The 121,896-nt window shown below is 39.2% G+C and overlaps 1 protein-coding gene across 5 annotated transcripts; it reads right to left on the bottom strand.

Annotated features, from left to right (window-relative positions):
- Positions 1 to 6,171: 6,171 nt before the first annotated feature.
- HAPLN1 (hyaluronan and proteoglycan link protein 1) lies at positions 6,172 to 83,452 on the bottom strand. 5 transcript variants are annotated; one of them, XM_045998796.1, is made up of 5 exons: positions 83,358 to 83,452; positions 40,330 to 40,455; positions 17,789 to 18,160; positions 8,708 to 9,010; positions 6,172 to 6,659 (listed from the first exon to the last, which is right to left on the bottom strand). In XM_045998796.1, exons 2-5 carry the CDS (start codon positions 40,427 to 40,429, stop codon positions 6,370 to 6,372), a joined length of 1,065 nt encoding a protein of 354 aa, XP_045854752.1. In that variant the 5' UTR covers positions 40,430 to 40,455; positions 83,358 to 83,452; the 3' UTR covers positions 6,172 to 6,369. The 5 variants fall into 5 exon arrangements, with proteins under 5 accessions (XP_045854752.1, XP_045854750.1, XP_045854753.1 ...); XM_045998794.1 differs by lacking the exon at positions 83,358 to 83,452 and adding an exon at positions 41,073 to 41,268; XM_045998797.1 differs by lacking the exon at positions 83,358 to 83,452 and adding an exon at positions 41,073 to 41,268 and having other exon boundaries at positions 17,789 to 18,157.
- Positions 83,453 to 121,896: the final 38,444 nt, after the last annotated feature.

Below are 121,896 nucleotides of genomic sequence, written 5' to 3'. Positions count from 1 at the left end.
AGGTGCCCCTAAAAATCATTTTTACTTGTGAGCTATAAATAATCAGTTGAATCATGTACCAATTGAATGGCTTTGGTGTTTCATCTTAAATCTGTTACGACTGGTGCTTCTCAGGGGCACCTGAGTGTCCCCTTTGGTTGGGGAGCCTTCTCTTGGTTTCAGCTCAGGTCGTGGGATCTGCCAGCATCTGGCCCTGTGCTTAGTGCAGGCTCTGCTTGGGACTCTCTCTCCCCTTCCCTCTGCCCCTCCCCCGCCACTTGCTTTCTCTTTCTCTCTCAAATAAATAAATAAATCTTTAACTAAGTTAAAAGGAAAAAAAAAAAGGGCAGGTGGTTCTCAACCCTGGCTACATCTTAGAATTGACTGGGGTTGGGAGAGTGGTTTAAAAATTTCCAAAGTCCAGATTACACCCTTCAGCATAATCTACTAGGGAAACCTGTGCATCTCTGTGTCTTTCTGAAGTTCCCTAGCTGATTGCAATGCACTGAATACAACAGCTTTAACAGATTACTGAATTTTCATGTATATCGAACTGAAAGGTTGGCTTTTAAAAACACTGTTTCTTCTTTTTAAAATAGATTTTATTAATTTATTTGAGAAAGAGAGAGCACAAGCAGGGGGAAAGGCAGAGGGACAAGAATACTCGGGGCTCCTGAGTAGCTCAGTGGGTTAAGCCTCTGCCTTCAGCTCAGGTCATGATCTCAGGGTCCTGGGATCGAGCCCCACATCGGGCTCTCTGCTCAGCAGGGAACCTGCTTCCCCCTCTCTCTCTGCCTGCCTCTTTTGACTACTTGTGATCTCTCTCTCTGTCAAATAAATAAGTAAAATCTTTGAAAAAAAAGAAGACTCCCCACTGAGCACAGAGCCCGATGCAGAAATCAACCCCAGGACTCCGGGAACATGACCGAGCCAGAGTCAAACACTTAACTGACTGAGCCCTAGGCGCCCCTAAAAACATTATTTCTGTCAGAACAACAGTATTTTCTTCTCAGCCATTTGAAATTTGGCTCTCATCACAGGATTAAGCATCTTCCCATGGAATAAGGGTATTCAGTTTGGCAGAACTCAAACACAGGAAGAACCGCAAAGGACTTTATTTATCTTTTCTCTGGGCTCATGGCAATCATTACACTTGAATCTGTTTATTTATCAGAATAATAAATGAGTGGTTCTGCAAGCTCCGTTTTAGATTCACACACAAGATTCCCAGCATCTTCAAAGACGAGCCTTTTAAAGACTCTAAAACCTCAAACTCAATCGCTTTTTATCTTTTTCTGCTCTCTACATATGCATGAGTTTGGGTAGGTGGAATTTTCATTGATCAAAATCAGAAGGGGAAATATTTACAACACACAAATTTTTAAAACCCAGATATTTTAAGCAGGATGGGGAGCTAATGATTGGGGCTCTTTCTTAGAAAGAAAAAAGATGGGAATCAAATCCTCCTGGAATTCTTTTGCCATCCAAGAATCTTGTATTTGTTGTTAAAGCCAGTAGATTTTCACTGTTAGGTACTGGGGAATCTGAACTTTCTCTCCACCATGGGAGTATCCCCCTAAATAAACAGAGCTCAGCCTGTAGTCAGACACCAACTAAATAAAGAGCCATCTTTTAATAGCTGAAGCTGCTGATGCTGAACAGCCCCAGTGGACCGAGAGAAGCTGAGAAGGAAAATTGGTTGATTTCAAGAAAGACATGGAATCACCCTCCGGGCTGACCCAAGTTGATTCAGATGACAAGTGGCTATGGAGGTGACAAACTTTATTGGCTGGAAAGAAATATAGAGAAAATAAATAAGCTTTGTTTGCTTCTTAGTGAAAAAAAATACGTGTGTAGTGAATTTCCTCCATCAGATTGGGGTGCGTAGCCTGCTGGCAGTTTCCTAAATACATGGAGAAGAGAAGACTGCAGAACCATCTTAAACTGTGCCTCTAAGAAATTCTAAATAGAGAGCCCAAGAAATCAAGACATGAAAACAAAGATTCTTTTCTTACACTTTTGTATCGGTTTCTTCTTACTGCTTCCTTCTCTCCCTCATCCTACCCATAACCCTTTACTGTTTTTAGTCTCTTTGCGTATCTGACCATCCCGGACAGGGACTGTTCTAGTCAAGAATAGTCTCAGGATTAAGGGTTATCACTTGGCGGGGAACTAAGGGCATCACATGTGAAAAGTTCCACTTATTTAAGCACTTTGAATTCCATACAACTCTTTGATACTGGTACCAAGTGGGCTTTGTATTTGACCGGGCATTAGTCAGACATGAAATTTGCTGGCAAAGTCGAAGATGGTATCTTTCATCTTTGTCAGAACTTAAGCACTTAAATATTATTTAGCTTCATATTTACTCTTGTTCTTTCTTCTCCAAGGCTGTTTGTTGTATTCCAAAGAAGTATGGGAAAAATTTTAAAGTGTAGTTTAGTGTTTGAATGTCAATGACTCAAACTGTTTTGGGTGTGTTTGCATTCAAGTCATTGTACCGGCTATAGACTCTTATACCCAAGAAGTGGTTTCTATATGCCAGTGATCTCCAGAAAGTATTCTCCAGGTTGAAAATTCAGGGAAGGTATATTCCTTGTTATTGGGGTATAAGGACTTTACTATGAAAATAAGGATCTTTCTTTTAATTCAGAGCTAATAATTGAGGTTATAAAGCATGTCAAGCATATTAATTTAATTAACACCACAGATTTCTAGGATTGCTAACCTGGTGGCAAAATAAATGAAGATTTGAATCATATAAAAAGGAAAAAAAAAAGCCAAAAGATGTTGGGATATACTATGGGTGATTTAGCATTACCATAGATAGGCACTTTCCCCCCCTCAACTTTTCAAGAATAATAAGAAATGGAGATTTTGTTATGTTGTTTACAATTTGAACTGAAACGTTTCAAAACAAGGATGGGTTAAATGTCTTTTCTTGAAATAATGTGTATTTATAGAGTTTGACCAAAGATTAATAGCTAAGATTCTACAACTCAGACGAATCAAAAGATACTGCGGTAACACAAAATTGACCTTTAATGTTTGTTTACCAGTTCATTGTGTCTTACAGAAAATGAAAACATTTTGGGGGGGGGTAATACAGATTGGTTCTTCTCCTCAGATTTGTACTCAGTAGGTATTAAATGTCTTTAAATACTGGTTTTTCTTTTAATCAGGTGGTTTAATGACTTGAATTTCTCATTTCTTTTGTTGTACATCATTGCTGCTCTGGCAGTAGTGAGCTATGGTACAGTTCACTTCTCAACAAAACTCTGTCAGTTTTCCATTGATCATTCTTGATAGGATCTTTGTTGAAAACTGATAGGTAATTCGCTTTTACTTCTCCCCTCCTTAGTGGTCAGCTACTCTAGGGGACCACCATATTCTTTGGAGCACTGAAATGAAGAAACCCAGCATGGCTGCCAGCAACCAAATTGGAATCTCCTTTTAGTCTACTTCTAATTGCCAAAATAATAAGCAACTATATCATTGCATAAAATAAAGCTTAAACATAGGTACCGGCCCCCTTTCTATGACAGAATGTTCAAATTTACAAATACCATATTTGACTAAAGATTACCATGATAAAATATGGCAGCAATCGTTTAAAGATGGTTTCCAGTGTTACTATGACTTACTTTCATTCCTATTCCCTCTTTCCATGTGAATCATTTCTTTTGGTTGGTGTTCTCAAATGTAGGTATCTCAGTGAAATTTGCAAGTCAACTTTGTTCCTTGTATGGGCCACGATTGTTAATTATGGACAAAATGGTCAAAACAAAATTTCCTAATTGAGACTCCCACCTCATCCCTCTGGTACTCTTGGAACCCAAGTCTGAGGAGTAATTTCTGAATTTGTCAGTGCTACACTGACTTTCTTTTAGGAATTATATGTACTAGGATAGCTTTTTGTTTTTAGAAATCTTCAGTGAGCTATCTTGGGGAATGAAGTAGGAAAATAGACATTGATGGAAAATGGTAAAATAAGAAAAATTTAAAAACCCTCCAGGAAGGAGTCCAAAGGAGTTAGGGGACTCTGATCCTTTGGGGGAAGTCAGAAGATAAAAATTCTGCCCAGCAGTATTCATTCTGTTAAGATTTGTTTTTTTAATAAGCATGGAAAAATGGTGTGCAATCAGTATAGATTTTAATTAGCTAACAGTCACTCCAGAGATTCTGAACAGCACCAATTCCAATACTAATAAGTATTCAAAAGTTAAGAAACGCTACTATGCTTAATATTATAAAGGTAGAGTTCTGCAGCAAGAACTGAAAATTACATACCGGCTTCAATAGAAATGTGTTCCCACTTGCATTTCCAATAAAATTCTTGTAATGTGGGTCAAAATCATTCACGCATGGGCTCCCTCCAATACGCTACCCCCCATATTTGAGGTGTTAAAGTTGCTGTTTTGGAGATGGTCCCCTCTTTAAGTGATGTATTCATCTTACCCTAGACCATTCAGGTGTTTTAAATTTAGAAGTTTGAGTGCTAGTTGTATCAGCCATGTTTGAGTTAAACTTTACAACCTCTTTGGATTTATATTTTTGTACAATTTGCATATCCAACCTAATGTAAAAATGTGCATGCATACACTATCCTCTTAATATTAAAGCATCTGAAATTTCCCAGATATGCTTTGATAAAAGAAATGATCTACTTTTATTTACAATATTTTCTCTAGATAATGTGTGGGTATAATTATGGTTTCATGGACTTCCAATTGTTCTATACCTTCCACACATGTAACTCTATAGAGTAAATTTATTAGAATTATTACAGAGCTTTAAATGCAACCACAATCAATTCAGGAAACAGATTTATTTACTCATGTTCATGGGAGGAAAATCTACATAAAAACATTCACGAAAGCATACCAGCTATGTCATACTTGGATTATTATACTAAATCCCATTTATTAGAACTCATTGTGAAACAATGGGAAACCATGAAATGTAATTTGAATACAAATATTGGTCCCTGCGGGGTCTCAACAGTCATAAAAATGTAGGAAAACAGAGCTTTATTTAATATTGGAGCTGCTAATGTCTAAAGTTGTTTTTCTAAAGCTGGCCTTACCCTTTCATTTAAAGCCCTGAAGATTTTAGTGTAAACTCTTTGATGGGAGCTTCTGCATTTCATTTAAGCCTAATGATGACCAGCAAGGAAAGTGACATCACTGACCACGTTTTCTATTTGGAGGAAGGTTGAGAACGACTTTGTTCTGTTTCCCCACATACAGGCACCGTTTGGGCTTTCTAGTGTATACAAAGAACAATGGGAATTTTGAAAGTTGGGTCTGTATTTGGTTGTCTGTGGTTGGTTAGGTAAGTGTGGAGTTACTCATTTCTTTTATGGTTTAAATTTTTTTCATGTACGGTAAATAAGGAAATATTAAATAGTTTAAAGTTTTTTTTATAGGACAATATATTTCATAGGCTAACATAAAATCAAGCTGCTAAATTTTACAATTTTTCTGTCCAGCAGTTTATCTATATAACTGCCCTGAGTAGATGCTAATGCTGCTTAGCAGACGGCCCTTAGAATTTAAATATAACTCAGTAAAGCTACTCAAAAGATTTAATGATTTTCTCAGGTACCTGTCATTTCAATTAAAAGAAGATAGGAGTCTCTCATTGGTTAAATATTATCTGCTCCTTTATGTTTCATACTTCATATAAATGGGGTTTTTATGGAGTTTTAACTGTGCTTGTCACTATGCATTGGAGTCCATATGAATTAATTTCTTTTTTTTTTTTTGGTCAAAAAGGCAGGATTTTAAAGACTAAAACGTTCTGTGTATTAGAGACTTGAAATAATGTATTTTAGAAAAGTGTAGATTGTTCCCTTGTGAAACTGAGTTTTGTGCAACCTCTCCGAATCTCAGTTTATGTAAAGAAGCCTGTATTTCAAATCCGTTGCTCTGATCTGTAGATTGTAGTGCATTTCAAAATTGTACAAATGTGTAAAATTTGTGCTTGTGGAAGCTGCTGCTCTGAGTAGCTGCACTTTCCTTAACATCACCCTCGCAACCCTCAAGCTATTGCATGCCCCGTTCATGAAAGGATACTTCACTGGGATGATGTAGCCGAAACAATTTGGCTCTAAAGCCTCCTTATCTAGCGCTTCCCTTAAAATTATATTAATTTATAATATATATTGAATGATAGCTTTACAAAAACAAATTCATGAATTGGTCTTTATGAAAATGACTCTTTCCAGTAAGTAAAAAAGGGTTATCACAGTTTTGGTAACTTGCACGAGTTCGTATTAAAAAAACAAACAAACAAAAAAAACAAAAACCAAAACAAAACAAAAAAAAACACAAAAAACCTTTCACATGTTCTTAATGACTTTAAAACTGATGTGCTCTAGGGGCACGCTCAGTTGTATGCTCTGAAGCAGTAGACACCATACAGCTTATGCTTTTTATCTGGGAACCCCACGAAGCGCACGGCAGCCTCCGTGGGACTGCAGCGCCTCCTCGGCCGAGAGATGGGGTAGCGGACACTGCCATCGGCCAGCCAGCCCGCATCACAGCGGTCATATCCCAGAAGTTTCCAGGCTGCGAAGATCTGGCCCACTTTTGCGATCTGAGCACCATCGTTGAGACAAGCTTGCACCGCTTCATCATAGGTCAGCTTGGTGGGGTGAATCAGGTAGTAAAACCGGCCTGCAGAGAGAAGGGGAGAGAGTCATGCGCCGGTCTGCTGCCGAGCCACCCAGAGATGGAAGCAGCCCAAACGGAAGTGTTCCCCATGGAAGGGGGAATAGAGCAATGCAGGGTTGTGGGTTAAACGTAGCGCCCCCCAGTCATTCTCCATTAAATTAGTTTTTTCCTTGCCCCTTAATATGAGTTCAGACGTGCCCTTTTAGAGCTTTGAAACCGAGAAGGGAAATGACAGATGCACTTTCTGTTAGCTAATTAGTGACTAAAAGGGCCCTTCTGTAGCACCACAGAAGACAGAATTCCATGTTAAAAGCAAGAGCTATTTAAATTCTAGCTGTACGAGACTGAACCCTAGCACAAGTTTCTGGAGAGGCAAAATTTGAATGTGAAAAGATCAAAAAACATTCCTGACATAAAAGTCCATTTAAAAAAAAATCAAAAGCCCTCAAGTCCTTTTCATTACAGGTATCAATAAGACATTATTCTGATTCAAAGACTACAGTATGAAAATGCAAAAAATACAGGAAGTCACTTGCCATAAATAATGCGGACTCAGAATGTGAACCGAGTCTGTTCAGTTACTAGCAAAGAGGATGAATTTATGTATTCAGTGGGAGCTCTGACACCTAACCATTTCTTGATTGCACAAGAAAGAGCGAATTAATCTTAGCCACTCATGGAATAAAGTTAATTACTGAAATACCTTCAGTGTATATTAAATATGCATACAATGTATAAAGTAGGACATCAACTGGCTGAAATGCTACGTGGAAGATTTTCTCAGACTTTGAGTCTCAGTGGAATATAATCAGACTCTCTTACCTGATTACACATTGTAGTGGGACGTCTCCTTGCCCTCCATTACATATAGCTTCCTGCAGTATAAATTAATGCTTGCCTGTTCTTTCGGGTGAGACTAAGACAGTGCGATTTGGAGGGAAGGCGGAGGCCACCAGAGCATGAGTTAGAAGGTTGTCTCTGTCATCCATACCAGAGGTCCACACACTACCGCACACGGGTCACCAGGAGTTATATTGAAACACAGGCGTGCCCATCCTTTTCATACGGTCTGTGGCTGTTTTGCATTACAACGTATAAAACTACACCGAGTAGTTACAACAGAGACTGCGCGGCCCACAGAAGCCAAAAATATTTATCCTCTGGCCCTTTACAGAAAGTTGGTTCATCCCTGATCCCTTGCTGTTTTTCCCAAAGCATGTTGCCAGGGAACGAACATAGAAAATGATGGGGCCAGGGTTTGCTTTATGGGCGTGTGACCTGTGCGGTCACACGGGGCTCCATGTGTGTGGACTGTGCTTCCGTCACCATCTTAAATGCCTAATTTTTGAACGTAATTATGGACATAAATTTTGAACATAATTATGAGCATGAATTTTGAACATAAATTTTGAACCCACATTTTCATTCCGCACTGGGTCCCACAAATTGTGTAGCTGGTTCTGGATGGGGAAGACTGGGTTGGGAGTTATACTGAAGCCAATAGATCTCCCATCGACATGGAGACAACCTGTATCTCTTCTGCTTTCGTCTCCAGTCGTCGCTACTTTTTTTGTTTCCTGTTGTTGTCGGGTTTTTGTTTTGCAAAGTCCTCTTTACTCTGCGCTCTCTCTTTATTGTGAGTTTTACTGATCAACTATGAACATAATTGATTTTGTAATTTAGAGTGTGACATAGAGGCTACTCTCCCTTCAGTTAGAGATCTGTATCCCATGGCACACATCTCTATTACACACAGTGACAACATCATCTATGTCAATAACAAACAGACCCTATAGAATATCTCAACTTAAACCATTTTATAATTACAATCAGATGCAATAATACCTAGGAATAGCGGAAATGGACATTTTTGCTCACGTGAATACTTTTTAATTATGACATTAAAGAACTTTTCATCTTTTCTAACTCAGGGCAATACATCAAAGCATGTAAGATTAAAAATTGAGGGTGGTGTTATAGTACATATTGGTCCCCAGGACAGGAAAGAAGGCAGTAATATCTTACTATTACTGAAGAGCTTAATAGCTTACCATTGAAGTTAGATGTAAAACAGAAAACATCATATCTGCTTTTGTCTTTATCCCAAAACCCGTAGTTCCTGACGCCGGGCACCGTGTTCTGGCCCCCGCAAGGCTCTCTGGGCTTTGTGATGGGGTACTGCACAGACCCATCGCTGAGCCAGCCGGCGTTGCACCAGTCTAGCCCGCCCCGCCAGGCGTCATACAGCTGGTCGAAGGAGGCAATCACAGCATCCTGGTCCAGACACGCCTGCTGTGCCTCGTGGAAATTGAGATTGTAGCGCCCGAGTCGTGGGAAATAAGGGAATACCACACCTGTCCAAAGGAGAGACCAAGGGATTAGTGGTACAGAAAGTAACAACCGTGACCAATGTCGCTTGAATGGTGAAAACAGAATACAGTCTCCATCAGGTGAAGTTACGGTTTTTGGTCAGCTTGCAGGGGTTTCTCGTGGTCCCTTTCAAACAGGGAACGTTGCCAGATGGACCGTCCTAGAGGGACGAACGTGTCCCGCAGAGGCCTTGGGTGGACACGACTGGATTTAGGCTATTGAAATTTCTTCTTGCAGAGTCTTCCAGGACAACTTATAAAAGAAAACATTTCCTGTGTCCTGGTTACATGATTAGTGAATCGTACATTCATCTTGAGCAGGGTCTGCGGTCTCATAAAACAACACTTGTGATATAACCCCTACAAACAGCCTCTCAGCTCTGAGCATTTCACAGTTAAGATATGTGGTTTGATGACTTCAGTGAATTACCCTTTCACTAAGAGTTCAATTCAAGCTTTAACATTCACCTTTTTGGAATGATTCGTCCATGGGTTATATTTTTCAAATAACCTCCTTGAGAATTTACCTTCTGCTACTTCTGTTAATAACTTTAAAATGGATTACTACTGAGTCCTTTTCAGCTAGGAAAAAGTCAATATTGAATACTAATAATGGGGGAAGGTATAGAAATAGTGCTTGGAGAGACAGAATTTATCAGAATTTGCATGTTGTTAGTAGTTATATAATTAGTAATTAGCTTAGGATAGCCTTTTATTTTTTTACTTATTTTTAAAAAGATTTTATTTATTTATTCGGGGAGAGAGCGCTTTGGAGGGGGGGGTAGCAAAAGGAGAGGGAGAGAGGGAATCTCAAGCAGATTCCATGGCACGGAGTGTAGAGCAGACTCAGGGCTTGATCCCGGACCCTGAGATCATGACCTGAGCCGAAATCAAGAGTTGGATGCTTAACCAACCGAGCCAACCAGGTTCCACCCTTAAACAGCCTTTTATTTTTATTTATTTATTTATGATGGATTCATTCTTCATTTTTTTTTTTAAGATTTTATTTATTTCTTTGACAGAGAGAGTCACAGCGAGAGAGGGAACACAAGCAGGGAGGAGAGGGAGAAGCAGGCTTCCTACTGAGCAGGGAGCCCGATGTGAGGCTGGATCCCAGGACCCTGGGATCATGACCTGAGCGAAGGCAGCCACTTAAGAACTAAGTCACCTGGGTGCCCAGGACAGCCTTTTAAATGTGTAAATAAACATAGTAACAAGTGTTTCAAATTAGATACATTATTTTATATATGCTCCTAAAAACTTACTTACCTACATAACTTTCACTTTGGGAGTTTCTTACTTGGAGAAACTAAAATATCATTTTACATATTTAACAAACACCTAATTAAGCAGCCTTATTTCATATTGATAAGCCAATTCTTTACAGTGGAGCATACCTCACTCCATACTCCATTGAGGGTATCCTGGCTCTGTTACCCATTTCAACTTTAAATTGTGCCCTTGATCTTATTTTTTTGTTTCTGTTCTTGTATGCACAACAAAAATGAGAACTTTTGTTTAAAAATAATTCTTCAGTGTCCATATTCATATGTTGTAAATTGAAACGAGCTTTTAAAAACATTTTTCTTGCAAATGGGAAAAAAAAACCCTCTTTTCAAAGCTTGTCCTGTACGAGGCAGATACAGAATAAATATCGGTTGAGTTAATGCCACAGAATTAAGTTAAATATTTGAGAGGGCAGAAACCCTTAACAAATACGAACAGTGTGACTTGACTTTGCCTGGGAAGATACAAGGGCTTCCCCAAAGCCTTCTTTTGGGTCAGATAATCACTAGAGGTGATTGGACGATCTCCTAACTTTCTGTGCATTTTCTTTCAACGCTAAGAATTACATCATCAGAAAGCAAACTTGTATCATTTTCTGGACTTTCAGAAGGACCCCTGCCTCAAAATGTCTCCCCATAAAAGACAATTAATTCAGAGTGGTTATTTAAGGCCTTGCCTTGGATTTTTGGTTATAATTAGAAATAAGGAATGCTTTAGCTTGTGGAATATAATAAATTGTCCCACTGACACAGTAATTGGTGGGTTATATCACAAGTGTTGTTTTATGAGACCGCAGACCCTGTTCAAGATGAATGTACGATTCACTAATCGTGTAACCAGGACACAGGAAATGTTTTCTTTTATAAGTTGTCCTGGAAGACTCTGCAAGAAGAAATTTCAATAGCCTAAATCCAGTCGTGTCCACCCAAGGCCTCTGCAGGGCACGTTCGTCCCTCTAGGACGGTCCAGCTGGCAATGTTCCCTAGAGGCAGGGATCCAGGAAGGCTTCCTGATCTCATCCTGCCTTCTCAGGTTCTTGGCTGAGGGATCTGTAAGTTGAATCAGAGCCAAAAGGAAGGAGGAAAAGACTCTCTCAGTCGCCACTGCCCCCTGCAGTGATGGGGGTGGAGGGGAGCCTGAGATGGTTCTATCTAAGAAGAGCTATTTCCAGGCATCCAGCTAAGAATCCAGTTAGGGCTGGGAAGGAACTGCTATAGCTCTCCCTGTCCCCTAATGCCTTTCATCCCCTTTTCTCAGAACCCCAGCAATGCCAACGAAAAGAAAAAAATTTTATTTATCCAAGAAAGATTTCCTTGGCAGCTAGACCCCAAGTGAGAGAAAAATCTCAAAGTGTTTTGGTCTGGAGGGAGAAACCATTTGGGTTGGAGTCTGTTTCCCAAATGTCTCAAGAAGGGAATAGTGGAGACTGTAGGATATTTTAATTTACAATGATTTTTAAGACTTAGACAACCTTTCTGGTTTTAAATTCACTGTGGTGGTATTTGGTGGACTCTCGTGGGAATTAGGAAAAAATTTTCTCGAGTAGTTGGTTCTTGTTTAACCGTTGAATGTTACCATGATTGATTCAGTTCCAAATTCAGTGTAATGTATTTTTAAGTTCCTTTCAAATTTAACATAGCTTCATGCAAACATTTCTTAAAGTCATAATGAAAAAAAAAAAAGTCATAATGAGGGGCGCCTGAGTGGCTCAGTGGGTTAAACCTCTAACTTCAGCTCAGGTCATGATCTCAGGGTTCTGGGATCGAGCCCGGTATCATCAGGCTCTCCGCTCAGCTGGGAGCCTGCTCCCCCCACCCCCGCCTGCTCTCTGCCTACTTGTGATCTCTGTCTGTCAAATAAATAAATAAAATCTTAAAAAAAAAAAGTCATAATGAAACCCAATACTGAAACTTCATTATTTTGCAACTGTAGGAATGAATGGCCAACTTATTGTTACATTAATTCAAAACATTTACTTGAATTTTAATTAATGTTTACGATTATGGAAAAGAATGCATCCCAAGTAAATCAAGGTCTATTTCTGTGTCTCAGCCAAAGTTGTAAAAGTTTCACCATACTGTGCTCATTTGGTGCACACATTTCAATAATCAGATGTTTCTTACAAGCAGGGACATTTCTGAAACTGCATGTTTGCTAGTGTTTTATTTATTTACTTATTTTACTTCCCCTGAATTAAGATTTCAACATCTAAGACTGTAATTGCAGAAACCTTTCTCTGTGGAAAAATGTGCACTTCCTGTAGCTGAATTATAGAGGGAATGGATATTACTTTCATCCAGCATTACAAAAATACAAAGTAAACTTCCATCGGTGAAAATGAAGGGCATGTGATTATTTTCCAAGTATGATTATTTTATCCTCATATGTCAAAATGTAATCAGAAGTTGTCTCTTTTCCTATGAAGGGCTGGTATGCATCATGACAAAGGGAATTAATAAATATGATCTATGTATGGAGAAGAATGTGAGTGGTTTAGTCAGTAGAAATACATTTTGAAAACATACTCTTTAATATTTATAATTGCACAGTCCAGTTCATCCTGGTTGTTGGCAAATGTCACTTTGTCAGACATCTGAAGGATGTTCATTCCATAGCCCATATGAGAGCTAACGTCAATTCCAGTAACTTGAGTAATAGACACCACGAGTATAATTTTCCCTTCCTCAGTGCCCCTTCTAGTGCCTCTTAGTGCTATACATGTATCTGAATTATTCTTTTCTATTTCTAAAAGTTCTCAGACTATATTTTTGTGTAGCTAGCCCCATTGTCACTAGCAGAAAACCAATACAATGGGAGACTGGAAAAAATAAGTATCACCTTTTTCAGATCTTTATTTATTTGTTAATTGCTGAAATGAATTCTGTAGACAAAGCTACTCATTAATTTCCAATGACCTGAATCTTTTCGTTGTAGTCACACAAGGCTAGTCTTGTTAGTTGCTGTTTCTAGCAGTGTGGGTAATTGGTAGTAATCGGAGGTTGTTACCCTATTGAAGATTCTATATGAAAAAAATTGTTTCCTCAGCTAACTCCAACTCACGTGTAGTTCAGTCTTTCAAAAAATATTACAATTTTTTTAAAATCAGTATGCTTCAAAAAAAACAATTCTTAAGTCACAGCTAAGAGTAAGGCTGTGTGCTGGGTGCTCTGGTATACAGGTTTGGGGTGTGGCCTTTACCTTTAAAAGGCCCATAATTATATATACATATATAATAATTATGTATATAATATATAATTATATAGATTATATATGTATAATGCATGTATATGTATTATATACATTATATACAATATAGGTATATGTATATACATATAATTATATGTATATGTATTATACATATATAATATATATAATTATAGTCTGCATATATATTATAATCATATATATAGATAATATATATTTATATATAGATAATATATTGTATCTACATATATATTATATATACATATATATTTGTGTAATAATATATATATTAGTTTGAATCCAAGACAGAATAAAATCTTGTACTATAAATACAAACCATATAATTTGGACATCTTAAAGAAGAATGATTTTTGTCCTAATTGGAGAAATTCTTTGGAGAGCATAGCATTTAGCATGTATTAAAGGACCCATGTAATTTAAAACATTGTACAAGTACAGCTGAAAAAGCATTATCATGACATTTAAAATGATATGCTTCCTTGGCCTTATTTACATACGTTAGCAGATTGATGAGGACTTTGAAACTTGCCTGATGGTCACATGTAAGAATGTAACTGATAATGAAAAAAAGTAAAAATGGGTTGGAGCTATTAAGGGCTAACCACAAAATCTCTTTTGCCACATAGTCCTTAAACTCTTAAGTATATAATCACTGCACCTTGCTCATCTGTGCCAGACTATGTGGAAATTACCAAGTCACTCTCAATGTCTACCCTCAGGTTAGCAACCAAGCTTCTTCAAATGTTATTCTACAGTAACTATCTTAAATTTATTTTTGTAATTTCATTTTAAAATATGAGTCCTTGCCTCATATTGCAGCATACATAAATAGAATAATATGCTATCTGAGTTGTTCTTGAAAATTATTCAGTGCAAATGGGATTATCCAAAGCAAGATAAAATAAGGTGTCTTTAGGGTGCCTGGGTGGCTCAGTGGGTTAAAGCCTCTGTCTTCAGCTCAGGTCATGATCTCAGGGTCCTGAGATCGAGCCCTGCATCGGGCTCTCTGCTTGGCAGGGAGCCTGCTTTCCCCCCTCCTCTCTGCCTGCCTCTCTGCCTACTTGTGATCTTTGTCTGTCAAATAAATTTTAAAAAATAAATAAGGTGTCTTTATCATGGTAATTTTTGAAGCTGGACAATGGTATACAGGGATTCAGTATACGAGTCTTTCCATTTTTCTAAATGTTTGAAATTGGCTGTGATAAAAAAATTTTTTATCTTATCCTATTGCCAAGCTGAGAACCTTAAACCAATCCATGTGGATGCAGACTGTCTATAGCACCTGCTGCTCACATTTTTCCTCTTGAGGAGTTTCTCTTTCACACCTGTGATGTCCTCTCCCTTGCTTTTTTACGCTCTCTGCCTTTGGAGGGACCAGGTTCGCCTTCTGTGGTCCCAATCAAGCGTTCCTTGCTTTGCCCGTCCATGGTGTGCATGTTTTGTTTATGTCTTTGAAAGTTTAAACTCATTGTATCCAACATTCAATCACTTGTAAACTGGAGTTTACCGGCACCGGACATCCTCAACTAGATTGTAGGTATTGGGTGGAGAAGGCAAGTTGGCAAACTTTGCAAAACAAAGTGTGATGAGAGCTATAATGGAACTCTCTGTAAGGTGTGTGGCTACGGAGCAGAGGGGACAGGGTGAAACTTGAATCTTACTCTTGGAAGATGTGTATTTTCTTCAGTTGTTCAGAAATGGATTCATGTGCATAATGCCGAAGGTTAAAATGTTAGCTGTTTCAAGGCAGGTGCTCTGGTTAATGACTGCTTCTACCCTTTCTGCAGCACATAAGAAAGGCAAAAAAACGCTACCTGCAGGGAGGGGAATGGAATAGTCTCCATGAGCCACCATGAGCACACCAATTAATGCAGTGTGACCAAAGACCGCCCATAGATGACACCCAAGTTACTCTGGGTGCTTTAAGAATCCTCTGCAGCCAGAAACTGCCAAAGACTGCTGCCTTTTGGAAGTCTCTGGTCTTCTCGCCAACAGAGAATTTCTCCTCCTTGGATCAGAGTGGATAAAAGCAGAGGCTTCTTCCAGTGTTCTTGGTAGCAAATTCCAGTTCTAGCTCTTACTACTGGCCATGGTACAGTAGAAAAGGAGTTCTCCCTAAGTCTCCTCTGTCAAGGGGGATTACTGAGGTGAACCAAACAGGGCGCATGGGAGTAGAGCAATGGCTTTTTACCTGCTTACTCTCTAACCCAAGTCTACCTTATTTCCTTTATTTATTTATTGCCTTTGAAGGGTAGTTGACCTACAATGTAATAATTTCTGCCTTATTTTAAAATACTTACTTTTGAAAGTGTATTAGAATCTTTAATAGCCTGTCAGACCGTTGAATGAAAAGAACCAAGATTTGGAAATCTTCACATCTCTTGGCACCGAAATAGCACTTACAAAAATATTTATCAGTTAAATTGGTTTCTTGGACACATTTACTTGGCTCATATGTTAATGGGTTATATGGTAGGGAAGTGTTCCAATAGCATGGAAAATGTGGTGATTTGGGATGGGAGAGGGCCTAGGCAGGAAAAATTGCTCTTTTTACATTTCCTTTTCAACACCTCTAAGGATGTCTTGAATACAGTCTCAGTTTGACCTTGGAGTGCATCAGCCTCTGACACATTGTAATTTTCCTTTTTAAACAAAAATATAGCAGGCTCGGTTCCTAAAGCTCTTAGCAAGCAGGAATCCAGGTGGAGTATGGATATCTTATATTCATTGTATTTATTTTTATGGTTTCCTTCTATTTCTGGCAAGTTCTGCTTTCTATTCACTTAAAATTTCATTTTAAAATAAATGTAGGGAGATAGTAAATATGGCAGGTGAATTACTTAGGTTTAGGAAATACATGGTATAGAAACAGAATTTTAGAAGAAAAAGTAACTAAACAGATAATGTAGTTCAACCTGTTTTTCATAGATGAGGAAGCCAGGTACGAGGATTAAATAACTTGCCCCAGTTACAAAACTTATACTGGTAGAACTGGGACTAACCTAAAAGTCTTGGTTGGTACTACTAGCTCGAGGGTCTGTCCACTGCCTGCTGCCCCTTCGATAAAGAAAATTGGTTGTCATTCACATTTGATGATTAACTATTTTCCCTAAACCAATCACTTCTTTCATCTTGAATAATGCCAATGTTTATGGATATTCATGTGACTCAGTAAAAACTGAAAGTACAAGGTGATACGGAATCAGGAGCCAAGAACTACAACTAAGAGAGACCAGAGGAAAAAGGAGAAACGAGAGAGGGTCCCAAAGATGTACTTTATGACATCATGCAATTTATTAGATACATAAAGCTGAGAAGTCTCCATGTGTGTGATGGGATTCTGTGGGATTCAGAAGGTCAGCTCTTCAGGGATACGCTAGTGGAGCAAACAGATGCTTTTCCAAAAGCACAAATCTGTCCTAGGTTATAAAAGGGACTTCTAGCAAACACACACCTCAAGTTTACACGCATAAGGAAGGAAAGTGTTCTACCAAAGCAGCCCAAAATTCATCCTTCAGTGTAAAGAAACACTGAAATTCATGAATATAAGATGTTTTGAGATGCATGAGAAACAGAGAAGAGTTTCCCCACTGATGGGGTCTATAGAGGGTGGGCGAGGACACTTTTTATTGTTTAGCATTCTCTACATTTTGGTTTTTGAATCTACTGAGTAGATTACATATTTAAGGGAAAAAAATTTCCTCAGAATGCCTACATTGTTTGGCATTTGGTGTTTAAAAGACTCTGGATCATTAAAAAAGTTTACTTCTTATTTATTTAAAAAACCTGGAGGGCACTTTTTTGTTAAATTAAGATTTTGCAGTTACTTTATAGAGTACAATTACAGGTATTTTAGTTAGCAGATGTCCTTCAAAAAGTTGCCATTATTTTGAAACTGAGATAATGTTAGAAGCATAATAAAAATGCATCCAATCTGAATTCTCAATAACCATGTCATAAGATTTCAATTTTGAATAGCATAAGGCAGTTTCCAAATATTATTAATTCAGTTCCACTGCACGTCTCTCCTACTTGCAAATGGCTTCAATTTTGTGTATAACTATTGTGTGTACATTTCAAATATGAAAGCTGGAGTCAGTGACAGACAGCAAAATACAAAAGAAAAGAAGCCTGTTGTGCATGGACTTCTGATTTCTCACGTTAATCGCTCTGGTTACCACTAGACATGACTCGTCAACTCAGAATGATTAATTATCATTTCCAAGTTTAAAATGATTTATAGATACCTACCTTGTAAATCTAATGCTACCACAGCAGTATCGTCTTCCAATCCTTCAATCACCTCACACTTATATTTCCCATAATCCTCCAGGGTGAGGTCTGCGATCACCAGAGAAGCATCGTGATCACTGCCTCCCTTCAGAAACACTCTACCCTGGTAGTCTCCATAGGCTTTCTTGTGATACCCCATGGAAACAAAAACGTCCACTTCCTTGAGGTAATCTGAAGTTAGCTTGGTCCACTTAATTCGGATCTTGTGGGTTCCTGAGCCGAATGCTGTAGGGTCTCGATAAAATTTACACGGCAGTGTAACATTGCCACCTCGATGTGAGAACACCCTGGCTTGTTCTGCTTCCACGAGTAGACGGGGGCCATTTTCTGCTAAAATTTAAAAAAAAAAAAAAAATTAAAAAATTAAAAAGAAGAAACAGAAATATGCCTTTAAGCTTTCTTTTTTTAATAACACAAAATATGCTATCCATACAGAGTATCTGACAAAGAGTAGCATTGGGTGATAAACTTCTTTGCATTCTTGAACAGTAATATTTTTTGAACCGCATGGAAAGATACCTTCAATACCTAGAGGGCACTTACAAGGTAGTCATGTCTTTTAAACCACTGAAAAAAAGAAGGATGTTAGAATAGTTGAAAATTACCGAATATAAAACTCCACAGTCATCAAAGTTTCATAATTTAACAACAAATTCTATTTTTTCCTCTATTTAAATATCAAGAATACAAAAATAAGACCAAGTGAAATGACATAATCTTATGATGAATTTCATCAATACAAATGAAAAACTTCAAGGTAGGCAAATTTCTCTTCCCACCTGAGCTTTCTAATACAATAAATATTTATGTTAATTGTAGCAAAATTATAAAGCAATGTGATCAATTTTCACTGTACTATTCTGACCAAAGAACTTAAAATATACTCACATTTGTGGTTTCTATTCAAATATACACTTGTGATATGCTATTCCCAAGCATTTCACACACGATGTATGTATTTTACTTTCACACAAAGACTAGACATCAGAAAGGTATTTTTAGCCAATGCTTAAAAACAAACAAACAAAAAACAAACAAACAAAAAAAAAACCAAAGAATCCCTCCAGGTTTTGAAATACCGTCCTCAAAACTGATATGCTGAAAGTATATCCAAAGTTATATTTATTTCCTGATTAACCAAATAATTGTTTCTTTGTTCCCTTAAATCTCCTTCTACCCCCTGTCTTTGCTTTCCAATACAGCTTGTTTTCTAGTAGATCTCATTCCCACCTTTCTTTTCCTTGCCTTTGGTTTCCCTCCTCCCGACTCCAAGAACGAGGTAGCCTTCCAGAGAGTACTGCAGTTGTCCCTGCCTGCCAAGTCTTTGGGGCTGCCCTTCCCCAGGGAGCGAGCTGTGCTTTTCACATCTTGGCTTTCTCTGGGGTTCCCCCCACCACCTGGTTAGCTTATTGTGCCTTTGACCTTGACAAGGTCTCCTGAGGGCATGCAAGATTGGAAAATGAGAAATTAATATAAAATCTCTTGGACACAGACACACCTTCTCATCTACACGTAGCTTTTGAAGCTTGCCAAAAACTGCTTTGTATGAATCTCTGCTGCCCTTCCTGCCTGAGGCAAGTAGGGACTGCCTAAATCTCAGCTGTGAGTCATTTAGGATGCAGAGGTCAGGAAGAGCACCCACTCACCTCCAGACAGATCCCATAACTTACTTATTTAACGGCATACACAGAATTCAGATTTCAAAATAAAAAGTGTCCAAAGAGAGACACAATGGTTATGTTTTTAACAAATATGATCAGAATTAGTATTTTTTTAAAAAGATTTATTTATTTATTTATGAGAGAGAGAGAGAGGGCACAAGACGTAGGAGGGTTAGAGGGAGAAGCAGATTCCCCACTGAGCAGGGAGCCGGATGCGGGACTGGATCCCAGGATGCCGAATCACAACCCAAGCTGAAGACAGTGGCTTAACCAACTGAGCCACCCAGGTGCCCCAGAATGAGTATTTTAAAATGACCATATTTCATTTATAAGTCAGCCCCAATCCGCAGAAACTGAAATGTTTAACAAAGCCATTAATGCCCCCTCTTGGAATAGATAATAAATAAGAGGATAATGGCTTAATTAAAATGAATCCTAAATCCAGTTCATTAAGCGTTTCCTTTAGATTTTATTACCTTTTTATTTAGGATCATAGAATCATAAGGGATGAAACGTAAATCTCTCCAATATAGATTAGCTCTATATTGGTAGATACATAGGTAGCTCCCCTACCTGTTATCTTCCCCTTACAATATCCCCATTGGCTGCATCCACACATGTCCTCTTTCGAAGGGGAAGAAAGTGCTGTAGACCGCTCAGTAATGCCTGAGGGTTGTAGGGAACATCTCCTACCTGGTGCCTGGGGGGACAGTTGGGCAGTGAGCTTCCCCTGCCAAGGCTTGAACTGAGATCAGACACAGGGCTATAGGAGGCTCCAGTTTCACGACTCTCACAAGATTTTTACTTTCAAGTCAAAGCTAATGTCCAAATCCACAGGGACAAGGGATATTACAGTACTTAGGAACAAGGGTTGTGATGTGGTACCTTGTTATAACCTTACCTCCTCAATTAATAGCTCTGTAGCCTTGAGCAAGCTGTACAAGCTCTAAGCTCTCATTTCTTCCTTTCTTTCTTTTTTTAAAAAAAGATTTTATTTATTTGTTTGACAGAGATCACAAGTAGGCAGAGAGGCAGGCGGTGGGGGGGGGGGGGCAGTCTCCCTGCTGAACAGAGAGCCCGATGCAGGGCTCCATCCCAGGACCCTGGGATCATAACCTGAGCCGAAGGCAGAGGCTTTAACCCACTGAGCCACCCAGGCGCTCCCTAAGCTCCCATTTCTTTACCTGTGAATTAGGGATAGTAATATCTAGCTTGTCTACCTGACCTCTTAGACATGTGGAGCACTCACAGTCAGGTCTGATCAAAAGTAAGTGTGCACTCACCGTTAATTGTTCCTACTGCGTAGATCTCCCAGTTTTTCTCAAATATGATACCACCTGACACTGAGCATAATTTTGGCCTACATTAACCTTCCACTTACTTATAAAGCTTTGAACCATGTGAGCTGAAAATACAATGCCACCTGTATGATAAAGGAGACATGGCGATTATTCTGTGGTTTCATATAATCATCAGGTGTCCCAGAATGAATATAAGATCTGAGTGCTTCATAAATTAAAGAGTCAAAGCAAAGATCAAAACTCTTGTACAAGGGACTGAGACTTCTAATTTTTTTCCCCCTGTGGTTAACTATACATCATCTTGTAGTATTTTAGAAGTGTAAGCTTCTAATTTTTTTAGATACTATTTGCTTATAATCCAACATTTTGATTAGATGATGACTTATGTGGTATAATATTGAGAATAAGCAGATAGCAAATATCTACTGATCTCCCACAAAATAATTTTTCTAACAAGCCTGCCAGAATGTCTAAAATTCTGCAAATCTTATTTTTTGGGGGCATGGGGGGTGGGAAGGCTGCGGCATGGAGATAATCAATGCCAGAAGTCCATGGCTGGAAGGCTAAGAAAGACGTGTAATGTGTAACACATCGGGTGACTGAGGGTCATCAGTGTTCATTAATCTAAACCACCAGCATGGCATCGAGAACAATGCTTTTTGTTAGTTTGCTTGTTTTTTTTTTTTTTTAAAGATTGTATTTATTTATTTGACAGACCGAAATTACAAGTAGGCAGAGAGGCAGGCAGAGAGAGAGAGGAGGAAGCAGGCTCCCTGCTGAGCAGAGAGCCCGATGCGGGGCTCGATCCCAGGACCCTGGGATCATGACCTGAGCCGAAGGCAGAGGCTTTAACCCACTGAGCCACCCAGGTGCCCCTAGTTTGCTTGTTTTTAGAAGATCAGCACTGCAGATCATAAAGCACTGAGCATTTTGGTGAGAGTGACCTGTTGCAGAACAAAAAAGATATAGGACGGACACTGGCCTGTGAGTCGGGATCTGGGTGTTTCACTGACTGGTCTGCCTCATGAAAATATTGACTTTGGGATTTTTGTCAGACTCATCATGGCAGGTAGTCATGGTGGGGGTGAGCCAGGAAACACATCAGCTGGAGAGGGGAGAGGGCAGGGACAAAGAGCAGGAAAGTGGATGGAGCATCAGTACTGGACCGACCAACTTAGCATCTGGCTTGCCTAGTAAGTCTTGAATTTCATCCTTGACTGCAAAAACCTAAGTGGTTTGAAATTAACGTTTAAATCAACCTGTTTGATCAACAGGTAGTTGCAAAGCATATAAAATACAAAAGCTAAAAATAAACCTTGATCATCAGAATAAGCACTCTTGTGTTTCTTAAATTTTTAATAAAAAATATGAAAAAATACACAAAACAAGGCAGCATACATAGGCTTATTTTGGAAGGACTGGATTTTTTAAAAGTTTAATTTGTAAGTCACAGAAATTTCATATTTCTATTAGTGAGTATCAATGACAGTGACTTGAAAGATTTGATGCCCTTCAAAGACCACAGTTGTCTCCAGGGGAAAGAGCAGGGCCTCATTATTATTTTATGAATTCTGCTGTGAAATCCAGGGGACATCATTCAATTTCACCAAATTATGAAAGCAACTCCATGACCAAACAACTCTTCTTATTGCTGTGTCATTTAGATGATCTCTTGCAAACAAGAGATCACAAGCAATTAATTAGTTGCAGAAAAACAATGTAGAAATATGGTATTGGGTTTTTAAAAAAAGATTTTATTTATTTATTTATTTGTCAGAGAGAGAGAGAGAGCGAGTGAGCGTGCGCATAAGCAGGCAGAGCAGCAGGCAGAGGTGGAGAAGCAGACTCCCTGACGAGCAAAGAGCCCAATGCAGGACTTCATCCCTGGACTCTGGGATCATGACCTGAGCCAAAGACAGGGGCTTAACCAACTGAACCACCCAGGCGTCCCATGGTATTGGATTATTACCTATTTTTCTTAGTTCTTTTAAAAGTATAATCATTTTTTTATGGCAGTTCATTGCTGAAGAAATACATGACAGAAAAAAGAGGTGTTACGGATTGAAGTTTGTCTTTTTACAGCAAATTGTGGATTGTGCAAAATAACCAGTCTTAGCATTGGTTACTTTCTCATTGGGATATAGATGAAGCAGGGTCAAGACTTTGGATTTCCTAGACTAATAAAATGTAAAACACAAAACAAGACAAAAGTGGGCAATATATTAAAATGGCTAAAGAAGGACATTAAAAAATATTACTCTCCCAAGAAAAAAACTCTACCAACATCATTTGAATTCTTTTTATTGTGGTGAAAATGTATGTACCATTAAGCTTGCCATTTTAACCATTTTTTTTTTAGATTTTTTTTATTTATTTACTTGACAGAGATCACAAATAGGAGAGAGAGAGGGAAGCAGGCTCCCTGCTGAGCAGAGAGCCCGATGCGGGGCTCGATCCCAGGACCCTGGGATCACCTGAGCCGGAGGCAGAGGCTTAACCCTGTGAGCTACCCAGGCGCCCCCATTTTAACCATTTTTAAGTGTAGAATTCCGTGGTAATTAATTACCTTCCCAGTGTTGTGCAACTACCAGAATTTTTATCACGCTGAAGAAAAAGCTAATTCCTTCTGGACACTCCAACCTGGTTGGCAGAGACTCAATTGTCAGCTCCATGATGAGTCATTTGAGAAAACTGTACAAGGTTTAAAATTGGTTCCTTATTTTTGAGGTATTTGTTGCCACTTGGTGGGTTTGGATGTGTAAGACTCACACTGTGGAAGGTGTTAGTTTCCTGCAGGTAGACAGACTGGTGCTAGGGAGTTACAGTGAAGGCTTGCTTCCTGGCAGGCATTTTTGCTGCAAACCTTCAGCTGCATAAATAATTGGCCATACACAATTTTGCCATAAAAGATAAGACAAAACACAACAAAACAACTGATTGCCCATTTGGTTTGACAGTTTGTTGGTTTCATCAATTGGTGGACAGTTTGGTTTCATTTCTCCATTGATGCAATACTCACAGTTTCTGTTGTGTAAATCTTAGCCTTCATACAGTGACACAGAGTTTGAACCCATGTTTCCCATAGAACTTTGGAATGTCTATCAACAGGTGACCGTAGGCCAAGAACAAACAACAACGTAGCAGTCTTCAACAATGCAACACAAAGCTCAGTTACAAGTGTGCCTGGGTGGCTCAGTTGGCTAAGCAGCTGACTCTTGATTTTGGCTCGGATCATTATCCCAGGGTCCTGGGATGGAGCCCCTTGTGGGGCACTCTGTTCAGCAGGGAGTCTACTCATGTATACACACACACTCTCTCTCTCTCTCTCTCTATATATATATATAAGACTTTTGTAAAAAGCTCAATTATAAATATGCATCCAAGTATTTGGAAACTGGTAAGTCTCTCAATGAAGGAGGAAATTTTATCAAAGAAAGAAAAAATAAAGCTGCTGAACAAGGAAATGAACCAAGGCCAAAATAAATAATTACATAAATAAAATCCACACACACAAAAAGGCATAATATCATGAATGAAAGACTTTGAAGACAAGTACTTAGGTATAATCCACAAAATAAAATTAGTTCTTGGCTGCCTGAGTGGCTCAGTGGGTTAAGCCTCTGCCTTTGGCTCAGGTCATGATCCCAGGATGCTGGGATCGAGCCCTGCATCGGGCTCTCTGCTCAGCAGGGAGCCTGCTTCCCTCTCTCTCTCTGCCTACCTCTCTGACTACTTGTGATCTCTGTCTGTCAAATAAATAAATAAAATCTTTAAAAAAAATTAGTTCTTGTTCAGATTTGTCATGACTCTACACACATTTTAAACATATTCAAATATTTTGTATTTCATAATAAAATATTCTTAATTTTGTTACTCATATTTCATGTTTCATTATATCTTTTTAAATGAATGTCCTTTTTAAAAAGCATTTTATTTATTTACTTGATGGGAGCAAGGAGGTGGGTAGAGATTGCGCACAGGTGGGGATAGAGGGAGAAGCAGACTCCCCAATGGAGCACAGAGCACAATGTGGGGCTCCATCCCAGGACTCTGGGATCATGAACTGAGCCAAAGGCTGACACTTAGCTGACTGAGTGACCCAGGTGCCCCATGAATGCCCCTTTCTAAATTTTTTTTATAATTTTATCTTCTTCTTCTTTTTTTTTTTTTAAGATTTTATTTATTTGACAGAGATCACAAGTAGGCAGAGAGGAAGGCAGAGAGAGAGGGGGAAGCAAGCTCCCTGCTGAGCAGAGAGCCCGATGCGGGACTTGATCCCAGGACCCTGAGATCATGACCTGAGTCAAAGGCAGAGGCTTTAACCCACTGAGCCACCCAGGCACCCTATAATTTTATCTTTTATGGCACAATTGCCTTACCACTAATCATACCATGAAAATGTCTGCGGCAAACATACTTGTGGCAAAGACATGGCAAAAATATCAGATAGGAGCCAAACCTGCTAGAGGATGAGCAACCAAGATGGGTTTATATCCTTATAGCTTTGCTTACCCTAATCTTCTGAAAATGATCCCTCTGTCTCTGGGCCATGCCTTGTTAACACCGTTCCTCCCACTCCAAGGTAGTGCTTGGCGTGCAAGGTCTCTGTGTGTGACATAGGCCTGGGCTGCCTGGAGCCTGAGCTACCAAGGGCACCAGATGTGGGTGTGGCTGCATTTACTTTATATCATACTGTAGCTCAAAGATGAAAACTTTTTTTTTTTTAGAAATTTTTTTTTTAAGATTTTATTTATTTGACAGAGATCACAAGTAGGCAGAGAGGCAGGCAGAGAGACTGAGAGGGAAGCAGGCTCCCTGCCGAGCAGAGAGCCCGATGCGGGACTCGATCCCAGGACCCTGAGATCATGACCTGAGCCGAAGGCAGTGGCTTAAACCACTGAGCCACCCAGGCGCCCCAGATGAAAACGTTTTAAGGGAACAATGAAACATACATACGAAAAACCCAATAAGCAGAATACATAGGTTAGACATGTGTTTCTAACTGTAACTTGTTACACTAGACTAGAATACATACTTTAGGAAAAAATTAAGGAGCGTCTAACTCATTAACCTTTAACTCTGAATCATGATTGTGTTTCCTTCAGACAGGAATGAATCTAGTTTTTTCTTGAAGCTGCTCATCAGTTGTCCAAAGGTCCCATTGTTTGACCATGATTCTGTTGTGTCTAGTCAGCTGTGCATCAGAAACTTTTGTGAGGGCCCCTTCTGCTGTCCTGGCTATCGCCCCTTCTCAGTCTTCAGCGTCCTTCTGGAGAGCTGGTTGCTTTTAGTCTGTCAGAGACTGAGCTTCTCTTCCTTTCCCAGCTGTTCCTGAGCTGCGGGGGACCCTGAGCCTCTCCTAGGACTCAGCAGCTCCGGGAGAGTGGACCTGAGCTCTAGCAAGAATCCCTTCTTGCCCTCTGTCCTCTTGCCCCTTTCCCACGTGTCCTTTCTGTCAAGACCTATTGATCTGACTTTCAGACCAGCTTGGATTTCAGACCACCTTTGCTCTCATCTGGTGTTTAAAGTCTGACCTGAAGACACATAAGGCTGTGTGTGCTGCTTACTGTTTGTATCAATTCAAAAGAAACAGTTACATTTACTTAAACGGTATGAGAAAGGATTGACAAGAAACTAATGACTTCGGTAGCCTGTGGGAAAGTGAGGTGGGTATCTGGCAGAGGACGCCTGGAGATTTCCACTGTGTATACTTAGATATTTAGAAAAAATTTGAACTATGCATATATATCACCTACGCTCACACTAAATAAAATAGTTGAGGGAATTTAATTGACAAATAAGTAAACACAAAGCTTTGACGAAAGTGTCTCCGGAGAGATACGCAAGAAACCGGTAGCCACAACCCAATATACTGTTGTGATTGCAGGATTACATTTTTGCACACCTATGGCTCTGCTAATAAAAAGCTTCTCTTTAAACATGTCTTCAAACATGCCAATTTTGCTTCATTTTCCCTCTTCTTTTAAGAAACCATTGACTAAGGTACTGATTGCTGTCTAGCGTTGACTGTAAAGCAAAAATCCTACGCTAAAAATAAGTAAGTGAAGGCTGCTCTTTGGTGTAAAGTCACTGCTCTTTCTCACCATCTGTGACCTTGCCTTCTGGACTCAGAGGCTCCAAGGACACACCCCTCCCCACACTGCTCCCGCCCCCTGCCGGGGCTCACCTTCTCTCTGACTATGGTATCATCTGTGCCCCGATAGCTGCTATCAATCTGCAGCTGAACCCAAGTGCTTAGAAATGGGCTTTCACAATGTCCTTAAATGGCAAGTGTCCTTCCTGTCAAGCATGTGATGTGCTGCAGCGTGTGCTTTTGGGGATTGATGGTATCCGTCTGCCTTTCTTGCCTTAGAGCTAACTTGCTTCTCTAACGGAAAACTGCCCAACGCCAGCGTACAGTATTGTTCTGAGTGATGTTTATCATGAATGGGTACTATGTTATTCTCTTATCCATCATTCGTAGTAAAAAATAAGGATAAGAGTTATCGTTTTAGAGTCTGCAGGTTGATCTATGACACTATTATTTTTTTAAAACGTGGGTTTTTTTGTTGTTTGTTTGTTTTGTTTTTGTTTTCTGGGACGGTGGAACTTTTTCTTCCTACAGGATGTCTTAGACAAAAGTCTGCCACATAAAACTGATCAAAGGTGAGCTTCTTTGCTTGAAACAGGCATCTGGAGCCTCCAAGCAGCTGGAGGCGATCCACTGAACGCTCTTTAAAAATCTCTTTTCTCGGAGGTAAACCTGAAAGCTGTGTTAGTGTCCTGAAAAATAGTCTGTCTTCATCTTTTCTTCTAGCAGGAAGAAGTAAAGTGTGAGGAGGGTGTTTAATTCTGTCCGCTGACTAAGTTCGTTGTGGGCTTTGTTTTTCCTTATCCTTTCGGTCTGGTGAGGGTTTGTTTTTGTTTTTGTTTTTGTCAGTCATAATTTACTGGTTAAGCTTATGGACTCCCACGCTGTGTCATTTAACCTTTCTGTGACTCATTTTCCTCATGAGTAAAATGGAGTTAAGCCACCTTTTTCCTAGGTTTCTTATGAGAGCTAAATGAGGTGATTCACTGAGAACCTAACTTTATGCCTGGCATATGGTGAGTGCCCAGTGGCTCTTACTGCCCAACACTTACTGAGGTCCAAAGTATACTAGGTATGCAAACTGGCTTCTATCTTTGACATTGACTTCTCTCCTGTGCTCTTTCTGAAGACAGTTTCCAGAATGCTTTGGTTCCTGAGAAATCCATTCTCTCATCAACTTTGGATTGTTCTTTTTTTTTTTTTTTAAGATTTTATTTATTTATTTGACAGAGAGAGATCACAAGCAGATAGAAAGGCAGGCAGAGAGAGAGAGAGAGAGGGAAGCAGGCTCCCTGCCGAGCAGAGAGCCGGACGCGGGACTCGATCCCAGGACCCTGAGATCATGACCCGAGCCGAAGGCAGCGGCTTAACCCACTGAGCCACCCAGGCGCCCCTGGATTGTTCTTTTAATCTACTAGGACAGGAGCTCATTCAGGAGCACCACCTTGAAGCCTTAAAAAAACAAACAAACCCAAATCTGTATCTATATAATCCAACTTCTTCCTGTCTCCTCCATTTCCCTGGGGATTCCGGACAGTCTTCATTTGGGGATAGGGACGGCATGTATTCATTTGCAGCTGCCACCACACCTAGCTCCTCTACCTTCTTGTAAGAATCCCCACAGTGGCCAGGTTTCTCCAGGAAACAGGAACAATTCTTGGGGCACCTGGCTGGCTCGGTCGGTTAAGGGTCTGCCTCCGGCCATGTATCTTCACACATGACACAAAATCCAGGCTAACTGACTCACTTGAATTGTAAGACAGACTACTCACAAAGTAGTGGAAGGAAGGTGCCGTATGGAGTGCTAAAAGACAACAGAATTTGGGGGCGCCTGGGTGGTTCAGCTGGTTAAGCATCTGCCTTCAACTAAGGTCATGATCCCAGGGTCCTGGGATTGAGTCCTGTGTCGGGCTCCCTGCTCAGCACTGAGTCTGCATCTCCCTCTGCCTCTCCCCACTGCTTGTGTACTCACTCTTGCTCTCTCTCTCTCTCCCTCTCAGATAAATAAAGTCTAAAGAAAAAAAAAAGGAATAGGAATACTCAACAGAATAGTTTCTCCAAGGTCCATGATCAAACTTTTTTTCATAGTGATTTGATTTCTTCTGAGACATAGTTAGAGCAATTGAATAGAAGAAGATGGCAGCCAGTCTTTACACACTGACAGACTCAACAGTCTCTAAGACAAGCTTTAGACAGAAGCTGTATTAGGAGCATGAGAACCAGCCTGCCTGAGTTTGAAGCTCAGCTTTCCACTTAATAACCGTATGAGTAGGGACAAGCTTTGAACCTCTCTTAGCTTCAGTGGGGATAACCACCTTCATACAGTGCTATATGAGATGACCTAGGTAGTCCATTTTCTCTTGTGCATCACACATAGTGGTTTTAAATGTAAATATTCACTGATTAATATTATTGCCATTGCTAAGTCCAATACAACTTGCCCCAGAAAGAGAGGCAATCTTAATATTGTTGTCATCTTAGGGTTATCTGCTCTGGTTAATACTTTTCAGAGTTTAAGTTTATCTATGATATCAAAGACTTATGCACAAAAATCGTCATTAATTCCTATAATTTTAGACTAAAAAACGAAATTGGGTTGTCACATGATAGATTAAGGAAAAAATGAAAAATAACATTTAAATATTTCACTAATATGGTCAATGGCATTCTTAATATAAACACACTTTCTAAGATTTTACTTGTAATACAAGTTTCTTTCAAAGGGTATGGGGAAACCAAAACATTAGTGTGAGTCATTCTTCTTCATTTGGCTGTAATTAACCACACACTCTTTAATTACTGGAAATGTGTCTTTATGTGGTAAAGGGCTAGAGCTCAAATCTACTTGACTCTGCTCAGACCACTTCCACTTTGTGGTGAGATGTAAGGTCCAGTTATCCATAATTTGCAGAAAAGACATTGTTGGTTTTATACACTGGTATGGTTAATGTCTTCACTTAGTATGCAAGACCTCAAGATAATACTATCACAGAGTCAATCCTGGAGGCAAAAGGAATCTTTTGCTTCTAAATGAACAATCAAATTGATAACCTATAACGTGTCAAGTAATGAGGGCCGAAACAAATGAAAGCTAAGTCGAATGCAAATACCCAGGTGGGCAGGGCTGAGGGAACTGATGGTAGCACCGTGGTGCTGAGAACACCAGGGAGTGGAGTGGACCATACCATTGCTGTGTACACATGCTCCATTCTGAAGGGGAGCAGGGTACTGGTTCCTGCTGATGATGTCCAATGCGAAGGCCGGTTGAAAAATAGCAGGTCTTTGGACTTTTCAACAGATGCCAGAAATGTGGATTTTCATGCAAATGTCTCTTATTTTTAAATGCTTGCAATTAATTTAGATTTTTTAAAAATTACATGAGAAAACAAAAATAAATATGTGACCTGTGCATCCTCTTTTCACCTTACCTGTTGGTGCTGAGCATCTCCAAAGCCCAGACGAGGCTAGCTCCTCATCTCTACCTGCATTTCCCCCTTCTCCAGATGTTCTCAGCAGGCCCGTGGCTAAAAATAGCACTATGTACTGATGATTCCAAAACTTTCTAGCAGTGTACTTTTCCCTGAGTACCAAATGAGTAAATCCATCTACCTGCTGGGCATATACTGGATGCCGAAGGGACAACTTGAGTCCCTCTTCCCCTGCCCACACCGGTCCTTTCTGCCATCTTCCTCAATTTATTTATGCCTCATCATCCATTTGTTTGTTCAAGGCACAATCTAAAAGGTGTGTTTGATATACTCTTTTCCCTTAATCTCTATATCCAGTCTACCAGCAATTGTTGCCGTCTTTACCTTCTTTTTCCTTTTCCCCCTAATTGGTTGATCTCTCTCTCTCTCTCTACCACCCATCTCCACTGCTAGCGTCCTAGCACCTAGTGTCCATACCACTATGCTTTCTCACCTAAGCTACCCCCCCCAAGAACCCCCTAAGGATCTCACCTTTCTTCTTGAAACACCATAATCCAGTACTCATGGGTCTTTTGTATTTGTAAGTCATATTACATCACTCTTGCTCAAAATCTTTAACCATTTTTCAATGTTTTTAGAATAAAATTTGAACTTTGTACTCTAGACCAAATATAAAGTACTATGGCCTCACTCCTGCTTATTCTGTCCACCTCATCTAAAACCCTACTCTCTTCACAGTGAGCCTGCATCCCCCCAGCTTCTTTCCAGCTTGAAAGCGCCGTGTTAACTGCCCTTTCAGAGAATTTTTGTTACTCACTCACCTGGTGAGCTCTGTCGCTGGCTTTTGATGTGACTCGTTCCTGCTTAATATTCAGATCTCAGCTCATAGAACCCCTCTGGACTCTGACTCCCCTCTAAAAGCTTCATCCCATGACCCTGTGGGGGCCCCTTCATAACACTTTTTCCCTTAAAAACCTTTATATTTATTGTTTGTGAGTTCATTTGTTTCGCTGATTTAATTACCTATGCAGGAGCTAAAGTTCAAGAAGCCTGGTCTTGAAGCGATGTTGATCTTAATATGTTATGGGCAGTCTATAAAAACCTGTTACTTTATTCATTTTTTAGTATTCTTTTTACCTGAAAACAATCTCAGTGAAGTACAGTACTAACCCTCTAATCAGCTTTTCAGTACTTTAAGCCTTAAGACCGTTTGTTAATGATTGTGTCATAAAAGACAAAGCAAAGTGAGAATTAAAAGTAATCCTGTGCAGGTTTTGGAGATTTAAAGCCTATCAGCATATTTTGTGACACCTTTTGAGAGAAAGTAAGAATTACTCATAACCCACATTACAATAGGGAACCAAATTTTGACATTTACCCCTCTACGCTTAAAAAAAAAGCAAAAAACAAACAAACAAACAAACAAAGACCCTTGTATGAAATGTTGTTTTTTCCTAGTAAAATTATTAGCCACAGACAATCATAAATCCATGGTGAAAAATTATAGTCATATATCTAAGAACATAAGAAATTTATGTAATGCCTATTGCAACTTATAAGGAAACCTACCTAACTTTAACTGCCCCATCTCTCATTCACCTGTGCCTTCACTACCATTCAGTAACTCTGAGCAAAATACACAAACATCATTCCCAGTGCTTTCTAGGAACAAGGCAAAGCAAGGAGGCAAAGCAAGCACCATTACAAATAGAATCATCTAGAGGTGAGAGTCGCACTTCAAAGATATGTTTTCAATGGTGTTCTTATTTTAAATTTATAATCTCCTTCAGAAACAAGGTAAAACACTCTTTTTTCCCACCTTTTTCACCTAATTGACACACTTGACTGTAGTGAACGCTCCCGGTTCTAACATGCCTTTTTAATTTCATGCACGATGGACTATGGACTTTCTGGGTTTTTAGCCCATAATGTCCCTGTCCCTTTTGAGTGGACAGTATTTGGAAAAGGTAGGGAGAACTCTTGTTTAACTTAAGTTGTTCAGTATACTTCACAGAGTAATCCAAAAGTGGCTGGAAACATCCTGCCCAGAACTTACACATGTGGTAACTAGTCACTGAGTAAATGCTGAAGTCAAGTAACAACATGTGTAATGAAAACAAGATTAAAATGGCTACTATTTGTATTGACTACTTGATAGTCATTTGGGGGGCACACATGGTTATTGGTATAACATACACAAAATATGTTTGAAGAAATTTCATAGAACTTTTAGATTTCTTATGCTTTTAATGTCTTCATTTTGAAATGAAAATATTTCCATAACAAAGATTTATCTCCCCTGGGTATTATCACTTTGATAACCTCTTACTTGAATATATTAACTTCTTAGCATTTTGGTAGATTTTTCTATGCCAGAAGACTTTCCTGAAACAGGAATTTTCCACTTTATGTTTAAAATAAAAAGCCAAAGCAATAAAGAAATCTATATCTATTTTTTCTTGATCTCTAGTAAAGCCAGAGAAACAGCATGTTAAAATTACTTTAACATTAAGCCATTAAGCTATAAGTCAGTGCTTTAGCTGAGTCAACATTGGTTCTTGCAAAGTTGCAACCAAAGGGAAAGGCTTCTTTATTTAGTGGATTTTCTGGATACTTGGGAAAGTTTCCAAATAATTATTGGCTTCCCGCATGATTTGCCCATTTCAGAGAAAGCCATAGCTGGTAGTGTGAATTTGTTGTTACCTGAAGAGATTATTAAATGTAGGGTTTTATACCTGGAAACAGTCTAAAATGTATTGCCTTAATATGCTTTATAGCATAACATAGAATCAGCATTCTAGGTGTTATTAGTTTAGAAATATTCTTAAGATGTATTCTATGGATTTAAATCTACTATGTGATAAAAAGTTCAGTGAGTATGGATACAAAGTTTTAAGTAGTAAGAGTTTTTTTTTAAAAATAGCTAATTACTCTTTTCTCCATATTTCCTCCTCTGTTTAATACTTATTTTATTCTTTTTTGTCACCTTTTTCTTGCCCAATACTCTTGTCAGCAAGCTCACTGAGGAGATGGTCTGTCCTTCCTCAGAGAATAACCCAATTCTTTGTATGAAAGAGGCCAGTGTTTATTAAGTGACTGCAGATTTTCTCAAAAGGACACACAAATGCTGAGAAGACTAGGGCAGGGCTTACAGATATAAGGTTGGTATGAAAACATACATATTTCTGAACCCGGATGAAGGAATTTATAGAAATTACATATTAATCTATAGTCATTTCAGTCCTTGCCTTTTCTATTTATGACCCCTATGTATGCATATATATGTTTCACTATACATGGGTGTGCATGTACTATACATGCATGTAACTATACATGGGTAGCAACCATGTAGTTGAAGAAAAGGATTGCCGGGCACCTGGGTGGCTCAGTGGGTTAAGCCGCTGCCTTCGGCTCAGGTCATGATCTCGGGGTCCTGGGATTGAGTCCAGCATCGGGGGCTCTCTTCTCAGCAGGGAGCATGCTTCTTCCTCTCTCTCTCTGCCTGCCTCTCTATCTACTTTGGATCTCTCTCTGTCAAATAAATAAAATAAAATCTTAAAAAAAAAAAAAGAAAAGGATTGCCATGTTTGACTAAGATCTATAGTTCAAAGCAACTGCTTTTTTGGGTGTATTTCTGTTTGAATAAAATCAATAACAGATAATGCTGTCTTCTGTCTGTAGTATTCCATAACTTTCCATCAGTTACCATAGGCAGTAGTTCCATATTTCTAGCAATGTCTGTCTCTCACTAGATTAAAACTGAATGAAGACAAAGACCCTGTGTTTTGTTCATCATTCTACCCCCAGTGCCCAATGGACTAGAGGCTCACTATAGCCTGAATGTTTGTATCCCTTCAAAATTCATATGTTAAACAGTGATCCCCATGTAATGGATTTTAGAGGTAGAGCCTTTGGTATGTAATTAGATCACGAGGGTAGAACCCTCATGAATGGGATTAATGCCCTTATAAAAAAAAGACCCAGGAGGGGTCCTGTGTTCTTTCCCATCCTGTGAGTTCACAAGAAAAGACAGTCATCTATGAACCAGGAAGCTAGCTCTCATCAGACATCAAATCTGTCACTGCTATGATTTAGACTTCTCAGCCTCCAGAACTGTGAGAAATAAGTTTCTGTTGTTTATAAGCCATCCCGTCTATGGTATTGTCTTACGCAGCCCAAATAAGTGTACATATGTATGTATGGAGTACATGAGTATTTTTATGTATGTATGTGTATGCCTTTATACACATTTCCTTCATTGGGGGACTCACCTATTATATTCATATGGTGGCAGTCTTAGTTTGATCAAATGATAAGTCTGTGTTTAATGTAATTGGTTCTTATTATCGTATTTGGCTTTATGTCCTGTCAAAAACTAGTGGATTTTAGAAAGGTCATCCAATACTCATGATGTTGCTAATTTTTATAATGTCATGATTAAGCTAGCTGATATTTTATACCAATATTTCTAGATAGAATTATTAATTGTTAATAGTGTATATGTTTATCTAAATGCAATTTGGAAAATACACTTGATATTTGTGGATTTTGCAACTGTGGCAGATAGCATTACCCTGCCTCAGAAATACAAAAATGAATTAATTTAACTTTCGAAAACAGACTCAGAGTCCAGAGGAGTTTTAAGTGGAAGAGAGGAAATTAAGCTGGAGGAACAGTTATCTAGTTTTCGCATGAAATCTTGGCTCTGTGGATGGTGTGTGATCATACATTATTAAATTCACTCCCCCTCCCCTTGATCCACTCTGCACCACCAGATCCCGACTCCGCAGATATTACATAAGGAACAGGATAGCATTGCAGTGGCCATTTGTAATCTGAATACTCTTCAAAGCTTCACACACACATCAGGCAGATTGCTGCGCCCTGCCCTGGGTGCACTCTCGTGGCGTGTAAGGTGCTGTGTGCAGTTTGGGAGCCATGCATATGACCGAATTTGCTCCCAAACTCATAATCATCTTCCTCATCTGCCATCCCTCATTCCATGAACTAGAAAGACATCTCTGAGCTCTGTAAAGACTGACTGGGACTTGATGGGAAAAGCCCTGGATTTGGGCCCAGATTTATTCCACAAACGTTAATAGATCACCTACCATGTGCCAGGTCATGGTTTAGGTGACTGAGATACATCAGACCAAGATTCCCTACCTGTCCTTGTGGAGCTGAAGGGCACAGGTGGCTGAAATGGATACAATTACATAAAATAAGTAGACTAGGTAACCAGTGTTATAGAGAAAAGTAAAGGAAGGCGGAAGGAGAGACTGGGGTGACAGAAGAGGGGCAGAATGTAGTTGGCAGGTAGAATTCATTAAGAAAGTGGGAAATGATCCCAGATTTGAAGAAGGAGAGGAGATTAGCGGAGAAAAACTTCCCCTCAAAACCATGCCACCTGGGACAAGCAACGCAAAAGCTGTGGATCTTTATTTCTTCATTGCTATGATGGAATATTGAGCTAGATGATCTATGCTTGTTCTTTTAAGTTCTTAAATCCCATACATGATGATTTAACTTATGCCAACCACTACAGAACAGAAGCAGTCACATAATGTTCATCTAGCCCACACCGTGTGTCCTGTGTCGCTAAATGCTGTGAATGCCACAGGATTTCAGAAGTTCTCATGAGAGTAGTCATTTGGAAGTATCTCATTACACTCATTCATTTTTCAATAAACATGTTAAGCACCTACTATGTGCCAAGCAGTACTGAATATTTGGGGTACTCCAAAGCTCACAGTGTGATGAGGCAAGGGAGGCATGTTAGCACAAAGGAACACATGTTACACTGGAACAGAAGGGTTGTTTGAGGCACACACCAGTTGGAGGGGGCCAACCACACTGAGTGGGAGTGTCCACTTCCAGTGGGGGTTCCAGATATACATTATGTTTTCCTCTTATTTAAAAAAATTTAGAATAGCTTATATGTGTTCACCTTAAATATTACTTAAGTTTGGAAAGCTTCAGTTCCCACAAGGAAAGTAAAAATGATCAGATGACATTTAATACTACTGGGGAAATCTTAAATTGTGAAATTAAAGAGGACAAAGTAGGCAACTTAGAAAATATTTACTTCCTTAGAACTAAGGTAATGAAGTGGTTCTGTTAACAAATGAATTTGAAAGGTTGACCTTTTCCCACCAGTATTTGTGCTCCCTTTTATACTTAAAAGTCATTTTTTTTTGTTGCTGCCATTATTTTCATTAATATTTTCCCATGTTTTTATTTAAATTCTAGTTAGTTAAAATATAGTGCAACATTAGTTTAAGGTATGAAATTTAGTGAGTCAACATTTCCACATAACACCCAGCGCTCATCGCAAATGCCATCCTTAATCCCCATCACCCATTTAACCCATCCTCCCCAAGCCCATAAAAGTTAGTTTTCTATGATGGTTAGGAAGCAATAACCATGACAATAATAACTTTTATCTATTGGAAGCTTATTGTGTGCCAGGCTCAGTACTAGGCAGTTTTCCATGTATTATCTAATTTAATTCTCACAAAGCTCTATGGAATCTGTGATCATCCCCAGTTTTCTAGATGCGGTAACTGAGACCTGAAGTTAGTTGTCCAAGGTCTAAAACCAGTAAGTAGCAGTAAGTCTAACATTCTTGAACTTGCCATTAGAAGACCCTTTCTTGAACACCAGAGGCAGAAAGTGCTGACTCTTGACCCATGTAAGGTCAAGCACTTAAATATTCAGTGTAACTATAATTGCTTTTCACATTGGTTAATGGGCAAATGGTCAAGACATTTCTCTGCTGTCTTAAGACTTGTATTTTATAAAGTATACTCGTCATCTCTGAACTTCTTCTAGAAATTGAAAGTCTACACAGAGTGTTTTTGGACCCAACTAAATATTTTAAAAATTGTGCTTCTGTGTGATTTGGTACACCATACAAAATTCTTCTTCTTTAAGAAAAAAAAAATTTTTTAAGACTATTTGAGAGAGGTAGAGAGGGAGCACAAGTAGGCAGAGCAGCAGGCAGAGCAAGAGGGAGAAGCAGAAGAGATAGCAGGCTCCCTACTGAGCAGGGAGCCCAATGCGAGCCTCAATCCCAGGACCCTGAGATCACGATCCGAGCTGAAGGCAGACACCTAACCAACTGAGCCACCCAGGCGCCCCCAAAATTCTTCTTAATGACTTCAAGTTTCAAAGGATTTATAAGTTGTTTACCGAGGCACCTTATTAAATAAGGAGTATAATCCATTAGTTGAGAGTGTTATGGAGAAGACATTAACAAAAGCTATCTCGTCTGATAGAAGTAACTGAGGAAATTATCCTTCCCTACATTGAGGACAGTATATGATATACAAGCGAATATTCTGACTACGCATTCTCAGCAGACTTCATGGACAAGTTAAATTTCTTTCTTGTGTAAACAAATTGGTTAAACAACAACAACAACAACAAAAATAATGGGAATGAATTGGTACTCATACAGTTTTATTTAAAGCTGTGTTTTTTCCCCATGGGAAGTTGGGAGAATTTTCATCACAAGAAAATGCTTTTTACCAGAAATGCTTTGCACAAGGGCCTACACTTGCTTTTTTTCCCCCTGGTAACCTGACGTTTCTTTTCTTTTCTTTTCTTTTTTTTAACCCAGAGTAAGTTTTTTTTGTGCCTATATCTCTATGGAAGCTTCCATGACAAAATTGGGAGGAAGCCTTCAGAAAAGTAATTAGGTGACTCTTATGCATGAGACTCAAGAACGTATTAAAGCGTTGAACATCTCTACCATGGCAGCCAAGGAGAATTCAAGGTTGATGTGCATTATTCCTCCACTATTATTTAGGCCTGGCGAACTTTAGTACAAAAATAGAAATTTAACGAAAAAATGGGAGATAGAAAAGGTGTTTCTGTAGTAACATGAATTTTGAACAATTTTCTATCACTGAGAAAAGCTCATAGTGCTTATCAGTCCAATTCAGGAATTTGAGATTTAGATTACTAATTTAATCTTCTGACTGTAAAATTCATATCAAATTTTAGGAGGATTTCAGCTCCCTTAAATTCCTTGTGGACCAAGTTTGAAAAATAATAGTTTTAAATGTGAGAAAATAATAAAGGATTTCTGCAAGTAGTAAAGGTCATCTGCTTCAATGATTATCTACTGTGCTGTATGGTTAACTTTTGTGCTGTAAAAGACAACTGAAATTATGGCCGACCACTTGGAGGCGTTTCTCTGAAGGACTGAAGAAAAAGAAAGTTGAATCTGAGTGCAATCATAAAGGAAAAAGAATACTTTTTATTAAATAAAAATAACAATGATGGGTATTTAGAGCAATTTTAAAATACATTCCAGACTTAGGATCATATCTCAAGTCACATTTCAGTATTAACTTCCCCAAACAAAGTATAGGCTTTGTAGTTTTATTACTTGAAAGCTGTGAGTAACTTTCTAAGAATATGAATTTACAATTAAAATGAAGTGGAGTATCCAGTCACTTTAAAAAAATGGGTATTGTATGCAAATGATCTGGATAATTCTGATCACTTGGGTCAAAAATTCCTTTGCACTAAATTTCAGCAAAGTATATGGGGTTGGAAAGGCTGGAGCAACAAAAGTTTTCCTCGCTAAAAAAAACTTGAGTCTGACTTATAGACTCCTCAGGAGTATTTTAAAAATAATATTTTCGTACTCTGGGTGCAATTTGGACTAAATGTTTTGTACACAGCTAATAATGTAACAAATTTAATAATTACTTGAAACCACAGCCAAAATTTATTTTACATAGGATTTAAAACTGCTACTGTTAATGACGAGGTATTAGTATTTTGGCTGAATTGAATTCTGTGATTAGATGTTCAAGGATGTTCTCCTTCCTCAAGAAATCTGTGTGTATAAATGCCGTACAGCCTTTGGGAGACAGCTTTGATTCTACTATACACGTTGAAGAAATAGCTGAGTCAGCAGCTTGCATAGTAAAATTTATGATTATATAATTCCTTTTCACGGTCCAACACTGGAAAACATTAAAGCTGTGGGAAGCAAAGAGAACTGAAAGAGAGATGTCTAAAATAGCTAGACACTGTCAAATTCAGAATCCTATTTGTGTAGTCGTAATATACACAGGGAAATACTTCTAGCAAGACTTACACTATCATTTGACCTTCACAAACCATACTTTCCAACAGGGGATGGCAGTTTTCTGAGACTATGCTTTTGACCTTGAAGATATAACTTCATGTTTTATGTCTCTTGGCAAACTTATAATGCCTCTTGTCCCCAAACTGAGTTCATCTAAAATTAATATCATCATATGTTTAAACTGTTCAGGTCTATAATAATTCTTATTTTAATTATTCAGCATCCAAGGGCAAAGAGAGATGCTGCAGCTCCTTTAAAACTCTCTTCTTATTGCATAAGTCTCTCAGCTTTCCTAATGCAGGATGTCCCTCATCTGAAGCTGGAACTGGGGAAACAGCTGCATTGTACTGCATGCAGTCTCCAATCTTGCTACAGCTCTCAATCTTAGGATTCAGCTGAGCTGGATAGAAATATGCAGGAGCAATATATTGGTCCGTGGGAAACGGAAGCTTTACCAGAAGAGATGGTCACAAGGTGAGTTACTCTCCTGAACCTGAGCTTGTCTGACTTTCATTTTCGCACTGTGTTTCTTAATGATGACTCTCACAGAAATGACCTTACATCCTAAGTTTCACTTCCTCTGTCTCCCCGCTCTTGCTTACATTTAAATAAACTTTATGCCCTACATTCTACTTAGAAGACAGCCACGGTACTAAAAAGCCTTGAACAATGGCATCGACCCCCTGCAGCTGGATGTTCTTAAGCCATTCCACTTTGATCGTCCTCAATTCTTAGCCCTACTGAAATGCAATGGCAGTCAAATGCCCGCGGAGAGTGTGTTCACCAATTAACAGAAAGGAAAAGAAAAAGTCAATGCTGCAAAACTAAAATTCAGAAGCACAAACCAAGCATCCCAACTCCAAGGAACTTGCAATTAATTTGACTTTCATAAGAGAACGTGTGTTTTCTTACCTTGGATGTGAATCACTCTGTCATGATCTAGAGTGTAGTTGTCTGAATGATGATCAGCCCAGCAGATTGAAATCAGCACCAGAAGAAGTAGCCTCTTCATCTTTATAACCCAGGGAATCTTCTTCACTGTGAGAACATCACATACAAAGAGGCTTGTGAGATTTGGAACCCTTTGGAGTGTTGCACTGCACTTCTTATTACCGCCTTATCATCAGAGAATGGGTCTGTAAAAATATTTAACCCAATCTGTTCAGAAAGTTACTGTAGCTGTCTTTGGGAGCTGAAGACTGCAGCTTTGAACAATTCCAGTTTCCCTTATGTAGCCAGAGTCCAAATCGTGTTTAACTCTATCTTTGCAGAATTCTAAATCTAGAAATTAAATCAGTATTGTTCTGATATGAAGAATTATAGTTGGTTACAAAAAGATATGGCAGTGATATAGAAGGACTTTGAAAATATTTAAATCTCTGAATTGGAAGTATTACTTAACAAAACAACCATTTGATATATGTATATAGGAGTAATCCCCAGTGTAATTAGGAACTGAATCTTAAACTGGGGCAAATAATATTTGCTTGAAAGTTGACATCCTCATTCATTTTACACGTGGCTTCCTAAGCAGGTTAGATTTGCTTGGTTCTGAATAAAAAAAAAAGACCAAAAAAAAAAAAAAAACAAACCAAAAAACCCCCAAAATCCCTGGTGTGAAGCAAAAGCAGCACAGTTATTCGAGATTCACTTACCATCTTAAACCTGACTTGGGTCGGTGGTGAAGAGTTGAAAATGAGGGACCGACTAGGTTAGAGTTGTGCATGCTACCACTGCAGTCATCCTGATTGATTTTTCATTCATTTCTGCCTAAAATGCTGATGCACCAACTTCGAGTGCCAGGTAGGGTCTCTGCAGCCGGCGGAGGCACGGCTGGCTGCAGGGCACATCCCTGCCAGCCTCCCGGGAAATGAGGCAGATGAAGATCAGAACCGGACAGCAAAGCACAGCTCCGGTCCTGAGTCAAAGAGGCAGAGCCCTTGTTTGCTGTCCTTTGTCGCAAGACCAATTTGAGGAAAGGAGACATGGTCCCCCCAAATTTTGTCATCTGAAGGACTCCAAGTGATGGGAACCCCATGACCTTGGCCATATTTGTCAGGCAAAAATTTCAGGGTCGTTCCTCTATTTTACTGTGAAAGCTGAGGCAAATATTAACAAGGGCTTTCTTTTTCTCTCATGCACATAGCAGCCTTAACAACACTTGGCTATTTTTAAAACTGAAATTGCACAGTACTGGCTTCTCACACTAATTTGTTTTTTCCAGGAAAGCCTGACTCTCTGGAATACTTATTAAAGAGCTCTGAGTCTGTTCCTGGAGGTCCTTGCAGGCCAGCCTAGACTCCGGAGCCCGGTGATAACACGAGTCACGGGCGTCCCCTGTCTCTCGGGGGACAGAGGCACCTCCCTGCGTTCACCCCACTAGAACTTGGCATCGCTGCGATGTCTATAGCTTCAGTTGTTCATGTTAGCTTTACTCCTTTTTTTCTCTTCCTTATGTCACAGAAAGAACATGGTAGATGAGCAAATTAAGAAACTCACTTTTCTAGGAAACCGAGAGTGTCACCTTCAAAATTCTACCTGAGTTGCTAATCTTATGTTGTGAAGTTCACTTGCTTGTTCCTTCGAGGACTTTTGGGAAATGATGATTTTTTTTTTTTTTTTTGAAGCTATAGATGTTTGTTCATAGAAATATTACTTGTAAATATTACCAGTTTTTAGCCCAGAACTGCACTTTGGGTGAATAAACATAATAAAGGTGATCTTCTGGAATTTGGGGTGTAATTGGGGCAATTATATAAACAAACAGAAAGCAATGGGCAAACCAGAGCAAGAGGTATGGGTATGGCGCTCTCTGCTTGTCGCAGGAATCAAAGGAAAGGGAAATGTGGAAGAGAGTGTGAGGAAAGCATACGATTTCAACAGTTAAAGAAAGGAGAAATTCTAAATAAGGGATCTGAAGAACAGAGGTGGAGAAGTTGCTGTGTTAATTTTACCATTTGTGTGGTCATTTACAGCATAATTTACATACACATAATTTACATACACACCCATACACACACATGCCCACTTTTAGACTTGTGCATCCTACCACTACAGTCATCCTGATTTTTATTCACTTTTACTCAAAATATATTATTCACAAATTTATGTATCTCCTTTAATTCCATACCATATGTAGTATTTTTTTTTTTAAAGATTTTATTTATTTGATAGACAAAGATCACAAGCAGGAAGAGAGGCAGACGGGGGCGGGGGGTGGTGGGAAACAGGCTCCCCACTGAGCAGAGAGCCTGATGCGGGGCTCAATCCCAGGACCCTGAGATCATGACTTGAGCCGAAGGCAGAGGCTTTATCACACTGAGCCACCCAGGAGCCCCCATGCCATATGTAGTATTAAAAGTGATATCACCAAAGGTTCATCCCATTGAATTAATGTATTAACTGTCCAAGGACTCAGTTTTTAATTGCAAATATCCCAGGTGGTATGGGGGTGCTAAATAATTCTAACAGCGGGTCCTTTTAATTGAAAGTCGATTTGCCAATGCTATGCTAAGCATGGTACCTATGATCGCTCATGCAATCCTTGAGACTGTGAGACTAAAACGTCCATATTTCCTGATACAGTTACCTTGCTGAAGGTCACATATCTAGTAAGCAGTAAAGTTTGTATTCGCTTTCAAACAAAAGCAACACCTACTTGGAGTTACACTGACTTTTCTGAAAGTGAAGCTTAATGTGTTCTTTGTTTAATTGCCTTGTTTATTTAGGCTCTTTAACTTGAACCTACTATGGTCTTAAAACCACAACTTGTGTTATAGGTGAATATACACTTTTTGCCCCAAGACTTAACATGGGAGAAGTGAGATGGTATTTTCTTTAACATGACTGTGCCCTGCCTTATTTCTACTCACTTGTAATACCATCGGTGCCATGAACACTGCCTTGGTGGCTCAGGTATGTACACACAGGCACACACACCCCATCATCATCATCTTCAATTTAAAAAGCATATTGCAGGGACGCCTGGGCGGCTCAGTGGGTTAAAGCCTCTGCCTTTGGCCCAGGTCATGAGCTCGGGTTCCTGGGATTGAGCCCTGCATCGGGCTCTCTGCTCAGCAGGAAGCCTGATTCCCCCCTCTCTGCCTGCCTCTCTGCCTACTTGTGATCTCTCTCTATCAAATAAATAAATAAAATCTTAAAAAAAAAAAAAAGCATATTGCACACCTTCAGTGATTTGTGATTAGAATAGAAACGCATGTCGGTTTGCGCTTCCTAGCACCCTGCCTGGCGCTCAGGCACCATGATAGGAGAGAGTGGGAGTTATCTTTGCTACCCTGGCAGTGGAGTGACTGTCTTACCAAAAGAGGTAAAACTAGACAAACAAACCGTGGGGACACGATCTTCATTGTTTAAGCAAACAGCAGGACAACCGAGGTACTGCACCTGGATGGAGGTTCGAGGACAAGGGCTGTGCCCGTGGTCTGCGTGCTGGGCCTCAGTGAGGGATGCCTCAGGCTTTGCGGGTGGTCATGGGAGCGAATGAATGGAGTCCTGTTTATTTGCATTTTGTAACAGTGTTTTCTTTGTGTATCCATCTACATTAGGTAAAAATTTTTTAGTTTTTGATACGAGTAAAAATCTGGGGAATTTGGGGGACTTTCATACTACCAGTTACTACCAGCCTTGAACTAGTACTCAGTTGAACTACAGCTCACACGCAGGTGGTCCCTTCTGCCAGCCTCCCGAGCCTTGCCGCCTGAGGCCACAGCCAGGGTCGTGAGCAGTTCACAGGGAAATGGCCATGTTCTTGGTGAGAGACCTATGGTAGGACTGTAATATTACATTTCTGCTTTGGTGATAATGAAACCACTACTCAGAAGCAAGATACTGGGGCCAACATGGAAGTCTAATGGTTTGATAGAAACAAAGATATGCTCATGCCAACAGTCTAATGGCAAAGTGGCCAATTGCTATTCCTTAAACGCCTACTGTGTTACAATTAGTGTTAGGACGGTGGCGACGCTTGTGAGCACAAGGTAATGTGTAGACTTGTCAGATCATAATATTGTACACCTGAAACTAATGTAACGTTGTCTGCCAACTATACTTCAACTAAAAAATAACAATAATAATATTACTGTCTTAGCTAGCGGGGAACTAAGCCGAGCAAAAGGCACACGTGCTGTTTCCTGTGCCGTGAGAGCTATGCCACATATTTCCTGAACAGCTTCTACATGGCTAGGCACTGCCCTAGGAGCTTCAGCCATTTAATTACCATTTCTCAAAACAACCCAGTTGAAGAAGTATGCTATTTTTTTTAAGATTTTATTTATTTATTTGACAGACAGATCTCAAGTAGACTGAGAGGAAGGCGGGGGGGGGGGGGGGGGGCGGGGAAGCAGGCTTCTTGCTGAGCAGAGAGCCCGATGCGGGGCTCGATCCCAGGACCCTGAGATCATGACCTGAGCTGAAGGCAGAGGCATTAACCCACTGAGCCACCCAGGTGCCCCAAGAAATATATTATTTTTTAAAAGATTTTATTTATTTATTTGAGGGGGGAGAGCACGAGCAGGGGGAGGGGCAGAGGGAGAAGCAGACTCCCCACTGAGCAGGGAACCAGATGTGGGACTCCATCCCTGGACCCCGGGGTCATGACTGGAGCTGAAGGAGACACCCAGCTGACCGAGCCACCCAGGTGCCCCGAAGAAGTATGTTATTATACACATTTTATAATTCTGGAAATAGTATGGTGGCATTCCAAGCATAAAGCAAGGTCCTGGGGATCTGGGCAGTCTGACCCCAGAGCGTGCGCTCCCCAGCACCATTCATGGGGTGTCCCATGTGCCCTGAGGAACTCCTTCGGCTGTCCTAGCTGGTTCTGTCATATCTCTTACAGTTCATGCAAGTCAGAATGCTGTCCCTCATGCCTCTCTCCCTGGGTTATAAGGGGTAGCACTTACAGCGCCGCTCGAGACATGTTTGAGCTCAAAGTGTCAATGCTTTCCTCACTGTGTGCCCAGAACCCAGGACCTCCCTGGGCCAAGAGGAAGAATGAATGGAAATCTGGGCCTGGGAGAGAAACAGCTGTAAGGACTAAAGCAGCCAAGACTGAGGAGAGTGTAACACTGTTTCAAGAGTTACCCCTATTATTATATGTAGGATGGTGAGAGCTACTTTTTTCTCCACTGAGGACATAATGAACGAAACGAAACCATGTTTCGACTCAGCACTTGAAATGTAGTTTAAAAATTATAAGAATCAATGCAGAGGTTGCTCAAGATTGAATAAGAATCTCAGTTCACAGAATTACTTTGAAATAGACAATCTTTTCCTCCTTGGTAGCTTTTAAGTCTGATCCAGTTAGAGGTGGAAGAGGGTTCATGATCAATGTTTCTTAAAAATTGGTCAGTGGTGAGGTGCAATGAAACCAAAAACGCAAAAGAAAGAAGAGAAGGGACTGCTGAAGCGCACTTCTTCACTAGGTTACATTAATTCATTAAAAAATTGGGGGCTTTTGTAAAGTAACTTTTTTTTTTTTTTACCTTTTTTACAGCTAGAATGGCCTTTATTTGATGGAATTAAAAAAATATAGGCTGCTCAGACTGTATATTTTTTTCATGTTTAGCAATTTTTTTAAATTTAAGTGATGGCCTTGTGCTGGCTCCTCAGGGGCTCTGCTATTGTTGGCTTTGTTTTCTGCTTTGAGTCTCCAGTCAATCTGGAGGTCACACCTCTGGCCCAAAGGATAGCTAAAGAATTCAGACTAAAGATGCATTTGAGTTGTTCAGGGCGTGGAGGGACAATTGGTTCTTTACCTAAGCCCCAGCACTGATTGCACACGATGGGGTAATGCAGAACTGCCTGGAATATACCCAACGCTCCAGAGAGAAGCCATTACTAAAAAAAAAAAAAAAAAAAATCTTTGTTCAGTGATAGGACTCCCCTCAGGGAGTGAGTGTATGCAAACTTCAGTGAACATAGCATTTCCCCCTGTTATCTCTCATTGTTCTATGAAATCGCGAGCTACTGAAGAAGTTGAAGAGCATTTATGATGCCCTGCATGAGACAGCCATTCATAGGCCCTTTCTAATCTGGTCGTGGTCAGTCTTTCGTTTTCTAGGATCCTCATGACTCTCAGAATAATCTGCATCTTAAAATTTATGAGTTATTTCTTTTTCTTTTCTTCTTCTGTATTTTGGAATCACCTACTTTCTTTCCATTTTCCCTCTGAATTTTCCATCATTTTCTCTTTTCTTGCTTCTCACCGTTTCTCCATTCATTGCATAAGAATCTTACCCAACCTCTCCATTTTTCTCTCCACTTTTCTCTTCTTCCTATGTTTTATAATATTTATCACATTAGTTGATATCTGACAAAATCATATGATTGATCATCTAAACCAGGGTGGAGAAAGAACAAGAGAACTATTTCTAGCTAGATGGATAACCAGTAGCATGGGCATTGGAGCTCTCCCAGGCAGATGGGGAGATAAGGTGTTTGTGTAAGGGAGGAAAGAGAGAATTTCATTCCAGTCCTGGCTCCGTTTTTTTTTTTTAGTTGTGTGATCCTGACAGAAGTCATTCGGCTGCTTTTGGGTCATGTGTTTTTAGCTACCAATTGGAATATTCAATGGCAAATGTCAATGTCTCATACTCATTAGTTCATTAGTTACTATTGTTATTATGTGATTTTTTTCTTACCAAAGTGTTCAGACCCTCTATTCTACTCATATTGCATTTTAGGACTGTCCTTCTAGGCAAATAAATTCATGGATTTTAAAGGGATAATATTCAGTAATGCTTGTTGAAATAGCAATTCAATTCACTTACTGTTTTTGACTGGTTATCCTTTGCCAGCTCTTTCTTTTTCTCCCTCTCAGAGAATATTGATGGAATTAGGGAGAAACTCAGCATCCCTTCATTTAATTACAGTGCATTTGTTCATTAACCCAACCGCACCTGCTTTAAATAATTCCTGAGATGAGAGTTAGAATTCCCCCAAACCAGTTTTATGAAAGGATTGTGCAGTGGTTTAGTTTCTAAGTTTTCCAAAACAAATTGAAAAAAGGTGTACATGAATAAAAGTGCGACTTGTGTTTGGTGTTCCATATAGTGTTCAATTCTGCAAACTTGTGTTGAATACCTGGGGTGTGCGGGGGAAGCAGTTCCTTGTTTCCAAGGAACAGTCTGGCATTGCTGGATGAATATATGAATGGAGTACATACAGCAGGATTCTGACCCTTCTAGGTTGCAAACTGTCTAAAATCCTAACCTTAAAGTGGTGCTTAGAAGTTGTGAACATGTCACTCAAAATTTATTTGTTTGCAATACCTTCACTTAGAACTGTGCTCTCTATCCCAGCTCACGCTGAGGTGGGGGATGCATTTCTAGGTATAAGAAAGATAGTATGATATACTTGTTTTCCATCTTAGTTGACTCATTTTACTATGAAAACAGTAAGCAGAGTAAACTAGGCCTCTCTAATTGTGTGGTGTGTCCTCTTCAGCCAGGAATCTCTTAAAAGGGGATAATAATACCGGACAGGTAGTTGTCAAAACTCACTCCTATGACAGGAAGTGTTGGGTCCATGGTCAAAGGAGCGAGACTGATACAAAGTGAAAGTCAAGCAAAGCTTTATTTCACGCTGAGCATCGAGAATCAAACTGACCAGCCAGGGCCATCTCTTGCAAAGAGGGGATTTCTCTCTTCTTTACAGACAAGCTTTTAAGGGCAAAGGCCATGTGGTTGGGCCTGGCCACACACAGGTGGCGAATGAGATTGTAACACACAGAGAAAGCTGCACAGTCCTGCTAGGTCACACATAAGTGACCAATTGAATTACAATTTACCCTATAGCAGATATTTGAACTAGCATATCACCTTGGTCAGAATTGGCACCCAAAGGGCACCCAAAGGGCGGGGCCCATACTCCTTGGTAGCTAGGAGACAGTATGCACCCCCACTGATTGAATACCTCCACCTGGCCTGACCCACTCTTGATTTTGGGCTTTGTTACCTGGGACTGGTTTCCGGGACTTGTTTTTAAGAAAGTTCCCTGAAAGGGGCGAGGGGGAGGGCAGGGTCAGGATGGAGCTGCTTTGGCTAAACAGGCCCTTACATTAGGGAAGAATATAAGTTGTAATTCTAGTAAAAGAGGGCTTTCTTGTCATTGTGTGTTCTTAGTGACTTTTGCGTGTAGCCACATCATGCAGGTGGGAGGGCGGGTGTACGCAGATATTACATTCTGACATTACATACTAAAAATGTCCCTTCCCTGTGCATTTGCCTGGGCGGTCAGTAAGACTCTCCTCTCTGGTCATTCAGGATATCACAGACTTGCTCTCAGTATATTCCAGTATTCTCGTGCTAACTCTAGTGGATAATTCACAATATGTTGGAGACAAACACTGGTACAATAGGTGGACGAGAAGATATGTTCAAAGTTCTCGAGCATAGTAGAATTCACTCCAGTAGTTTGGTGTATTTCTGCCAGCTCTGTCTAGACACTACCTGCAAGGCTTCTCACCATCTACTCAAAAAGCTTTTCAGTTACATGAGAATTCTATGTTTTCAGGGTTGGGCAGGAACTTGGCTTCTACAATTAACAGGGTGTTACAATTAACAGGGTATTTCTTAACGAGATAGTTGTCAGTAGGGGAAGTCGATAAATATGTTGTTAATGTATCAACAATAAATACATTTTGATGATGACAGTAATATTAAGAGAAAATCAACTTCTTCCCTTCTATTTATCTTTGGAGAATGTATCCTACTTTTTGCTGCCCTGAAAACCATAGTTTTACCCTAGAACATTAAAAATTGTACTATCATTGACATGAATATTATATTGCTATGCTCTTATAAGTGCATCCTTCATGGAATACAGAAGAAAATATTCATTTTCTATCATTACACATAAAGAAAATGGTTAAAAAAAATCAAACCACATCATGAAAAATTCTTAAAAGATAATAAAATCAGTCAGAATAGAAATTATCAATGTGGCCACTTCTCAGGCTCTCAGTTTCTTCATATTTCAACATGCTCAGTGCTGCCACAGTGTGTTGGCGTTATAACAATGACCGGATTGTGGGACTAATAAGCCCATACGGTAGAAGTAATTTTGACTAAAATAAAGGTTTCACTAAAATTTCCTTCATTTCTTCTGGCCTAATTTCCTCCCAAACCAGCAATAAAGTATATGTGCATGTGCGTGTGTGTGTGTGTGTGTATACTAGCATCATTCTGTGGGAACAAAGTTTCCTCTAAAAGTGAAAAGCGTGCTATAAAGACTATTCTTGCTTGGCCTACATGTGTAAGAAAGACCTTATTTCCTTAGTTTATAATTTATTCTTTGATTCCATGATCAAAAATCTCAGTAGTGTCAACAACAAAGCATTATATTGAGTAATATAAAATTAAACTTCAAAATATTTTTTCTCAATGTATAAAATCAAATGACTTATTGTCATTATCAGTAATAATAAATGATTTCTGAACATCAAACAAGGAATTTGGCACTAAATTAAGAACTCTGCAAAGGTAGACGAATTCCCTAGTGAATTGCAATTCAAACAGAACTTAAGCACATGTATTTAAAAGAGACTGAAAGGCCCCCTTCAACCAAAAATGTATAGTAACAGGTTTTTTTGAAACACTATAACAGAATGAATATATATATAAAAGAATATTAAGAGCTTAGGTTGTTAACTCATTCTTTCCCTAACAAATAACAAATCCCCAAACAGACTACAGCAAATAAAATAAAACTTCTTTTTTTTTAAAATTACTCATTGACATCATTTTAAAACCAAGGAAAATAACTCTCTTCTTTATATTTTAATGTGCAAATACGAATAAAATTGACAAGTGAGAGGAATGCTTTTAAATGTGGGTTATGTACAAAGGAGTTTAGAATTGAGCTCACACGAATGCAAACCTCTACAGGCATTATAATTTGAAACAAAGTTTTTTAAATAAAATATTTAGAAGTAGGGTTTGAGTAGAAAACTTCATAACATCACTTTAAACTGTTTTTGAAAGTATTTCTAATTGAGCTAGCAAAACAATATTTTAAGACTTTAATTCACAATTTTAGCATTTATTTAAAAATTCAAAATTCCAACAGCTCTCAGGTAAACATTATATTAACACTGGATCTAAAAATACAACTGCAAATCATCTACAAGACATCTTTGGTGGCATCACAGATGCAACAGTAATAAGCTTTCTACATAACACAAAATCCAACTCTAAACTCACCACTGGACCCCCCATGTAATTCTAAACCAGTTGACAAACAATAAGAATCAGGCAACTCACATACATTTTATATGGTGATCAGACTCTGAGAAGGTGTAGAAAGATTTTAAACATATGTCAATTCTGATTTTTTTTTAACGAAATGCAAGGAACAGTTTTATGATCAATGATTTACTGAGGTCTTTTGTTCTACTAAGTCATGATAAAAACAAAAAAATCCATTAATGTTTGTTAGCAGCAGAAACTTCTGTCTCTTCTGGGCTTGGTGCAATCTCCACCTCTTTTGGCTGCCACTTTTAAGATCTCTTCCAAGACCCTGAAGCAAATTTGCTATTGGTTCACATCCTACGTCAAAGCATGATCCTCATCAGAATTCAGTTCCTTGGCTTATGAGTAACAAAGCCTGTTCTAGTCCAAAAGGCTGTGTCTACACAGCACAAAGAAGGAAAATATAATACTCTCCAATTAACTTGGCAGATAACAGCTAAGCTCATTAAATTAAGTTTCAAAATTGGTTTTATGAAGTGAGATACAGCCCAAGAATTCACCTCGGTATGTTTTTAAGTTACAGTGATCATTGAAAGTGTTTTATAAACTTTTAAAACGAAATAATCCTCATTTACATCTTCTTTAGCTGAGCTATTTGTTTATTCTGAAAACAACTAATACCATTTAATTAACCTTCTTTATAGGCACTGAACCTCTGATTTACTTAGTCACTTAGAAATGACTACTCTAGATCCAAAGATATCTACATAATTTGTAACTTTCTTTTATAAATAATAATGCCATTTAATACTTCTGAGATATATAAATATTAGGGTTGTCTTTCACTCAAAACCAAATAACCATCTACATGTACAAAACGTAAAAATATGGGCAGTATTCTTACAAGAAGTAGGGAAAGTATGTACACCTAAATCTCAAAGGTTTTCCAATCCTTGCACACCATAAGTTACCACCCCCACCATTCCCCCAAACCCTTCCTTTCAACCAGACCCCAATTTCCCACCACTAGAGTTACCAACACTAAGTCCGCCAAGTCTTTTCCATCCAAGTGTGACCATACAAGTGTGACCATACAAAATTTGTAAATTTTCAAGGGGATTGTCAAGTCCATACTAGTGAGAGCAGTGTAGAGGTACCATTGCTCCTGGTTGGGTTCTGTCAAAGTTCAAAGGAAAGGAGCAACCATAAAAACTACCTTTTCTTTCATAATTTTCATAGGAAGCAATGATTATTCCATGAACATAAAAGATCCAAATTTTCATCATTGCTGAGCAAAGGAGAGTTGAGGATGATTTGTGTAGTAATGACCTTTGAATATTCTCTTTCACCTTATAAACTTTAGCAGGTATGCAGATGTTTTTATACCCAGGTGATGAAATGTAATCCTGAGAGTATAGTACCTAGAAAGCAAGAGAAATGGTTGCACTGCACTACTCTTTAAAAAAGAAACTGCTGGGGCGCCTGGGTGGCTCAGTGGTTAAAGCCTCTGCCTTCCGCTCAGGTCATGATCCCGGGGTCCTGGAATCAAGCCCCACATCGGGCTCTCTGCTCAACGGGGAGCCTGCCTCCTCCTCTCTCTCTGCCTGCCTCTCTGCCTACCTGTGATCTGTCAAATAAACAAATAAAAAAATCTTTAAAAAAAAACAAAAACAAACAAACAAAAAAAGAAACTGCTATCCAAAAACCGCACACACACATCTCACACATAGCTCTCAGACACTGCAGTCAGACATTGGTAATAACTGCGCACCTGAAAATAATTTGTAGTGAAAATAATTTGTAGCATATACCAAGAGAACCACTAAAGATACGAACGTCTTGGGAAATAAAATGTCACTGGCTGATTCAGAGACTGGCTTCTAAAAAAACAAGCGTGCTTTTTGTAAGCAGTTGTTTAAAGGGCAAAAGCCCCTACTGCTGAGAAGCACTCAGAAGAGAAAAGGAGAGAACAAAGCCCAGGGGTAGCAAGAGGGGTATGGGGAGTTGGGTGAGAGGGAGAAAAAGAGGAAAGAGAGGGGTAGGAGGAGGGGGGAGGATGGGAGGAGAAGGGGGAAGGAAAACACAGCAGCTGGGAAGAGTAGGAGGAGCGTCCCTTTGTGCTAATGGACACCTAAAAAGTCAGCCAGCAGCAACAGTCCCTGGAAATGGGAGAAATGACTTGAACGACAGAAATCACAACAAAGAAAAACCCGCCCCAGGTAGGCTAAGTGAACCATCTGAGCGGCTTCCGGGAGGGAAAACCCAGCCTTATGCAGCTTAAGGGCCCCCGAATTATGTCCTGTACCACATTTAGCCACAATTCAAGGAATTATCCACTGAGCACCACTTATGCAAGTGGAAATAAAGCTTCAGATCCCAAAGCAGTCACCCTTCAGGGTGGCTGCGAAGGAGTAAAACAGAGCGGAATGCTAAGTGCATGGAGACATACTCAGGAGGCTACTGGAGAAGGGGGAGGGCCTCCCCAGTACGCGATGGGAATGGTACCCTCGGAGGTTATGCATTGCAGCAGCCTTGGCAGGCACCTCGCCCAGCCTGGGAGGGGATAGGAATGGTTTTACAAAGGAGATGATGGCTCAGCTGGATCGGCAAGACAAGGAGATAGAGAAGAGGACAACAGATAGTGCTGTCTATCAGCATAGTATGTGCCAAGGAAATGAGCTGGAGGGGCCCTGGGCTGCTGTGTGGCGGCACACAGCTCCACGTGACTGCCCAGGAGGAGGAGACTCACGATGATGACGTGAAAAGCTTGGGCCGGGTTAGACAGGCAGCCAGGCCAGGGACCAGAAGGCGTTGCGCGTCAGGCTCGTTTGCATTTTTTTTTTTTTTTTGATGCTAGCAGGTTTTTTAAACAACGCTTCACCCACACCACCACTAGTTGTTTACCTTATCTTTACGTATCTCAAAATAATACCCTAAAAATATAACTGTGAGAACCCGTTACAAAGAAGGATTGTCTTAATCGTATCATGTATACTCTATTTAGTAAGGAAGACGGCCAATGTTTTACAAAAGTAAAATGTAAAAATTTCAAAATATATCAGACTCACTTTTAATTTTGGATTTTCACTTACTCTTCAGAAATGCCAGATTAAATAGATATTGCTGTATGTTCAGCATCAGTGTAATCACAGGACACACCAAAAATTTAGTACATTTTCATCTCGGGCTCTATCAAAAGAGTGCCAGCTAGTTTAAAGTAGTTCTAGGAATACTGTATGGGATTCAAGAGCAGAAACCAAGCCCTGGTACGGATGCATAACTACTGGAATACAGGCTCCAAAAGGGTAGAAACCATGTACCACGATATCCTCTGGGACCCACTAGGAGCTCAGGAATTTGGTTTTGCGCGGTGCACTGCAGAATGAACGGTAACCCCCGGGGTTGTACAGTACGCAACCTGTGCAACCCTATGCTGTAGCCCTCTAGATATTTGACATATGACACACAACTTACCTCTTGAACAAATCACCACATTTCACATGAATGAAGGAAACACTCATATAATTTTCAAATGATTAATGAAACACCTCAAAGTGATTCCATGGTAATGTTACAAAAGTTTAAACCTGACTGAGGATGAAAACCATCTTTTATGAGTTATGATATTTTATAAAGACACTCCTAGCATCTAGTGAGTTTTCAGTGAGTGTACAATGAAGGAATAAAGGAGATTGGCATCTCTGCCATTCTAAGCATAGCTGATACAAGGGAGAGCCAGAATTAACTAGATTGATCTGATCCTTTCTAGCCTGCCCCAAGCTAGCCTGCCATGAGCAAATTTTGCACATTTGCTGCTCATCTGAAATGCCTCATCTCCTCTAACATAAAAAGACGCTTTTGGCCCAGGGCATACATCTGCCTATACCTTCCCACAAATATGTCCGCACATGTTTTTGTAGTCCCTTTGTGGGAGAACATAAAGCATGAAGGTGATTAAGGCATTGACACGAGCTCTTGTTGCTAACTGTCCATGGCCTCTACCTCCAGAGCCAGTCTCCAGCCCATCTTATTGAGAGAATATTCTCACGCTGATGGAAAAGAAGTGTAGCATAAGCCACTGATGGCTTAGTGTGAGTGGGTTGACACTTCATCAGTATTTACCATTGTATGCCTTCACCCTGGTACTCTGGAGTATCTGAAGTTGTACTATCACCAATGGCAGCGTCAAACAAAGATTAGGGATGTAAAATGTAGTCAAATATGGAGGTTGGGGGAGGGAAGGAAAGAACAGGAATTGAGACCAAATTACCTATCTCATTTCCTCCTACCTGCTAATTTAATATTTACTTAAGGATCGTTCGTGCCCTTTGTTTCACTCCTTGCATGATGATCCGACCTCTGTCTTAAAAAGGGAAAGGCATGGGGCTCCTGAGTGGCTCAGTGGGTTAAAGCCTCTGCCTTCAGCTCAGGTCATGATCTCAGGGTCCTGGGATGGAGCCCCGCATTGGGCTCTCTGCTCAGCAGGGAGCCTGCTTCCTCCTCTCTCTCTGCCTGCCTCTTTGCCTACTTGTGATCTGTCTGTCAAATAAATAAATTAGGAAAAAAAAAAAAAGGGAAAGGCGTGACAGGCCAAACAAAGACGCGGTTGCTACTTGTGGTGAAAAGGTAGAAGAGGAAACAAGACAAGTCTGTCTAATATAATCACCTCAGTGAGGCTTTCTGAACTTGTCTTGTCTCTTCCTACACACCTTCTAGAAACCTCCCTTGGCTCATATGAGAGGCAAAGACAGTGAAATCCTCAGATTTGAATTCTTAACTGAGTTGGTAAGATCAAGAGCAGCAAGGAAACGAAAAGGCTCAATATCATTGGACTTCAGGTGGTAATTTCTAGCAATGAATTATGAGGCCACCGTGTCACCTCTTCATTCTCCTAATGCTGACTGAAAATGGGATAGTGCATATCCGATGCCAACACAGACACATGCCCCATCCCCCACCCCACCAGGCCATTTTAGAGACTCAGCAAATGAACTTAGGAGACGCTTTGAATCCATGATGCTGGGGCCAAAGGGTGAGAGAAGAAAGTAAAGCAGGTGGGGAGCAAAGCGACACAAAACAAAAGAAGGGCATTACATTTCAGGAAATTCAAAGCAGGATAAGGCTCATTCTCTCCACATCTGGAAGGGTGTGTTGTTTTGTTTTATTTTGTGTTTTTTTTTTTTCATTCCTGAATTTCAAAGGAAAAATTTCATTCTGTAAAAATGCCATTGGGAGGGAAAAGTTAATAGCTTAAGTAGGTTGTTTGAAAGTTACGGTAGTTAAGGTGAAAGGTATTTTAAAATATATACAAAAGAGGAAATGTACTTAAAAACAATGAAAGGCCTGCAACATAACTGGTATAGAAAGGGCAACTGGTTATTAAAAAGAATTAAAAAAAAAAAAACACAGGAAAAGAGACAAAGACAATGATCTCACTGAATCATTAACCTCAATGATCTTGTCAAGTCAAAATCAATTTTTAAAAACTGTAATGGCAAATATTCTCTCAGTATGTAGTGAATGGCCTGAGGAGCCATCTTTTATTTCTCCCAGGGAGAGGAATAGCATGGTCCTCAGTTAAGGAAATTTTAACCGCAATTTGCATTTTTAGTGATAGTTTAGGCAGGTCTTTGCAAAATAACCCATTCAGCAAAAGCATAAATTTTGTTTAGTCATCTGCATAGACTGTATAAGTCTCCACTTACTGTCATCATATTCACAGCACTTATTCAACGATGTTTCAGAGGCAAGTATGTAAAGTGCAATCCCTATCTCCAAATATCTCTCAGGATTATGGAATCCAAACCAGGAATGACCTCTTTAAATCCCATTGGATTGCATTTGATGTCATATTAATGTGATTAGATTATCGTCCCCCCCGCCCCCCCACTAGAAGGCAACTGCCTTGCCCAGAGTGGGTATCTGTCCTCAAATCTCCAGCATGAAGGCTGGAAGAATGCCCTCATACTATTTTTCAACTTATCTGTCAATTTTAATGTTTTAGAACATCTTATTCATTAATCTGGATAATGGAATAAAAAAGAAAATATCAGGAGAATTGATTAACTTCTTTGTGTTCTTTGGTGTTCCAATATCTAAGTTATGGAAATGCATTTATGAGAACATTTCCAGTTACTGCTCTTCAACTGGCACATCAAAAGGCTGGTTTTACCCCACTGATTTTCATTAAGGTACAAATACTGGAGAGACAAGAATTTCTAAATCCCAAAATAGGTCAAATGGGATGAAAAAAAATTTTGCTCTCATATTCTTCTATTCCTTCTTTTGTTTCCATTCTTTCTTCTTTCTCTCATTAGAACACCCTGACGTCCGGGACATTTTAGCTACTCATGGATCTACCCTTCCAGGCTCTTTCAGATGTGCTGTCCCTACCCAGGGGAAAGCTCCTTTCTGACCCCCTCTGCCCTGAAAACCAGTGTTTCATCTTTCGTCTTCTGTTGGTCTCTTGCTTCTCTAACAATGCCTTTGATTTTTATCTTCCATAGTGAACGTTTTAGGCAATGGGAGAAACATTTCCCTCAAGAAGTCATCCCAGTGACCACTCAGTCACACCGTCCACCTTGGCTGCCTGTTCTGAGGCACAGGCTATTTATGTCCATGTAACAGAGTAGTTCCTGCCATTCTTTATTTGGTTCTCTTCACAAGTTAAGCTTTTCCATATCCACAATGGATCTGGCATGAAATCACTGGCAGAATCCCCACTTTAGGAAGCCCTCATTCTCAATTGTAAAATGAAGTTGCTTCAAAATACTACCATAATTTGGCAAAGCAAATTCTCTCCAATTACTAAATGCAAATGAAAAACAAATGGTTGTTGACCTCTATTGTGGGCACCCACGATTGTGGGTAATTTCCTGGGATAGTATTTGCCAAATGCAGGTACCTTTGAGTCTTTTTTTTTTCCTTTTAACTTCGGCTAATGCGTATTCGAGGAAAGCTTATTTAAATGGAAACATTCATATAAACTGGGGAGACAATAACACTGGAAAATGATGCATTCAGGACAATGATGGACAGAGGCAGAAAACTTCTATCACTTTCTACTTATCTACAGTGAGAAGTAGTTACTAGTAATTCCACTAATAAAGCCATAAACCAAGAAAACTAAGCTGAAGGTCACAGCAACCAATGTCCATTTGGCCAATAGCTGTTGAAGCTTAGCAGCACCGTGGGGAACTTATTCAGGCTTATGTACAATTCTTAGGACAGACGTTGCATTAGTACAGCCAAAACTGCCATTTAGAATGAGCGTGCCTGGAGAATTTGCAAAATCTATAATGGGTACGTGGTCTACTTTATTTAAATTTGCTCAGTCCATTAGCCAATCATTCCAACCACTCTGTCCCTGTTTGTAGATTTTCTTTTTTCCTGATAAAATTAATTTAGCCATCCTTCCTGTTGGGGGTGGATGGCAGGGAGGGTTTGGAGTCACTGGAGTTAGTCAAGGCCCAAACTGAACATTCTGAGCCTAAATGGTGACTGTTTCACTGTCCGGCTCTTTGGTAGACACAGCCAGTGTAGTAATGAAAACTACAGTTACGGGGATTTGAGTAGTGAGGGTAACTAATAATGTCAGCTTGTCCTATGTTTCTCTGGAGGGGATAGCTGCCTAAATGGTTATTTTTTCCGGGCAATAAATGGCCTTGCAACTGAAATTCAATTGTTTTTCACTGACCATCCAAGAAGTGTAAAAAGGAAAAAGGACTCTTTGGAGGAATGGAGTGCTGACCAAAACAACTTTAACTAATTTAGCATTTTGCCTCTGGAAGGCTGTAACTGGCAAGGTGTGAGGGTGGTTAATATCTGTAGAACACACAGGGCTGATTTCAGTCTTGAAATTGGAATCAAATATGCAGACTAAGACCAAGTAATGGACAATTTTCTCAGAAGTGGAAGGAGTTCTCTATTTAGTACATATCCTTAGATATTTTATCATACATTGACTTTCATATAGAAAGCAATGTGTGTGTAGGCATCTATTTACATATAAAAATAAACCAAGTGATGTGGGAAACAAAGGCAAAAGAAACATTAAATTTCCTTACTATCTATAGCCCAATGACAAGTCCTTGAAATAGGCAGTGTGACATTCCTCTAGGATAATTTGCTAAGGGTAAAAAACCCTTAATACTTTGCTAAGGCCAAAAAGGAACCTTAGCCTGACCCCCAGGATCCCATAAGTCTACTTTAACATGTAAAAATTCCTTTGGAAATTTCTTGTATCTCTACCACCCAAGGTATATGTTGGAAATCATCCCCCAAGCATATGGCCCATTGATATACAGCTGGGTTTCATGCCTAATGTTTCATTAGATAGTAATAAATGAACTTTTATTAACAATAGCTGGCCCCCTCAAGCTCCTGGAAAACTTGCTTCCAAAATCCCTTAGAAATTTACTCTATCCCTGGGTGCCTGGTGGCTCAGTCGGTTAAGTGGCTGCCTCTGGTTCAGGTCATGATCATATTGATTGTTTTTTTTTTTTTTACCCTAAGATTTTATTTATTTATTTGAGAGAAAGCAAGCAAGAGAGAGAGCATGATGGGGGAGGGGCAGAGGGAGAAGAAACAGACTCCCTGCTGAGCAAGGAGCCCTTTGTGGAGCTTGATCCCAGGGCCCGGGATCCGGATCATGACCTGAGCCAAAGGCAGACACTTAACCGAATGAGCCACCCAGGCAACCCCCAACTGATTAACTTTTAAGTGGTCTCAGGTGGAACATAATTCAGTATTTAAATGAAGTTTGTTGGTTTAATTGAAATAGGTATGTCTTTGGAGTTACTGGCTTTAAACATCAAGCTTATTCTATCTAGGTTTGTTGAAAGTCAGATAAGCTTGTGTTATCTCTTGCAATTTGTTAGCAAAAAGATGACTTAAAATGATGGTTAATCTCATCAGTGTCGGAGTTTTCAGGGGTAATTGTTAAGAAAGCTTTCAGTCTTTGGTAAACTGAAACTGAAAAGTTTGCTTGGGTGATAAATAGGATTAAATTCATTGGACATCTAGGTCTTTCCAAAATAGGATAAAGTGCTAAAGCATTGATTAGTGGATTTAGGTTTGTGCTTGACTTCCTATCGCAAAGAAACTAAGAACATTTGGGTCTGTTGCTAAAAATGTTTGTGCTTAACTTACTCATAAATTTGCTGTCTAAAGAATTCTGGTGTAACAGTTCACAATTGGTTACTACTTATTTTCACTGGAGACTAAGGTTTCTAAGAGTGTAAAATTCTGCTAAATGTAATTAAGCCCAATGGAAATAAGGGAAGCAAGTCTGTATGTGTAAGAAAGATCTAAGAAATGGGAATATATTTTTGATGAAAGTAAAAGAAAGTAATTTTGTCCTAAATGAGACTGGTTGTTTGGAGAAAAATGGCTTGGTACAAAATCTGAGTACGAAGGAAAGTTGTAGAAGGTTTGTGAAGGGAAATCTTTGGAAAGGTATTTTAGTCTGCTTTCTCTCAATTAAAAAGACAAAGTTTTCTTGAATTGTCACAGGTACTTTACACAAACACACACCCACAATTAAACTCAGCCAATTCCAAGCCCAAATATATACGCATCTTTAAGAAAGTATTTTTTTGTTCCATTGGATTTGTAGACTTTTCCCCTTTTAAAAGATAGAGATAGGAAATTCTGTATTAATAAACAAAAAAACCCACTAAATTACAATTCATTTTTTGTTTGCTTCAAAGTTAAAGAACTAATACTATTTTATATTTACAATATTATTAGTTCACTATTTTCTTCAAAGAGCTATTTTTTGTAAAAGACCACCCAGAAGTTTGAACTAATTGAGGAAGCAATCTTCAGCTTACTTAAGAGGAAAGATTGCATGGGACACATTCCTGGCACTAGTCCTCTCTCATATCTATTTGGATATAATGCAAAGGATAATCATTTTGAAAATACCTTGGTCTTTTCTTTTTGCCCTTAAAACCCCAAAGCACCCATAGTTAAGAATCTCGGATGCTTTTTTCAGAGAAATTGTTTCATAATTTGAGGTTTAGAAATGCCAGGAATAAACGAGCCACCCAAGGAGATCATAAAAGCCAAAGTCACAGATGTAGAAACAGGTTTTTAGTAGTGTGATGAATCTGAGTTTGGGGAAAGTGCAAGATGTTATTCAAAGTAGAGTATTTAGGCCATGGAATTCTCATTAGCTTTTGGTCATGAGAGAAACATCTGTAAATGAGGACTAGAAGGCTTTATGAAAAAAATATTGAGGGAACACATTGAAACCTAGAATAAGAAAAATGTTGGGTAACTTATATTTAGAACCAAGTTAATGCTGTTTTCTTAAGTACCATTGTAGCATTTTAGGATTTTTAAATATGAGTTTTACATATCTAAAGAGCCACAAGTCTTTTTTTATAGTTTTTTCCCCCAATTTTTCTTTCTTAAATTATGATATTTGTATGCCTTTAATTTTCTCCTCTCAGGGAAAAGCTATCCAATATAATACAGATGTTGGTAAAAAGTTGAAAACTATATAATTATTTGTTATATATTCAAACATGTTAAAATGATTAATTACCAAATAAATCCTTTAATACTATCCTGTTACCTTTATGAAAATAAGTCACATACTTTCCTTATTATAAGTTCCTACGTATGTGTGTATTATTTTAGAAAACTACAAAAATGAGGAAGAGCAAAAGTATGAAAATAAAACCATATAGAACTTCTGTTTCTGGGGGCACCTGGGTGGCTCAGTGGGTTAAAGCCTCTGCCTTCAGCTCAGGACATGATCCCAGGGTCCTGGGATCAAGCCCTGCATCAGGCTCTCTGCTCAGCAGGGAGCCTACTTCCTCCTCTCTCTGCCTGCTTCTCTGTGATCTCTGTCTGTCAAATAAATAAATAAAATCTTCAAAAAAAAAAAAAAAAAAAGAGGAGTCACATGCTCTACAGGCTAAGTCAACCAGGCACACTGAAAATTTTTTTAATGCTAAAATTAATCCAAAAAAGGAGAAGAAAAGAGGGGGAAGGGAATGAAAACAAAAATAGGCAAATAGAAAAATTAGCAAGCTGACAGATTCAAAACCAACCATATCAATATTTATGTTAAATGTAAATGATCCAGGAAAAACTATTAAAAGGCAGAGATTGTCAATCGACTTTAAAAGAAAGATTTAACTGTGTATTTCCTAAAAGATATTTATTTTAAAGGACAAAAATATATTAAAAATAAGAGGATGCAAAACCATATAACATGCTAATCTCAATAAAAAGGATGGTGGGGAGACTATATTAAAATCAAACAAAGTAGATTACAGAAAAAAAATATCAGCAAGGAAAAGAGCATTATTTCATAATGATAAAGTGATAAAATCTTTAGTAAGGCATTATAGTCTTAAAAATGTATATCCCTAATAACATGAAGATTTTAACCTGATACAACTGTAAGGAGAGATTAGAATATCTCTTTATCAGTAATTTATAGAGTAAGTAGTCAGAAAAATCAGTAAACATGTAAAAGACTTGGAAACTATAAATCAACTTGATCTCATTGATAGTGTACAACATTCTTTCAATAACAGCAGAATATACATTCCTTTCAAGTGTATATCAGGCATGTACCAGGATTCTACAAGATATTACATTCTAGGCCATAAAATAATTCTCCATAAATGTAGAAGGATCCAACTCATGCAAAATATACTCCTGACCATCGCAGAATTAAGTTAGAAATCAATAGTAAAAGGAGAGATGGATACATAGATCAATGGAACAGGATAGAGAGTCCAGAAATAAACCCAAACTTATATGGTTAATTAATCTATAACAAATGATGCAAGAATATATAATGGAGAAAAGACAGTCTTTTCAATTAAATGTATAGGGACATCTGGACATCTACATGTGAAGAAAGGAAGGAAGGAAGAAGGAAGAAAGAGGGAAAGAAACTGGATCACTTTCTTATAAAATATGAATGAATTCATTCAAAATGAATTAATGACCTAAATGTTAGACCTGAAAACATAAAATTTCTAAAAGAAAGAGATGTAAGCTCTTGGACATTACCCTTAGCAACTTATTTATGGGTATATCTCCCCAGTGAAGGGAAACAAAAGAAAAAAAAATTGGTTGGGACTACATCAAAATTAAAAGCTTTTGCAAAGCAAAAGAAACTATCAGTAAAATGAAAATGCAACCTACTGAATATGCAGAGAGATTTGCAAATGATATATCTGATGAGGGGTTGATATCCAAAATAGATGAATAACTTATAGAGCATAACACCAAAAAACCCCAAATAACCTAATTAAAAGTGGGCAGATGAACTGGAATAGACCGTTTTCCAGAGAAAGACATTCTTTCCAAAGAAGACATACAGATACTCAACATCACTAATCATCAGGAAAATGTAAATCAGAACAACAATGAGATACCACCTCATACCAGTCAGAATGGCTAGTATCAAAAAGACCAGAAATAAAAGTTTTCGTAAGGATGTGGAGAAAAGGGAACACTTGTGCACTGTTGGTGGTAATGTAAATTGTTGCATCCACTGTGGAAAACAGTATGGACACTCCTCCAAAAATTAAAAGTAAAACTACTATATAATCCAGTAATTCCACTAGTCAGTGTTTACCCAAAGAAAACAAAAATACTAACCCAAAATGAATACCACCACGTATTGAGGCACTATTTACAATAACCAAGATATTTATTGGATACCTATCCAAATGTTTTAGCCAAATACAAATGCTCCTTTTATTTTTACTGAAATAAAACCAAATTGTATGGTATTTCAAAAAGTGATTTTTAGAAATACAAATCAAAACTACAGTGAGATACCACCTCACACCAGTCAGAATGGCTAAAATAAACCAGTTAGGAAATGACAGGTGTTGGCAAGGATGTGGAGAAAGGGAAGCCCTCCTACATTGTTGGTGGGAATGCAAGCTGGTGCAGCCACTCTGGAAAACAGTATGGAGGTTCCTCAAAAAGTTGAAAATAGAGGTACCCTACTACCCAGCAATTGCACTACTGAGTATTTACCCTAAAAATACAAAGGTAGTAATCTGAAGGGGCACGTGCACCAAATGTTTATAACAGAAATGTCCACAATAGCCAAACTATGGAAAGAGCCTAGATGTCCATCAGCAGATGAATGGATAAAGAAATTGTGGTATATATATATAATGGAATATTATGCACCCATCAAAAAGCTGTAATCTTGCCATTTGCAACGACGTGGATGGAACTAGAGGGTATTATGCTAAGTGAAATAAGTCAATCACAGAAAGACAATTATTGCACGATCTCTCTGCTATGAGGAATTTGAGAGGCAGGGGGTCATGGGAAGAAGGGAGGGAAAAATGAAACAAGATGGAACCAGGGAGGAAGACGAACCATAAGAGACATTATCTTAATTTCAGGAAACAAACTGAGGGTTGCTGGGGGGGGTGGGCGGGTGGGGTGAGGAGGGATAGGGTGGCTAGGTAATGGACACTGGGGAGGGTATGTGCTATGGTGAGTGCTGTGAATTGTGTAAGACTGATGATTCACAGACCTGTATCCCTGAAACAAATAATACCTCATATGTTAATAAAAATGAATTTTAAAAGAGTGATTTTTAAAAATTGAATCTATGATAGGCACCTTTCCGTTTCATTGACTCTTCTTTTACATGGATGCCAAAACTTTATGCGTATAAAATATATATGCCAAAGATATTTTAAACAATTACCTATTTTTGGATATTTAAATATTTTTATTATTTTTCATAAGACATTGTGATAACTATAGGTAAGTTTTTAGCAGTCTGAATTTATTTTTTCAATTCTACAATGTGAAATTACTAAGTTAAACATATACATCCACAAAATTGTGCAACCATTACAGCTATCTACTTCTGAAACATTTTGTTACTTCTAAAAGAAATTTTATAACCATGATGGTCACGCTCCATTCTTTGACAACCACAAATCTATTTTCTGTCTGTATGAATTACCTATTCTAGCCTTTTCATATAATTGGAATAATACAGTATGTGGTCCTTTTATGACGGGCTTCCTTCATTTAGCATTATGGTTCATGATTCATCCATCAAGGTTCATCCATTCTGTAACATGTGTAAGTCCTTCATTTTTTTTCGTAGTCCTTTGTATGAATATGTAACATTTTGCTTATCCATTTAGAAGTTGGTAGATATTAGGGTTATTTTTTCACTTTTTGCCTCTGATGAATAATGCTGATATGAACTAGTAATGGAATTGTTCTTCACCCATTTAACATTCCCACAAACAATGCACAAGTGTTCTAATTTCTCCATGTCCTCACTAGGACATGTTTTAATTAAACAAATTATTATGTGTCTTTTTAATTATATGGGTATGAAGTAGGATCTCATTTTTTTGTTTAAGATTTTATTTATTTATTTATTTAAATTTTTATTTTTAAAATTTTAAATAACATATAATGTGTTTTTATCCCCAGGGGTACAGGTTTGTGACTCGCCAGGTTTACACATTTCACAGTACTCATCATAGCACATACCCTCCCCAATGTCCATATCCCCACCACCCTATCCTCTCCCCACTCCCCCCAGCAACCCTCAGTCTGTTTTTTGAGATTGAGTCTTTTATGGTTTGTCTCCTTCCCGATCCCATCTTCTTTCATTTTTTTCTTTTCCTACCCCCCCAAACTCCCCATGTTGCATCTCCACTTCCTCATATCAGGGAGATCATATGATAGTTGTCTTTCTCCGATTGACTCACTTCGCTAAGCATAATACCCTCTAGTTCCATCCACGTTGTCGCAAATGGCAAGATTTCATTTCTTTTGATGGCTGCATAGTATTCCATTGTGTATATATACCACATCTTCCTTATCCATTCATCTGTTGATGGACATCGAGGTTCTTTCCATAGTTTGGCTATTGTGGACATTGCTGCCATAAACATTTGGGTGCATGTGCCCCTTCGGAGCACCACGTTTGTATCTTTATGATATATGCCCAGCAGTGTATTTTTTTTTATTTGAGAGAGAGAGCACCTGTGTGCACGGGGGAGGAGTGGGATGGGGGGGAGAGGAAGAGGTAAAGAATCTCAGGCAGATGCCACACTGATCCCTCTCAACATGGGGTTTGATCCTGAGATCATGACCTGAGCTGAAACCAAGAATCTGCCACCCAACTGACTGAACCTTCAGGCACCCCTCATCTTGGTTTTATTTGCATTTTCCCAGTGATTAATGATGTTGAGCAACTTTTCATGTGTTTATCGCTCAGTTGTATAGCTTCTTGGGAGAAATGTCTATTTAAGTTCTTTGCCCTTTTTTAGGGACGCCTGGGTGGCTCAGTGGGTTAAAGCCTCTGCCTTCGGCTCAGGTCATGATCCCAGGGTCCTGGGATCGAGCCCCACGTCTGGCTCTCTGCTCCTCGGAGAGCCTGCTTCCTCCTCTCTGTGTCTGCCTCCTTGCCTACCTGTGATCTGTCTTTCTCTCTGTCAAATAAATAAATAAAATCTTTAAAAAAAAAAAAGTTCTTTGCCCATTTTTAAATTAAGTTTTCTTTTTGTTGTTAAGTTGTAAGTGTTCTTTATATATTTTAGATACCATTTAATAGATACATTATTTGAAAATATTTCTTCCAGTCTATGCGTTGTCTTTTCATTTTTTAATTTTTTATTAACACATAATGTATTATTAGCCCCTGGGGTACAGGTCTGTGAATTGCCAGGTTTACATACTTCACATCACTCACCATAGCACATTTTCTTAACATTGTCCTTTAGGGGGCGCCTGGGTGGCTCAGTGGTTTAGGCCACTGCCTTCGGCTCAGGTCATGATCTCAGGGTCCTGGGATCGAGTCCCCCATCGGGCTCTCTGCTCGGCAGGGAGCCTGCTTCCCTCTCACTCTCTCTGCTTGCCTCTCTTCCTACTTGTGATCTCTCTCTGTCAAATAAATAAATAAAATCTTAAAAAAAAAACACAACATTGTCCTTTAGAGCACAAATATTTTCAATGTTGATGAAGCAAAATTTTTCTAATTTTTCTTTGGTTGCTTATGCTTTTACTGTCATATCTCAGAAACCATTGCCTAAACCAAGATCATGAATATCCATTCCTTTGTTTTCTTCTATGAGTTTTATAGTTTTAGCTCTGACATTTAGGTGTTTGATCTATATTAAATTAGTTTTGTGTATGGTATGAGGTAGAGGTCCAACTTAATTCTTTTGTATGTGGCTATTTAGTCGTCTCAGCATCATTTGTGGAAAAGAATATACTTTCTCCATTGAATTATCTTGACAGTTTTGTTGAAACTGTGCTATTGATTTTTAAAAACTTTTTGAATATTAAGGTACTGCTCCTTTTGTCTTCAATGCATATTGAAAGCCTTTTCCCTTCATTTTGATCTATAGTGTTTTTAATGAATAGAATTATAACCATTTATGTTTACTAAATATATTAGTATTTTCCTCAATGATTTGTTCTGCCACTATTGGCCAAATATTCACTTATATATCCCTCCAGTAGTCGTTTATGATAAATAGCTATCAACTTTTTATTATTTTATATGGTACTTAACATGTACTTTTTTGGTAGATTCTTAGAACTACAAACACTATGAGAAAAATGCTATCAATCATTCTATTTTAAAATGGATAATAAAACTCAAGGCTTGAATGATTTGCACAAGGCATGCAGCAGCATCTACACTGTAAAATCTGAGTTCGAATTTAATGCAGGTCTACCTGAATCCATAAGACAAATTCCAAAATAACTAAAATACCTTAAATTGGAGCTTTGTCAGCATGGATATAAAAGTTTCCCCCAAACTATTCTAACTTTTTAAATCTATGATCTTCAGTTTTATTTAAGGATCAGAATCTTTCGATTAAGAGAAAGTATTATATTTTAGTACAGAATATGCTATTTTAATCTTTAAAAACAAGTTAAATAAATTCCCATGTAATATGTTGGATAAGAAAAATCAAATTCACTGTTGTGTGTAAATTATCAATAAATGATTAAAAAATAGAATGCTAAGTCAGTAAAACATAAACTTTGTCAGAATGTATAAAATAGAGTTGAGGTTTTCAAATACACAGTTCAAGTTGCAAATTGTCAAGGCCCAGGATGCCGTTGGTTTACCTCAAAGAGAAATCCTATGGGCGATGCAGAAAGAACCATGAAGTAACCAAACACATGTAAAATATTCAGTGTGGTGTAGCTTACCATCAGTAAACTACTGATGGAGTTTTTGTTTGTTTATTTTTTGGTTTGGGGTTTTTTGGGTAGAATTTATTCCTTCTGTTCTCCATCTCCTTCCATACTGCCCCTTGAAATAAGCTTCCAATCCTTGTTGCACTTTGTATCTCAGTCCATACGCAAAGGCTTTACAGCATTCAAATGTGAATATCTGGCCTTATAAATAAAGATCCAGTCTGTTTTCATCTCCCTTCCCTTTTTAATTTTCTGTTTAACCAATTAGTAGTTTGCTAAGAGCAGAGAATCTTGAAGGAGATTATTATTATTTTTTTATCAAACGTGTCCAAAATATTTTAGGTGAATTTATACGATGACTACTATTGTTAAGGTAACTTATATAGAGCCCGCTCATGCTGAATGATACCCTACGGTTGTCCTTAAGGAACAAATCTATAGCTCAAACTGTAAATCACCAAGGTCCAGGTTGCCCTTGTTTTATCTCAAGAGTGATGCTGTGGGCTATGTAGAAAGTTGCTCCACTCCAGAACAGTCTTCCGTAATCAAAGGATTGTCAGCATTACACAGAGCACAAATGCAATTATATCAAAATCTCAACTTCACAGGCAGTCAGTACATTGTAAGATGTTTTGTGTATGCTTAAATAATTTTCGATTATGTATCAGGGCACAGATAAAGGGAAATGTTTTTACATAGTCCATTCAAACTTGAATTTCCTGTAGTGTTCACCCATGCACTAAAAATTTGGATTTGCAATTCATGAGAACATTCTGATACATAAATGAAATGTATAAACAAAAAAAAAAACCCAGATTCTTCCTATATTTAATAGTAAATCAATGCTGTTCCATAGTTTAGTATAATAGGCTTAATCAGCAACTGATTAAAATGCTGATAGTAACAGGAGCATAGTTCAAACTACACTTCTACTTTACCATTGGGAGCAGAACCCAAGAATTCCTTCTGCTGGCAGGCAACACACATGCTCTATTTAAAACTACATTTATTGGGATGCCTGGGTGGCTCATTTGTTAGCATTTGACTCCTGATTTCGGCTCAGGTCATGATTTCAGGGTCTTAAAATCGAGCCCCGTATAGGGCTCCACACCGGGGTTGGAGCCTACCTAAGATTCTCTTTCTCCATCTCCCTCTTCCCCCCTCCCCAATGAATGAATGAATGAATGAATGAATGAATAAAATAAAACTACCCTGATCGACTCTGCTGAATAGAAAACCAGGATTTTTAAAAAGTGGGAACTCTGGTGTTCTAGGTACTGTAGCTGTCTCATCCTTGAGGGACCTTTTCTCCTCCTATCCATTTGAGGTGGCAGTTACTGGCCCAGAGAAAATCCATAGAATAATTGCTATCTAGGAGTCATAGATTATTTACTTTTTATCCTTAGCATGGCTATTTTCATGCTGGTGCAGGCAAAGAGGGATGAGGGGAGACAGTGCATTTTTTTTTTTTTCAGAGAACATATAGTAATGCAAATTAAGAACACATTTTGCTTTTTATCAATTATAGTAAATCAGTATTTCCCTTTAACATTGAGATCTCAAACTCCTTGTACCATTTCGGTTTACCTTTTGGGAATTCATGCAGTACCACTAATGGTAACTATTAGACCACGCTACAGGTCAACTTTTGATATGACCTAACATTTCATGGATGCAGATGTTTAAATGATGATACATTGCTCTCCTTCTGCTATCTGAAGATTAATTTGAAATCGTAACAACACGTAATGAGAAAGTCACAATAAGGGAATGTAGAAGATCAATGCCTTCTATTTCGAAAATAAAGGTTTTCAACTCTGCATTGACATTTATTTTCCATTTCTCTGATGCACCAGCTATTTGTTTAATAAAAGGAGACCTTTCCAGTGACAACAACATTATCTTTTTCATTTCTATAATTCTGTGAGAACTCTCAGTCAGGAGGTTTGCTTTCAAGTCCAGTTAAGATAAATTAGGTTTCTCCTTTTAGTCATAGAGTTTCAAGACTCCTGTAAAGAGAATACCAAGAATAATTGCAAAGTGATCTGCAGAGTTTGAGACGATGTGCCCCCCAAACAAACTTTTTTTTTTTTTAAAGATTTTATTTATTTATTTGACAGACAGAGATCACAAGCAGGCAGAGAGGCAGACAGAGAGAGAGGAGGGAGCAGGCTCCCTGCCAAGCAGAGAGCCCGATGCGGGGCTCGAACCCAGGATCCTGGGATCATGACCTGAGCTGAAGGCAGAGGCTTAACCCACTGAGCCACCCAGGCGCCCCCCCAAACAAACTTTTATAGAACAAATCATACTGTTTTGCGTTTAGAAGTGAATTGCCCAAATATGAACTAGGAAGATCATAAACTTATCCAAGGTAGCTTCACGGGACCAGACTAGGACAAACAGATGAGAGTTAAGGGACTCCATTTTACACAATATCAGGAAGAACTTTTTGGGAAGTCCTCTAAAAGTGAAAAGAGTTGCCCTGAGGAAGACCTAGCGCTTTCGCCACTGCAGGTGTTGAAGCAGATCAACACTTTCTGTCACGCTAGGGATTCCTGCGGTGGGTGGAACACTGGAACAGATTGGGTCCTTTGAATCTGATTCAAATCTAGCATTTTGAGGTCAAAACTCTTAAGGAGTCAGGTGGATAAAATGATCTAGTAACAAGGAGTGTCTAAATTCGTGAAAGATGCATCGATGGTTAATTATAATTTATTAAATAGAAAAGTGTGCCAAGTAGAGTAATGGTGGTGCAAATAAAATATTAGGAGGGAACTGAGAAAAAAGTGACTTATTTCGGTCAGCAGTACAATGTAAGGTTGCCCAGAGGAAGTTTTTTCTATTAATGATCCTGGGAGGAGCCATAGTTCAGGTGGGAGGGTTCAAGTGTGAGGGATTCCTCCAGAGAGAAGTGAATGCACAAAGAATTAGAGCAAAACTGAGAGGAAGATTGGAAAGAGGGGTGCCTGCGTGGCTCAGTTGTTGGGCATCTGCCTTCGGCTCAGGTCATGATCCGGGCTTCCTGGGATCGAGCCCCCCATCCAGCTGGTCGTGAAGCCTGCTTCTCCTTCTCCCTCTCCCCCTGCTTTTGTTCCTTCTCTCACTGTCTCTCTCTCTCTCTGTCAGATAAATAAATAAATAAAATCTTAAAAAAAAAAATGCCAGGCTCAACTAGCTTCCAGCTTTGAACACAAGTAGGAAGTGGGTTAAAAAAAAAAAAAGAAAGAAAGAAAAAGAAAGTTTGGAAAGAGAGGATAGGTATTCTGGAGCCTTTAATTATCATCATCTTTGTGATAAATTTGCATTTGCTTTGGTAAATTTGGTAAATGCATTTGCATTTACCAAGACCTGCCTTTCACGCGTTAAGCAAATAGTTATAACATTGTAAAATATCCTATAAAAATCGTAAGTTTGTGATCATTACCTTGATTTCCTCTCTGTAATTTAAAGTAACTTTCCATAGTGATAAAGTTACAAAGTTAGGAAGCTTCTTCCCTCACAAGGGGGAAAAAAAAAAAGAAATGATGTTTTAAATCATATACTTAGTTTGGGTTTGCTCACAAGATCCATTGGGTCCATGATTCAGTGCAAGTGACTGTAAAATACAGGTGGCAGTTTGTGTTTCGCATGACTCTCTACTGAGTTCCATCCTTCAGTTATTCTCTTTAGAATTTTTTTCTAGGCAACTGGTGTCTGCACTTTCCACTTCCTCAACAATGGGGTATTCCAGATAATCAAAATAAATGCATAGATACCGTGAGACAGTGATACAGAGGGCTACAAACTTCCCAAACTCTTGTCCAGAATTTTTCCTAGACAGCAGTAGGAACGTACAACATCTGGAAATAGATTGCAGGAGCTGAGTTACCACGACAATGGATCAGTCCAGCTGCTTCAGGGAACAAGGGACAGGGAGAGCCCTGTGGGCTTGAAGACTACTCTCTCAGAGAAAGTAGGCCAAGAGGATAAGAGCTGTCCAGAATCCAGGCAAGCCCACCTACTGACTTTGGGCATTTTCTAATGGGGAAAGAAAAGCCAGATTTCCAACTGGCTAATTTTGCTACCTGTTCGTCTACCTGAAGTCTTTTGTTGCTGGAAGCTATTGATAGTCTCTCTTTGTTTTTGTCAGCATATTCTCCGTGCCATACCTGGGTGTAGGTGCTTTATTTTTATTCTGATATCTATCCTGTTGTGGCTTTGTGGTGCTTGAATCTGTGACATGGACAATCACAAGCTGTTATTTCTTTAAAAAATTGTTTCTGCCCCATTTACTGTTTCTCCATCTGAGATGGCAATGTCTATACCCCATAGATCTTTTACTCCCCTCTCTCTGTGCACCCCGCAGCCCAGTACCTTCCTCCCTTTCCCTCTTAGGTTTCAGTCTGCTTTTTGTTGCTGTTGTTACTGTTGTTGTTATTGTTTTTCAGACCTATTTTTCATTTACTAATTACCTCTTCAGTGTGTCTTAACTTTTTATAAACTCATGTATTGAGTTCCTCACTTTAGTTATTACAATTTCTTAGTTTTAGAATTTCCATTTAAGTCCTTTTTTTGCAGTGTCCTATTCTTTGGTGAGATACTCTTAGAGTCTAATTTCTTAAACATATTACTCACACAAAATCTGTATCTGGTAACTTTGATATTTAGATCTCCTATTGATTGTTCTCTATTTTCTATTTAGTATCTTGATTTTTTTGTTTGTGTGTTTATTTAGTCCTCTTGGTCCTGTCACCTGGTGTGCTGGGTAATTTGAGATGAGGGGAGGTGAAACTGGAAATGTAAGCTAGAACTGGTCACTGAGAACCTTGCAAATGATTTTAAATAGTTTGAAGTTAATTTTCACAGCAGTAGATAGGTGTTGAAGGGCATAAGCAGGCAACCATTTTCAGGTTTCATATCTTTTTGTCTTAAAAATATATAATTCTCCCTAATCTTGAGAAACATTACTCTAGCTTCAGTGTGGAGGAATGCATCAGAAAGCAAGAAGATAGGAGAGGCAGAAACCAAACTGTAAGGTTTGCAGGAATTCGGGCAAGAGAGGACAGTCACCAGAGGGTAAGGTTTATGCTAATGGAGATAGAAAAGGGTGTATGTATTCAAGAGATATTGATGAGATACAATCAACACGGTGATGCCTTTCTTTGTGGTTTTGGAAACAGAGTGGAGAGAAAATGGTGTCATTTACTACAGTAGATAAAACTGGGAGAAGTTCACATTTACGAGAAAGAAAACATACTGAAAACAAATCATGGGTGATCCCAATGATGGAGCATTCTATTGGAATCATTGCTGGAGAGAGCACATTGCTGTGAATTGAGGGGTGGATAGGGTGAAGAGGTACGGAGTGACCAGAGGTAATTCATGAAGTGTGGTTCTGATGGGAAGGAGAAAGATTGGTAGAATGTATGTGAGATTAGGGAGAATTATATATATATATATATTTTTTTTAATTTAATTTTATTTTTTCAGTGTTTGAAGATTCATTGTTTATGCACCACACCCAGTGCTCCACACAACAGTGCCTTCCTTAATACCCACCACCAGGCTCACCCAACCCCCCGCCCCCTCCCCTCCAAAACCCTCAGTTTGTTTCTCAGAGTCCACAGTCTCTCATGGTTCATCTCCCCTTCCGATTTCCCCCAATTTACTTCTCCTTTCCTTCTCCTAACTAGTCCATCAACATGTTTTTCCTTCTGCTCCATAAGTAAATGAAACCATATGATAATTGACTTTCTTTGCTTGACTTATTTCACTCAGCATAATCTCCTCCAGACCCGTCCAGAGAATTATATATTTTTAAGACCAAGAGATATGACCATGATTAAATGCCATTAGGAAGAAATAACCAGAGTGGGAGAGGTTGAAGATGTAAGAGAGAAAAAGCTTAATTAATAGGGACTATCTCTGAGAAGACTGGGAGACATGGGATCTAGAGCTCAGGGTATAATATCTGCTTTAGGCTCTTAGAGATAAAGAGTATCTTTTTCTCCTAATAGAAGGGGGAAAAATAATGGGGCTGCTGGTGGTCAAGGACTTGTTTTGGTGGCAGGACAGTGACAGAATTCTTCCTAGGTGGCTTCTGTTTTCAGGATGAATTAGGGAGGCCTGGACATCTGCTACAGGGGGTTTAAGAAACAAAACTTTTAAGAAATATGGTAGAACTGCCACACAGCATTAAAGATTCAGCTGAAGTCAGATACCGTGGTTATCTAGTGGCCCATTCTGCAGGGTGATATGCGTTATTCCTAGCAGTTCCCAGCAATTTAGAGAAAGTGTAGAAGAAGTGGGGCAATTAGATTTTCCTAAAAAAGGATTTGGGGTTGGTGGTTTCCTTTGTAGACAATAGGACAAAGGCAGTGAGAATGTGGGCAAGCTGATGGACAGTGGAGGAGAAAGTAAAAGGGAGTAAACAGAAGAAAGAAAAGAAGTCAGAGATGGCAGTTCCAGGTGATTTTGATGGACCAGTAGTCCGTAAATCCAAGTATTCTAGTTTGGATGACTGGGACTATGATGATTTTTATCTTATATAATAAGGCCCCCAGTTTGGTTGACAGAGTCTTGGTCTATACCACTTTGCTGGAATAATTAGTCAGGCACCCCATTTCATTTTCAAAGTGTTCTCGTTTAGCTGATAAATTATATGGCCTTGGTATCTATATAGAGATGCCATAGACCAGGCTTGGTAGACAGACTATGATAAGTTCAGCTTTGGACATGTTACGTTCCAGTATTTATGGGAAATTCAGGTTGAAAGGTCAAGTGAAGTTAACGTACATGCAGATACAATCGAAATTCAGTCATAAAACATAAAGCATTACTAAATGACTTATAATTATCTTACGAATCATTTACTTATTTGCAGACAATATATGAAACTTCTAGGAAATATGTGCATTAAATACCTGAGAGTCCTTTTTAAGTATAAAATGTATGGCATTCTTTGGCAAAGTGAAAAATATTAATCACCTGAGGAGTAATTTTAACTTTGAGTGGTTGGTCAATCTGCAAAAACATATTGATGGACGGGTGAGGTTGAATTATACCTCAACACATCACCAGGTGGCAGTATAACTACAGTCTGACATAATTAACAAGGGTAAGGCTCCCTTTCAGCTATTTCTGCAGTTAGAATATTTGGGAGTTTATACCCCCACATTCATACACGTATGTATGTATGAATGGAAGTTTTTTCATTTAAAAATTATTATTGCCAGCTTGAAAAGGTGAAAATTAAAAAGTTTAATTTTTAATATATACATTATTTTTTAAAAGATTTTTTGTTTATTTATTTGACAGAGATCAGAAGTAGGCAGAGAGGAAGGCAGAGAGGGGGGGGGGAAGCAGGCTCCCTGCCGAGAAGAGAGCCCGACGTAGGGCTCGATCCCAGGACCTGAGCTGAAGGCAGAGGCCCAACCCACTGAGTCACCCAGGTGCCCCTAATATGTATATTATTTTAAAACATTTTAGATAAACTAAATACATGATCACTAATATACCATGGCATTCTTAATATAGTCATTAGTATACAGGTTATATATAAAAAACACTATTGTTATAGATGTTTGATACATTTGCATTGATTGGTATATCATAGTTAGGTAATTTTATTTTGATTATCTTTTTAATACATTTAATTAGTGAAGATAGATTCAATAACGTCATTTGTTGACTTTTGGGAGAGTGTTCAGAAATTTCATGGGGAAATTCTTCTTTGCCGTATTCTGTAATAGTAACTTCAAGTGTAGGGTATGGTTATATCCCGTTTAGCCAATAAAAAATACAGGACACCCAGCTAAATTTGAGCTTCAAATGAAAAACAAATAGTCTCATTGGCATAAGTATGCACCATGAAATATCTGAGACATACTTATACTAAACATTATTCAATTATCCGTTGGATTTTATATGGCAGCTCTAGTATGGGGGGTGGAAGGAAGGAAAACTGGGGGGAAAAAGCAAGTTGCTGGGAAAACCAGAGAAATCCAGGTTTCTGGGCTCCAATTTGCTCTAAGATGCGGAGGTCTTCAAGATCAAGGAACTAGGAAAAGAATTATAAATGGACCTGAACTAGGCTGCATTCTGTGGTGAGCTCATTTGTATGCTAAACTAAACAACACGGGCTAAGGTTAATCAGTACTCTGGTGAATTACCATCTACACCACACATTGATTACTGATTTTTAAACAACAAAATGCAACAACATATATTTAAAGTCAGCTCCGTATTGGGCAAAATTGAATAAATAACTACAATTCAGGCATTTTGGGGTCTTACCCAGGTTCAGAGTTATCATTATGAAAATCAGTCATTAGAGTATCAAGGTTCAGAAATGCCATTTTCATTTCATTTAATTCAACAAACATGTCTGGCACCTTCTATATGCAGAGGACTAAGACTCTGAGCTATAAAGATTAATAACACTGATGTTATCCAACTCAGTGGGCGTTTATAGTTGATAAAACACAAGTTAAGATTATGCACAGACAATGGCAAAACTCATTTTTATCAGTTTTTTCCTGGGTTTCAGTTCATGGTCAGCTGTTTTCTCCTTTGTTCTTTCCTGGGTGATCTCTTTCCCTCTTCTGTATGATTTTCAACTGCCATTTTAATACCAAAGACTTCCAGAGCTCTATTTTCAGCCACAACTTTTCCCCTGTGCTAAAGATATACACTCAACTCACTCAACTCACACAAGTTCTTGGCTGTCCCCTTGGTTCTTCCTAAATTACAGTCCCCATATTCTCCCAGAAACTTTTATTCTTCCTTTATTCTTACTCTTAGTCTGTCACATTTCTTCGTGTTATTTTCTGCCTTTGAAACAGTCACACTATCCTTGACTTCTCTCTTCCATCCAATAGATGAATCCTTATTAGATCACGCCTGTCATGCCTACACTGGTCCGAGGCCTCTCTCAAGTCATTTCCAGCCTCTAGTCTTGCTTTCCTTAAATTTAGAGACTTTTTTTGAAATTATCAATTAATTCTATTTACAGTATTCATTTTATACCAATTATTATCTGAATCTGGGAAGATTTTATGCATTTAACAACAATGAAAAATCAGAAGACTAAAAAGGAAACAAAGGCTGAGTCCGGTAATGGCCTGAGGTTGGGAAGTGTTCTGACATCTGGGATATAGGCACTCAGGATAAAAGGCTGCGAGACCCCGAAAACCCCATGTTCTGCCCTGTACTGGGCACTGACAGCAACAGTAAGCATTGGTAGGGCACCTATTCAATTTCTGGCATCTAGATCTCCCAGATAGGTGAATAATACATACCAATGATCCCTTTCCTCTAGGCCGCAGGGGAGAAGGGGAAGGAAAGTCTCTAAATCTGGGTTATCGGTCCTGGTTTTAAAAAGTAGTGAGCATATCTTCGTGTAAGAACAGATCAGTACCTTGTAGGAGTACCAAACGATGGTGGCACAGTCAGTGAGAACACAAATCTGAAACAACTAATAAGATATGGCTTTCGTTATGCCGTATGTTAATTGAACATAAAATGGGAAGGAATTACACAAATGGCTCTGATTGCGTTCTTTATATAAAGGCAAAGCAGATCTTCATTCCCCCTCCCCATAGTTAGTTTTCCAGAATTTATAATCAACATCAATGTCAAAATTCCTCTGTAACCAATTGTAGTGAGGTACATTGCATTCAAAAGATGTTGACTTTGACCCATATTTTTAACACGGTATCTAATTCCTATGCTTACCCTATGCATATTTCGTCTTCCTCCCTCAGCTCCTTCACTTACAGGAGCCCTTGGACCAAATATGTGGCTTCCTGTTGTTCTCTCCCTCAAGACCTGGACACTTAGGGTGGCCCAAGGGCTCAGTCAGTGGCATATAAAAAGCTCTAGGTGCTCTCTCTGTCCAGGAGCAGAAACCTAAGCATGGCGACGAAGGGCTGGGAGGACTTGAGAGCAGGTTTTGGCAAAGTAAATGGAAGGGTTCAAATGGATGGGCTTTCCAGGTGGGAGAGGGGAAACCTGGTCCAGGCACAGCTCTGGGGAGATGGTGAAAGGACAGGTCGATCAGGCTCAGCAAAAAGGAGCCAGTCATTAACAGGACCCAAGATCCTTCAAGTTTCCAGAAACGGGCCTTGAGGGAGTCCCTTCAAGGTTCCAGAAACGGGCCTTGAGGGAGTCCCTCTAATCTCACATATGGAGTGGAGTAAATGAGAGATTGAAGACCATGGAGAACTAAATCAGCTTAATTACACGCTTTGGTGTAAGGATAGGAAGGCCCCTGAATGTTTGAAATTCTTTTCACAGAAAACAAAACATTTACTTTAGAGACATAAAAGGCTTGAAATGTAAATGCATGAGTGAAACTCATTCACACTGAAGTGTAATCAGTCAGTCAAGAAATCAATAAACCAGAGAAGTATCAGATCCTCTGGGAGTGGGGGTGGAGACGGGAGTCTTACTTTACGAGACAGAGGCAGGGTGGAAAGTTTGGATAAAGGCAAAGAAAAGAGACCCAGGAGACTAGGAAGGCAAACTTCACCTACGTGGCAAATTTTACTAGTGATTCATGATGGGCATCCATCTGTCTTCTCCACTAGCTTGTGAACTCCTTGAGCCAATGACTCTGCAACACCTAGCATGGTGCCTGGTGCAAATGGTAGGTACTAAATCATTCTGTGTGCAGTCTGAATTTTAGATGCAAACTGGCAGACAGCAACTGTGTGCAAATGAAGTTTTGCTTTTCCTGTCCATCCAAGCAGACAGATTATTGGAAGCTTTGCCCACCTGGAGGTCGGCAGCATCAGAGCTGCCCTCCCAAGCCCATCTGTGCCCACACAACCAAAAACCAAAGTTCTTATCCACTCAACTAGACGCAAACAAGGAAAATGATTTTAAAGATGCATGCTCAAAATTCTCTTAATACAAAAACTATAAGGCTAGAACTTTCTGCTTGTTTCTGTGTACCTCAGGATCTTGTAACCTTTTAGGTTCCTTATTACAATCAATTTTGATGTTCTGAATTTTTTAGAATGAATTTTCATGGTATAAAGTGAGGGTCCCGGCACACAGTGCTAGTACAGTGCCTGGCAAATAGCAAGTATTTCATAAATTTTTGTTGAATGAACAAATGAGTGCATGAACGATCAAATGAGGTGATCCCCAATTCAAAATAAGAGAGTCAAAATGAGAAAATCACATAGTATAGGTGGAGACTGATCCAGGATATTATCCATGAAACTGTATGGAAAGTTTTAGGAAAATCCAGATTTACCACAAAAATAATGTGAATGTTATTTAACTTAATTGGATTTTATTTAATAGTGTAAATGTAACTGGACTACCATAATTGGAATGTAGTAGCAAATCAAGTGATTTGTGTTCTCTCTGGGTTAAGGTAGTTTGGACAAAAGGGGAAATTTCTGTTGCCCTTTCCAGTCTGAGAACCAACACCTGAACTGAATGTAGCCAATGTTCTGTGACTTCCATTTGGGGAGTTCCTTTTGTTTGTTTTTGCTTTGCCTTGTTTTGCAAATAGCCTCCTGGCCTTCTAGCAACCCCCCTTCCCCCATCTCAGGCATCATTCTCTCACTCCCCTGTTAAACTAAAACAAATGAATAGATGCTCAAAATAGTCCAGCACCATTTGCTATTTTAAACAAATCCTGGCTGGATCTGCATGTGGCTAAGAACTCTTCACCACCAGCAGCCCTCTCCGGGTCCCCATCGCTGGGAGAAGCCATCAGGTGCACCTACTCCCTGATATCACGGAGAACCCAGGAGCAGCAGACCATTTTGGAGAGCTTGGCGGGTTCTTATTCACAAATTTGCTCTTGTCTAGTATCACTAGGCCATCTGAAACCATGAATGACACATTTCCAATCCATGTCTAAAGTTCTACTTTCACGGCCTCCGACAGGTCCTCGAAGTACAAGTATGGGATTCATTCTAAATCACAAGGATGGTCTGATGAAATTGTCAACAGGATGGTTTGTTTCTGGTGGATAACAACTTGTTGGAAATACGAATTAAGATAATATGCTTTCTTTTACATGATTGATAGTGTTTCCAGCCACCACCTCTGATTGACTCAGGCTATAATTTTGTGGCATTAATGAAAAAGGACTTAATGAGAGGGTTTCCTTCTTTCCCCATGTAGGTTTCACTGCCATACACAAAACCAAAGTGCCCTAACTAGGAAGATTCCATTCTACACCAACAGGCCCAACTCGATTTGTGGATTACACCCCTAGAGCTCACTCAGCAAGTAATATATTAATCCCCCCTTTTTTTTTCTTATGGAGGCATTTTACCTTCTGATGTGAATTTCAGAACTTGTCTTGATTAATGCTGATGTGCTGAACACTGTTGCCATTAAGTCATAGATCTTGCAAAAAGCCCCTTGGAATAATAATTCACACACCTCCTGAAGAAAAATTTTTCAAAATTCTCAGTGCAATATTCTGATGGATTAATCTAGGATATCCTGATGCTTCTTTCAAATGGTGGCTTTCTTCCTAGGATTTTCTTTCTTTTCTAGGACTTTTTTTTTTATACTATCATGTCAATTTAGTGAAAGTAGTGTTCCTGCTTCAAAGCTTCATGCAAACAACAGATATTGAAAAAGTTGTTCTCTATCCTAATTTTTAGTGTTTAGGGCAATGCCTTTAGTAACCCCAAACAAATTTTACTATTATCCTTATACACTGAATGAAAAAAATCTAGAGAATATGTAATATATGTGAGTATCTGTGTGCTAGCCTTTTAAGCTAGTAATTATTTACCCATTTAAGCTCAGCAACACTGAACTTTACAGAAATGTATTTCCATATGAGAAACAGTGATTCAAGATTCAAAGTCTCCCCATCCTTTCTTGAACTAGGTCATGACATCTCTGTAAAAAAAAAACACATTGTCTATTAGAAGTGAGTTACAGTTATTAAACTATATCCTCATGGAGGTAGAGAGTTGATGGTAAATTACCCAGGAAAGAGTAAACTGATTTTAAATGCAACCACCGGGAATTTAATCAACAGTTAAGTGGTGCCTTGATTTTTAAATTATACAAAAATCACTTGCTGTATTTTCTGCTGTGAGCACCCACCCCAATGTCTGGCACGCAGCTAGTGTTCAATGTCAACAGAATAGAAGTCCCAAGTTTTTAGTGTGGAGAGGCTGGAGAGAAAGGCTTCTCTGACTCAACCACTAGGTGGCACACAGGGACCACGCTTCACACACTGAACCCTCACAGACCCTACCTTTCATGGTGTAAATCAAGAGCTGCATTATTAATTTATGCCATCACGACCACGCTACACCTAATATTTGTTTAACCAGCTGTTTCCTCTAGTTCCCCTTAACCACTATTGATTAAAATCCTAAGTATATTCGGGTTTCATCCCTCCCCATTTTCCTCCAACAATATTTTGTCACCTTTAAATAACAGACTAAGTACATTTAAATAACACAGACCAAGTACCATGGTTACTAATAATGAATCCAGGGTGTTGGAAAATTAACCAAAGGCAACGGAAGACTCTGATGTAAAAGTTATTTTCAAATTCGCTTTGCATTTTGTTGGAATTTTAATTGGTGGAATACCATTATCTTAAAAAAAGTAATCTGGAAAATAAAACATGCATGGAAAACAAGCAAAAAGGAAGTGAAAAGAAAAACCAACACTAGTGTTTTCTGGAAAAGGGAGTTATTTCCTGAAAAAGGATTTGTGTTCATTTTTCCAGAAATTTCTTTAACTCTTCAGAAAATACCAGTATTCTGCAACCAAGATGTTAAAATGCAGGACTTTGGTGAACTATCTACTCATAGAGTATCTTTCTGCATATTCTGCCAAATGTATTTATCCTGGATGTGTTACTTGCTCCCAAAAGAAGGAAGAGGAAGTGAAACCACTAGGGATATAATGAATTGATTCTTCTTTGTGAAAGTCTCTTCAGTACTTCTAAATTACAGTGTCAGTCATTCCTCTGAGAGACAGGGCCTGCTGACAATAAATAAATGGCTCGCTTTATAAGAACATGACGGTCTTCTCTTTTTTGTTTCTCATAGAAAGCTCAGACCCCAGGACACCTCTGGAACACTGGCCTCTGGGTACCTTCTCCCTGGGGGCCAGCAATCTTATGAGGTTGTTGGTTTTCTCTCACTCATTTAATTAAGTTTAAGGAAAATTACTTCTACTTATCTAGTTTTCCCATTTTAAGAGCTGTTTCCAATTTTGTGAAGAGGTTACAAAAAATGTAACATCTTCTCTCAGCTTAAACAATTAAATTATTGAGAACAGATAGCCACCAAATGACTGAAGACTAATAAATGCTCAATAAACCTCTGGCATACGTTTTATTTTCCTGAATGGAATAAAAACCTTCTTAATTAGTAGAAACAAATGGAAATGAAGGTAAACACTGATGTAAGAATTATCACTGTAAAAGTTACCAGAGAGAACTACTATGATACATTTTTGATAGAACACTGTTCCCACTTTATGATTGCATTGAAATATTGAAGTCACAGAAGTGTGTATAAAATTACTGCAATTCAGTACACTGAAATAATCAAATAGAATGTTACCAGAAACTACATTTGTAATGAATAAATATTACATTTCACTTAGAAATTAATTCATAGGCTTTATTTCTTAAAAACCGTTAGCTTCCAAGATGCCAGCCAGTATGTTTGATTTTATGACATCACATTGGAACATGTACAGGAACACTTTCCACCCTAAAAATTCCCAAATGTACTGGCCACTCGGTGTGTTTTTCCAGTGATAAATTAAAATAAAGCAACATATTTTCAAAATAATAAGCCATCTCATTTTGAACACAACAGTCAAATTCAGTGGAAGAAAACAACTTCATTTAAGCCCCAAGATTTGCTTAGAGTGGTGAACAGTCTCAACACATAAATCCTTTAAGCAACTTTTAACAGTAATCTCAAAAACTATGACTTTAAAATATTTTTCAGTGCCTTAAAATTAATTATCAACATCATTCAATGTATGAAAGGCATTGTAACTCTAAAATCTTAATTTCACAATTAACTGGAGGCATGTGGACCAAAATTTGTAACATCTCAAAGATTATCCATTTAACCGGTATTATCTATGATTACAGTAACTTTCTTTTCCACACAAACCTATATATTCTCTAAAACAAAACTCAAAAATCTGGAATGGACATTCCCATTCCTCAGCATTTCCTTCAACCTCTAACTATCCTTTTTTTCATCTCAGGTGCTATAAAAATGCTTGTTGAAATACAGATGGAAAAGCCACCACTTGGAAACCACGCGCATGCCAGATTTATAGTACCAGGAGCAAAAGCCAGGATACTAGAGTTAATCCTTACCCCAATCTAGACTGAGCTTTTTAATTGCAATCCAGGATTTTACCTGACAATATGACTCTTCCAAAAAAAGTTGAGATGTCATGTTAAACTCGAAAGAAAATAAGAAAATTTGTTTTAATGTATATATACATCATAATATGTATTGCTCTCTGAAATCTTCAAGGCACTAAGATTTGAGAGGAAGAGTGAAAAGTTTATGAAAGTTTTACCTTGTCCTGAAATCCAGAAGTTCAGATGCTCTCAAGTCCTGCTGAGGTTGGAGCCTGAAGATCAAGTGAAGCTAGCGCTCTTTCTCCTCACCTTAAGTTTGTCTCTGGGCAAGTGTGTGTGTGTGTGTGTGTGTGTGTGAGAGAGAGAGAGAGAGAGAGAGAGAGTGCGTGTGTGTGGTGGGTGTGTGTGTGTGTGCGTGCGCAGAATGTCTCTTTGTGGCACAGGATGGCAGAAGTCCTGGTCCTGGGAAGAAGGAGGCACTTTCTCACCAAGAGCAGAAGAAAAGCAAAGCGTCACCAGGAAAGTTCTCCTCCCAGATCCCCTAATTGCAGCCTAACGTGCACTTCATGCAAACTTCAGGGAGGAAGGGAGGGGCAGCTCTGTGCCCAGATCTTGTGAAACAGCAGCTTCTTAGATGACTTTCCACTCTGCTCAGATCCCCGAGCATCCAGCTCAGGGGTTCAGGGAAAGCAGCAGCTACAGCCACAAACCCCCACTCACACCACACCTCCTGCACCCTCACCACTCCTGGGTCTGTACAGAGATGCTGGGGCAACGGGTCAGGAGAATCATCCGTGGGGCAGCAGTGTGAGGCAGAAATGGGAGGACAGCACATTTTTGCTTTATAGCCTCCGTTCAGAGGAAAATCGAAAGGTGGGAGAGGTCTCCATCTCCTCAGTAGATCCAGGGTGACTTGGTGGAGAGACAGTTATGACAACAGCAGACAAAGTTTCCTAAACTGGAGGTGCCCTTCCACCCAAATTGCAAGAAGTGTATTTTCTTGGGTACTGGACTCGATACCGATGTTGGGTTTGAATCTCTGCTAACAACTGCTATTGTACCCCGGCATGACAGAGCTCAAAGAACCTGGATTTATTTATAGAGTGAGGAATGCGAGGGGCAGACGAGATGGGTGGGGTTGGCTTATGGATCCATACCCAGGATTAGAACCAGATGGGCAGAGGGCGCGCGCGCGGGTGCGCACACACACACACACAGACACACACACACACCCTAAAATAACCACTGGGGAAGATGCTGGGACACGCGGGAAAACGCCTCCTGAACAAATAGACGTTTATTTATAACTCCTGGGAGAGTATATAGGTCCATTGATTCCCGCCTTGAGTAACCAAGGGTTTTGGAGAGGAAATGGCTTCATATTTCAATAACAGAGCCACCTTTGATGGAGCCTAGGAGGGGAAAAAAAGAAACACACCGCAGGAAGCAAACGGCTGTTGAAGCAGCCGGGAGGGAGCGGGGCTGGCCCGGGGATGAGGACAAGCAAACAAGCCCGAGGGCCCCCGAGCCAAGGAGGAGGCGAGACACGGGCTGGCGTGCCCGAGAGCCAGGGATGCGGGGCTCCTCGGGCGCGGGGCGCTGGGAGAGGGCCAGTGGCTCGCGGCAGCGCTCCTGTGCCGGCCCGAGGGCACGGGGTGGTTTGGGGCGGTGGGGGGAGTGTGCCCAGGCTGGACGCAGGCTCCGCGCGACCGCCGCCTCCGCTTCACTGGGGCGCTGCTGGGGCCGGGGGACCGGGGGACACGGGGTCGGGCGGGCCAGAGCACTGATGAGCAGAGGGACCGGGCGGCCGGGGGACTGGCGCGCAGACGAGCTAGTGGAGTAGGGGCGCCCGCGGGACTGAGGCGCAGGTGAGACGCGGGGACGTCCGTGGGGCAGGTGACTCGTGGGGCAGATGAGCTGGCTGGGCGGGGGGACAGGTAGGACGGGGGCTCCGGCAGGGCAAGGCGGGAGATCAGAGCTGTGCCCGAGGCAGCGAGAGGCGCTATTGTCTTAGAGATAAAGCCTGAGCCTCACCCCTGTGGTGGCGTCCCCTTTGGAGAGAGGCGGGAAAGAGATCTTCAAATAAATGAAGAAACAAACAAAAAATTCTTCCCCCCGCTATGCCTTGCCGCATTTCACTGGTTCTTGCCCCCGGACACGTCGTCCCTGCCGTTCCGGCGTGTGGTGAATTAACACGTGCCTCTTGGAAAAGATTTTGTTACGAAAACAAACCCAACACCCACAAATCCTCACTAAACGAAGACAGTTATATTCAAACTGGGAGATTCAGGAATGAATCCTCCAGCAGTCAGTTCAACACCTTTCTTGTGGAGGCATTCCAAAACCTGGGCAAGGCGCCTCTTTAGTCATTTTTTCTGTTTCTCCCCCGCAGAAAACACGCCGCTGAAGGTTTTGCAATGTTCTGTCGTTAATTTAATGGCTATTGAGACAGCTGTTATACTGTAGGCCCCCACATTAACTGCCAGTAAAAATAAGATACATCTCAGCTTTTCAACCATGAGAAGAGTGTTTATGTTATTTCTTGTAAATGTTCAGAATGATACGTGTTTTGAGGAACATAAAGGAGTTAGAGTTAAAAACCAATGTCCTACAATTTTTCTATTGAAGCTTCATAAAGGTGGCGGGCGAGGCTGGTGGTATGTGGTTATAAAGTCATATAGACACAGGTTAAACACTACTCTTGTTCTTTCAACTTAAAAACCTAATATCTGGGAGTGTCCCGGGGAGCACATCAGATCAGCTGGCCCATGGATGGCACTTGTTCCCTTTATTTTGTGGTTTGCTTCATACATTTATTCCAACAGAGCATTAAGAGAATGTACTGCCCTTTCTTCAGAAATTGTTAGCCACACAAGACATCGGTCTCACAATTCTGTCGGACCACAGTGAGTTACTCTAGAATTTTTGTTTGCTTCAATTTCAGGTATAACCCCATCAACTGAGATTAGCTTCCAGAAACAATGATAGCTGCTTACCATTGATGTTCCAGACAAGAGTCATCTCGTTAGTCCTTTCCTACCCCAATTTCCTGGTTCCCTTTCCCAGATACCTAATTACTAGTTTTTGTCAAGTACTTAACCTACCAATAGAGTGTGTGTGTGTGTGTGTGTGTGTGTGTGTGTGTGTTTAAGATTTTATTTATTTGACAGAGATCTCAAGTAGGGGGAGAGGCAGACAGAGAGAGAGAGAGAGAGAGGAGGAAGCAGAGAGATTTTATTTATTTATTTGACAGACAAGAGGCTGTCAAGTAGGGGGAGAGGCAGGCTGAGCAGAGAGCCTGATATGGGGCTCAATCCCAGGACCCTGGGATCATGACTTGAGCCAAAGGCTGAGGTTTTAACTCACTGAGCCACCCAGGTGCCCCAATAGTGTGTGTTTTAAGTGTTATTCCGCCTTAATTTAATTGACATGGTTTACATTTCCATTCATTTTCAGTTTGCCTTTGAAGATTTTATTTATTTATTTGTCAGAGAGAGAATACAAGCATGGGGAGCAGCAGGCAGAAGAAGAAGCAGGCTCCCTGCTGAGCAAGGAGCCCCATGTAGGACTTGATCTCAGGAGCTGAGATCATCACCTGAGCGGAAGGCAGACGCTTGACCGACTGAGCCACCCAGGTACCCCTCATTTTTTCTTTCATATGCTTTAGTAATTATTTAAAGTTAATTGTGAAATCAGCTTTAAGAGTCTTAAAATTTTTTTAATGGTTATATTAATTCATGTTCACCTAAATAATGTTTTATAGAGGTAGATGTTATTTGGATCAGTTGTTACAATAATGCATTATAATTATACAATTATTGCAATAATATGCATAATAATATGCTTTGTTTAAAAAACCTAATGAAGTAATTAATTAAATAAATACAAATATATTTCATGACCAAATATTTTATAAAGGTGTAAGTTGTGAAAAAATGCGAAGACCCAAATATCTGTATTCTGTATATGAAGATTCCTCTAATTATTAATATCAGTAATTCATGTGGACAGTCATATCTTTCATGGCATATGCAGTATTTTTAGTTTTGTTTTGGGGAAGGCAGGGTAACCAGCTTTTTTAGGTTTTAAGAAAAACCAAATATTTTCTTCAATATTAATTCTTATAATGACTTATGTGCTTAAAATGTACATCAGATTCTACCTTAAATTCCCTCACTAGTGCTAGAGATTCAAAACCTCAAAATCGAAGTTGAAAATGAAGGCCAATGCGAGGAAAACTGAACATGAATTTAGAGCTAACGGATATCTATATATCAGCACATTTTGAGAAGATCTTGCTTAGCATAATGCAAAAGTATTTTTTTAAAATGAAAATTAGGTCAGGATGGTGTTATAAAATATAACTTTCCATTCTTTTGCTAATTGTAAGAAAACTTGTGTAATCAGGTTGAACCAAGTAAAATGGAATATTCAACCATTGTTGACCTACTAAAAAAGGCAATTTTAACTGGCTTAACCTAATAAGACTTAAACATGTGCATAGCATAAACATAGCAGACACATTTCCAGCATTTAAAAAATATCAATCTAAAGTATCATGAATCTTTAATATGTGATAAGTTTGCAAGCAGAATGGTATTCCTCCTGGCATAGTATACGTCTAATGAAATATAGATTTGTATTCAAATGGTGATTATCTAAGTTCATCTGTTCTCCAAACTCTGAAAGAGGCTGCTCTATTATCCACTGAATTCCAAAGATCTCCTACCCTGTGAGTCATGTTTCCTGGAATTTTGGCCTCAGGCTAATATTATACCTGGTTGACCATCTGTGAGGATAAAGGTGCAGCTATGTGCACTTTGAGGCACCGGGGGAGGAAAGCCATTTGACCTTTCCTGTCCGAGGGCTCAGATCTTCATTAGAGAGTCCCCTGGGATTGCGGGCATAACCATGAGAAGGACATCATTTGTAATTAAGTCCTTCCCACTGGCTATATTCCTGTTGAACTCCATGATTAAAATACAAATTCAATATTCGAAATGGTCACAAAGCATTTGATAAAAGGTTATTTTGCTTTTAATGCAATGGGGGGAGAATAGCTTTCCAAGGGCCCACTTTTTGTGCTCTCACTCTCACCAAGTGTGCTGCAGAGAGACTCTTCAAAAGGGCAAACGAAATAATTAGGCAATGAATTGTTCAGATGTTAAGAACAGAGCTGTTCCAGCAACTAGTGAGGCCAGATGAGTATCACAGCAAGTGATAAATATCTTGAGAAGTAAGAGCCTCCATGTTCCCCTCCTTGCCTGTTGGACTGGTTTTGGTTTCAAAGCACCTTTCCTGTAACCTGTTGTTCTCTCAATGTGTTTCTTTTGTCCAGAATGCCCAGAACTGTTCTTCTTCTTCTTCTTCTTTTTTTTTTTTTTTTCAAAAGTGGCTGTCTATGTCATTATTAACCAGACTCTACTCTTTTGCAGCGAGGCCCAGCTTCAATCTCAGGACCTTTGTCCTGTGTTGTCTTTGATGGTCCAAACATCAGGAAACTTCCTACTTCACAATCCCCTGTTACTGTTAAGATCACGCACGGGATACTTGTATGCTGCCTTACGTTTTATTTGTATTTTCATACAGTTTTTTTAAATGAGCTATATCGTAAACTTTCCGAGAGACAATAGTATATCTTTGCATGTTCAGTTTCTAACACACAGCCTTGCTGTTAGAAGCTGATCAAAAAATGTTTATTGCTATTGTTGAAGATAATGAGGAGATTCTCTATATTCAGGAGAGAAAGTAAAAACAAACAAGGAAAGCTAGTTATTGAACAAGCTAGTTTAGGGGATTTTGTATCTAGTAGCCAATGGCATAAAAAGAAAATCATCAAAGGTTGAATCATAATTTGTGGCTCAGTTGGTTAAGCATCTGCCTTTGGCTCAGGTCATGAACCCAGGGTCATGGGATCAAGTCCTACATGGGCATCCTTGCTCAGCAGGGAGCCTACTTCTCCCTCTCCTCTGCCCTTGTGCTTTCTCTTGCTATCTCTGTCTCTCTCTTTCAAATAAATAAATAAATCTTAAAAAATAATTTGTATTATTTTTGTTGATCTCATAAGATTAAAAGAAACATAATACATATTTTTCTTTCACGCTTGGCTGATGAGTGATTGTATGAATGAAAGTAAACAAAGGTAAACTATTTTACTCTTTTAAAGAACTAGGTTGAGGTTAGTGACAAATAAGCTTATTGTCTTAGAATTACAATATCAGACCCTTGAATATTAATTTTTTTGCTTGCATTTACATAGTTATTTGAAAGTTAAGCCAATTATAACTATCAGTAAATGTAGTCCTTATTGTATTTTCTTATAACCTTCAAAGAAAAGGATGTCAAGTCTAACTGGGCTGATTCTTAGGTGAATTAGCTAATGCACCAAGGTTGGCATAGAGCGAGACTGAAGTGTAGGGCTTTGATTATTTGAAAGTGAAGGAAATGCTCTAGAATTGTCGGAAAGATGGAGAGAAAGGACTATATATTGTATCAAAGTCTATGAAGAATTTTAAAAAGGAGAGGTTAGTTAAAGCCAAGCTGAGGGACATTTCTACCAGAAGGCTAGAAGAGAATATTAATTAAGTACTTGGAACAATATGCTTCTTAGTAAATTTTGAGTTAAGCTTGGTTTGGAATAAACATCAAAATGTTTTGAAATTTTATATACAAGTCTATGCTAAACTTGAAAGGTAAAAATCTTCTTTTTTCCTAATATCACCAGAAATACAGAATTGATTCTCTCCTTACATCCAAGTTTTAGGCAGGCACTAGGCAGCATTTAAAAAACTAGCAAGACTTAATATATACACATATACATGTATCGTATACACACACATACACATATACTTTTTTACTTTAAGGTCATTAGAAAGCTCATTTGTGGTTTATTTTAAGCACTGAGGAAGTAGAAGGATTTTAGAAGGAGGTTTGAACAGTGCAAGTGGAAATAGCTTTACATGCATTTATCTTCAGTACTTCCTTTCACAGACCAGCTCAGCCAATTCTTTCTACTGTAAATAGGAAATCTGTACTTCTTTCTTAACCATAATCTAGTTGTTCCAACATATGGCTCAACTAAGGCAGAAAAGGTTAAACTGGTAGAAAGACCCTATGAGTAAATGAAGAAAAGAGCAAGTATTTTTCCATTTTGTGTCTAATTTCTACTAGCCTTGTTGGTGAACACATGTAACTCTTCAGTAATCCTGCCCTAAATGTCAACTAGAAAATGCTTGCTGGTGCAAACACGCAGGGTTGGATTGCTTTTGAGCTTAAAGGCAGTAATTTGAGAACATGAAAACTTTTGAACATTGGCAAAGTTGAGTTGACTATCTCTCAGTTTTTACATGGAAAGCCTTATCAGTAGGTGTAGAAACTGGTGATCTCTAGAAAGTTTTTCCCTGTAAATGTCCTTTAGTCTAAGCCCTCCTTCCCCACACCCAGTAACACTTAAATAGAAGTAGAAAGTTTTGTAATTCATAGGAAGCTAAAATGATTTAAGTCAATCCTTTACTTCCTGAATAAGTAAACTGAGTCCCCTGAGATTGAGGAATTGTCCCAAAATCACCCTTGTATTCTGGAATGTTCCCAGCCCCCTATCTCTGTAAATCAAAGTACTTAGAATGCGGTTTAATTATTGTATTTCTCCTAGCACATAGCTAGGAATTATTTCTTCCTCTTTATTACTGTAAATCTCTATTACAGAAATTTGCATAGTTCAACACAGTAGTTAGGTGTATACCTACGTCTCTCTACCATAAGCACCTTGACTGTTTATGTCGAATTTATTTATTTATTTTTTTTAAAGATTTTATTTATTTATTTGACAGAGAGAGATCACAAGTAGGCAGAGAGGCAGGCAGAGAGAGAGGAAGGGAAGCAGGCTCCCTGCTGAGCAGAGAGCCCGATGTGGGGCTCGATCCCAGGACTCTGGGATCATGACCTGAGCCGAAGGCAGAGGCTTTAACCCACTGAGCCACCCAGGCGCCCCAGTCGAATTTATTTTTAAGCCTTCAGTGTGGCCTGCTACTCATCCCAAGCACAGTGTCTTGTACATGTAGGGATAAAGACAAGTTTGCTGAATTGAAGCACATCAAAACCATAGAGGAAGCATGTTAGTCTGAAGAAATTGGAAAGTGATTTCTGGTTGAACTTTCAGGTTTATTTTCTTTTTTTCTTTCTTTCTTTTTTAAAGATTTTATTTATTTATTTGGCAGAGAGAGAGAGATCACAAGTAGGCAGAGAGGCAGGCAGAGAGAGAGGAGGAAGCCGGCTCCCTGCTAAGCAGAGAGCCCGATGTGGGACTTGATCTCATGACCCTGAGATCATGACCTGAGCTGAAGGCAGTGGCTTAAGCCACTGAGCCACCCAGGCGCCCTTCAGGTTTATTTTCTATATAAAACAGTAACAAGAGAATTTGATTTGGGGCTCAACTTGACTCATTTTTTGGCCTCTTCCCTCCTAAGTTCTCCCTTCGGCATCTGAGTGTCCTGTCACACAAATGTTTGATCGGTCTTACAAGTTGGAAATTACCATGTCAGGATCCTGTTGCCTCTAGCAGGAAGTCTGAAGTGTTTTTCACACCTGCCACCTCTTTTTCATTTTGAATATCCCTTTTTTATTTGAACCCTACTCATGGAGTAGCATCCTGGTTGCCCTCCTTGACTCTTAGGTCTCTTCAGGAGTCCATTTCTACATGCCCGTAATACTATTTCCCTCTCTCATAGCTCTGAAAATAGCACTGCCTTCATCAAAACCTTTTTGACAAAGCTTGCTGGAGAGCTAAGCTCTAAAAACCTGACATGTACATTTGGTTTTGTGACCTAAATGTTAAAATCTACATTGCTTTACAATACTTGGCCTGAGTGTGGCATTCTTGACTCTCTGAATTAATTAAGTTGTTTGGAGGAAGTAGAAACTATCTTTGGATAAAATTGAGTGAATATAATTGTTCATCCGACTCTGGCAACTCCAAATATGTTTTTTGATTACCTAAATTACTATGCATGAAAATGAAACAATAGGTCACTGCTGAATGGAATTTTGTCCTCCCATTTCATAGACCGTCACTAGGCTCCATTTTTTTGTGTCTAAACCCAAAACAATTGAGAAATATTTATAGATCACTAAGTATACTTGATGATTTTGTATTATGGTTTGGTCCCGTTGTGGATTTCCTCAAGACTGTTAGAGTCTTGAGCTATTACTTGAATATCACTATTGGAACAATATACAGAGAGTTCAGAAGCTATCAGCCTCAACTGGAATATCTATAAGAAGAAAACACAAAAAATCCGTACGTGGCTTTCTTGACTCTATTAAAAAAAAAAAATTTTTTTTTTTTTTTAGAGCAGTTTTAGGTTCACAGCAAAATTAAGAAGTTATGGATATCCCCCAAATACTCCTTTCTCACACACATGCATCGTCTCCCGCATTATCAACACCCCACTGGAGTGAGTCACTGATTACAAATGCTGAGTCCATGACACTGACACCAAAGTCCTCCAGAGTCCTTCGTCACCCTTGGTGGTGGGCATTCTGTGGGTTTGGATAAAAGTATAACTATTTGTCTCTACTATTATAGTATCACTCAAACTATTTTCACTGCCCTAAAAATTCTCTGTCGTCCACTTATTCATCTCTCCTTCCACCTAACCCCTGGCAGTCACTGACTGAGTTTCCATTTGTGGTGCTTCTAGATGATCGAAGAAGCTGGCAGTGAGCGCCTATGTTATCCCATCGTGAATGAGAATGTATAGTCCCAGCAATCACTTAGAAAACACAATAAAGCACACATTTGGGAGCTTAGAAAACATGTTACTTATTTCAAAATATTTCCTACTATTGTTTAGCTTCTATATAGGAGAGGATAAATAAAAGTTTTTAGGTAAAATCAGTGCAGTACGAGTATGTTCCTGGCCGTTTAATAAGAGTAAATTTTCATTCTACCTAGTGGGCTGTCATGAAGTCTCCTTCACTACTCCTGATAATTAATTCAATAATTAACTTTTGACTCTTTATTTGTGGTGGCATTATTTTCTGTTTTATAATTTTGCTGTTAAAAATCAAGAAGTATTTTTTTTTAATCAACTACATTCTTGAAGGTAAAATTAAGGTTCATAGCCTTATTGTCATTTCAGTGTAAAATATGCATGTCATTTGTGAGTACTCTTTTAAAAGTTAACTGTGAAAATGATTTCTTTCTACCGCTTTCAAAAATAATTGAATTTGAAGCAGATTTTGTCTCAGTGATTCTTCAAAGTTCTGGTTGTCAAAAGATATCTTTTTTTCCTTAGGGTTTAGAGAAAAAAGATGACTCTTAAATAATAAAATGCTTAAATTTAATGCCTGTAATCTTTCTGATATTATGTATGCTGGTATTATCAAATAATAAGAAAAATAATAGACCCCCTGGCTGTTATTTCCATTCTTTACTTGACCTCTAGGAAGGGGGTAATTTGATACAATCCGTCTTTGTTGTTTTGAATCAATGACTATGTTGCTTAAGATTTTTGTGTTGTTTTCATTCTGAAATGGAAGCAGATTTTACCCCAAACCATGGATTGAGCAATGACATTAGCTGACTGATCAGTAAAATAAAATAACAATAATCTGTTCTTTATGCTTTGAGTCATCTAACTTGTGTTCTTGTGTCAAAATATTCATCAGCAATTGTTCAGGCTGTTTGGATTATTCATGCAATGAAAATAATAATTCATAGAATGAAAGGTATATATATATATATATATACACATATATATTTATGTATCTTAGACAAGTGAGCATTATAGTACCTCCATATAATTTTGAGGCCACATGCTTAGAGGGGCGTCTATTTTATATATTGGTAAAATCATTCTCTATAGAAGCTTTGTGTTCTCCTATTCAGAACACATGTTCCGTCAGGGAAAAGTTTATACGTGTGAATATTTGATGTTTGGAAAAGTTGTAAGAGGCAGTAATTTTAGAACCCCAATTGCCTTGCCAGATATATTTCTGTTGGTTTTTCTTAGATACATTGTATGATTTTTCTAAGTGTTTACAGGTGTATTGGTAGAAGGGACTGTAATCACTTTTATTTTTATTTGTACTCGAGGAATAGTTTTGGCCGAAAACCACCCATTTGATGTGTCAAAATACTGGAAGACTTCTGTCTATGCTGTCTTTGAATTTCGATCTCTATAAAATTATACTTTAAACTGTATTAAATTGTCATGGTTAGACTATATAAGATTACTACTTACTACATTCTAACCCTTTTTAGAAATTAAAAGAATGGGAATCTGAAAAGGACCTCAATCAGGTTCTCAAAATGGCCCTCTTTTGCTTTTATTTGCTTTTGGTATTTTTCATGTCAGGAATGATAAACACTGTAATAGATTTGGAAGTAACTGATATCTATATTTTACCTCTTAAGAATTATAGCTTTATTGGGGTGCCTGGGTGGCTCAATGGGTTAAGTATCTGTCTTCAGCTCAGGTCATGATCCCAGGGTCCTGGGGTCGAGCCCCACATTGGGCTTTCTGTTCAGCAGGGAACCTTCTTCCTCTCTCTCTGCCTGCAACTCTCCCTGCTTGTGCTCGCTCTCTCTCTCGAATAAATAAATACAGTCTTTAAAAAAGAATTATAAGGGCGCCTGGGTGGCTCAGTGGGTTAAAGTCTCTGCCTTCGGCTCAGGTCATGATCCCAGAGTCCTGGGATGGAGCCCCGCATCGAGCTCTCTGCTCAGCGGGGAGCCTGCTTCCCCCTCTCTCTCTGCCTGCCTCTCTGCCTACTTGTGACTTGTCTGTTAAATAAATAAATAAAATCTTAAAAAAAAAAACCGGAATTATACCTTCATTACCTATAATTATTATGCTTATTAATATTTCTGTAGGGATAGTGGCTTAGAAAATTTTCAGTTGAATGTGACACACTGTGATGCTGTGGATACCAATGAATTTTGGAACCAAAGCGCACACACACAAACACACACACACACATACACACACACACACAGAATGATAGTTTCAGTTTTCCTGTCATATACTTCCGTAGCTTCCTAAACCCCTTTACATTATAATTTTATGGCTTGTTTGATATTTGTCTTTCCTAGCTTAAGCTATGCGGGGGCAATACCTAAGTCCATTTTGTTTACCACTTTATCTTCAGTGACTAGCATGTGGCATGTTGTTGACAAATATTTGACAAATATTTAAAAAATGAAGTTTATTTTAAAAGTAAAAAATAAAAAAAGAGCAAGAACCCCATAACTAAATTAGATTTCATGTCCACAGTGTCCTTAATGGAATCTTTGAATGACATTGACAGTTGAGAAAAATGTTTTCCTACCCTAATTTACTTGTTCTCCTTTACAAATCTTTTTTTCCAAATCCGTCAATAAGAAATGGTATTGAATTCATTTGAGCTGGGGTGATCCCACTTATAAACAGAGTGGGAAGCAACGTCAGTGGTATAATTTGAGGGCCAGGGAGAGAGAGGTCTATTTGTTCACAAATAACCCCCACCTGGCTACCGCAGTATTTGGAATTCCCATCATTGGAGTTGTGTGTTGTTGTCATTAAAGTGTCTCCAGGAGGAGCATTTTAGTTTTTTTTCTTTTAAAAATATTTTCATTCTCCTTTTTTCCAAGATAGCAGATGGAAATACTCTCCATTCTGTCCTTTATTAAAATAAATTTTTTTAACATCTTAATTTTATTTTTTTTTTGGTGTTCAAGGATTCATTGTTTATGCACCACACCCAGTGCTCCATCCCATACCATGCCCTCCTTAATACCCACCATCAGGCTCACCCAACCCCCTCCCTCCAAACCCCTCAGTTTGTTTCTCAGAGTCCACCAACTCTGGTGGTTCATCCAGGAGGACCATTTTAAACTTACCTGTTCTGCTTGTTGTAAAAACAAAAGGACATACTGCCTCCTTTATGGAGTAGGACTTGTAATTAGGAAAGGTAGCCTTTTGATCAGTAAAACGACATCAGACGTGCTATCATTTTGTTGAATACCTAGAGACTTTTCACCTGAAAATTTGAGAGAGCGCCGAATCCTAACCACTAGACCACCAGGGAGCGTCTCACCTGAAAATTTGAGAAAAAAAAAAAGCCTGTAAAAATATCTGTTAAGCTTCAGGCAAGTCTTAGACAGCATTCCTCTGAGAAGGGTAACTGAATAAAAGACTGAACAATATTAGGTGCAAGATTATTTGTGTGAAACTTGGGGCTTCTGGGTGGCTCAGTGGGTTAAAGCCCCTGCCTTTGGCTCGGGTCCTGATCTCAGGGTCCTGGGATTGAGCCCCGAATCCAGCTCTCTGCTCAGTGGGGAGTCTGCTTCTCCCTTTCTCTCTGCCTGCCTCTCTGCCTACTTGTGATCTTTGTCAAATAAATACAATAAAAAAAAATCTTAAAAAAAAAAGATTATTTGTGCAAAACTTGAGGAAAAAAAACCCCAGAATATTCTTAAAGTATGGAAGAACCTTGGAATGTGGAAATTCAACGTATTATTCCTGTATTTGGCTTATGGAATGAGTAGGATGATCGGGCCAGAGTTTAATGGGCTGTCATGGGTGGGACAGACATGAGGGCCACGAAGTTAAGTTGCTTAGCAACACAAAGCCCATCAGAGCAATGGTACCTATCAGAAGTCTTAGGGAATCACCAGCTGCCGGTTCACCTAAGCCAGGAAGCAAAGGAGAATTGGGGTTGGGGGTGGTACAAATTTCACTTGTTCTCCATAAGGCTAACTGTGATACTGTGGTTTATGATAAAAATATAGATTTGATCTTCATCTCTGTTGCTTGCAGAGAGCTCCTAAAACCCTCGGAATTTCTTAAGTGATGAGAGTAACAAAGATTTTTTTTATGTTAATGAAGTGATTTTTGTATTCCTGCCCCTTCCCCAAGGGTGGGACTAGTTGCCAGAACCAGCAATGATTGGAGGGTTAGAACTTTCAGTTCCACCCCAGAAGGCCTGGGAAAGGGGAGGGGCTGGAAGCTGAGTCTATCGCCGATGGCCAATGATTTAGTCAATCATGCCTATGTAATAAACTTGTTATATAAAGCCCAAAGGTGAGGGTTTGGCAACCTTTCAGCTTGGTGAACAGGTGGAGGTTTAAGGAGCGTGGTGTACCCTGAGAAGGCACAGAAACGCCCTACCCTTCCTTCATACCTTGCTTTATACATCTCTGTCATCTTTCTGTTTCTGAATTTTATAATAATCAGGTAATCAAAAGGGAAAAAAGAGAGAGAGGGAGGCAAACCGAGAAACAGAGTCTTAACTGTAGAGAAGAACTGATAATTACCAGAGGGGTGGTGGTGGGAGTTTGGGTGAAATAGGTGATGGGGATTAAGGAGGGCACTTGCTGTGATATGGACCAGGTGTTGCAAAGAAGTGTTGAGTCACTATATTGCATACCAGAAACTAATATTACACTGTATGTTAGTTGGAATTTAAATAAAAACTTAAACATTTTTTAAATAAGCAGGTGATCGGGTAAATAAAATGTTTTTCAGTTCTGTGAACTGCTCTAGCAAATTAACCAAACTCAAGGAGGGTGATGGGAGAACCTCTCTCTCTGATTTATAGACAGTTGTCAGAGCACAGGTACCAACCTGCCCTTGAGACTGTTATCTGAAGTTGGGAGCTAAGGGGGGCCAATATTTAACTCTTAAACTCGTTGGAGCTAATGCTCTCTCCAGGTAGAAAATGTCAGAATTGAGTTGAATTATATAGGATAGTCATGTGGTCTCCTGAGCATTGCTTGGTGGGGGGAACCTCTCGCCCCCCACACCTATTGGAATTGAGTGCTCTTTGGTGGTACGGGGAAAGCTTTCACATACTGGGTGACTATAAGTGAAGTGTTCTGTGTGAGTCTGGCAGTATTGTGAGGAAAAAAGAAACCAGAAATCTTACACAGTAGACCGAACTGAGTTTTTCCTATTTACTGACCTCCTTGTTTGTGTAGAAAAACCCGAAAGACTCCACCAAAAAAATTGATAGAACTGCTACACGAATTCGGTAAAGTTGCAGGATATAAAATCAACATCTAGAAATCGGTTGCATTTCTATGCACATTGACCTATGGGTCTTAGTTTTGTGCCAGTACCATGCTGTTTTGATTCTACATCTCTGTAATCTTGAAATCCGAAATTATGATGCCCCTAACTTTGCTTTTCTTTTTCAAGATTGCTTTGGTTATTCGCTATCTCTTGTGGTTCCATACAAATTTTAGGATTGTTTGTTTTAGCTCTGTTAAAAATGCTGTTGGTATCTTGATAGGGATTGCACTGAATATGTAGATTGCCTTGGGTAGTACTGACATTGTAACAATATTTGTTGTTCCAATCCATAAGCATGGAATGTTTTTTCATTTCTTTGTGTAGGTTTTGGTTAGATTTATTCCTAGGTATCTTACTGTTTGGGGCGCAACTGTAAATGGGACTGATTCCTTGATTTCTTTCTGCTGTTACATTATTGGGGTATAGTTTTTATTTAAATTCCATTTAGTAACACACAGTGTCATATTAGTTTCAGGTGTGCGATATAGCGATTCAGCACTTAAATACAACAGCTGGTGCTCATCACAACACATGCATTCCTTCATCTCCATCACCTACTTACAAAGGTTAACCTGTTTGGGGACTGCTAGGGAGAGGCCATGCTCAGATTTGAATATAAATAGTATAAATAGTCAATGAGCCAACTAAGGCTGGTTCATTCTTTGGCTTCTCCTCTATAGGTATATCATTGATTTATTAAGTGGAGAAAAAGTTGGGTTAAGAAAACAAGTGAAAATTGACTCAAATTTGTAATGATTTAGGAGCCTGAATATTCAAGAGACTAATTGATCTATTATTGTCCTTTCTTTTTTCCTGATTTTTGCCTGATAGCCACTGGAGAAGACTTCACGTTTCACAGAGAGAAAGCAGAAAATAGAAAAGGTAAACGAAATCAACTTTGTTGAGGGTTTTTATCATGAATGAATGTTGGACTTTGTCAAATGCTCTTTGTACATTGAGAGAATCATATGGTTCTTAGCCCTTCTTCTATTAATGTGGTAAAACACGCTTATTGATTTGCAAATATTGAACCACCCTTTAAAACTAGGAATAAATTCCACTTCGTGGTGAATGCTTTTTTTAATGTACTATTAGATTTGGTTTGCTAGTATTTTTGCAAGATTTTTGCATCCATATTCATTAGGGATATTGGCTTATCTTTCTCTTTTGTAATGGTGTCTTTATCTGGTTTTGGTGTCAGGCTCTGCTGGCTTCATAGAATGAATCTGAAAGTTTCCCTTCCTTTTCTATTTTTTTTTTTTTTTTTTTGGAATAGTTTGAGAAGAATAGGCAGACTCTTTTTTAAATGTTTAGTGTAATTAGCCACAAAGTTCACTGTCCTTACCAAAACCTAGCTATGTTTCTTGAGTAAACACCCCTGGATTCTGGCAAGCATTCGTTAATTTTTAGAGCTCTAGTAAATTGGTTTTGTTCATGTTTCCATTACTTTTATAGAGGATATCTTTATCCCACCATTCCAGAAACCTGTCTCCTAAACAGTATCCAAAGAGCCTCCTTTCTTCCCAACCTTGAACAAGCATGTTGCTTAACATCAGTGAGCCCTAATTCCTCCTCTGTAATGTGAAAACTCTACTAAGCCTCTTGGGGTTGCTGCAGGTGCTAAAAGAAGCTGTTGACCATCATGTGCCCAGACTGGAGTAGGCTGTTAAGGGAGGTTGTTTCTCCCCTCCCTCTTTTGTACTTCTTGTCGATTTTGCACCACTAAAATCTTTCCAAAGTTTAGCTTAAACAGCAGAAGTTATTCTTGTTAAAATTATTCATACTTGTTATCTCTCATTGCCTTTGCTGTTTGTATCCCAGCTCCCCTTTCCTTTTATAGTCCTCTCTCTACTCTAGCATTATTGTTTGGCACCAGTCAACCCGTTTCATTCAGTTGTCCTTGGATTGCATAGGACGTGGAGAGTTTTTCAACCATTTACATTTATTCTCTGGATTTGCTTCTCCTTTATCTCTGTTCTCTCACTGGTACTCTGCTGACTTTTCCCCCCTCCTCCCCAAACCAGAGCAGAATCAATGAATCAAGACATTACTTACTTGAGTGAAAGGTAAAAGCATTTGGTCCCTGTTAGCAGAGCTCTTTCTTGGTCTCCCATCCCTTATTAAAATAACCTTCAAATCTCTCTCTGTCCTTACCCTATACATTTTTCAGGATTTCAAGTTCTGCCATTTCCTTTAAATCTCCTTCATGTGCAGTTTGGAGCTCCGTCTGTTTTTGCACACGATTGCAATCAATTCATTTAACTACTTTATCTTTTGGTCTGTTTGATTGCATTATGACCAAAGCTTTGGCGGCCTGTATATTAGCATATCAGTCCAGTGTTAAAAAACATCAGAAGAAAATATAATTTTAAAAAGTTTGAGTATAAAAATAGGCAATATTTCAAAGAGGCATTTATAAAAGGAGTTTTTGTGCAGTTTGTCCCTGCATAATTTTGCCCATGGCTCCCAAAATAAAATGAGTTATCTTTTAAACAACGCCATTTAGAAAATGTTAACTTTAGACGATATCAATTAAAAGCCTGCTGTAAACGATTAGGAAATCAATTGCATACACATTTTCCACTTCTTATCAAACAACTTCATACTACTTTTGTCAGGCATATTACTACTTTGTACGTTCTCAGGGTTTTTAGTGTACACATTCTTAAACTGGCCTTTTATGCTGAGCAACAAAACATCTACACCCTTTTAAGATAATAAACATATTTTGCAGCATTTGTTGTAGGGATGCATAATATTTTCCATTGCCAAGCTGTACCATTATTTATGTAACACATGTCCTATTCTAGGACATGCAGAATATCTTCCATTTTTCTTATAGAAGTGATATTCTGATGATTATTCTTACAAAGTTTTGCTTACATAAATTCTTTTCTCATTCTTCCTTAACTTGATGAAAGAAAAACGAAGAAAAGTTTAAAAAAAAAATTTAAGTCTGGGTAATCATTGGCTATCAGCTTGACCAAGCATACAGGAATTTCAATTAATGGATACTAAACCTACCATAGTTCACCCATAAAATTAAAATGTAACTGCCTTTTGTTCCCCTGAGGTTTTGAAAGTTGTAGTTAGATAACAACTGAAAAAGATATGCTATCAAACAGTGCGGTATCTGACTAATTTCATTGTTGAGGCAGGTTTGCGAAACTCTTGTCACACAGCTCTGCTTTGATGCTTCATGAATTTTTGACATAAATGACTACTTAGAAAAACTGAAAACCCCATGAAAATGTCAGAATCGTCCTGGGTTCTACACCTCCCTGGCTTTATAGACTCTAGCAGATCGTGAGGTTTCAAGGTAGGCTATTGTTAGGAATTCGTAACCCCTAACTTTTTGGAACAGTACGTGATACTCTTTCAACTATTTCATTTCCCGAATATTGCATTATAAATTATAAACCTACAAATTTAATATGGACATTATTGTTCCTCTCATTGTAGTACAATTGCACCCATTGTCGTGATGGTATTTTGGGTACTTAATAAAAAATCGTCAGAGGCTCTGCGTGTACAATGTAAATACAGACATTAAAATCACCTTTAGCTTGTTAGTACCTTTCATAGTATTTCCGAAAATTATACTGAAACCCATGACTTTGCAGAATGGGTTAAGGTTAGAGTTTATTTTGAAGACTCTACCTGAATATGTGCTTGGGTTAAAGGAGAGACCGTGTGCATTAATAATTCAAAATGCTACCGTTTATACTTGCCTAATTATAAAAAGCTCTTCACTGAATCCGTGGAGTGAAGTGTCTGTATGTTACTAAAGTCTCTGCACCATTAGCTTTCCCCTTCTGTTTAGAAGTGTTTAACTGAGAAGCAAATGCTACTGTAAATATGCCAGGACTTTGCGAGGGATAGAGCATTAAACAAACATTACTAAGATCCCACTATGTAATCATCCCTAGAGTAGGTGCTGGGGGGCCCAAGATCAATGTTTTGTGGTTTCTGTCTCTGATGAATTTATGGTGTAGAGAGAGGAACAGACCCACGGGCAGGTCATCTCATATAATTTTTAAGTTGGTATTGAGGCAGAAGCATTACAAACATTTTGGGGAACAGAGTATTGACCCTGTCTGGTAAGGAGTGATAATGCTTGAACTCAATCTTTCAAGATAAAAGCAAGTCATAGAGCCGGTCCACGCACCTGGAATGAGGGAGCAATTTCAATCTGTTTTTTTTTTTTTTTTCCAAGTCCCGCCATGGCCAGTATGTTGAGTGCAGGTGTGTGGGCTGTGTGCTGAAGTCCAGCATGTGATGTTCTGACTTGCTCTCTTAGGCTGTTTTATAATTCATCTGCCTAGAGGAGACACCTTTCTGTTCTCTCTCTACTAAAAATGGTGTCTTTTTCTATTTGTTTACTTAGAAGGGGCACGTATACATTTATACAAGTTATTTGTATAAATTAAACAATATATACAATGCTACTGTGTTTTGCCTTGCACTGTTGATCAGAGGGTGAGGTCTTCTCTTCATATCATCTCTAACTCACATTTTCTAAGCATCTACTATACCTTACTTTCTCTTCTAGAAGCCTCCAACTATCCTGAACTTTCTGCCCATAGGTGGCCAAGAGCTAGCAGATTGAGAAGTGGGTAGGTCTGCACCCCGGGCTACCTGTGGTCTAGATCCAAGTCAGTACAAACTGAAGGAAACTTACACAACTGGTTGACTAGTCAAGGCAGTGGTTCTCAAAAGGCAACAGCTGTACAATTAGTCTCCAGAAAAGTCGGCTTCCAGGGACTTGAGGAATGCCTTCCTCGCATTGGGTTGCTTCTAGAGACTCTACCAGTGCAAAACGTCCTGTGCCATAGCTCCAAATCTTTCTGTTTTCTGTCGTTATTGGGCTTTGTTTATGTTTCTGCAGTGGCCGATTCTCATCTGTCTGACCCTCTGCAGCCATGGGAGAGGGAAGAAGTCCCTGGGGGAAACAACTGGAAAGGTTCAGAGAAGTTCAGAGAAGGTGTGTGTATATAGGGAAAAACAGATTAAAATTGGGAAACACTATATTGCCACATGTGTATATGCTGGAATCACTTTCAAAAGAATGTTTTTGGAAGTACTTAGGATGGTGGCCAGTCCATATAGTCACTTGTTTTATCTGAACCCTTCATTCATCGAAACTCAGTCTTTCAGAAATAGGTCTGTAGTATTGGTAATGAACAGTGTGCAACAGAATATCAGAACTCCAATCATAAAGAGATAAGCGTGGTCAGTTGCTATCTTTGAAGTGGTTAGGCAAATATTAACCCCATAGATAATAAAGAATTGATAGTAGTTTAAATTGCTGTTCTACTCCTTCAGGGAGACCAGAGGAGCCTTAAGAGTATTCAGAAGCCTTTGAGGCACTTGGTCAGCTAAGTCAGTAGAGCATGCGACACTTGATCTCCGGGTCCTGATTTTGAGCCTTTAAATTTCTTACGAGGCATCGCTAAGGAGCTCCAAGGACAAGGTTGCAAACTGGGAAGCGTGACTTTGAACAGAAGTGGTGTGATCTTTGGCAAGTCCCAACCCAGCAGTCCTATTTTTACTTAAAAGTTGGACACAAAAGTCTGACCCTTAGCCAAGAAACCCAGCAGTAGTGGTTGGGTTATGAACATTGGGGAGGATATGTGCTATGGTGAGTGCTGTGAAGTGTGTAAGCCTGACGATTCACAGACCTGTACCCCTGGGGCTAATAATACATTTTATGTTTAAAAAAAAAAAAAGAAAAGAAAACCCAGCAGTAGCTGTTCAGTAGCAATCAATTGGCAAGTAAAATAGATATTTCAGAGAAGAAATGTGCCGGGGTAGAACTATCCAGACAACTGAAGGGTGAGATAATTTGATCCCGTCTCCTGGAAGAGGAGGTTATTGACATGGAAGCATGACCTAGAGAGATTGAACGAATACTTCTCCTTAGAGTGGGCTGGTTCAAAGTAATTTCTGGCATGGTGACCAAAATCCTGCGGATACTTTCCCATCGCCATCTACACCACCTTATGATAGTACTTGACAGATGCCGGCTGAGGACTCCTTGTGGCACGGTGGTCTGCACCCCTGGGGTGCTGTGTGATGTCTGCTTACTAGGTCCTACCCTGCATGTACAGCATTGGTATCTCTGAGGGTGAAACTGGAGAATCTGTTCTTAGAATGACCCCGAGTAATCAGAATCATTGACTTAAAGAGTATCGTGTACTCTCGATAGTGCTGAGAGGAGAACATTTAGGATCTGTTTTCACAAAGGAGTGGCAGACATAAACTTAACATGCAGATATTCCATGGTAAGCAGATATCTCTTTAGGTGAAGACTACAGATACACTGCTCTTTCGAAATAAGAGCAGATAGAGGAGAAAGAAAGGGAAAAAAATCTGGTATTTACATAGTGGCCTGCCTATATTTAAAGTCATAAATGTGAGGGGTGCCTGGGTGGCTCAGTGGGTTAAAGCCTCTGCCTTCGGCTCAGGTCATGATCTCAGGGTCCTGGGATCGAGCCCCCCAGTTGGGCTCCTGCTCAGTGGGGAGCCTGCTTCCCCTTCTCTCTGCCTACTTGTGATCTCTCTCTCTCTGTCAAATAAAAAAATAAAAATAAATAAAGTGAGACATGTGCATAGATAAATTGCACTGAACATTAGGGTGGTATGCCGGTAAAGGTGGAACCACTAGCTTTTTGGGGGGAAAAAGTCCTGATTTGTATAGCATTTGCTGACTTGTGTGGTATAAATACTTCCACATTCATCAGTTTCAAGCTACCAATGAGTTGACAACCGCTAGCAAAGTTCTTAAAATTGTAATAAGTCAGTTCTTATGAACCAGTATCAGCCAGCTCCACTGTATTTATATCTGTGATTTCAAAGTTGACTTTGTAATTTACTTATTAGATTGGACACTACGTAGTTTCTTCTCCATGTCCCTGCCAGCATTCATATGCCCATGCATTTTTGTCCCCTTTTGCTGCTCATTGTGTATCATTATGATTTTGATAAGCTAACATGGCCGGTACACTTTTCATTTAAATTGCTTTTCTGGAATTATACATCTTCAGTGCACTTTGGAAAGGAACAAAGAGACCTTATAATGGTGAAAAACTAACAATGAGTACTAGATGAAGTTAAGCGTATTTTTAAAAAGTATTTTTTTTTTTTTAAGATTTTATTTATTTATTTGACAGAGAGAGGGAGATCATGAGTAGGAAGAGAGGCAGGCAGGGGAGCGGGAACAGGCTTCCCACTGAGCAGAGCGCCTAATGCGGGGCTTGATCCCAGGACTCTGAGACCGTGATCTGAGCCTAAGGCTGAGGCTTAACCCACTGAGCCACCCAGGCACCCCTAAAAAAATTTTCTAAAACTAAGTGGCACCAATATGTCAGATACCATCTGATTCTTTTTTAAATTTCTCCTCTGAAAAGTAATTTGTTTCCTAGACTTGGAGGATAAGGAGGTACATCTGGCTCAATTGCTAGAAAACTCTTAAATAACTGTGCTGGATATTCACTGAGAAGTGGGGGCTGATGTGCTCTGGCAGCCACTGGGTCTGGCAGGGAAATATTTGTTGTATAATTTTCTGAAGAGAAAAAAGGCATGGGAGAAATCTGGGGGAGTTCTCAGAACGGTATCTAAAGATAACCACATAAATTTCTTTAGAGTTGAAGAGGTTCGTGAGAAAGGTATATTTTGAGGAAGTTCCTCAAGATAATTCTGACTGACTTATTACACCATCTATGGGCTGCTCCCCATTTCTTTGCCCAATCCACCCTCCCTTATGAAATATGTACATAGGACATAGGTAAATGCTGGATTAGAGTTATGATTAATTCAGTTCTACAGAAAATGCTATTTTTAGAGCATGTTAGGAACTAGGAATTTAGTTTTACAAAGCATCATTAAATTTTTCTTCTGAGTAATTCAGCTAAAGTAATGTGGGCTAATTAGTGGGGAGGAATATTGTGGTGAGACTGGTTAAAAATGAGAAATACCTGAATTACATGTTGTTAAGGACTGAATTGTGTCCCCTTCCCCCTTCACAATCTGAAACCTTAAACCTATGTGTGATTTGTATTTGAGAATAAGGCCTTTAAAGTGGTAATTAAACTTAGATGAGGTCATAAGGAGGGACCCTAACTTGGTAAGACTGGTCTCCTTATAAGAAGAGCAGGATAGGGGCACCTGGGAGGCTTAGTCATTAAGCATCTGCCTTTGGCTCAGGTTATGATCTCAGGGTCCTGGGATAGAGCCCGCACTGGGCTCCCTGCACATCAGGAAGCCTGCTTCTCCCTTTCCCACTCCCTCTGCTTGTGTTCCCTCTCTCACTGTCTCTCACTCTGTCAAATAAATAAATAAAATCTTAAAAAAAATAAAGGGGGGCAGGATAGCTCCACTATCCCACTTGCCCTCTTCCTGCCCTCCCCACCCCGAACCCTCCCCCTCTGCGCCCACAGAAGAAAGACCCAAGAAGCGTGTCCTCACCAGAACCCAATTTGTGATGCCTTGATCATTGTCACACCAGAACAGTGAGAAAAGAAATTGTTGTTTAAGCCACTCAGTTTGAGAAATTTTTTTAGGGCAGCCTGAGCAGATTAATATATGTATATTATAAAATGATGCATTTTAGTACTTTCAAGCACATAAAATAATTAAAAACAGGCCAATTATTTTTTAACCACTATCAAAATAGTAACCGCTTACATTTACCGAACTCTGTTCCTGTTGCTTCTTCATCTTTTTTGGGCAGGCACAGTCTAAGTTTCTCTGCTAGTATCAACCCATCTAATCTCACAGAGCCATTAAGCTGGTACTCCTGTTATTGTTTATCCTGCGTTACAAAATGAGGAAACGGAGGCGCAGGAGTTTGAGGAATTTGCTCAATGCCCCGGATACAGTGAGTGGGGGTATCTTTGAACCCATCATTCTGACTCAGGAGCCCAAGCGATGGGGAGTCCTGCGATGGGGAGGCATCGCATACCTCTGGAGTGCCGGGAAGGAGAATGTCTGAGAACCACTGGTTAATAGCATTAGGTTTTTATTATTATTATTATTATTACAACTAATAGTGATGGGCCTGAATGACTCTCTGGCCCGTAAGTTCTGCTTACTTGTTGACACATGTAGGAGACTACGCACAAACATAATTCCTTCAACAACAACGTTTTTGGATCTCCAGCAGTACTGACAGGTATGAGTAAATCCAAAAAAGTGAATCAGAGTCTGTTTTTATTGAGTTTCATCATACTTCGCAAAAATAGTCTAATACACCTTGGAGAAAAAAATGTGAAGAAAACTTCAAAGTTGAGATGGAAATATTTTTAGGCAGGACTCTGTACTATTGAATTTTGCAAACAAACCTTACTCTCCCCAAGATAACTTAAGGTGGGTTTTAAAACAAGTACCTCACTGTGATAGGTTCTTGCGTATATTCCTCTGTGTGGGAGCATTAAGGATAAAAAGTGAAATGAGAAATCACATGGTAAAGGAAAAGGAGCTGTTGTGCTCACCAGCGATAAGATGGTCTGTACGAGTGCATGTGGTGTCGGCTCTGGGCGCCTTAGTATTTTAAGGGACATAGAGTCGAAAAGCTTGCATAGATCTCCTTGACGGGATAACTCACTTTGTCACTTTGCTCTCCATGTTTTTGTCCGAACTCCGGTTAAGGTTCTGCTGGAGAACAGAAATAGTTGATTTCTACGAATAAATAATGATGGATCTGTAGGGTTCATTAATTTACCCTGGTGTAGGTTTTCCTTGTGGCCCTTAGTGTTCCCCCACAGCTGGGTAATTGGAGTATCCCACGTGTTCTGGCTTCCTAAAAAGGAAGAAAGGGCTGGCTACTGCCCAGTTTTTTGTTTTTTGTTTTTTCTTTGAGTATCTGTATCTAATATACACACACACATTTCCTGACTGAAACAAAGGGTGACTCGGTGGCATCAAGAGCCTTCCTGTTGCTGCTGTATTTGGTGTCTTCCTGCATTCTTCCCTCTGGCTCCACAGATCCCCTGTCATGCCCATTTGCCTGAACTTTGAACCTCCATTGGCACCTTCTCGTAGTAGTTAAGCTCCTGTCTCTGACCATGTAAGGTTTTCAGTATTTTTGAGGATTCTTCTTTTTTTCCTAGAATCACTATCTAGCAGTTAACTTGTAATTAGAATTCCATTTATTAAAGTTATAAGTTCAAAAACTTAGTACTTGAAGCGTGAGTTTCTATCTTTAGCTTACAAATTTCCCTATTAGAATTTTTAAGTCTAGCACCTTGGAACCATCATTTTAAAAAATTTTGAGAATAGTATTTGGCACCATCTCAAACTTAGTTAATTAATACCTTCAAATATACTTGGCTAAATTTATAGATTAAATACTATATGTTCAATATGGTTCTTAAAGATTTCACTTGTCCAAAAGGAAAGACCTCTCTGAAATTAAAAAAAAAAAAAAAAAGATGACTTTTGGCATAGTAAATATCTCCAGTTAATATGACAAACTTATAAATGCCTTTAATTTTCTTAATAACTACACAAAATAGTATGACTCTAACTGAATGCTGCCCTGTGTCCCCTCGTCCTCAGCTGAGACCTGCCTCTTTCTGCTCCTCTTCTTCCTGGCTGTCATGAGCTGGTGAGAATCTCCTTTAGAGGAAAAGCCATGGAAAGATCCATATCCCGCAGAGCAGTTCCTTCCCTCAGTTTCTACCTGGTTTTTGGTCCCTCTCCATTGCTTTCAAAGAGTTGTTAAATAATTTGTCCAAAGTTTAATTGGACGAGAAGCTCTTGGTAAACATAAGGAGAAGGCTGAGTGCACGTAAAGACATCACAGATCATTACCCAACAACAAATAATGTCTACTTTAATAGGCAAAGGTGGAAGATTTAACTGCAGAATTCATTCGTGTCTTGCATGATACCAATAAAGTAACATGGTTGGAATTTTGTTGTGTGGCCAGCAAAGCTGTTGACTTACTAGCAAAACCGAAGGGAGGCTACCATTTCCTTTGCGTGACCGATGGTGTTCTAGAGTTGGCAGTGGCTCAAAATTGGTCTTGAAAAACCTGGTTGTAGAACCCATGTTGTCTTTTGTTCTTCCTTAAGTGGCTTAGCTACCCAGCGATTGGAGAGGTCTGGTCTTACGGCCTGCAAACAAAGAATGGATATTCCTTTAGCATATGGAGACACTTATGCAGAGTTTGATAAGTGTAAGTCCTATGAGTTTAAACTTGTGAGAGAATTTGTTATTCCATTTGAAATTTCTACTAAAAAATGCCTCATTAAATGCTATGGGTAAAAAGCAGCAAGGAGTAAGTACAGAGAAGGATGGTGGAAGAGAAGATAATTTGCAACAAAACATTACACATGAAATGTATTTGAGGGGGAAAAATGGAACAAAGAAAAGTAGGGAGCTGGGATAACGGTCTCTAACAAGAGAGTAACCACTTTTGTGAACTAATCTAAGGCAATGTGGCTGGTCAACAATGTCAGGTCACAGAAATAGAAGTGCTGCCTTCCTGTTACCAGGTGATGTTTTATGATGAAACAAGTCTTAGCTAAACCCCATTTGTTCCTAATGTACATTTATTAGTGAAGAGGAACAAACAGTCATAGAATCAGTTCTTGTTTCCTCTGAAACATTCATCTCTCTGTCCTCAGCCACTCTGAGAGGTAGCTGACCTCATTTAGCCTGAGGCCAATGCAAGACTACTTTGATGGCCACATCAGCCAGCATTTACTGGGGTCAAAGGAGAGCTGTCCCCGAGATGAGATGGAATGGGCCAAGGCCTTCAGAGTCTTGGGTCTCAAGTGCTTCCCAGTTTGGGTTTGTTGAATGTTGAGGCTCTCTTCCTTAAGCCTCCTGTCCCCTCTAGCCAACCATGTATTTCAGAAACCATTCATTTTAGCAATGAAAATTTTCTGCTAAGACTTCTCTGTGATCAACAAAACTTGTAAAGATTTTGATAAAATACTTGAAGTGCTTAAGTGTACTTCCTGAGTGTGGATTCTTCTGTAATCTATTTCAAATGGTAACTGAATGCCCCTGCCTTGAGTATTAAAACTGACCTATACCTGCATACGATACCTACTTACTGATGGATTTTAAAAATCATTTTCTACACAGATACTAAAATAACTCTTGATGACAATCAGATTTCTCTGGAATGCCTTCGCCCAAATGAATAGATTTGAATTGCCACCCATGCACTGAGGGTAGACATGGCTCATGAGTCAGTAACTGCTTTCTGCTTTGGTTAGATACAGAGTCACAGAAAATCAGAAGTTTCAGTCAAGATATAGTCAAGATAAGTTTAATATCCAACGTTGATTTCATTTCAATGTCTAGGTAGTAACCAACATTTTCCATTTCACATAGCGCCTGACAGCAGCTTCAAGCAATACACATTTGACATTTGTAGTCATTAAGCATTTGGGCTTTTTTCTAATGGGGATGGGTAAAGGGGCAGGCAGATCTGTCCTAAGTATCTCCGCTTTGAGACGTCAACAGTGGTGATGATTGCTCAGGAGCTGTCGCAGCAGCAAGAGACCCCCTATGAGGAAAATAGAGATAATTACAAACAACCATCACAGCTGTTAGTGGCAGCACTCAGAACACATCCTCAGTGTGAAGAGGATTGCTTCTGATGCATCAGACATCGAGCCACACTCAGTCACTGGGATGGACCCAGAGTGGAGACCATCTAAGACAAAGCCAACACTAGTAATTGCTGGAGAGGTCAAAACTGAAGTCCAGAGTTTGCCTTGCATGGGAAAGTTTTAATCATTTCAGAATTAAGACCTAAAGTCTTAACGTATTTTGCATAAGAGCTTCATTCTCTAGGGGTTACTTATCAATCAATTCCGCAAGCTTTCTCACTGTACTTAAACATTTCCTATAGATGGCACTTGAATCATTATGCTGATTTTTCCCAACTGCATAAAGAGGCACTTTTTGTGCAGTTACTGGGTTCTGCCATTCAGGAAACATTTCATTGCTCCTTGACAGGGACATAGAATTTTCAGTAGCCAAAGCTTGGTTAGGTTTGACTGTTCTCCAGAAAAATAATTATGATTTATTTGAGAATATTCATTTTTGGAAATACTTGTTCATTTCCTGTGAAGCATATTTAATATTGGGATTGTTTAGTAACTATCTTTTCCCCTCTAATTTCTTTTGCATTAATATCTTACAAAACCCCCAAAATAACCAGCAACCGTGAGAAGTCGAGGGATACAGAAAAATAAAACACGTGTAATAATAATAGTAGCGTAAATCGAACAGATTAATTTAAATTCTGTTAAAATCATATACTGCTTAGAAACAAGCAGCATAATCAGAACATATAAAAATTTAGAAATAAGGTGAAGATAATATTGCCATCACTGCTTTTCTTTGTGTCCCAAATCTACATATCCTATTAACATAAATTATATGCATTTGAAAAGTTTATTGTCATGCACAGAAAAGATGTTTTGAATTTGGCAAAGTGTTAGTATTGTGTTTGCTAAAGGGACACTGAATGCAAAAATATACTGATGGATTTAGTTTTTGTTTGAAGGAAGTGTGGGTTAGCTGGCCTGTGGTGAGAATTAGCTGAAAGTATCATTTGAGACCAAAATCTACAGATTAGTTGCAGCCTCGTCCATAAACGAGCCTGCATGGAAAATGTGTAGAGGAACATCTCTGATCTTAAGGCAAGCAAACAATGATGGGTGTAGATTAGGTAACTTAACTAGAGCGGAGGGATTTTAAGGTAATTCCTGTATCATTCCTGTTCTGTTTGCTCTTAAAAGAAGGGTGAGGTCGGTTCCAAAACCATAGTGGTAATTCCTCCTTAGAAATCTGGAAAGTAGTCCCATTTCTTTTTCAGATTTTAGTGTTTCTTTTCCAACCCCCTCTCCTCCCAGTCTGATTTCCCTCCTGTTAATGCTGATTTTGGAAGGAACTTACTGAAAGAACATACTTTTTCCATGCTCCTAGACCCATATCACTGTGCAGATAGGTCGTGAGTAAAGTGACGACCATGGGAAAAAAAGCACACGCTCCTTTCCCGCATCTTCTATCTGTGCCAATTAATCATAAACCAACGAATTTCTGAGTGTATCCAAGTACATTTTAGGTATAAAATATTTTAAGCATTGTGACATATATTTTACATGATCTGAACAATAATCCCAAAGAAGAAAGGGAAGATGTTTTTATTATTCATCAGACTCTTAAAGCATCTCATATTTATAGAGCATCTTATAATATGTAAATTGTTTTCATACAACTTTCTCAATCCAGCTTCAAACAAATTACCGTGGTATCAGGACAATTTACAAAAGAATAGGTGTGGGTAGTTAATATTCACAAAAATTGTTCAAGGTCACTTATGACCACAGAAATACAAATTAAAATTACCAGAAAACATTTTCACCTGTCAAGTAATTGAGGAAATGACACACTCAATTTGGTCAAGGGCATGTGTTGGCGAAGAGGATACTGTTGTTAGAAGCTGCTGGTGTGCTTAGAATTTGTTATACCCTTTCTGAATAGTATTTTGGCTCTAAGAATTCACTCAGGGTAAGTGGGAGATAGCAACAAGGTTTATGTTTAAATAAATTCATTACAGAGTTATTTCTAATACTGAATATAATATGAGAAACCATTTATTTGGGCAAATGTAATTTGAGGCAGTCATTTTGGAACATGAGGAAATCTTGCAAATGGAGACCCTATAAAGTGAAACAAAAGTTGGAGGAAGGGAGCCGGGCAGAGAGAAGTAGGGAGCAGAGCAGTCTAATCCTATGTACTGCTCATCCCTTGAGTATCAGGTAAGAAAAACAAAATGCTTGTTTAATTAAGGCACTGTTCTTTCGGGATTCAGTTGTTAGAGCCCAGCCTAATTTTGGCATAGCCATACTTGCTGGTTTATGTTAGGTACGAATGCATTTACTTAATATTTAAATATAGGTTTTAGAAAAACGTCAGTCCCTTTATTGTGAGCACAGAAACTGTGTTATTAGGGAAACAGTAGGAATGAAACTGTATTGTAATCACTGTCTTGGTAACCTCTGCAGAGCCTGTAAATACTGAAAATCTAAAGTTATTTTAAAAACTATAGAAATAAATGTCTCTGATTAAACTGCTTAGGTAATACTCTTTCTTCTGATTCTAAGACTTGATGAGTCTATGGTTGATTTAGCAGCCACATTTATTATTTGAAGAAAGCGAGAAAGATGGTGTTAAATGTTCCTCAAGATGGAATTGAGGTTTTAATTATTACTGGACATATGGAAGAAAGAGACACTGGGTAGCTCAATTCCAAGCCCAAGAAATTTTTCGGTGAATATTTAAAAATACAACAGTGCGCCGATTCAATGAGGAAGCTGTTGCTCTTTGTTTGCTTTCACTGGGCAAAAAATTTGGCCACTCAAGTCATTGCAGCACTTCCAAATTAGTAAAGAGAAAACTTCTGGTAAAGTATGGATTAATATTCCCTTAATTTCCACTTACACAAAATCAATGCTATTAAAAACTCGAACTTTTTGGCTATGGATGTGTATCTTGTGACGTAAATTTTAAGGGCCCCATGACAGTTAGTGAAATCTGCAAAACCAGAATCAATATATTGGACTATAGGAAATTTTCAAGTTGTTCTTTTCTGAACTATTATAGTGAAGATGGGAGACTTCTCGCTATTAAAACCACGTTAAGGAATACAGTGTTTCTCTTGCTCAGATGCTCTGTCAGAAAACTTATTCTTTTTTTTTTTCAGGTAACAACACTCCTGTTTAACTTTTCTATAGCATCATACTTTATGTAACATTTTCTTCTTTCTCCCTGTCTCCTTGCCTTTCCTCTTTTCCTTCTCAGTTACTGAGATTAAAATGTTGCTGCTACTATAGACAAGGATGATGGGAAATGCGGCTTTGTCTGGGCATCCAAGGAGGCCTCAAATACTCCCTCAAATGACTTATGCACGTGGATGTTGGCACAGACGAGCCTGTGGGGCGGTTTGTACCTGCAAGCGTCCACAGTGGAGAGCAGAGGATGCTCTGTGTCCCGAGGACGTGTGACCCCAAGGGGAGCTCTGCCCTCCTGAAAGCTGTGCCCGTGCCCATCTGCCCTTGATTTCTGTTCTGCAGCAGCTCACTTCTTGTTCCTCATCCCCTCTGTCCATCTTCGTCTGTCTAGTTTCTTTCTTCGTTGCTGTGTCTTCCTCTAACTTACTAATCTAAAGCGTGGCTGTTCCTGACGGTCCATCTTCTTCCCTGTACCCCCTCCCTTCGGGGGCTGTTGTTAGGCTTGTGGCTGTCCTTAGTTATGAAGGCAAACAGCAAATATATTTCTCTAGCTCTGGCTCTGGATTCCTCACTGGACATCAGTACTAAAACTCAGTTTTTAAACCAAACTCCTTCTCTTTCCCCCTATCCAAACCATTCCTTTGATGTCACATTTTTGCTCCTGTATCACGCTTCTCTAGTCACCCAGACGCAGAAAGTCTGATAGCCTTTCCTCTAATCAGACATTCCTTTGCTGTATCTCCTGCATCCATCCTTTCCTTTCCATTCCCACTGATACCACACAGGCTCCATCCGCCGGGAGATCAGTTGCACTGAATTTGAAAGGCCACACAAAGATTAGCTTATGCTCGCAGCATTTTTAGCCTTTCCCTGGCCCAGTTCTCCCTGCATATATCAGTCTTCTTTAAGGTTAATCTCCCTTGCCTTTGGGACTAAATCTCTTTATACTGCATCTGAGGGCCCGCACAGTTTACCCTTTATATACCTTTGGAGCTAATCTAGGTTTCTCACACAAACCTTCCATTCCAATCCAATTCCTTTAACATTTTTCCCCCCCTCCATGCCTTTGTTCACATAGTTCTCCCTATGCTGAGCTCTTGAATATGATTCTCTAGCATAATCTCACCCTTCTCTAAGGTCTAACTGAAAAATTCAGACCCTCTCATGAGCTTCACTCAACATGAAATGATACATGCTGCCTTTTAAACTCAATCATGTTCTGTAACGTTTGTGGTTATTAGTTTTATGATGCTTGGTAGCATTATCTTTTAATACATTTTATCTCTAGTTTTAGATTATAAACTACATGCAGGCAAGGAGCTGATTTGTATTTTCAACAGTTAATAGTAAGGCACAACCTATCAGTTTACTGATTGCTCTCTGGAGATTATGTCCTCTATTATAAACACCCTTCACTTCCCTTCTTGCCATGAGTCGTAATTCTGAAAGTTATTATTCAGAATAGCTACCTACAAAATAAGGGTTGAGTTTTTCCTGATGATATATGTACTTAGTTTTTTCCCCACGTGAATGCCAATGTGGGTTTTAGTCTCTCATTATTTTCTTCCACTCTTGGGGAACTCTTGGGGTATTCAGAGCTCTAGGGCTCTATGTGTCCTTGGTAAGTAATATCGTTGTGCACAAAAAAGTCAGTCCCAGGAAATTAGCAAAACAAATTTCTTCATTGTATAACCACAGGCAAAATTGCTGGATTTAAACTATGTAAGGACTCAGGTCTGGCCCTTAAGGTTTTTCCATCACAATCCATAAAAGCGAAGACCTTTCCAAGGCTAAAAGTTACACATGATCAAGTTGGGGGCCAACAAAACTAATGAAAAGACTTTTCCCAGAAAGACAACGTGGTCCTCTTGGTCAGGGGAAATGATCCCCCTTTCCACTCTGTGTTGTGTGCTGACAGTTAAGCTCACAGTGGGCTCCTCTTCAGCTTCTGAATGCAAAGGTTGGTAGTTGGCAGTAAGAAAACCAGGACAATTAAAGCAACTGTCTAATAAAAAAAAAAAAAGCCACATTGCTTAAATTTCAGCACGAAATAAAAATATTTTAAATACGTGGAATTCGTTTTCTAAAAGGCAGTTCACATAATTTGCAGCACTTACTCTTTTGCAAAAAAGTGTAGGAGAGCTTGACCAGAAAATGATGTGGTGGCTGCGAGAGAGAGAGAGAGAGAGAGAGAGAGAGAGCCCTTTGTTCTCAGATGGCAAGTAATTTTGACTTTTTTATATATTGAAAGCAGCATTGAGATAGAGTCTTCCTGGAGTTGCAAAGATCCATAGAATCCTCTCTCTAAAATCACTTTTATTGATTCATCTATAAGCAGAAATATTAGAATCCAATTTTGTGTAAACTGCTTTCCAACAGGCATTCATTAAAATATGCCATGAATGTTTTCCATGGCCTCTCGTCTGCATTTTCTTTTCTAGGCAAACTGAACTACTAAATGTTCACTTGGTGTAACTGCCCGCCTCTGAATCTCAGTTCTCGTTATCTTTCCATCAGAAATCCTGAAGGGTTGCGGTATGTAAGCAACCCAATCCTAAATTCGTTATGGTAGACCTAATCATCCGCATCTTGTAGCAGACAAATACAGATCCAGGTTCACCCTAAATTCTATCACACAGTTGTGCGGCTGCCTGATAAACATCATCTTACAACGAGCCAAGGAGGGAACCTTGAAGGGGTTAAAGCAGTGGGTGTACAAACCATGTTTGCAGTTGGAATGGCGACCTTAGAAAAAAATATTAGTGTCTGTAATTTTTGGATTTGATGATATTTGCTGAAAGAGCAAGAACATGCAGTTCTTAACCTCTAGATTACATTTCCAGGACTCCATTCAGCATTTTACAGCACAGCAAATCTGCAGTCATTTCTAGGGCTGTTGATGGCCTCTTGTCTCAGCCAGTTCAAGCGGAGGTTAAAGTTGACTGCTTCAGTGGCGTTCCCTAGTCCCAAGTGAGGCAACTCTCTGTTTTTTTGGCAGTGTGTGACTTTCAGTATTGCTTGTGATCTGTATTTTGATTGCGAAGGTTTTTAGACTTTGTTTTTGAAGTAAGAACTTTTGGTTATTTCCTTGAAGGTCCTAGCTTTAATTAATCATTTTTAGCAGGCTTAGAAATGAAAGAAACAGCATCTGATTAGATGCTTACGAGAGACTTCTGAGCAAAAGGCAAAAACCTAACTTTGAAGGAAGTGAGTGAAGCTCCTGGATGGACCTGACTTGTCTTATATGTGGTTCTTAATCGGGAATTGCTGAGAGTCATTGTGTCAGTGGCTTTGCTGAAGTCATCTCGTGTATCTTTTTTTTTTTACAGGGTGATTCTGTAAAATAGGAACGCATAGGCTGTGTTGGGGACTTCTGCAATTTTTTCTTTTTAAAGATTTTTATTTATTTGACAGAGAGAGATCCCAAGTAGATAGAGAGTCAGGCAGAGAGAGAGAGGGAAGCAGGCTCCCTGCTGAACAGAGAGCCCCATGCGGGACTCGATCCCAGGACTCCGAGATCATGACCTGAGCCGAAGGCAGCGGCTTAACCCACTGAGCCACCCAGGTGCCCCGGGACTTCTGAATTTTTAAATGGCTTCTGTTTTAATTGTGAGGGTGCAGGTGTAATTGTGCCATCATTTCTATGTAACGTAGATCAAATATGCCAGTTTGTACTAATCTCAGTTCTTACCCAAGGGTAAGAACAGAACTCCAAACAAACAAACAAAATGTAATCTAGAATCCATTCATGTCTTAGGGCAAAGACATCTTGCCATTTTATCTGTTTTTTTTTTTTTACTCTCGGGTATGTATACTTGAAAGGGTAAGGGCCCACTTTTGCTGCTCCATGAGAGGAATCTTCCTGTAAATGAAGCCAACCCCAAAGAAAGCAGAGGCAATAATTTAGGGTAGTCCATTCATTTTTGTTCTTAAATCAACTTCAGTAGGGTTTCTGATGTACCCAATCAAAAGAATTCCAAGGTTCCTTTTCCATTCTGTACAGAAGAGGTTACCTGGCTTCACCTAAAATACACGGCTGATTGGTGGCAGGCTCAGGGTTTGAATACAAATCTCTCTGCTTCCAGAACCACTGTCCTGTAATGACCCTGAGAATAGCTTGGGGAATCTTGGGACCAGTCAGTGACTTAAGATGTCAAGATGACCGTGGGCTCTGACTTCAAGTTACACTAACCGTTTTCTTCCTGAGAGGTTTTCGTGTATCCTGAAATGAGGGAATCGTTTTTGCAGGACGGATGTAGCCCAGCAGATTCTAGCACATACCCTCTGTTTTTGTGGAGACAGTCTTGAAGATCGCTTGCTGATCTCAACCTTGGCAAATGACAGTGTTTTGTAGAAATTGCTTTTTTACCTCTATCAGTGTTGGCTTGCACTGGTTATAAATTCTGGTTTCTGTGGTGCAAATAGTCAATGTGATCTAATACCTATTGATGGGAGCTGCTGCAAAAACCCCTGGATTCGGATTGCCATCCTCTCCTGAGCTGGATCTTCCTCATTTGTCCTTCCAGAGGCTGAGCAGGGGCCAGTTCTCCTTATAGCCTCCACTGTGTTTTGATGACCTAGTTAGTAAGAGGTCTCTGCTTGGATGGCATCAATAACCGTAACGTGGGAATGCTGCTTCTCTGTTGTCTGAGACATTTAGTGAAATCTAATCATCTGGTAAATATTCATGGATCACTAAGCATATCCCTTTGGTTGAGATAAATATAAGTATAGAAATTCTTCCCAAGCAAAAAGGTTTCTGGGATGCCTGGGTGGCTCAGTCGGTTAAGTCGCTGCCTTCAGCTCAGGTCAGGATCCCAGGGTCCTGGGATTGAGTCCCATATCAGGCTCCTTGCTCAGTGGGGAGCCTGCTTCTCTCTCTGCCTCTGCCTGCCAGGCTGCCTGCTTGTGCTCTGTCTGTCTCTCTGTCTGACAAATAAATAATTTTTAAAAAGCCCAATTAAGAAGATTTCAAAACTTGTTCAAAATTTCTTTCGATTCACATATTGAACGAATTTTCAGTATTAAGATAGATGGCAGACTTCTTAGGTGTAGGGAGAGGTACACTTCCTTCTGAAATTTAAATCTCTTAACAATCATTTATGGGGATAAGTTTGCAGGTATTCAGTAATGTAAGTGTCTCAGAACTAGTGGATACAATGAGAACTTGTGAATGGTAGATGTTCAGGTTTCACAGAGAGTCAAGTTTCTGTTTTTATTTTTCGACACTTTGGTTACTCTGAAGGAGAAAGAAAACTTTCAGTACACTGATTCCGAAAATTAGGGTTCACATATTCAATATTCATCAGAGTGCCATTTGAAACTCTGTTTACCCAAGTTCCAAGATGGAGGCTGTATAAAGTAATTTTGTTACAGTATTTAAAAGTACATTTGTAGGGGTGCCTAGGTGGTGCAGTTGTTAAGCAAATGCTTTCAGCTTAGGTCCCGATCCCAGTGTCCTGGTATCAAGCCCTACACGGGGCTCCCAGCTTGGCGGGAAGCCTGCCTCTCTCTCTCTCACTCCTGCTTGTGTTTCCCCTCTCACGGTGTCTCTGTCAAATAAACAAATAAAATCTTTAAAAATTAAAAAAAAAAGTGCATTTGTATTGCCTGGTACCCATTTATATTAGTTTTAATAAAAAAGGACTCCAACTGTGTTGCTAGAAAATCTAATGTTTGGGAGTTACAGTAAACAGACATGGCTAGTTTAGCCCTAATTTTTAAAGTTTTTAAAAAAGAAAAGTATACTATAAAATGCAAATTAGAAATTTAAACACACTGAGGTGAAGAAGCATTAGCCTCTGCTCCCTACGGAAAATGCAATAAACTGAGAGTAGAGGTAATTTTTAAGGCTATAGATAAATAAGGACAATGAGAGAAGAGGAGATGGCCGTAATGAAATGTCAGAAGCTGAAGAATAGAGGGAAGAGTTACAACCGACTTTGCAGATCCCAGAAAATGGAGTCCTAATTACGCAGTGGAGAAAGCCAAGGAGCCAACTGATTTAGACCAGGAGACCTACAAGGGGTTCCAGGATTGCTGATGCTGCAAAGTGCTGGAAGTGGAGACAAAAATGGGCTGAAACAAGAGTTTTTGGTTGAAAGTCTTTGAAGGAAGTCAGTCACCCAGTTCTGTCTTCTCTGGAGGTCACTGTTCCCCTCCAATGCTGGCAGATTTGTCCTCTAAAGAAGGTCTCTGGGCTTCTTCCTATTATTATTTTAAAAATTTTATTTATTTGACAGAGAACACAAGCAGGCAGAGAGGCAGAGGAGGAAGCAGGCTCCCCGCTGAGCAGGAGCCGGATGTGGGGCTCTATCCCAGGACCCTGAGATCATGACCTGAGCCAAAGGCAGAGGCTTAACCCACTGAGCCACCCAGGCGCCCCTCTGAGCTTCTATTCAAAACCGCACTGGTACAGAATGACCCACAGTAAGCAGGAGAATGAAGTGAAACTTTATATATATTGACTCTCCAAGCTTGCCAGTTACGTTCAGATCCTCAAATAAGAATTGAAGAAACTCTCTGGGGAATGACTGATCCCTAAGTGAAGAGGCCCACCATCCCCAGTGGATTAATTTAGGCACAGAACCCACATTCAACACTCATCTGCCTCTCCCACAGGTAGACTTAATCAACAGTTTTCTGGCTCAGTCATAACTTCGAGCAGACAGTCAAGGGTCACCAGGAATTTGAGAAAGCCTCTAATGTGAAAGGCATAAACCAAAATAAAGGAACAAACAAAGGTAATTTGGAGGAAAGAGTTTCCACAGTACGGAAAAGGCAAAATAATCCTCTTGTAAATATACTATAACTAAAAATGAACACTGATCTAATAAGAAGGATGTTTTGTTCTCTTGAGTGAACAGGAGATGAGGAGTACGAATGCCTGTGTGGAAGCCACATCTTCCTAGTGGGAAGGCTATAGTGTCTAAAACTCAAAGGCCAAGAAGCAATTTAAATAAATTACTCCGAATAATAAAAATTAATAAAAAAAGTAAAAGGATTCCAAAGTGGATGCCTCTGGAAATCAGGAAGTCGTGGCATATGGGAGGTCAGAGGCATGCTGCTTTTTTAAAAACAAGAGCTATTAACTCTATACTGGATTCGTGTAGAACTTCTACAAAAATAAAAAAGTAAAAATAGATTACATACTGGAAAAAAAGTTTTCAAAAGATACAGAAATATCTGGAACAGGATTTCCACAGACCGCTTTACCTATTCTATATCCTAGTATGTAGTCATTATTAACTACCTCTGTATATATACATATATGTAATATATATTACACACAGTATTTATTCTAACATTTCTTTTTACTAATGAGATTTACTAATTCCTTAATCATATCACTTTATTAAATTTTTATGTGTATGAATAGGTATACATACATACACATACCTTATACATACATACAAATAACTGTCTTGTGATTTAGAAATGAACCTCTCCAGAAAGGAAAACAGAGAAATTTCCAAAATAGAACTAGAGCTCTTCTGACGCACATAAAGCATAAATGTTCATTTATTTTACCCATGTGTTAAGGCCCAGCTCAAACGCCACTTCTGCAAGCCTTCTCTGACCGACCCGTCTGAAAGCAAAGTGGACTGTCCGTTCCTTTACCTTTTTCTTACCTTTTGACATTTGCCACAAGCAATTGTCTTTGTTTTTTTGTCTAATCTTCTGTTGCCATCGAGAGTCCCCTAGCTTTACCTCTCACAGATTCAAACTCTTGGCGAGACTGCTTGATTATTTCTTCAGTTCCAAGCCCCAAACCAGCTTGAGTCTGGTACTCCTCTCTGGCTGGGGCTCAGGGAGGGGTTGGTTGAATGTGGTTCTTCTTAAGACATCCGTGTGTATGAAGGAGAAAGGGTGTTTCCATAAGAAGGTGTTAGACAGATGCTTCTTCAAGTATTTTTTTACACCACTGTTTGTTATTACTGCTT

Source organism: Meles meles, chromosome 3 (genome assembly GCF_922984935.1).
Source record: "Meles meles chromosome 3, mMelMel3.1 paternal haplotype, whole genome shotgun sequence".
In the NCBI taxonomy this organism is placed as follows: Eukaryota; Metazoa; Chordata; class Mammalia; order Carnivora; family Mustelidae; genus Meles; species Meles meles.
This window is presented reverse-complemented; position numbering and strand designations above follow the sequence as displayed.

Bases quoted from the DNA above. Each gene is read 5' to 3' on its own strand.
- HAPLN1 (XM_045998796.1), bottom strand. From the start codon at position 40,429: ATGAAGAGGCTACTTCTTCTGGTGCTGATTTCAATCTGCTGGGCTGAT. The intron at 18,161-40,329 runs GTAAGAAAACAC...TTTAAATTTTAG, and splicing joins CAGAGTGATTCACATCCAAG to CAGAAAATGGCCCCCGTCTA. The intron at 9,011-17,788 runs GTAGGTATCTAT...TCCTTTGGACAG, and splicing joins GGTAGCATTAGATTTACAAG to GTGTGGTATTCCCTTATTTC.